This window comes from Lycorma delicatula, chromosome 12 (genome assembly GCF_047948215.1).
Source record: "Lycorma delicatula isolate Av1 chromosome 12, ASM4794821v1, whole genome shotgun sequence".
Classification (NCBI taxonomy): domain Eukaryota; kingdom Metazoa; phylum Arthropoda; class Insecta; order Hemiptera; family Fulgoridae; genus Lycorma; species Lycorma delicatula.
The window spans coordinates 57,870,065-57,990,531 of record NC_134466.1 but is presented as its reverse complement, the minus strand read 5'-3'; the positions used below and the strand labels follow the sequence as shown (position 1 = coordinate 57,990,531).

The 120,467-nt window shown below is 29.4% G+C and overlaps 2 protein-coding genes across 5 annotated transcripts; both read right to left on the bottom strand.

Annotated features, from left to right (window-relative positions):
- Window positions 1-12,242: 12,242 nt before the first annotated feature.
- Window positions 12,243-57,869, bottom strand: LOC142333274 (transmembrane and coiled-coil domain-containing protein 4-like). Its single transcript, XM_075380285.1, has 12 exons — window positions 57,530-57,869; window positions 53,439-53,605; window positions 45,865-46,009; window positions 32,962-33,094; window positions 30,795-31,036; window positions 28,029-28,194; window positions 27,122-27,291; window positions 24,219-24,421; window positions 22,699-22,835; window positions 20,947-21,074; window positions 15,977-16,101; window positions 12,243-13,235 (listed from the first exon to the last, which is right to left on the bottom strand). The coding sequence occupies exons 1-12, from the start codon at window positions 57,612-57,614 to the stop codon at window positions 13,197-13,199; spliced, it is 1,740 nt and encodes a 579-aa protein (XP_075236400.1). The 5' UTR covers window positions 57,615-57,869; the 3' UTR covers window positions 12,243-13,196.
- Window positions 57,870-66,830: 8,961 nt separating this feature from the next.
- On the bottom strand, window positions 66,831-112,879 carry LOC142332943 (cystathionine gamma-lyase-like). 4 transcript variants are annotated; one of them, XM_075379659.1, is made up of 9 exons: window positions 112,719-112,879; window positions 100,391-100,558; window positions 90,517-90,704; window positions 87,909-88,008; window positions 83,233-83,367; window positions 81,192-81,327; window positions 78,063-78,215; window positions 74,007-74,181; window positions 66,831-68,290 (listed from the first exon to the last, which is right to left on the bottom strand). In XM_075379659.1, exons 2-9 carry the CDS (start codon window positions 100,556-100,558, stop codon window positions 68,140-68,142), a joined length of 1,206 nt encoding a protein of 401 aa, XP_075235774.1. In that variant the 5' UTR covers window positions 112,719-112,879; the 3' UTR covers window positions 66,831-68,139. The 4 variants fall into 4 exon arrangements, with proteins under 4 accessions (XP_075235774.1, XP_075235773.1, XP_075235776.1 ...); XM_075379658.1 differs by having other exon boundaries at window positions 112,708-112,873; XM_075379661.1 differs by having other exon boundaries at window positions 112,732-112,860.
- Window positions 112,880-120,467: the final 7,588 nt, after the last annotated feature.

The following is a 120,467-nucleotide window of genomic DNA, read 5'->3' as shown; positions in this document are numbered from 1 at the left end:
TTCTTTTCTTTAGTGAAATTATTTTTTCAATGAGTTAAAACATTGATTCTCAAACATTTTAATCCACCGCCGATTAATTTTTGAATCAAAAATTGAATTTTTGATTCATCAAAAAAATTCATCAAAGATGAATTTTTGAGAATCAAAAATTTTCTATTGCCCCAAAAATGTTTAAATTTACCATCTGTTAAAAATATTAATTGCAATTTAAGGATGTGCTCTTAAAAACAGCAAATGCAATTATTGTTTTTAAACGTGGCATATTCCATTTCTGAGTTGAAACTTACATTTTAAATGAGAGCAATTAAAACACATATTTAATCATATTTGGAAGTATCTTATTAAGATTGCTTTAAAAAAAAATTGCAATTGTATCTATACAGTTAGATAAAAACAATAGTGACAGTATATTCAATATAACAATACAATAATTAAGACAAAGCTTTCAATTGGAAAATTACAGTTACTCATATATTAATGTGAAGTATGAATCTGATGTACTTTTACGAGTTTGTTAATTTTAGGATCGAATTTACTTAAAAATAAGAAAATATCATTTTTGCTCTTTTTTTAAACAGCCATCGTCTTCCTAGACCGCCTAACGACCCTAATTTTCTGTGAGCCTTCTACTGCCCACCCCCCTGAAGACCTCCAGCACCCACAAGGGGGCGTTATCGCTCACTTTGAGAACAAATGCATTAAAAAATTGGGATCTTCACAAAATCAAAATCTTCATATGTACTGTCAGAACTAAATAAAGTTGAAATTACAATTAATAATATCATGACAATAACAAATTACTAAAACTGGAACAAAATATAAAACAAACAAAAATTAGTCACAGGAAGGAGTTTGTGCTAGGAATAGATTACATGCTGCAAACCACTTGTGTTGAAACTTCGATTAAAATTATTTAATGATGTATGTAAATTAGGAAATTAAAAAAATTGTTGCTATTTTCACATCATGCAAATAGTATGTGTGTAAATAAATAATTATTAATTTGATTCTCTGAATAAAAAGAAAAAAAAAATGTTACAGCTATCTGCAATGTGGCCAACTGTATAGAAAAAATAAATTATTAAAGTTGTAAATCACCTTTTTGTCCTACATTGTGAATGTACTGTAAAATTTTGCTTTTACTTTCCTGTATTATATAATTAGCTACATTAAAGGCTAAGTAAAGTAACTGATTTCAAAAAATAACTCTTATTAAAATTGTGCCTCACGGGGAAATTTTTTCACCAAAAAAGATCTTAACTTTTTAGTTAAAATTGTAAAAAAAAACTTGGTAAGAAGATGCCATCCTCAGGGGGGGGATTTATTATATTAATTTTTTGCAAAAATTGGAAAAAGGAGCGGGAATGATATGGCCAAAATAATATCTAAAACTTTACTAGAGCATTTTTTAAAACAATTTTTCTTACAAAATTGAAGCCCTTTTTATTAGGATAACAATTTCCCAATTTTTTTTAAATATTCACCCCACCCCTAAAAAATTACTTAAATCTTTTTCTTTTTTAGCTATTTCTTGGTTCAAAAAAAGGAGTTAATGGGAGATTTGTACATGAATAATTTTATATATATTAACAATTAAATGATTAATCATTTTTCCCCATTCCATTCCTACAGTCTGTAGCAAAGAAAAATCGTTTTTTGAACTTTTTAAAACTTTAAAAGTTCAATGTTTAATGCTCATTTTGTTTAAAATGTGATAGGAAAGCACTGATATTTCATTATCCTCAAATAACTAATATACTTAAAAAAAAATTTCATTCCTTTTCTAAAAAATCACACCTGAATTTATTTAAAATTACAGCTGCACCTTTTAATTTTTTCAATATTTTTGAACAACTTATTTTAAGGGGTATGGTTCAACAAAGTGATAAAAAGCTGCATTTTTTATATTTTATTTATTATTCAGAGTTTTTCCTTTAATTTGGTATATATGTTCGGTATGTTGATTGGAAATATCTTTTTTAGATTTTCAATAAATTACTGCAAGATTTTGGAGAACGACTTTTTTGCTTCTAATGTTTTTGATTTTAGCTGTTGCAATTGTTCTGCTTTTGAATTATCAAACTGTTTTTCTGCATTATTACACACAGATATAGCGATAAAAATGATATTATTATCAACATTTTTGACAATAACAATTATAGTATAGTAGTATACAAAAGTATTTATGGTTTGATCCTCAATATAAAAAAAAAAAACTCTTGACATTTTGATTTTAATTTATTTAATACTAACTTTAAAGTATATAAGTCATTATAATTCTTTTGATTTGGGGACCCAAAACAGCAGAGAAAGTTAAGCAATATTTTGCCAGCTTTTTTACAGAATCATTCAACATATATAAAATTTCAGAAATTTTCCATTATCACATCTACAAAAAAAAAAGAAAACATCTTCAAAAATTTATTTTCTGTAAACAAATCAACCAAGAAAAAATTTAAAAAATCTATTTATTCTTAAATTTTTTTTTAATCTTTTTCTTTTTTTCATATATGGGGTATATTTGGAAAGTAACTGATTCGTTATAAATGTTCTAAATTAAAAAAATATAATTTTTTTTAAATTGTTTGAAATAATTTCATAAGTTAGTTTTGATTTTTTTTTAATGAGTGAATTTAATGGTAATGTTTTTTAAATCCACATTATAGATTTACAGCTTGAAAATTAATAATAAGATCATATCATAAGGTTTCATTTTTAACTCAAATTTAAAAAAAAAAAAAAAATCTTATTAAATGATATGTTTGCTTTTACTAATTTTTTTTAATAAAATACACGTCATTTTTGACTTATGTAAATTGGAGACCAACTTTAGTTATTATTTCAGTATCTTTAAAAACATTATTAATTTTTTTTGTATATCTGAAAAATTTGGGCACATTGTATATTTACAAAAATCCAGTACGATTTGATAATCAACATTTATTTTAACAGATAAATCTTAACCGATTAAATAACATAAGCATATCAACAATATGTTTGTAATTAATCGTCAACCTTATTAACAGCTCTGCAAAACACATTTTTCTATACATATGGTATCTAAGTCTAACAAACTCACAAATTTATATTTAGTTATATAAAATATAATTGCACATTCAGTTTTAAACGTAATTAAACATTCTTACACATATGTGTATACATATACAGACACACAACATTGATATAAATTAAAATATTAAAACCATCAGAAACTACATAAAAAGAAGCAATAAGTTACTAAAACGTACATACTAATAATAAACATATAATAATACTAATACTAATAATAAACATAAATATAAAAATTAAAAATATTAAACAAACAGATATTCAATAATTTCTATAGAAATTAGTGAACAACAGCAAACAGGCCTAATAAATCAATAAAAAACACTATAAAAAAACTTTTAGATAAATTAACTTGGAATTTTCAATACAGTTAAATTAACTTATATTTTCAATATGAATTTTTATTTATACATTAATATACATATTTTTTAATCATACATAAATTTAATGCAAATATTAGTTAAAAAAAAAAAAATCAATTTATAATCAAGGGTATACAATTTAGAAATCATGTTTAGAATTTTCATACCAATTTTTGTACTTGCAGGTTATCTTTTTCTTTTCATATACGAGAGCTACTCAGAAAGTAACTTCTAATTCGTTATTTAAAATAAAAAAAAAAACCAATTGATAAAAAACAATTTATTATATACATCTTATAGCTAGTTACTTTTCCTATGTAATTGCTGTCCAAATTAAGGCACTTGTCATATTCTAAACAAATTTTTGAATACCCTCATCATAAAACTTGTAACCATTCTAAATTTTGTTGGTTACGAATGATATATATGTTATGTCATAAAGAAAAAAGTTTCAATATTTTAAAAAGTAGTTAATATTCATTTGGCTTAGCTGATATTAAAAACAGAAAATAGGCAATAGTATTATATTATTTTAATAGTTAAATAAACGTAATTAGTTTGATAAGAAATTGTATTACATAACTTTGTTTTTTGATGTATGACATGTTCTGGATAGCCAGACAGACGGTGATGTCATCGTGGACTGGTGAGTGCGTATACTTTCTCAGAAAAAAGTGTGTACGTGCATAAAATACGAACGAGCGTCTGGCGGGGGAAGCCAGACTGACATTCTTTGTTTCAGGGCTAGTGTGAATTTAGCAGTCATGGAGTGGAGACGTGATTTGAATTGGCTCACACGGAAGTGGTGATGTGTTGTTCTTTGTTCGATGAGACAGGATAGTGAGACTGAGTAAACAGGTGTATTCGATGCGAGGTCATCATTATTTTTATATGTGCAGGAAAGTATCCTTATGTATATGAAGAGAAAAATTAATGATATGATTTGAAATATATGATTCCATATAATTCTGATATAAATAATATGTTTAACTAATGTTAAAAAAAATTATTTTCTTGTATTGTTAATTACTTTATTTTATATTTTTTTTAAATATGACAGACGAGAAGTGTGAAAATGTGTTTTCTATGATTCCATATATATGATTCAAAATAATTTTGATATGCTTAATATGTTCAATTTATGTTAAAAAATTATTTTTCGTATTGTTAATGTTAATAATTTTTTTAATTTTAATAATATACATGTGATCAGACTACATAGCCCTAGTACATTTTTTTGTTGTTCCCCTCTTAATCTGAATTGTTTTGTGATTGAGCTTTTATTTTATATTGATTCTACAATGAGCTTTTCAAATTAAATTTTCTTTTTTTTTTAATTTGGAAGTAAGCTCACAAACTCTGCCACCTGTGAATTAAACCAGGTAGTAAAAACTAATTAGTAGTTATTTTCAAATAGCCCTGAACTGAAATAATGTTGAAACCTACTGCGAGACATTGAAGAAATTGAGAAGGGCCATACAAAACAAAGTTTTTCTTCATGATAACGCTTGTCCACATACACTCAACATCAAATCGACAGTTTCAAACACGAGTTGCTCCATACAGCCCTGATTTGGCTCCCAGTAATTACCTCACCTTTTCCCAAAAATGAAGAAACGGTTAGCAACACAGCATTTTAAGAATAAAAGGAGTTGAAAAACAGTGTTACTACCTGGCTTAATTCACAAGTAGCAGAGTTTATGTGGTTATTCAAAAACTTGTTTATAGATTTGATAAATGCCTTAATTTGACGGAAATTATGTAGAAAAGTAACTAAAAGATATGGCTATAAGATGTAAATAATAAATTGCTTTTTTATAAATTGGTGTTTTTTAATAACAAATCAGAAGTTAGTTTCCAAATAGCCCTCATATTTACGTATGATTCACTTAGATGTACATTATCTTTTGGAAAAACTATACAATTAACTAAAATATTTATCACCACGAGTTTAGATTTTAATTCATTTTTTTAAATGTCCATTTTGTTTAATTATTTTTGTTTTTTAAATGCACTATAATTATATAAAAAGTAGTTTAGTAAAAAAATTATATATTATTTTTGTTCCTATATCATATAAGATATAGGAACTAAACACAAACAATGTGGTAAGCATAATTGTGGAATGTTATTGTTATATTTTAATAATATTAATTTTATAATAATGACAATATATTATAGAAAATATATTTATGTATTAATAATATATATTGTACTGCAAGCTACAGATCACCAGATCTGCAGTTTTTTTATATATAATAGATACTACTGACAACCATGAAAGATTTCTTGATTTTACCGTGTAAGATCAACATGTATCAACACAAATCGTAAAGTATTAACACAAACTTATTCCCACTTTTTTCCCTTACAAGATGAAACTCTACTGAGCAGGGGCTTGCAAATCCTACAGCAAGTTGATCATTCATTTCCTCTCCACTTTCCTATCTTGATTATCTTCTACTCTATATAGGTAACACGGGAATTTGTGTCAGCTATCATATCATAATGATACTAAAGACATAATAGAAAGAAAAATTCATAATTTAGTTTTTATTTAATAAAACAGTATTAAACAAAGCAGGTAACATTATATTTTTACAAATGATAATAAACAGCAATCTTAGTTGGGAAAAAACCTCATGTAAAGATGAAATTATAAAAAAGAAAGATAAAATATTTTTGACGTACTTTCCTGGACAGACTTACTCTGCTGAGAAACTTATTAAGGATAACACAAGCATTTGTATTCCACTGTCATAAAAATCAGCCGCCGGCACTGTTAGTTACTTTACAATGTTATCATCATTATCATAAAAAACTGGGGGATTTTTTAAGTTGAAAGAGGCAAACTGTACAAAGTTAAGACCAAAAATGGTGAATTAATCCTATGAATCTTTATGTTGACACAAAATATGAAGGCATTATTCACCAATCATAATGGTTGTCCACTTTCAGCTTAATCAAAGTTCTCTCATTCTTCATTAAACAGTCCTAACAGACCCATTTCCTAATCATACAGACACCATCACAAGTTCATATGCATATTAAAAATCTATGGATGAATTTTACTACAATACTTATTTTTAAAATGCAAAAAAAAAAACAAATTCAGACCTGATCTCACAATATGATTGATATAAACATATTTAACAATGAATAAAGAAAGACATACCACTCAAATGAAACTTGTTTCTTAAATAATTCTCATATTAACCCATTTTTCATTCATACACATATATTTGATAAAGTTTAATTAATTAAATATGCACAAATATGGTAATACAAATATAAAAATACAACAATATTATATAATAATGACAATAATGTTAATAATAATAAAAAATCAATCTCTGATAAACCATACAAATTATCAAAATTAAAATATTCCAACAATAAATTAACTGTGTTTTTAAAATAATTTTAAAATGCAGTAACATGTATTTTACAGTTTTATAAAATGAAATTCGTTGTCTGTATTGTTATTTTTTATTTTTCTAATGCGTCTGCATAGTTTGTTCAAAACTATCTTACTGAAAAGACTCTGAACTACGTATTCAGAAGGAAGCTACTAAGATTTAATGTGATGTGTGATGTTCCCCAGGGGTCTGTGCTGGGCCCTCTTCTATGGAACTTAGTGTATGACGGGGTGCTCAGCACGGGTTTCTCTCTGGGAGTCACAGTGATGGCTTTTGTGAATGACCTTACCCTGCTGATTATAGCTAAGACTGAAGACAAGATAACTTGGACAGCTTGTGAGGCAATAGGACGTGTGAAGACACATCCTAGAGGTACGGGACTGTCACAAGAGAAGACAACAGAGGCGGTGGCACTAACGAGAAGGAGGAGGCTTTCTCCGATCAACAATTACGTTGGGAGCCACCTGGTGGATCTTCAGCCTGTGGTCAAGTATTTGGGTGTAAGGGTGGATGGTCGTTGGTCACTTACCAGGCATGTACAGGAGGTGTGCTGAAAAACCGAGAAGACAGTGACTAGGCTCAGTAGACTATTAGGCAGGGCGGCTGGACCTCATACTTCTAAGCAGCAGCTTCACACCCATGTAATGGCCTCCATGTTGCTTTATGGAGTCCCAATTGGCAAAGGGCCATGGAGATTAGGTTGAGTGTAACCTCCACTTACTTGAAGGGTGCAATGACGAATTGCTCTGCACGTGGCAGCAGCTTACAACTCCATCTCGACCAATGCTGTGTTGGTAATTGCTGGTGTGGTTCCTCTGCAGCAATTTGTGACCATAAAACAAGGGTGTATAATGGGGAGAGAAGAAGAGGCTCTAATGAAACAATGTTGGATGAATAGCAGATGAGTGCAACATGTTACCAAAAGGCTGGAGGCTGGTGGACTGGACAAGTTGGGCTGTGGTTTGGGAGGAGGTTTGCTGAGCTGAGCTGAGCTCACCCAATTTCTGACCAGTTACGGTACTTTCAGAACATACCTTTACAGAAGGAGAAGGGCCGATGATGAGGGTGCCCATAATGTGGCGAGGTGGATACCCCTGAGCATGTGGTATTTTACTGTGTAAAGTGGACTGATGATAGTAGGGCATGAGTTAGTGGTGGGGCCACTGAGTGTGGAAAATGTCATCAGTAATATGTTGCAGAGCAATTATCACTTCTCTACAAAAGAAGGACTGGGGAGTGAGGGCACAGGAGACAGCCCTTCATGGAGTCATTATTCATCTGCGCTTGCTCGGGTGAGCGGCAGCAAGGACTCTCATATCCCTGAGCTGAGAAGACCGAGACCCGGATCACTAGAAGCAGACTGATCAGGAAGATCAAGTAAGCTATAGTAAAGACTTGTGATCAGGTGAGGAAATGGATCGGAGAGCTAGGGGGTGATGGACAGCCCCCTGCAGAACTGTCGTGCATCCACGCTTGCATGGTTGGGTGATGGTAATGATGCATGGTGACTCTGGATCTCCTGAGCTCAAAGGCACTTTCCGGGGCTGTGCAATGCTTAATTGCAGATCCGAGCTAAGGAGGGAAGTTGGTGAAATAGAAGGTTAATAACACCTTGTGGAACCTGTTAGCGAATCTGTCACTTCACCTGTACATGGGGTTCCTCCAACTCACTGGAGGAAAAAAAACCACCAAAGTATACAGGTATCTACTGTCTACTATCCAAAACTCATACAAAAGCAACTAACCTTTCTTTACTAGAACTTAAACCTCAGAATCATCGACTTAAAAAATCAGCTGTTAAATAACAGATTTATGAATTAACCACTAGAACAGCCCAGTGGGATATAAAATGAAATAGAAAAAAATAGTTTTTATTTTAAAAAATTTTTATAATTTATTTTATAAATAATAGTGAACATTTTTTTTCTAATGAAACAGTAGGTCTAACAAATACAAATAAAATAATTTTTGTACAGTTTTTGAAAAGATTCAATTAGGCCGAAAAAAAGTCTGTCAGTTTTTCTTATAATTGACTCTAAAGTTGGTGAAATAACAGTGTTTATAGATTCGAATTCACTATGAATTTTTAAACATGAATGACTTTTTTTTTATAACACATTACTCATAGTTAAATAAACAAAATACTATAATCTGAACAGCAAATTTTTTTTAGGTATATTAAGTAGAGTATATTTAAACTGTTAAAATTAAAAAAAAAATAGTATAACAATTATTCTATCAGGAAAGTCAAATAGAATAAAAAATGGGTTGTAAAGAGACCCACAAATAAAACAAAATAGAAAATGAGTGTAGAAAGCCCATTATTCACAATTCAAGTAACAGAAAAAGATTAAGTATATATATTTCATAAAAATAAATTAAAAACTAACACCTGAATAACGGAAAATAATAAAAATAATTATTAAAAAATTATAATTATTATTAAACAATATTATTTTGCAAAGCTATTAGATAAAGCAAAAAAAGTCAATACATCTGCACCACAGTAAGAAACATTCAACAATGCTAATTAATCTGATTTCAGAACCTGTTTAACTGGAGAGTAAAAAACAAATTAACTTTTTGTTCCAGTCAGCTGTACTATGGATCAAATCTGCTGACAACGGTTGATGAAGAGCATATTTTGACATCTCATGTAACCAGATATAAAGAAGTGTACCGTAAAAAGCAATGAATCAAAGTGCATAATAAATAACATCTCTGGGAAGTTACAACCAGTTGGTTCAATAACTCCCACAGTGCATCTGGATTCCAATTTGACTAGGCCTAATTAAAGATTTGTATAATGTTAAAAAACTATTTATAATAGCCAAAAAAGAGCTCTCTAAAACAAAAAATATAAGACTTTCACATTACATGATTTCATAAATTCATTACACATACATACTACACAAAAAACTAAAAATCTTAAATTCATATTAAATGCCATCATAAATGCTATATATATATATATATTACTAATGTAATAGTTTTTATATCAAAATATATATTTAAACAAATAACTACATTAACCCAAACAACATTGAAACTATTATGTAGCAAATTTATTTATCAATAATCATTTTATTAAATATATTTTTTAAAAATGCAATCAAAACCTTTCATCAATTTAAAATAGCATTTATTAGGTTTATGTTGAAAGGGTTAAGGCACACATTTTTTTTTAATTTTTATTTACTACAAAATTTGAGGGCCAGTCATTTTTATAATTCTAAAACTGCCAACTATTTATTTTACTACATTTTAACAATTGTGGTAAAAAAACAATTTAAACCATGCAAGTTTAATAAACTAACATAGTATCTCACTACCATGTAACCTCGTTGTAAAGTCAAACATTTTGGCTCGAAATACAATGTACATATATATTAGGACCAGATATTCTTTTATTTGATCACAAAATGTTATACTTGTGTCAGGATGTACTTATTAATGCATCCAATAAATTATAAATTGTATTAAATACTGAATTTGTCTTTTATAAAATTAGTCAAACCTAAATGGTTTTGTAAAAATACAATTACATAATACTGGGGGGTTGGGACTTTTTATTAGTTCAATGAGACTGTACTACATGTATGGTACATGTGGGCAGTACATTCTCATTGGACTAATAAAAAGTATAATTCAACGTATTCCATGCATGGTACTCAAAGTGTTAACAAGATGAATAAGTATATCTTTAAAAGGATGAAAAATGTGAAGTATATTTAAAAATTATTTCCCTACATAACACAAATTACCTTAATTTATAAAAACATTTTTTTTTTTTTTTTATTAACCATATAACATTTTTAACAATTTTTCATTAACATAAAGTATCATCATTTTCAAAGCATTACATTAAAATTGATTTATAAACATTTCAGATTAAAAAAAAATATATATATATATATATATTCCTTACTATATTTATTAAAATCAAGGTTAAACCCACTCTGTATTTTTAGCCATGATATAATTTTAATAACTGAATGAAGCTAAATTAATATTTTTTATTTTAATACATGGTTGTGGCATCACTATAATTAACACAATTTCACAAGATAAGAATAGCATAACCACATCAAACAATTTTCTAGAGGTTTTTGTAAATGCACTTACAAGAATTAATCAATCTTTTTTCTTTAAAAAATTTTAATTATATTGTTCAATGAATTTATATTATTCTAAATAAGATATAATTTTAGCTACACAATGAACAATAAGCAGTATTGCTATCTAGAAAATGAAAACTCTTTATATGTTTTTTATTTAAAGATTATTACAATGTGTTTGGAATTTTATGTATGTGTGTGTGTTTGTGTGTGTGCATGTGTGCGCACTGCAGGTGGGGGTTAGTTTCATGTGGGTGTTGCTGGTCTTTGACATTGTGTGTCTAAAGAATCATCGTGTTGGTGTGGTGTGCTACCTGTGTCATATATTCAAATGTGCTTTCTGTTTAGTGTGTATTAATACGTGTTCAGTGTATATCAACTTTATTAGATTTTGTGTATTGTATACTAATAAACTTAAAATTGTGATTAATATATAAATCTTACGTATTTACAATTGGTGTTCCTAACCATTATTTATACAGTCCATTATCCAAAAAAAAACTTTCAAGCAATAATTCACAACACAATGCATCTAATATTAGTACACACACATATTGGTCAGCAAATATATATATATATATATATAAGCAAGTAAGATTTGAAACTTGGATATGTTTTTTCAAGCATTTAACCATTCTATAATAAATTTAAAAACAAATTCCTCTTTAAAAATTCATCAGGTAAAAAATTCTAATTAAAAACTTCTGTTACTTAAGTTTTCTTAAATTAATTATTCCTAAAGTAAACCTGTAACTGGATCAGTGTTAATTAAAAAGGCACAACATTTTTTTAAACTTATTTAGAAAATTAGAAAAAAAAAATATTTTCCATTCTATATTTATAAAATTTAAAACTATAATTATAAAAATAAATATAAATTTCATAATTCATTTGTTTTCTCTAGCAACTACAAACTAACGCCTAGTTACAATTACTTCATGAGAGTTGAATTTCATAATGCTTGGAAAAATATCAAGTCTGACCAATATTCACACATAGAACCTACTGAATGAAAGGCAGAGTTGTTACTGCTCTATCATATGTGCGTGCACTCAGATATTTTTTTCTCAATGAGAAAGTTATAGTAGATAAAAATTCAATAATCTAGACCTGATAGATTTCACTTGGTCCTAGTCAGTGAAATTCTAGTTTAATTAAATAAAAATTACCTTTAATTCCCAATTTTTTAAATGTTTATATTTAAAAAAAAAAAAATGATAAAAATGTATAAATATGAATATAATAAAACTACCATTATAATTAGGTTCCTTAAAACTAATTAAAGTATTATTATATGAAATGTGTATAAATATATGCAAATAGGATGATTTGTTTAACTTTAAAATACATCATGGTTTATTATAACATTAAATGAATACTTTGAAGAGTGACATAATTTCGAATATAAAACATTGGACCCTTAGTGTGAACACATACTTACATAATATCAACTTTTTAATGCACTTAGATTATTATAATGTGTAACCCAGGCTTCATGAAAAGATGGAAATTGCTAAGGGAAAATCCTTGGTTAGAAAATAACCACACTAAAACAAATTTTTCTGTTTGTCCCAGATAACTTTTTTGCAGATTATGGTATGAAAAACTTGAGGAAATTCTTCATGTTTGTCAAGGAAGAGAAAGCGATTTTGTTTTTCATGATTTCAATGATAAGATGGTGTAGGATATCATCCATAATGATGGCTCGATGTCCAGTTTGTTGATCATGAATGTCTTCTTCTTTACATTAAATTTTCAACACCAAGTCTACTACTGATTCATTAATAACAGCATTATAGATGTCAAATCTCTTCTAGTCACTTACTTTTTTGAATTAAGAAATTGATTAACAGATCTCACTTCACATGCTGCAAAATTTTGAAATTTTATTGTTCATTTTAAAAAGAATAATGACAATAAAGGCATTTAAAGCAATGAAACATAGACACAACATGCAAATGGATAATACGTTTCATACGATGCTAATATTAGAAAAATAAATATTTAATTTTTAGCTGAATAAATTTATCTGTTTGCATAAACTAATATTCATATTAATTTTACACACTATATATAATAAAGTAGCTACAAAAATAATAAAATTCAATATTGATCACAGTTAATAAAAATTAATATGAAAATATAATTAAAAAAGTAACATTACTCATATTGTACAATGTCTCCTTATTAATAATAAATAAAATATTTTCTGACTTAGTGTAAATAGATCAATGAGTTTCTGATCCTTGTGTACAACTTGCTGATCCCTAAAACATAAAAAACAACAATAATCAGTAATAGTTTTTTGTCTTTTTAATAATAATATAAATCTCAAAACTGATATTTTGAACTTGAATACTGTCAAAAAACAGTGTATTAAAAATTTAAGTAATAAAATATGTGTTAAAAAAGCAGTCATTAAAATACAATATGACTTCGCACTGCTTATGACTTTTCCACAAATACATCAAATAAATGAAAATCATACATAGCTTGAACTACTTCCTTAAAATTAGATATACTGCATGAGATTCATTTATAAATCAAAATAAAATAGAAAATGCTGTTACTGGTTCTTGGTAAAAAACCAAAACAAAATGTATCAGTTGATGCATTTTGGTTTAAATCTGGTTTAAACAGGTAGCGCAATGAATGTTCCTATTAAATGAACATTTTATTAGAAAAAGCCAATGTTTTACAGAAAAAATTAAGGAAAGATTTCATATCCACAGGGAGATAGATTGCAATAGAAAAAAAGATAATTTATGAAAAATACATAGAGATAAGATGGTGATTGGCTAGAAAAATACTATCTTAAAATCACAAAGCAATAGTTACTTCCCGTAAAAATTTTAATATGAATGCAGTCTTTATTTTAAAGTAAACCAGATTACAGCACAATCTTTAATAGCTTCAGCTTGAAAAAAATAATAAATTACGTCCACTGGTTTGCTCTAGAAATGTAAGAAATCTTGCAAATGTTCAGTACAAAAATAATGACAGCAAGTTTTCAAAGTTTACCTTTACTTTTCCGGCTTTAGCCATATATGTTGCTATAGCTGTAATGGGAAGTATATGGATTGGTAAAAAAAATCTAAAAAACATTGGTCATTTTTTAAGTTTTATGCCTTATAGAGAGACATTTAAAAATTTTCTTTAAAGAAACTGTAAATAATTTATGAACAATTTTTTTTTAACTCCAATTCTCCAAGTCCAAAAAATTTATTTTTGTCAGATGGATTTTTTGTCAGTTGGCCCATATTTGGTCTTATAACGCTGGACCCCATTGACTGATTTTCTTCAAACTTGGTAGACAGGAACTTCAGAGAAAGAATATATTCAATTTTTGCAATAATTGGAAAAAGAAGAACAAAGTGTTTTGGCTGAAATAAAATTTCAATCTTTACTGGGGCCTTTTTGAAAAAAAATTTCTTACAGGAGTTGAAATTTTTTTATGAATTTCATAAATTACCAAAAATTTCTATTTAATATTTTCACCCTCTCCCAAAAAAAAATGACTATATATTTTTTCTATTTTTTAGCTATATCTTGGTTCAAAAAGAGTTAATGGGAGTTTTTGCATCTATATTTTCTACATTAATCGGCCTTAAAACCACTATAAAAGTTTTTGCTCATCCCACTTCACTCCAATAAGGTAATAAAAAATATTTTTTTAAATTTATTTATATTTACATTATTTTGCAAATTATTCATTCCATTTAAAATGTAAAAATCTTAATTTTTGATAGCCATATTCTTTAATATTTTTTGAAGAAAAAAAAATTAGCCAAAAATTTCCACCACTTCTTACTTGACTGGCGTAGCTGGGAAAGTTATGCAATTCATTGCTGGCTTTTATAAAAAAATCTGACTGAATAAACAAAAAAAAAAGAAGAAAACTGTGGATGAGGAAGTGACGTTCCTAACTATAAATTTCAAAATCAAGAAGCTTCCACTGGGACAACTGAGCCTTAGTTTTGACATCATATACATACACCCATGTTTCATTACCAGTTATAATTTGTTTGAGCAGTTCTGAATTGTTGTTCACTTCTTCAGCACTGCTTTTGATTGAAATTCAACAATTTTGGAACAAATTTTGCTGACACATGTTTCGTGTCCAAAACATCCGAAAAAATTCCTCAGCATGAGCTAAATGATATGCCTACATCATCAGCAACCTCTGTGATAGTAATATGGCGATTGTCCATAATAATTTCTTCACTTTTTCGATGTTGTCATCAATTGATGTGCTGCAAAATCCAGGGCACTTGTCTTCTTCAATGTCTTCACGTTGTTTGTTTCAATGAGCACTTTTATTCATAGAAAAAACACCAAAAGCAAGATTCAACATTTCCAATGCGGTGCTGCGCTTTATTCCATTCTTAAAGCAAAATTTAATGTGTAAATTCTTTGTTCCATTTTTTCTACAAGTCAAAAATAGCCAACCATATGAAAACATGTGTAACCTTTTCAAAAATCAACAATAAACTAAGCATCCAACATGGATATTTTAATGAATGTTTTAATGTAGTTATAGAATTCAATACCAACTGAAGATGTGAGTTCCTGCAAAAATTGATTAATGGAAATGATGAATTATTTGAATTTTCAAAAACTATACATATATATAAATACCAATTAAAATATGCTAACTGAAATTATATGCAGTATTAAACAATAGTGAGGGCTATAACTAGGCTTTTGTCACTTACTTTTGATTACTTCAACTTTACAAAACTAAGAACAACGATATGATTAGACTGAGTAGAATCAGAGTCCTGAACTGTGAGAGAAAAGTTTTAATAACAGGTGATCTCTAATGATAATAATTATTAACTCAATCTACATAAAAGTAACAAAAAAAATCATCTCTGGTATCAGGGACAAGATTTTTTGGAAACATTAAGTAATAAAATCTGTTGTTTCTGAATTTTTAAACCATTAATAATTTTCAAATAATGGCCTAAAACTGTGAATAAAATGAATATTAAAATGTTTTCATTACCTCTTCTTCTGCTAACTCCATCTGTGATAATGATAATGATGAATCAGATGTACACAGTTTATCTTTTGCTTTGATACCAACTTGTTTAAGAATCTGACATATTTTATCAGGATATTCACTATGACCTATAAAATAAATAAGCATGGTACAAAATAAGTATATTCATATAAAATATTCATAACAAAAAAAATTAAACAATTATGGATGTCATGATCTTTAAATCATAAAAATAATATTCACTATATTAAATTACTTTTATCTTTCTTAAATGCTCCAAAAATTTGTAGATAAAATTTTCACATAAAATCAAATTATTTGGTCTGATCAAGATATTTATACAAACTCAAACCCACTTACTCCCTACCTAAGTACGAAGTAAGTTATTAACATAATAATAAAAATAAATATTGTGAAGTTGAAATGTTTCAAATAATTAAGCGGCCCGCCGATTGTGAAATATGGTCATGATTTGATTTTTGACAGCAAGGAAGGTGTCACCAACAGATAATTATTGCCAGATATGTGAGGTTTACAGGTATAATTCAATGGGTGACAGAAAAGTGCATGAATGGGTAAGACTTTCCAAGGACGGGTGAGACAATATCCATGTTGAACCGCAATCAGGCCGAATTTCTGCAATCACAGATGATTTGATGCGCGAAGTTGGCGCAAAAATTCATGAAGACCAGTGATTCACTTCATGTCTACTTTGTCACTGACATTCCCACAAGTTTCAAGGTCAGTACTATACAAAATCGTTCCTGAAATCTTGCAGTTCAATAAACTGTGCTCAAGATGGGTTCCCAGGCTGCTTTCTGAAGAACACTAAAAAAAGAGAATGGTTAGTGCTCTAACATTTTTGACCCAATACAGTGAGGAAGGAGATGAACTTTTGGACTACCTTGTCACAGGAAACGAGACATGGGCATCACTCCTGCATCAAAGTGGCAGTTAATTGAATAGCACGCACAACATCAAAGCCAACCAGACAATGTTAACACAGAAGATTATGGCAACTGTGTTTTGGGATAAATATGGTGTCCTGTTAATTGATTTTATGCCCAAGGGACAATAAACTCAGCTGCGAGAGCTTGGTAAAGCTTCGGCGTGCCAACTGACATCTGGACATGGTCTACTGTCATCTGGAGTTTTGTTGTTGCTTAACAATGCAAGACCTCATTCTGGTGCTAAAACTCTACAGTTAAACAGATCTTTTGAATCTATATAGTATAAAATGTAATGATGAGTGAAATAAAAAAATATCTTTACTAGTTTTGCTTGTTAGAAAATGGACCTTATTTAAAAAATATCCCGTGCGTGTATGCATGCATGCATGCATGTGCGTGTGTATTATTTTACTGAAATTTTTTTTTTAAGATTCATATTACTCACCTGTACTGTTAAATTAAATTTTAAATTCCATTAATATAAACCACTTAGTACAGAATATTGAGATAAGACATATATTATCTTAATTTTATCATGAGTACTTTCGCAGATCCTGTATCCACAGTCGTAATTAAAATATTTAATTCAATGGTATATTAAATATTAAAAATACTAAAGTAAACCATGTACATGTTAATGTTTATTACATCACTGTAATATTATAATAAAAACTGCATATTTTATTTAACTTTCTAATTTTGATATTAATACAAATTTTGAAAATTAATAAAGATGAAAAAAAATTAAATATATTAGAAAAATATTGCATATATAAATACAAACAAATCTCAATTGATAAACCATCAGACAGTGTTTGTAGGAGACAGTTTTATAAAAACTACAACACATAGCAGCACTCGTTTAAATTAATAGGCAATTTTGTTTTTTTTTTAATTTTTATACAGTAATGGAATTATTACTGCAATCCCTGAGGATGCAGGGATCCTGCCAAAGTACTTTCATGAAAAATTAAGGTAAGTTATGTTTTACCTGATTATTCCATACTAGGTGGTTTATTTAGCAGAATTTAAATATAATTTAACAGTACAGAGGAATAATATGAATCTTAAAAAGATTAATTTCAATAAAACATATATATGTATATATATATGTTTAGATCCACGGTATAGTTTTTTATTTAATAGTAAGTCTCAGAATACTTTAAATAGCACAGCAATAACAAATTGCGGCGGTGCCCAGTAAATAGGATGTTCAACATCATCTTCATAAATAATCAGCCATTTATTGTATCATCATAATCTGGTTATTTGTTTTGGGACAACTATTTGCTCATAACTATACAGAGGTACTTGCAATGTTTCAGATACTGATATGCATATGCAGTGAATCAACATTAAATCTTGCTTTCAAATTAGGAAAACAAAAACTCATTTGTAACAAAACAAGCCTTATATAATGATGAAACAAATTAATGAGCCTCAGTTTACAATGTTAAAAATGGTTTACGTGGTTTAAGATTAGTTAAGGTTAGTTATCAGTCAAAAGTGACGACCTGAATTTGGGATAGCCCTCAATTCCATTTAATGATGCTCATGTTGCACAAGTTTAAGAAATCATACGTCACAATCAATGTTTGACTGCTCAGGAAATAACAGAAGACCACCATACTGAAAGGATCCATCAAAATATTTTTACTTCGAAGTTTGTCCCAAGATTGTAATACAAGATCAGATAAGGCAATTGCATTACCATCTGCAAAAAATTTTTGAATTATGTCAACAAGGACGAAAGATTTGAAAAACATAACAGGAGTTGAAACATAGGTTGAAACATAGAAAATTTCCAATCGTCAAGAAAGCAGTGTTGAATGAAATGTTGAAGAAAGTCATGCAGAGCTTTGAGTAGAGGCTCCGAATTTGCGTCCGACAAGGACATCATCTTACTGACATTATTTTCCAAACCTAATTAAGGTATTTTGATTTCAAAAATGCAATAAAAATATTACTATTTAATATAAACCTTTTTTCTATAATTAAAACAACTAAAGTTATTCAGTAGTGAAAAACAGGTGTTTCCTCTGCTCCACTCTTTATTATCATGAAATGTTAAAATACCTGGGAGAAAAAAGCCTACAGTATAGCTATATCTCCTGGATTGCCCATAAAGACAATTTGCTAATTACTTAATGATTTAGATATATTAATAATTTGGTATAAAATAAGTTAATATGCTTCCTCAATTAACCTATTCACGTGACCTTGCTCCAGAAGACTTTTTATTTTTTCTCAATTTGAAATCCTGTTTGGAAAGATGATGATTGAGAATATTAAACATTTATAGATGGGCCCCTGTTTGCAATTCTACAACAGTTCAATTACAAATGTTTCCAAAGTGGGAACAGCATGTTGCCATAAACAAAATTTGGTTTGTGTGCAGTAGCCAATAATTTATAATTTCATTATAACGTCGTCTTCCAATCATCCTGTTCAATATTTTTTAAGCACTCATTAAATGTGGAACATGTTATTGTTTCTCCTGTTAAATTATGAGTGGCATAGTGGAATATGTTTTTTGCAAGTGGAAAGGCACAATGTTGATAAGATGTATCAACAACAGCGCTTAGTTAATTGCAATAATCTTACAATTACTTGAAAGGCTAGACAAATTCAAGCGGGCATCATCAAACTAAAAAATAATTCTTACAGAATTTTGGGTCACAAGGAAAGTTTGTTGACAGAATTCACGGGCCTGGAGCCAAATTAACAACAAAAAATTCATTTGTGAAATGCTGAAGAAACTTGGGCGATCAATCCAATTATAGCACATCTAAATTATGAATCGGGACACATCACATGATTCACAGACCATAAATATGTACTCTCAAAATAGAAAAAAAAATATGACATAAAACAAATGACTAAATAAAGCATTTACTACAAATTTATAAATACCATATACAGAAGAATATTTAAACAAAATTAACAAATACAACAGAACAATGCAGCAAATAACAGAAAAATAAATTTAAAATGTTTAAAATATAAGTACAATGGTACTTTTCAAGAAGATACTCGCAGAAGATCTGTAATTAATCAGGTGTCATAGTTATTTTATGTATGTACACACATCATGCCGAAACTAGTCAAAATGGATATTTCTGTTGAAATCTGAAAACCAAATTTTTCGCAATCACAATACTTCCTTTACTTCATACAAGGAAATAAAAGCTATAGACAAATTTAAGAAAATAATGGAATTCATTTTTACTGATTCTTATTATTATGAATATATACTAAAAAAAAATTGAGCCTACAGCCCGCCACGGAAATGTTACATGGTTTATGTTTCATTATACATGATTTTGTTAAATGTTTTTGCCAATTGTAACTAAATAACATTCATGAATTTAACATACTAACAACAACAAAAACTCTTATAACAAAAGCTTTAAAATTCTGAACATTGTGATTTTTTAACATGAGCTCTAACCTCAATATTTTCCTTTTTTATCCCCAAAACACAAATATAATTTTAGATAAATATTTATAAACAAAAATTAAATAATAAAATAGAAATAATTAAGATGAAAATCAAGCAATTATAATTAACTAAATAATGCAGCAATGATCCTTGTGTACAATGTGTGTCTTTAAACAATGATTTTTGGATAAATGAAACAATAGTCAATGCGAATGGTTTTACTCTAATGGAGGCACCCAAACATGCAAACAAAATTTATATGAACGATAAGCAAGAAGCTCACAGTTAAAAATTTTATTTATAAAATTTGAAAAAATCTGTCAGATGAACGAGTCATATCTGAATAACTCACATCTCAATGCTTCATTCAAAATAAAAATGTGAGCACATACAGGAAACAAACCAACATACCACACTTCTTGATAAAAACTATAAAGCACAAATAAAAATATTATAAAATGAATAGTATTCTTAAGTTCAAACCCAAACATAAAAAATAAAGTAACAGAAGATAATACTAATATCAGAAACAAAAATATCTTTTATGACAAATTATTATTTCTTCTTTTAATAAAAGTTACCAGAAACAATGGATGAAAGATCTATATTCTGCATTCTTCTATCTTCTAAATCAATCGGTTGTAAACCAGCAACACCACCAACAGGCATTGATAAAGTTCGGTATAAAAATCGTAATAACCAATCTGTCCTGAAAAACAATAAATGCACACTGCATAAAAAGAACAAAACTTTCTTATCACATTTTTATCAAAAAACTCCTTCCAGATCAAATCAAACATTCATAATCAAATCTAATTAATTTGAATGTATAGATTTTGTATGAATGTGACTAACAAAAGATATTTTTGCTACTCAAATACGTAAATCAAAGATGATCTAATCATTATAGACTGGAAAGGGCATTTAATTTGAAAAATTCCTTATTTGTAGAACCTTGATTACTTTTTAAAGCAATTATAGCATATTATTTTTAAAGTAAATTATGAGTAAAAGTCTACAGTAAAATGAATAATTAATTAATTTTTTTTTTATCAGACTTCTTACAAAATACATCAGTAAAAGAGTTTATAAAATACTAATAAAAACACTGAATAATTACTCAGTATTAAAGTAGATATAGAACTACACAGCAGTTTAATCTGTACATTAAAAAAATAAATATATAAACGAATCACAATTTTGTTTAATTAAAACTATACATATCCAATAAAAACAAAGAAATACACGGTATTTACAAATTTAGGAATACCTAAGCAAAGTAGTCTGTTAGGGATTTCCTTCATTCATTATAACATTATTCAAATAATTTCACATAAATTAACTTATTTATTATAATCAACAAGTAGTAAATTCATTTTGGTCAAAATAAAAAACAAAAAAGTAAATAAATTCTAAATACTCAGACTTACTGGGATTGTCGTAATTATTATAAACTAGTAAATAATGAAAAATTAATTATAAAATGACAAAATACATTTATAGGAAGAATTTTTTAAATAATTCGTTTTCTACTGCAAGGAGTTACTTTTCATATTTAAAAGTTAATTCATAATACATATAAAAAATTGTTAAGATGATTTATACAGCTAAAAGAAATTTTTATATAAATTACTAACAATAAAAAATATGTGTAACGAACAACAAAAACAATACACGTCTTTATCACAAAAAGTAAGAATAAATCAAAAAGGTCAAACTTATGTTGGTATTCGCATGAAAGTCAGAATGAAACAGATTCTATGGTCTCAATTATTCCACAGTAAAAATAGTGACTGAAATGATTATATCAATATGTCATTATTAATAAATGCTATTAAATCATATTACTGTGATAATTATTTTCCTCAAAGAGATGAATCGTAGTAAACAGTTAGTATTGCTGTCATTCTATTATGTAATACCATATTTAGTCACATTTGTTGCTCCTCCAAATTTTTCCACTACGAGCTATTTATAAATATATTCCAACATTCATAATTCATTATGAATGTAAACACTGACTTACAACAAATCTTTACAAGCGTTTAGTCTTAATAGAGAATATATATTTTTTTAAAGTGACAATTACAAAACAATGAAGCTGTTAGCACAAATGTTAAGATCATATTTGGATCCAATGTAAAAAAAATAAATAAGAATACCATCAAAACTTACTGTATAACAAGAATTTTATAGATCAGTGATCTGTAACCTTAAGAGATTTATAGATCAGTAACCTTAAACAGGATTATTCAATAAAAGTTTTCACTATGAATTTACACTTATAGAATATCTACAATGTAAATAAATGATATACAAATGTAATTAAGTACCTGCAAAATCCATTAACAAGTCTACCAGCAACAACTCTTGTCAATTTTCTCCAATCATCCGGATGGGCCCCACAAGGTGCACCAATCATGATAGCATCTTGCACAATACCTTCACAGCCTTTTCTGTTAGACATTTCCTGTAACATTAAAATTATGGAATGACACACAACGTTTTTAAAAAATAGGATAACAGAATTATCAATAAATCTCTTATTACTATAAAATAATAAAATTTCTGGAATTTAAAAAATGGTAAACTGTAGTAGTAACAGATCACTTGGTAAAAAGGCTAAAACATCGATTCAGCATGAATATGCCTGCCTATACATCACCATTCAAGTAACTCAGAAAGCTACTCAAAGTTATTTTGGGAGGGAGATGTTGCCACATCCAATGTTACAGTTCCAATCTTGCAATATCAGATTTTTTTTGTTTGGTCTTCTCAAAGAGTTTTTATATGGCATCAAGTTTTGTAAAAAAGAGCAGGTCAAGTATGCAGAGGCTGAACTGAGTATTTCTTCACTACTGGAATAAGAAAGCTCACAGAAAAATAGAATAAATACTTAAATATATTTTAAAAAGTATGATAGTTTCATTATCATTGAATAAATAATAACATTTCTATAGTCATTTGTCTCTAATGAATGACCCTTGTGTTATTAACTATTTTCACATCAAAAAAAATAAATAACTGAATGATTTAGTTATGAGAATGATTTACTGAATAAAATATAATTTTGTTAAAAAGGCAACCCTAATTTTTACAAATGAATTTTTTTTAATAAAAATCATCGTACATATGATACAATATAATAATAGTATATAATACGATAACTGTTCTGTTAAGGCTCATGTTAAAGATTCAGTTATCATTATTCAGTCATTAGATATAGTTCAATCTGTGTTACAATAACAATTATGCATTACTCTAATGTTTAAATACTTTCTATTAATATTTGATAGTCTTGAACAGGTACATATTTTTAAAATGGCATAACTTTTGCTCCACTCCGCATATTAATAGTAGTAATATTCCTTGCAAGCAAATAGCATTTGTAATGATAAGTATGTACTAGGTGAAAAACTATTCAGTTTCAGAAAAATCATGGGTATAATGGAGGCCATATTCTGCCCTTCCAGAAAATCTTAGAAGGCAGACTTAAGAATAAAGCCATCTATACATCATTTGTACATCTGTAAAGATATTTGAAAAAAGATCAACTATTATATAATTGTAAATTTGTTTTGTTGCAGAAACTCGTTAAAAAGGTTAAACTTACATAATAAAATAATGATTAAAGGATAAAAAACCTTAAAAGGAAAGGTTAACGATGTATAAAACAGAAAACGAAAACTAAGGATCTATAAAGTAGTAAATATTTTGAGGTTAAGTATCAGCCTGGTACAGAAAGGAATGACAAATGAAAAAAACACTCAAATAACTGACGACAGTTACGAGCACCAAATTATCAGAAAATTAAAAAAATAGCTAAGTAAATAATATTAAACAATAAAATTACCCTGAGACAGTAATAAATAACACGAGCACCGAGACTAAATCCTACAAGCACAACAGGTCTCTGCCCGTGTTCACGAGAAAGTAATACTTCAGCAAGTTGTTTACCGACTTGAGCAGACCTACGACAACATACACCCCATGGATTATCAATGACTGATGCTAGACCCAATATACTAGATGGCCAGGCAATAGCGCTAACAAGACCTGTAACAACAGATTATAGAAGTAATAATTAAAAAAATCTATACATTCATATTTATGACTGTTGTTAAATTAAATAAGATTTATCTTTATTATAGTATTGTAAACAAGATAATCAGAATACTTGTAGTTTATGTAATATACTTATGTAACTTGATTTTTAAATTGTAAATTCTTTATTGTTAATTGTTAATACCAAATAGGATATAATGAATTTAATAAGTTATATATTCTTTTAATAGATCTCACAATTTATTTTTTTATATATAAAATAAAATTATTTAAAAAATAAAAACAGGCTTCAAAAAATAATAGTACTAAAAACTTACAAATAATATTTTTATTTATCATCTAAAGAAAAAGTATTTACAACAAATAATTATTTTTGAAGTTGGTCCCAGCCAACACAAGTTAAAAATAGTTACAGAAAGTTAGTACCTCAACCGATCGCTAGGCAGCTAAATGTGATTCCCACATGTAAAATGGGATCTCAAGGGCATATAAGAGAGAGGATCTTATGATTACACTTCATCTTGAGTTTGCTAAGGTAGATATAGTTAGTGATAATATATATAAGTAAGCATGTATAAAGTATTCTTATATCTGTATGTCGCATTTTATTCCTATGAATATGTCTGCAGAGATTTCTCAACAAGAATGTAGACACTCATAAATGAGAACGTACAACAGTTGATTCTTATGGAATGAAAGTCTAGACAGTCATGCTCATCATGTTAGTTTAATACACAAACGTTTGTCAAACAAAATGCAAGAGCAACATTCTCACCGCCTCAGCTTGATATGAGGAAGGAGAGTTACCGGAAGCTACACTCATAGGATTTGGTGACGAGACTATTGGTCTTAGAATGAAAGATGTTGATAGTTGCATAACCATTTCACCAGAAACAAAAGAACAATCCAAACAGTGGATACATTCTCATTCTCCCAGTAAACCAAAGAAATTCAAGCAAACCTTCTCTAACAGAAACTGTATGGCTACTGTGTTCTGGAACCGGAATGGCGTTCTCTTGGTGGAATTCATGGAACATGGCACGACCATCACTGCAGCCTCATACTGCGTGACTCTTCAACGTCTACAAAGGGCAATTCAGAATAAGTGAAGAGGAATGTTGTCATCAGGCATTGTCTTTCTCCATGACAATGCTCGGCTGCACACTGCAGCTGTAACAAAGAAGCTCCTGCAGCATTTTTGTTGGGAAGTGTTTGATCACCCACCATTCAGCCCGGACTTGGCTCCATCTGATTTTCACCTCTTTGCTCACATGAAACGCTGGTTAGGAGGACAACATTTTGGCACAGATATCAAGCTGCAGACCAGCGTAGAAACATGGCTGAAAACACAGGCGGCTCTGTTCTATGACGAGGGTATTGGAAACTTGGTACCACACTACAACAAATGTCTAAATCGGAGTGGCGACTATGTAGAGAAATAGCGTAACTATGTAAGTACTTGTCACAAATAAAAAATTTTTATTTTCACTGTGGTTTTAATTTTGTGACCGATCGGAACTTGAAAAAAAACTAACCCTCGTATAAAATAAATTATAAACATCTCAAATCATAAAATTTTGTTCTATTTGAACATGACTTTAATTTTGCTTTAAATACATATTTACAAGTTAAAACATAGCATATTAATGAATAAATTTTTTGAGATGGCAACTTTTTTACTATAGTAATTATTCACAATATTTCAAAAAGTATTATATACTAAATGAACAGGGAAAAATGTTAATTCCGCAGTTTAATTTCTTGTAACATAGGAAGGGTGTGCTAATCAACAATTATAACTCTCACACAAAATAAAAACTTTTTGATGATGAAGCTGCGGATCAAATTAAAACCTAAAAAAATGGTTTAAGCATATCAAACGATATAATATTCATCAGAGGTAATGAAAGTTCTGGGCTAAATCACAGACATAAACATTACTTTGTACATTAGTTTGTAACATTAGTTTGTGGAAAAATTGCATATCATGACAAAAAAATTTTTAGCAGATTTAGACCTGTCATACAGGACTACATGATTTATGCTGTAACGAGGCAAAATTTAACAAAAAATATAATTGCCTGTAAAACACTATATAAAAAGAACACTTTGTTCATTTGTGCAATAAGCTCAAACAATACAACTGTCATACATTTATGTCTTATTTAACCTTAGGTGGTAGGTTAAATAAGACATTATCTTTTTTTTACATCCCCCAAAATGAGAATGAAGCATAAAGGGGAAACTTTGAAGCAAATTTTTTTATGAATAGAATGTACTGAAATGACAGGAAATGACTTCCACCAATGTTTCCAAGTGTTAGAATCATATTGAGAGAGTGATGCATTAATGCAGCAGGCAAATACTTTTAAAAAAATAACGCAAACTAATGATTTTTTAATAAATTTCAAAAATGTTGTACTTATACCTCGTACTTACCAAAAGAGTAATAATTCTTTTTTAGATTTACAAAAAAAAGTTTGTTTCATCATAAAATGAAAAACCATTAACAGATTAAATTCAATTTTTTTTTCAGAGTAACACAGAAACTTCATGATAACACCAATAATTGTGTGACACAAAGGAAATAAAAAATAACAAATTTTGTCAACCTTGAAACTTCATCGATATTATTATTTTGAAATAAATTTAATAGAAAAATTAATATATAAAGCTGCTAATAATACAAACCTGAAAGAACAGTATACTTTAATACTTGTTGAGTAGCAACGCTGACAGCTATACTAAGAAAATAATCCATAGCTTTACCTAATTCTAATAAATAACTTGATTCATAACGCAAATAATATTGTTCATTAGAACTATCAAGGCACAACCATGGTCTTGTAAAATTATCCTCACTGGAACAAAATTAAGCATAAAAGTATTTCGTCAACTAAATGCAAACAATACAATTATTACACAAACAAATGTGATAAAAAATTCGACCTTGGCTCATAAAAACAAAAAATACGTAACCTATTTATTCAATGACTTGTTCCCTTCAAAGAAGGCCCCTTCTGATACAGTACACTTATCCCAGTGATGTTTCCATTGATGGAAACATATTTCAACATCATTTTTGGTAAGTACCAAAAGTCCTTTTGTCACATTTCTTTTAAAGACTTCTCTGTCTTCAAATCTCCTTTATTTAAGCAAAATTTTAAGCTTATGAAAGATTAAAAAAAATAAAGGGACCATATCTGGTGAATAAGAAGCTTGCTGAAGTTATTCAATCTTGTTTTGCCAACAATCTCTGGATAAGTTGATAGATGGCTGGAGCGTTGTCATGGTGAATTTTTATGATAGCATGAAGGTTATGCTGACAGTCTGACAGCCTTTATTTTATTACCAAGGCATGGTCCATCACTAGTATGTAAATCAGGGCAAACTATATTGTTTATATGGCCAATATAAAGCTGCTAAGCATACAGATAAAAAAAAACAGTGGCATTCTGGGTTAAGTTGGTTAAAAATAATTATAAATTTTTAAGGAAAAATTATACTAATAGTTTTTTTTTTTTTTTTTAATTAACACAAATCTATTTAATAACATACCAATCAGTAACATTAATAACATATCAATTTAGTAACATACCAATCATCTTTAAGCCATCCTGATACAGCAATAGTAATGTGGAGCTGTTGCTGAATCGGTACTATATTGATTTTGCTTTTATCATCATCACTATCATGGCATGCAGGACTTAAATAACCAAATGCAAATTCTTCTATTTCACCAACTCTTCTATGCATTTTATATCCTATGAACATATTTTAATCGCCAGACATTTAGGTAAGTAACATCAAGTATTTTCATTGTTGATAAGCTATTTAAGGTTTAATATAAAAAAAAAACAGAAAAGTTTTGAAGTGTCAATTTTTAAAAATAACTCCAACTTTTAATAAAACTCCAATAATTAAAGTGAAGTATTGTAGAGATAGAGTACATGTATGTTAACTCACTGGTTTCCCACAGAAATGGATACATTAACTTCTTCTAAGCAATATCTGTCTTAGTCTTTATTACAAATGTGACGAATCAAGATATTAGACATTAGCCATTATTACTTTTTATAAGAGTAATAGTGTTCAATAAACAACCAGTCTCTGTAGTGAACAGAATGAAGGTATGACTGTGAAATATTATCTGCATTTTGATGGGCTTAGCATTCTAATTTGCAAAAGTTTTGATATTAAGCTCAGCAAGAAACACTCCTTCTCCAGTAAACTAGCAAGAAATGCTTATTATTCTTGGAAACAGCTAAGCTACGAGGGTGAATCAAACATAAATGGTAATTTTTTTTAATAAATCTATTAATTAGTAATATACACAATTCATAACTTCATCATTTCTCTATATAGTCTCCTGCATGATCTACACACTATTGTCAATGATTTGGAAGCTTGAATATTCCTTGTTCATAAAAAGTTTGAGGACAAGTCATCAACCGATTGTGCACTGCTCCTTGACATCTTCACTGTTTTCAAATCGTCCCCCTCCAAGTGATTCTTTCAAGGACACAAACAAAAAATAGTCATGTGGACAAATCTGGACTGTAGGGAGGGTAGTCGAGGGTTTCCCGTACATTTTTTCCAATTTATGCTTTGTCAAAATCTCAGTGTGCAGCCCTGGCGTTGTCATAGAGAAGAATGACATCTCTGATGGGCATATTCTGTTTTTTGCTTTGGTAGGCAGCTTTTGTTGACTGTAGCGGCTGGCAATAGTAAGCCACATTCACCGTTCATTAATTGTGGAAAAAACCCCCAACAATTTACTCAACAATGAGTAAAACTCCCTTTGAGTCAAAAGAAATCATTGCAAAAATTTTTCCAGCTGACAGATGGGTTTTGGCCTTCACTGGGCAGCCCTCATCTTTTCTTTGCCACTCCTTACTCGCCATTTTTGACTCCGGAGTGTAAAGATGGGCTTGTGTCTCACCATATGTGACGATGTGCCTCTCCTTCTTGCCAAAATCAATTCAGAAGTCTCTCACAGATCTCCAACCTATCTGTTTTTTGATTTTTGATCAACAACCTTGGAACCCATCGAGCACTAATTTTTCTAAATCCAAGATGATCAGTGATAATAGATTGAGCATTCTCATAACTGATACCCACTTCTGATGCGATTCCTTCAACAGTGAACCAGCAATAACCTTCGATAAGCTCTTGAACAGCACAGATGTTGTCAGCTGTGAGATTTGACCTTGGGTGTTGATCATGACTTTTGTTTTCTACTTTCTCGCCTGCCCTTAAAAATTGTCTGGCTCTCATATACACTCAGTTCTGGGACAGTGTAGCATCCCCAGACTGTATCTTTAAACGAGTTAAAATTTCCGTGGGTTTAATGCCTTTATTAATTAAAAACTTTATGATTATATGTTGTGCAATAGACAACATTCTGCTCATTCATGACTATACTGATGACAAAACAGCAGAGGAGCTAACCAAGCTGGTCCTCTCTCTCTAACACACTGAACATTAACCTCCCCTCCACTTCATCATCCAGCTCAGAACTTCTTGCCGAGTAGAACAGTAAAATTACCATTTAAATTTTATTCACCCTTGTATTTCTGTGAGTGTCCTATATACCAGACTGCCTAAAATAGTAATATTATGATAACATAATAAAAGTACCCATATTTTTTAAATGAGCATTTACTATGATTATTCCCTGCAGAAAAAAATTCCAACAGCAAGCAGTAAACTGTACCCAGAGTACTTATATTCACTGATCTATAAACTACTTCATTGAACATTACCATTTTACCTTCTGCTTCAACTTCCAGGATGTTATTATGCTATTACTTGAGATGTTCCAGGTGTTGCAAAACTATCATTTTATTTTTTAGTTTACTGCCTCACACAGGATCCAAGATAAATCTATTTTAATTAACTAATTTTCAACCTAATTCTCAAATAGTTAAGAATTTTTTTGTATAAAGCATTTTATTCTTAAAAATCTTTATATTAGTTTTTTTGATTTTTGATAATTGCTGTTTTTCCAGTTTAAATGAATCTATTATTAGATGTAGCATATTATTTATCTGTAGTAGAGAGAAATACTAGACCGATTTCTGTCTAGATAATAGACAGAAATAATTAGAACTCAAACCTTCTGGACCACAAAATAAGCTTCATTTAAAAAAAAGTTTGTAAGCTTCTACAAACTTAAGAAATATTTTCACTTCTTGTTAAGTCTGTCACCACCAATGAGAATAAAAAATAGACAGAAGACAGATAAACAAGCAACTATTACTTATTACTTTTTGATATCGATATTATAGTCACTTTCATGCAATATTTATGACTATTCTTATATATCTAACTAATAATATTTTTTCCAATTATTTTTATTTACCTGTTAAACCAGCACCAGCTGCACCAAATAATGAAGCCACAATAGCGGTACCTGTAGCTCCTAATGCACCAAATACTGCAGTGCCACCAATTAATGAACCTATACCGGCCCCAATTAATGGTGCTGCTAAGCCTCCTGTAACACCAATTAGTGCTCCACCACCTACTGATGCTAATCCAATCATAGCATATCTTTTAAAACGTTGTCCTCTTTCCCTACTTTTATCTACTTTTAATTCTTCTCTAGAATCAAAATTAAAAATATAAATTATCAGTATATATATCATACAAAAGTACAATAAACAATTTATATTACATAAATTTGTTCAATACACGTACAACAGTATAGCATTAAAAAAAATTGTACATACTTGGTTCTAGCTCTTATTATTCTACAAAATTATCCAAGTATAATTAACCCAACATTTTTTTCATTGTTTAAAACATTTCTGGAAGTGGTTTCAGAATGGAATTGAGCTGTCAGAACATTTTTCTTAATGTTCTCCCACATATGAAAATATAAACCTTAAAATAGCTTTTCAGCTACAAAAATAATCAGAAATTAAAGTAAACCTATCTGGAGAATACAATGCTTCGGGAAACTGGAAAATTATACTTTTATTAAAAAATTCTCTACTACTATTGATTTTATAATATGCATATAAATATCATATAAAATTTAACATTTCATGTTTTACATTTTTGTTGACTGCCTTTAAAAATTGTCCAACACTTTATATAAGAGGTTCCTTTAAGTAAATATAAAAAAGGGTCTGTATTTAGAATTCTGATTCCAAAAATCTTAGTTTGGTTGACTATTAACTTTCAAAATCCACAATCGATCTGTATCAAATTTTGAAGTACTATTCATGATGATGTTTTAAATGAATCTGCCACATCTCAAAATACCAACTGTTTTATTCCTCCATTTTTTATGAAGATACGAGGTTTGAAAGAAAAATACATGGAATTTTATTTTTCTTGAAAAATCTTTATTTATTCATGAATATTGATTTTGTCACCATCAAAGTACTCCTTTTTAGATATAATACATTTGTGCCAGTACATTTTCCAATCTTCAAAGCACCTCTGGAACACAATTTTCAGTATATCATTAAGCTCCATCAGAGATTCTATATTTATCTCTTCAATGTTGGCAAAACGTTATTTTTCATGGTTTTTTACAGCTAGGGGAATAGGAAGAATTCACATGACCGGCAAATATGGAGGCTGAGGCATAATAACATGTTGTTTTTGGCCAAAAATTCATGAACTAGAAGTGAAGTACAAATATGTGCATTATTGTAGTGCAACTGCCATGAATTGTTTCACGATAAATTCCGGCGTTTTCTTCGGATTGCTTTACACAAATGGTGTAGAACTTCCAGGTAGTAATGATACTATGATAGTGATTAGGGGACTGCCCATAATTATTTTCTTCACATGAAGAATCGCTAAAAGCAATATTCAACATCTTTAACATCTTCACAGCCCTCTTGGAAACATTTGTACCAGTTACAAATGCATGTTTTGTTCGTAGAAGAATCACCAAAAGCCACATGAAACATTTCAATGTGGTGCTATACTTTATTCCATTTATTAAGCAAAATTTAATGCAAATTCTTTGTTCCATTTTTTCCACAAGTAAAAAATCGCTGACCGTATCAAAACACACATAACCTTTTCAACAACCAACAATAAACTAAGCATCAAATATGGCTACCACTGTAAATATACATTAGAGACAAGTGTACCAACACAACAAAAAAGAAATTGTGATAAATGGACTTATACAGCCTGGGAAATTTTAAAAGTCCATGTATTTTTTTACCAAAGCTTGTATGATATCTCCACAACTACAACTCATAAAAATGTAAGACACATTATTTTAACTTCAATATGAATTCATTTACAACTAGACCATTTAAGTAAAGTAATGATGAGCTGATGTTTAATTACTGAATGGTACATAGAAAAGTAATTCAATAGTTTACTTTCAAGAATAAATTTAAACAGATCCTTTGCAGGTAAAATATTGGCTATTTGACTAAAAGGTAAGCGTTAATCCTCTTTAAGTATTAACCCTTACCATTTTTTACCTTAAAGATAAAAAAATGTGAAAAGTAAAATTTTAAAAATTAAAATCTAAAAAGGAAAAGAATAGTTACGCTGTTTTTTCTCGATGTATCGACGTTAAACAATCAACAATGGATTTCTCATATTCTTCAACAACATCCCAATTTATACCAATTTGTTCACTAAATTGTCTAATTAATACTCGCCAGCGAGCATCATACACACCTGTAAAAATATTGAAGTCACTATACTTAATATGAAATATTATATTACACAAAATACATGTAACAAATAATCTTTCTTACTATACGAGGTGCGACAATAAAGTAATGAGACTGATTTTTCTTTGCAAGATGTGGCAACCCTGCAGCTTGCATAGGCACACCATCTTTGACCTTGGTCTATAAGCTACTTCTAGTCCAAGCGGCACATTGATGCAACTGTTCAGTCGTGAGTTGTTTACTTCGACCGCACAACTACGGTCGAAGTACATCAATCAGTCAGTAAAACATAATTTACAGACTAATACTAACAAAAGATGTCCACCCACATGATCATACACGTATGCACACAGGTGCGCGCATACATACAGATTCAAAAAGATGGAAAGTACCCTTACGGTTAAGCCTTTCAAAACCGCGTTAAAAATCGTCTAGGACGCACCGTTTTCGAGATACGCCCTTTTTAAAATTTTATTTAAAATCGTTAAAATTGCAGCCACATCTTAAGTCTTTAAAAAATGTCAAATCTTTTAGTTTTTAAAATTGGCGGCAATTTTTAAACAGTCTTTAAAAGTCTCTAGGGGTCTAATATTTTTCTAGAGATTGTAAAGACTGTCGAAGAATTTTAAACTTATTGAGAAATTAAATGTATTTTTAAATAGTTGTACACATGTAAATAGATCATCAACTACATCTAGTATATAAATATTATGTATAAAGTCGATTCAAAGGGTACAAATCCATTACATTTAGTAATTTCTGGTTTGTAGATGAATAATTTAAACTTTTCAATTTATAGAAAATATTAGACATTTTTGCAATTTACAAAATAATTAAAAATATTTAAAATTAATATTTTATTATTGTCAAAAAATTAATTGAATTTTACAATAATAAAGCCGATGCTCACATTCGAGTCTCGGCTTTTTAATAATTTAACATTTTCAACTTTTCGAAAATATTAAACATTTTTACAATTTTATAAATAAAGAATTAATTAAAATTAGTCGGCTCAGATGCGAGCCGACAAAATAGTTTATATAAAGTCGATTCAAAGGGTATAAATCCACTAGATTCTAAGGGTACAAAATCCATTAGATATAGTAATTTCTGGTTTGTAGATGAATAATTTAAACTTTTCAATTTATAGAAAATATTATACATTTTTGCAATTTTATATAATCTTTCAAATTAATATTTTTAAAATTTTCAATTTAAACATTTTTGAATAAATAATTTGGTGGACCAAATCTGGCCCCCCAAAATAATTCATATAAAGTCGATTCAAAAAGAGCAAAATCCATTATATTTAGTAATTTCTGGTTTGTTGATGAATAATTTAAACTTTTTCAATTTATCGAAATATTAAAAAATATATAAATATAATATAATATAATATAAATATATATATTAAAAATATATAAATAAACACTTTTTCAATTTTGTAAAAAGTTGAAAATATTTTAAAATAATATTTTATTGATGAAAAAATTTTATTTTTATATAGAAACAAAATGACTAGTTTAATACATGTTTGTTACGAACAAATAAAAGACAATTTTTCATATGGTATATTTGGCGATTTTTAAGCTAATTATCGACACAAATAAGGTTTTTTTTAACGCAACAAAATTATGTAATGATGGAGGAAAACGATTTGATAATTGGTTTCGTAATAAAGATTCAAAAGAATTGATTACCTTGTACAATAATAAAGCCGCTCCTCAGATACGAGGATCGGCTTTTTATGATGTTAAAGGTGATAATAAAGATGAAATAACTAAAATTATTACCGGTAGATATGTTTATAAAAAATTGTTACTTGATATTGGATTTTTACGATAAATGTTATAATATAATAGAAGATTATCTCATTAAAGATTTCAAGTCGTATAAAGATGATATTGCTCAGTTGCATTCAAAATTGTAATATATAGAAAATAAGCAAAAACAATTGCAAATTGAAAATAATAGACTTGAAGATGTAATTTTAAAACGCAAGTTGCAAATTGACGAATTGAATGGTAATGTAAAGAAAATTAAAACAATAACCACCCCATATTTATCTTCACTTTATCCACGCGATGAAAGTGATAATTGTCTTGTAATTTAAGCTAAAAATAAGGATGATGAAGAGTTTAAATATTATATTGTTCGTGTTCAATATAGAAATCTAGAAGCGTTGAATAAACTTGAAAAATTTATCCCAATTTTGAAATTGTCTATGAAAAATTAATAGATCCAAATAGTATACGATTCTTTAATCTTGCTTTTAAAGAATTGAAATTTAAAATAAAACGTAATCATTTTAATATAAATATGGAATTTGATGATTTTAAACAAAACTTGGAATTGTATGAAAAATCTTTCAATACGTTGAATATTACATCACCAAAAGTACAAAACGAGTATATTGTTTCATTTTATTTTTTTTATATTTTAGAATGTCAATTAAAACTGATTTGGCAATTGAATTGCACAAGCCAGCTAGGCGTAATTATCCTACTAGAAAGACGGAATTAAAGGGTCTAGACGACCTAGTATAAGCAGATATAGTTGAAATGATTCCTTATCCTCGATCCAATAAAGGTTATAAATATTTATTGACTATAATTGATTGTTTTACTAAATTTGCATACGGTGTACCATTAAAGAACAAGACGGGTAAAGAGGTCGCGTTTGCTTTGGAACCGATATTGAAAAGACATCTGTTTGAAAATGTTTCATTTTCAAACAGATCAGGAAAGGAATTTTACAATCGACATGTGAAACCTTGTTAAAAAAATTCAACATAAATCATTATTCCACCCATTCAGATATAAAGGCCGCCATATGTATAGAATACAATAATTCTATACTTTCGGCTACGTTATTTAAACCCAAAGATGTAAATAAAAACAACGAATCGCAAGTTTTAGCAAATTTAAATAAAACATATGACAGAAAAAAGTTGTAAAAATTAAATTTAATTTAGGCGATTGTGTTCGTATAAGTAAAAATAAAAAGTATTTGAAAAGGGCTATCTACCACACTGGACAAATGAAATATTTAAAATACATATTGTTCATACTGAATCCAATCCTATAACCTATGAACTAATTGATTCCCGAAACAAACTACAAAAGAAGGGCGTTTTTATCATCACGAACTACAAAAATCCAAACAAAAATGTATATCAAATTGAGAAACTTTTACGATGAAAAGGTGACAAAGCCTATGTAAAATGGTTGGGTTTTGATAAAACGTACAATTCTTGGATCGATTTGAGCGACGTAGTTTTGTAATGTTTTATTCAATTTATTTTTTTAATTTATATATACAGAATGTCGATTGTTTCACTCTTGGTGTTATTGTATTTCTACTTTTTGTTGACATTATTAATCAGTTACAGAGGTTGTGAATAGAAACGAGGTGATAAAAAAATTTTTTTACATCAATAAAAATATTAATTTTAAATAATTTTACTTTTTATATAGACAAGTAAAAATGTCTAATATTTTCGATAAATTTAATAGTTTAAATTACTGTAACAATATTAAAAAGATTAATGAAATGATGCAAAATAGGCGTTATCGAATTCAAAAAGTAGTTATAAAAACAAAAAATGGTGATTCAAGTATTGGTACAATAGAAGGATTTGGAAAAATATTTTTACCGCAAAGGTTCAATGATCTTACACTGTCAGATTTGAATGAAATCAACAATCCTAAAGGCGATTATATAATATACAAGGTATGAGAAAAACGGCTAATGGTCATAATTACCATGATGTAGAGAGTTTACATGTGGCATTGATGTTGCATATTAAAATTATTTAGTTTTTTTTCTTTTTTTCAATAAATATTTATCAATTTCTTTATCTCCATATGGGAGTGTATCTATAAGGTTTTCCAATACGAATCTTTTGTCATCATATGGAGGGAGAGCTTTTTTTATACTGATCAATCGCGTATATTTGATGATTAAAACTACGTAATGATTTCGAGGTGCAATATGAAATGTTTCTATTGAATAAACAATCTTTACAAAGCTCGTGATTTAAGTTTAAATTGCAATCTTTATCAAATATACGAGAACCTTTTTTAATTCCCTTGGCCGTCTTTTTTTGTTCTAAATCACGCTGTCTATATCCACAAATCATTGAATACATTTTTGCTCTTAACCCGACAAATTCATAGATTGGTTTCCCACTCATTTTATCTTTTAAAAGTCCTATATCCCTTTTACACGAGCCGTAAACATTTCCATCTTGTTGATTCAATCGTTTTGGTGTGTCAAAATGTTCTGTTTTGTTGGCACTATTGAGTAAAATAACGAATCTGTATCTGTCATTAGCAGTTTTATGTTTTCATGACCATATCTAAGTAAAAAGTGGTTATAATGGTAAAATTTTTTTATATATATAGACATGAACAAGAAAAAAGGCAGTGGTATTACTGGTTCTGTGGTGAATAAAGCTATAGATTTATTACCAGTTGAATACTAGTTGTAAACTATTATTTTAAAATGTAATTTTTTAAATTGGTGGGAAGCTTTAAAAACACATTTCATTTTTCAACTTGCAATAATTTACAAGAAATTTCTCAGTGACATAAGTAAGTTTAAAATTCTTTGACAGTCTTTACAATCTCTAGAAAAATATTACACTTTTAGAGGAGACTACTAGAGACTTTTAAAGACTGTTTAGAAATTGGCGGCAATTTTAAAAACTAAAAGATTTTACATTTTTAAAAACGTTTAGACTGTTCGTTTTGACATTTTTAAAGATTTGAAGACGGTCCAGGACATGGCGGCAGTCTCTAATTTTAAAGACTGTTTGCTCAAGTCTATGATGAAATAAAATAAAAATGTGTTTTTATTATCTAGTAACCACTCTGTTAACAGTTTTAATCACTTTTAAATTTATAACAATATTTTGAAAAAATCGGGCATCATTACTTTCAGCGATGATAGTGTAATACATCATTATTTTTTAATGTAAACAATAATGATTATTTAATGTCTGTTTAGACTTTAAAATTGTTTGTTCTTTATTAACTCAGACATCATTACTTTCAGCGATGTTAGTGTAATTTATCATTGATTATTTTTTAATATAAACAATAATCATTATATAATGTTTATAATGGCAGTTTAAACTTCTAAATCATTGTTATTTATCAACTATTCCTCACATTATAAACAAAGGGCGTATCTCGAAAACGGTGCATCATAGGCTATTTCTAACGCGATTTTGAAAGGCTTAACTCAAAAGGTACTTACCAATTTTATGAATCGATAGCCCCTAGTTTCATCCGCCTACATCAGCCGTTCTTGAGATATGCCCTTTTCTCACAATATTTTTGTATTTGATGATGAAGGAAAATGAAAATGTGTTTTTATTATCTAGTAACCACTCGGTTAAGAGTTTTAATGACTTTTAAATTAATATAGGTTTTGAAAAAAATTAAACATCATTACTTTCAGAGAAAGCGGGATGGGATGATGGGTGATGGAGGTTGTCCATTGTTTATTGTTGAGATGTTTAATGACACTATGATTAAGTGTAAATTTTATTATGACGTTTGGTCATCACTACTTTCAGCAACCTAGATATGTTATTGTAGGGTTTCAAACCAATAGATTAAATAAAGCTACAAAGCTACATTGGAATTTGATTCGTGCAATGTTAAAAATAACAAAGTATTTATAAATTCAAACTGTTATCCATACAAGGATTTAGAGGGAGATCGAATGTTGATGTACAAAATGTTTGTAGAGTGTAAACAATCTTATTATAAATTGACAGATTCACTATATACGTTTTCAGATTATAGAAACAAATATCCCTTGTACGTGATTGATTGTTCACGACAGGATGAATCGATAAAAATGGGCGTTATTGATATGAAAATTAATATTGAAGTTAAAGAGAATTTTAAACCAAATACAATCACATATTGTTTAATATATGAAAATGTAGTGGCTTACTCACCATTAAACGGCAAAGTAATTAAACAACCTTCATAAGTATAAATTTTAATTATTTGTTTATTTTTTTATTTTTTTGTGATACAGTTTGTGATTAGTGCGCGCTTTCATGGTGAAAATTTAACTAGAAAGAATCTTTTTTAATGTATTGAATTATTTTCTGAGGTTCTACCCCAACTCTTAATGTATTGATTTACAACTTTTAATGTATTTGATTTATTGAAGAAAACAGAGTCGTGTTTCTGTGCTTTTTGTAGTAGATAGACGACCTGAATTTCAACCCATCTGAGGATGAGCAAGTGGGGTTAAATCTAAACATGAGTTTCAACCCCAGTCTAAGGAGGAATTAGTGGGGCTGAATGTAAACATTCTATACTACTAAGATATTAATAATTAAAAAGTAGCTGCCATTTTTAAAACATAAAAACTTAGATTCATTTATTTCACAGAAAATAACTAGTAGAGGCGGTCAACCAACATAATTGGGTTGACACAGTGTTAGATGAGTAAAAATGTTGGCTAACCTTTGTTTTGTTTTTTAATTCTTTATTCAGAAATTAAATGAAGATATTATTAGATATTAACAACAATAATGAATTAAAGTTTAAAAATTATTTAAAACAATCTATAAATCTTATAAAGAATCTGTAAATTAGATTCTTTATTGAATAACAGAAAAGTAAAGAAACCTGAGGTTATTTGAACAGGCTAGGTTTAATCTATTTTTTTTTCCAGTCTCTTAACTTTGAATTGATCACAATTTTCTCTACAAACTCACCTTACTTAAATCATTTTAATTCCTCCTCTATTGACATTACAACACTTCTATTTTTCCACTCATAATTATAGTATACAACTTGCATATAAAAAAGCAACACAGTAGACAGTTTATAAAATAAACAAGTAAACAACAATAAAACGGGTAAACAACAAGAAAAAAGACACTAAACAGTTAATACAGCAAGATATTTTCATTTTAGGAATGAAATTTCTATGCTTACGTAAATATTACAAAGATTAATGAGTTCATAAAAAGAACAGTAAATACAGTTGTTTATAAAATGAACAGAACACAGCACATTTATAAACTAAATTGATTTTAATAAAGTAAGAATATAGAGTGCATGAAATATGTTGTTATATAATTTTATTACATCATTATCAAGAGGATTGGTTAAACCGGCAAATCGATTAAGCAGAAATCAGATAACAGGAACTCTTAACGAATATAAAATTGTAAGAGAATATTTCAATCTAATTGACTGAAATGAATTGAGGTACGAATTCCTATTTAAAAAGAAAAAAAGATAAAGGTAGATAGATATAAAAACAAACAGTTTTTGAACATATCTTTACAGAAACATTTCTGACCACTTTAATATCTAAAACTATTTCTAACAGTTACACAATAAATTCATGTTAACAATATCTTAAAGTATAAAAAAAATATAACAGAAGAATGAAATGTCAATATTGAAAACAATTTTTTTACAAACCAGTTCTCATAAATGAACCAGAATCAAACAACACTGGACTTGCTAACAATTATTTTAAACTATCATACATTATTTGGATTTAGCAGGTAATAATAACTGCAACAAATGCTATAATAAAAAATAAAATGAAGCACTTAAGAAGTACCTTCTTTGAAATAAATTTCAATTTAAAGATATAATAGATAAAACATAAAATGCTAAATAACAAAAAGCAGCCAATGTTGAGTATAGTAATTAATTCCAAATAAAATATCTAATATGGAAAAGATAAGCGTAGAAAAATAATAAAGTAGAAACATGCAATTACAAGAAAAATGTAGTAAGCGAAATATTTTTTTAAGAAATAAACTGGTTGTGTAATGAACAAACGAGCTGGTGTTAGCAAAGAGATAAAGAACAAAGACAGCAACAGTAAGATAAAGAGGAGAGTTATATGATTGGGGGAGAAACACAATTTTTTTATAATTAAACACAGTGCTGATAATGTTGTTCTGAAATAACAAAATTGTTGATCAGCATGTTGAAACACTTTTTAAAAATATTAAAAATTATTTACAACTTTCTTTTAAATTAATGAACTTATGCTTACAGAAGATTTTTTCAGGGTGAATTATTCAGCTCCTTTGTTGGTTGAATTTTTAATGATATCTACCTTTAAGTGGTAGGAAAACCCTCTTTAGTATGTGGTTGAATAATAATTTGATTTTTATTGCTTTTGTTTAATGTGTTTGTAAGTATCATACTACAGTATACATCTTTGCATGATAATAAATGTTCTAATTCTTTGATGATAAATCAACAAAAATTATTATATGCTACTACATGTATTCTTTGTATCTATACATTAATGTACAACATTCTACCAGATGTGATATCGTAATCAGATACAGTTTAATTTTTACATGTCTGTACCACAAACCACAAACTACCAAAACATTAAAATATACTCTTGTGAAGTTGATAACTTTCAAAATTATTAAAAAATCCACCCATTATAAAATCCATCCATTTTATTATACAGTAAACTAATAATAACTAGGAGTATCAACACCAGAGTAACAAAAATATTACATTGGGCAGATCGGTTACCCAGAAATACAAAAAATATATAAATGATAGAATCAACAGTTACAAATTTCTTCTCACTGAAACATGACATATATAAAATGTTAACATCAATATGAAGATTTTATACACAACAAAAATAAGCCAAGATCTCACATCAGCTTAAATATTATAAAATTTATGAAATATAATCAACGAAAAGAACAAATTAAATAACTAAATAAAACACAAATCAAATACACTATTTGATCACAAATTAACAAGTTTTCCTACCAATTTAAAATGATAACATTAAAAGCAATGTAACTGGTAACTGAACAATGAAATAACTATACTATATATTTAACTCTGAAAAGATCATTTGGAAATAAAATTTATTGCAATTTGAGTCTTTACTTAATAATAATTCTTAATGAGATAAAATAAAATTGTTATATATTCTCCATTCAAAAGGCTTATCACCAACATTAGTAAAGGCAACTAATTCTTTTTTTCCAACTTATTCCAAAGACAGTAAACTTTTTTTATATTACTTCAAATTACATAATCAAATATTATTTGACAATTGCCAATTAATTTATTTTTATTTACAAATTATCCAAAGTGTAAATGTATGTATGTTCTATTACAGAACACTTAAAACAGTTTTAGACACAAGGCGCATGTGAAAACCTTTACTTGACATCAAATAGAAAAATCAATGAAAATACTGAAATCTATCTATATTTTTCACTTTCCTACATAACCACCAAAATCGAATAAGTTTTTGTTCCAGAAGTAAAGCAAATTTATTTAAAACCTCTTGATGGAAGTTTCTGACCAATTCCCGACCAATTTATAAGAATTTTTTAATATTAGATTTAATTAGAATTTTTTAATATTTTTATTTATAAGGATTTCTGATCAATTTATAAGAATATTTGATTGCTCTCTGTCATTTCTGCATTGTTGACAAAATGCATTCATCTTAGGTGTGCCTTTAACCTTCTGAATATGATTAAATAAAAATCAAAAACGACAAGATCACTGTCCATGAGTAACGGTTTTACATCAGTACCATTTCAAAAGGTAGACTCTGATTTTTACAACATGCAGACAAATCGTCATGTTGAAAAAATGATTTTGCATGAGCTCGCCTAAATGCATGTTTTTGAATGCCTGACAAACATTTCTGATAGTTTCCTTATGATGATAAGCAATAATAGTCATTCCTTGATCTAAAAGGTCATGAAGAATAATATCTGCAAGAGTTATTGTCCAATATCATATAAGACCAGACTTTTGACACATGGCTCGTACAGAACATCGGCCATTAGTGATGTTTCACATCAATAAAAAACATTATTGATGTTTATGACATTTATACTAATATTTTGTATATTTTACAAGGATTTACTTCTCTGATCTACAAAAACTAGTTATATAATGCATCACTAATAGAATTTAAAGAAACAAGAAGCACTCATTTTAACATGAAAACTCTGGATAGAAAATTCATACAAGCCACTGCAGTGTTACCTGACACCAAAAAAAAAAAAAAAATTTCCTTCACAATTTGATTAAGAAAGCAAAAGCAATATTTACTGTGACAGATTTGAAATGGACATTATGTTTTTAAACATCATCATAAACAGATTAATACAAGATATCAGTACGGCAATACAATTTAGTCATTCAGCTAAACGACAAGTAGCAGAGCACAAATTGTTGAAATCCATAATTCTCTTATTTGTTGTAGTTATAAAAACCACTGTGTTAATGACAATATAGATCAAGATTGAATCAACAAGTTAAAAAGACACACAATGATTTCATTTATATTTCTATACAATTGAGATTTCTTCGTGTTATAACATCATTATCACAGACAGATCAGTATCAATTAATCAATGAAAAAATAACCTCCCCCCCCCACCGACACTACCAATCAACAGCACCCAAATAAAGTGGATAAAATGGAAACTGATTATATAAGTACTACGTCTCAAGAAGAGATTAAAGAATAAGTATTAATTATATGTTAAACCTCATCATTTTCAGAGGGACATAATCTATTTCATAAAAATCGATTAATTAATTAATTAGTTTTTTAGAAAGAGTCGATCCATTTTAAGGAAAAACCAAGATCATTTTTTGTTTGCAATTGGTACAAAAACCAAAGTCGTGAACTACCTAATATTCCAAACTGAATAATAATCCAAATTTTGAGAAAAAAACCAATAACATGCAAAAGTAAAATAAAATTCCATCAAACAGCTGCTAAAGACAAAACAATTATTTATATTTGTCAATTTTTTAAAAAAATCAAAGAATATATAACTTTAAAAATGAAAGAATACAAAAATGACCTATAATCTATCACAAAAAAAATTAATGACTTGATAAATACAACAAACAACAAATCTCCTAAATGAAAAATAATAATTAGTAACAATAATAAGAAAAACACATCAACACAAATAATAACATTCAATAAGCATGCAAAGATACATTCATGCATTTCATTTTATAAAAAAGCAAACTGTTCAGCATTCAGATTATTATAAGAGCAATATTTTTGCACATATAAAAACATAAAGAATGATAACACATTCTCAAATTGATTTAAAACTAAAAATTTTCCACAACAATAACAAAATAACATCTACCCAGGGAGATTCTTGCATTTACTAACAGTATTGTTTAAAATAGTGATTTGTTGGATTCAATTCTAATATTTTTACACTATTTATTATTTTCTATGAATTCCTTTACTTTTCTGATATTTTAAATTTACACAGTTAAAGCAGCAAACAATGAAATTATAATATTTAAATTACCATAATACTTCAGCCAACAGTTTGCTTTGGCACTTAAATGTTTAATCAATAAGCATTTATAACATCATAAATACATAAAAGCAATACCTGCTGCAAATCCTGGTTGCGTATGAGAACACTAATTAATTAAAATATATACAAAATATTATAATATTTTTATAAATTCATTACAAAATTTAACTGAAGTCTTTATCTGCAAAGATAATATTTATTTATTTTTGCTATTTTAAAATTTTATGAATATTAAAATTTATCTCAATGAATATTACAGGGCATTTTCTATTATGTATCATATTGCTATATTGCAGCAATTAACATGCCAAACATTATTTCTTTCCTTTTGTACATCAAACCATAAGAACATTAAAACTTCTAATAGTAATTCTAATTCCAATTGCTATTGTTGATGCAATGAGGAAAATATTAGTTGTTAATCGAAGTTTGTAAGATTTCTTACAAAGCTGGTAGATGGACGTTTCTATTATTTCATATATTTTTATTTATAGAATAACTTTTAATCATACTTTTACCAACATAATATTAAACTGTAAAAAAATAAAAGCTTTTTGATAGACAATACAGTCATTTAATTTTTTAAATATTATTATCGTATTAGTAATACAAATATACAAACTGAAACAGACAAGCCTACATAAATAAAACAATATTAATGTACCATAAATAACAATACTAAAGTGTGTTCAGTAACTTTTTCATTTAATGACATCTGAGCTGATTTAAATAAAACTTGAAAGGGAAATTTTATGTTAAATCTTTCCATCTTTGATGATTTTATTTTAAACAATACTAAAGATGTCTTAAAATAAGATCATAGCATGTAGTTCTTTTTATATTTTACTACAAAATATGGCTTTTCATTTCTTAAATACTCTTTCAGCTCATCTAATTTTTTAATTAATTCATCCCTTGTTACAATTTACCTCTACTATCTACACTTCCAGATTTCTCACTATTAATTTTTCACTTCTATAAAATCCTTCTATGAAATATGTAGGAAACAAGTGGGTAACTTTCAATTTTTTTTTAATTGGTCAAGCAACCGGCTTATGTTTTTTCGAGACATTTCAAACGTACTGACCTTAGTATGTATACTTGTGTCACAGTTAAAACACCTCTTCTATCTACCATGGTAAGATAAATGAGTCCATGGTCTTCCAAAGATAAAATAATGATAATTTATTTTAATGTGTGTAATTTGTAAATTTGACAGTAATAATGGAGTAATACTCCAAAAGCACTACAGTTTAGTGAGTGTTCATATTTTTTTATTTATACTGCATCAGATGGTGGATATAGTTTTTTTTTCAATAATATATATATATATATATATATATATATAATCAACCTGTTTTATTATGTATAATTAAATACAGATTACAACATATAAAAATATAAATAATTACCTTCTTCAACAGCTAATAAAACACAATCCTTTATTAATATTGATGGGTTATCTCTAATCGAAGGTTCTTCCATAATTAAGTCAATGTAGACTGCAGGTTCATGCAGTGTTTCACCAGATAAAATGCTGAACATCATTGACTCAACCTTACAAATAAGGGAAATCAGTAAATAATATTTATTTTTTAAAATAAATTACAGCTTAAATAAAAGGCAATAAAACCTCTTTCCATTACCTTAAACAACAGATAGTTTAACGTAACACTTTCTTATGCCTTGAAATATGAATCTTTAATAAAAAAAAAAATACTCCAAACAATTGATAATTTAAACAATGGAAAAGAGAGAATGTTATTCAAAATAATTTGAAATAAGAAACATTTCACTTTACTGTGTATACAAAAAAAGAATATAGTGTCGAGTTTTAGTTTGTTATACCTCTTGAATGAGGTTGATAGTGTTGATTTAAGACTAGAATCAAAAGGCAAAAAGACCAGCTTAGCTGTAGATTGATTCCCTGTCATTGTTGATAGTGCCACTAGCAAAAATTTCAACTCCTGGACAGAAACGCTTCTGTGTTTTGTAGTTTGTAAATGTGAATCTGTAGTATAGTTCAATGTGCTTTTTGTAAGAAATTTAATTACGGTCCTCTGAGTGACAATATCATTCATTGATGCATAATTAGTTTTATATGACTGGATGACTGTGCAAAGGGAAGATTTCCAGGACAATCAATGGTGTCTGAAGAAAATGTTGAATGTGTCAGAGTTCAGTATAGTTCTAAAAGATTTGCTACAAAGACCAGACACAAACTAGCAATGATGCTTACATATGCGTTGATAACATTTACTACTGTTATAGGCTTTGAAGCCTATTGACTGCGCTGTGTGTACTGACTTCGCAATCAAAATTTACAGCGTTAAGATGACAACTTTTTTGATCATAGTGTGTACTCAACACACTATCATCACTCAGATGATTTCAACATTTCATCTCAGTGTTAATATTAACACACATAATCTTCATGTCTGGGGATCAGAAAATCCCCGTGAACTCTTACAATGCTAGAGGGAAATATTTTCTATGAAATATTTTGACCACAAGTTTATAGACCTTTTTGCTTTTAAGCTTGCAACTCCCGTTAAGCAAGCTTAACGAGACATGACTCGTTCCTCAATTGCAAGATGGACTGCTAGATAATTTGACAACAATACTTTCCGTCTTCTCATTAGCATAACTTTGTAAGGATTGGTTGAATGATATTTTCTCTAACTACTGAAAAAGTTGGCATGGACACAATAGCAGTGGTTGTTTGCTGTGGTCTCCAAGGTCAACTCATTGAGCCTATGTGATTTTCCTTTTGGAATTTTGTAAAGGATCTTGAGTATGTACCTCCACTTACTTATCTACCTGATTTGAGTCACAGGATTGAAGCAGCTGTCAGTTCCATTACTTCACACATGCTGGTTAAAGTATGGGATAAACTCTCCTATTGAATGGATGTATGCCACCATGTAACAGGTGCTCACCAACACTTGTGAAAAATTGAAAGAGTTATTCTTTCATTTTATAAGTCAAAATTAAGAGATATTAAATAACTTTAAAAAATTAATATTCTTTTTTGTACACCCTGTATTAATGCAATTGAATCAAGATATAACAGTAGGCAAAGGTAATACAGTTAGTAATTTTGTAAACTGAGAAATTATTATTCCATTTTTTACTTAAAGCTATTGCAAAAATTTAACACAAATTTGATTTGTTTAATTTTATCAATTTCTGTGTAATATTTATGTGGATCAGTCATCTTAAAAATGAAAAAAGTAAAAAATATTTAAATAAAATTTGAGGAAAGATGGTTGTTTTGTTAGTTAATGTTAGTCAGTTAAGATAATGTAAATAAAATAAAAAAAAGTCAAGACAATGTAAACACAGTCTTGTAGTCAGAAGGTTGTATGCCATAAAATAATGATTTTCTTAAACACTTAAAGTTATAAAAATAAAATTCTGCTTTAATATTATGCCTACACTTTTCAATAATGTTTATAATAACAAGTGTATTTAAAAAAATAATTTTCATATGGTGAGTGGGAAGAAGAATATCTGTGGTTTGTGCTGATTCTACTGTTTACAATGGCTGCACTAAAAGGATAACAGTCAATAATTAAAATAAGACTTATCAATGTCACAAATAATTTTATTTGTCAATAAATTTAAATTCTGGGAAAACATGAAATTTATATAGAGAGGGACGAGTTATTAATACTACATTTAATCGGTACACCATTTGCAGATAAGATATATACCATAGTCATCACACATGTTATTTCTTTATTATCTAAAATCATTCTAGCCTACTCCACAGACTCAAAATACTCATTACAACTAACATACACGTTAAAGTTACAGTTTATATAACTTAACTTACTTTTAAAAATCTAAATTTCAGACATAACTATAATTTTAGTGAAATTCTCCTCGTGTAATATTTCTGACAAAGAATTTTCTAACATTTCTTATTTACTTTGTTTAATCTAAACATAGATTCATTTTCAGTAGACATATTTTATGAAGTACACATCAATAGCTTACTTATGATCATCCAAACACATTTGTTTAATTATTGTAATACTGACTAAAACGATTATTTTATTATTTAAAAATATAAACATGTAAAATGACAAAACAAACAAACTTTTATATTAAAACATTTCTAATACCTTATTTCCAAACTACTTCAGAAATATTTACAATCTTCTTCTTCAAAGAAAGCTGCTAAACAAATGAAAATGTTTTCAAAAAAATTATTAAAAGCATTTTATTATAAAATTTTGTTACAAAAGTTTACATTTTTTAATAATTTTCATCACGGACTGTTATGGACATAAACATAGCAAACTGCTTTATATTATATATTTATTTATTTACAAAACATAATTCAAAATTATAACGTAAGTACATATTCAACAGGAAAAAGTATAAATTAATTGTAAAAGGAAAACATAAAAATAATCTCTATTAATTTTTTAATTTAAAAAACACAGGCAATGATTTGCACAACTTTCCCGGCTATGCAATAGTTATGCAATTCATTTCTGAAAAAACTTAAGCTCTATTTCTATCTTTATGACAAAATAATTGCTATTTATTGAAAAACAATAGCCAAAATTATGATTCTTTTTTTCAAATTATTAAGTAAAAATATTTATTTACAATTTTATAATACATAGTTAAATAGGTAAATATAAATAAAGTTGATTATTTCTACACTTGTGGAGGACTTTTTGACAGTTGAATGGCACGACTATTATTTTGTGTTCTTGTTCTTTTCCAAACATATACAATAACTAAAAGTGTACAGCAAGTGCATATAGAATGATTTTTATTGATATGTCAATCAGTTGTACTCTACATGTATATTTCAATAACCAAAACTGTTAATATTATTACAATTTTGAAAATAGGTATTTAACATTTTGCAAATCTGGGGCTAATGCATCAAGAAGCTTTTTTAATGATTAAAATATTCACTAAAACTGATTATAAATACATTAAAATCAAAATTAAAAAGTTTTTTTTTTAATTTTAGAGCTCTCTATCAGGGGAGGGGTATTAATTTATTTTAATGGCTTTATTATTTAACAAAATATGTCTGAGCATTAAAAATTTGAGATTGTGGATACAATTTTTTTTCAATTTGGGGGCTCCCACACTCAAAGGAAACCATTCAGGTAAAATTAATTTTTAAGAGAATAATTTGTAAGTGGTAACAATAGATTTAAAAAACAAACTTTTGAAAACTGTTAGCCATAATTCTAAATAAATAATGTGGTAATTTTCTAGGAAGGGAGTGAAAATTTTTGGCTAATCTTTATTTTCAAGAAATACAAAAGAATAAAGGCTACCAAAAAATTAGGATTTTTATATTTTTAAATGCAACTTGTGAAATGAATTTACATTTAATTTTTTTTTGTTACCATGGACAATTGGAATGGGGTGGGCAAAAAATATTTAGTAGTTTGATGGCCTATCAATGTAGAAAATGTAAATGTGAAAATTTCCCATTAACTCCTTTTCTGAAGAAATATATAGTTAAGAAGAACATAGTCTTTTTTGGGGAGGGAATGAATACTAAATAAAATTTTTTTATAATTTGTGCTTGAAAAAACTTCAAATTTTGTAAGGAAAACTTTTTGCTTAAGTGCCCCAGTAAAGATTTGAAACTATAGTTTGGCCAAACACTGCTTACCCCTTTTTTCAACTTTTGTAAAAATTTAATACATTCTTTCTCCCCCCAAAGGTAGTACGTACCTGTCTACCAAGTTTGAAGAAAATTGATCAACAGGGTTCAGAATTATAGGATCTAATACAGACCAACATACATATATAGAAACACACAATATATATCTGACAAAAACATAGATTTTTTGGACTTGGGAACGTTGGAATAAAAATTTTCTTCACAGATTTACAATTTGTTTAAATCTATCTTTTTTTGTTAATTTTTTTATTCCTCCTTAAGACACAAAAGTTAAACAAAGGCCAATTTTTTTAGGATTTTTTTGACAGACCTGTATACTTTACCGGCCTTAGAGATAAACGCTTGCAATAACAGCTATAACCAGGAAAGTAAAAGCATTCTTATTTAACTGACAAGACAGTCTTTTTAATTTCTGGTTTAAAATTAAATCATTTAAAATCTTTCAGTAACTAAAAAAAATATATTCCTTCTGTTACATATACTAAAGAAAAATAACAAAAAGTTTTCAACTGTCATATTTTCATTTTTTATGTTAATGTTTTACTTTAAAACTGCTCTACAAATTTTCAATTTTTTAGTTCTCACTATTACTATTTACTAGTATTTTTTTACACATTCAATTCATGCACACAATTCAATTTAAAACTATTTTTCCACAAGACACAAAAAATAATCTACTCTGTTATAAGTAAAGCTGCTGCACCTTCGAATTTCAAAAGTTAGTTCAATTTCTTTGACGGAAGATAAAGCTGATAGAAATAATGTATAACACCAGAAAGTGACTATTAAAAAACTGACACACAATTAGCATAATGATAACCACAAAGCAACCCTAAAACTGTAACAAATGAGGAAGGCATACTAGAAATTTTATTAACTGTCGGAACAAAACCGAACACAAGGATGTCAGGGATGTCTTATCTTCCTATTTATTGCAGAGCCTGGATATCAGACCCTTGCTGCTGGGACTTTCTATTTATCTGGCAGGTCTTCAAAACTTTCTATTTATCTAATTCTTAATGACAGTTATACATTTATTTTTAGTGTTTTTAAGATGGATGGAATTTGGGATTGCGCATTCTGATCCTTTGCAGATCACGTTTATGAAAGGTATTTTAGCAAAATTATTCACTGGAAAATTAACAAGATATTTGCGTCCTTCTCCCAATGTGATCCTTCAGTTTGTTCACTGAAGGCCTGCTAATGCCTTTTAGTCTAGCAAGAACATGCCTGATGGATGGGAGTCCTAGTTTTGTGGAGGGTCCAGTGTACTTTAACAATCACTCCAAGCCTTTGAAATCAACAAGACTTTCTGTTAAACAAGACATTTGGTTAAAAAAATTTACTCCCAGAATAGATTTAATGTTGTGTACCCTGGTTAATAATAATAATAATAATCTTGTAGATGGTGACCATATTCTGTATTTATCAGCGTTATTATATGAAATGAAATGAAGAGGTTCTAACTCATTTTTATAGATTTCTGGACAAGGAAATGATGCTACGTCATCAGATAAAAAAAATACACATCCACAACCTTGCTTAGAACTCAACCCATAAAAAAACTGTCCTAAAACTCACCCAAATGGGATATCCTCCCAAGGAATGGTGGTAGTATGGTTTTGAATTTATAGTGACGAGAAAGAAGTTTATGGAAATGACTGTACATGTTGTTCCAGGGTAAAAATGGTTTTCTATAATTTTGTACTTGCTGCAAGTTTGTACTTCCAGTATCATAGTACTTGGCCACACTTAGCTTTCACAGTGATTGATTACTCTAATGAAGTCTAATGGAAAAACAATTGGTTGATAGGGTACCATAGAAATGTCACCGAGATCACCAAATCTCACAGCTGTTGACTTTTTTTCTTAAGTGGCACAAAAGGTGAAGTACATCATATAACTGATCATGCTCAGGGAGTTAAAAGAAGCCATTGCAATTGCTTTTGAAGAAATAAATTCGGGTCATAGGTTACATTAATCCATTTTCCCAAGAATTCCAATGACCTACAGCAAAAGTGCTAATGAAAGGGGAAAATACTATATAGGGCATATTAAGTTTCTCTGAATGGGTGCTTCAGTACCAACCAATATGTACATATTACTTTCTTTTTTTTTAAATCAGTTATGTTTACATAAATAATCAGTTCCTGATCAAATATCTGGATCTAAATGATAATCACAGTATGCCATCTTCTTTTACTTCAGCATCGCACCTAACCTATCATTTGTGCAATGCCTCTCCATAATATTAACATGGTCACTATTCTCACATATATGATTTACCAGTTGGGTATCTTACTTCAATTTGGATCGTTTCCATTTCTTAAGGAATCTCACATCTTCCACACTTCTCAAGTCTACAGTCCACAATAATATAATTTAAATAATTTTTTTTTCTTTTTTGTAATATTTAAAGCATTTCTAACACCGCAGTTCCTTATCCTATCTCTTCTTATTTTACCCAATGTTGAATCCAAAAACTTCTTTCTTGTAAACTCAGCACATTACTGTTTCCACCATCATTTTTGACTAATTTTCAAATATCATGATGTCTAATGATAAGTTTTTGGAAAAGTTCCCATCATCAGGTGTGTACCAATTTTTTTAAAACTATTATTCCTGTAAACTTTTGAAGTAAAGATCGATACATGAATTCTGTTAAGGAATTGAGAATATATATATATATATATTGTAATTCAAATACGTATGTATAAGCACAAAATATTCAAAATTAACAATTACTTAACAACTGCTAATACAAAAAAGCAGACAGCTTGTCTAATTCTATTTTTTTCAAATTACAGACTGAATACAGACAAAACCAGAACCAATATGAACACTTAACCAACTGTTTAAAAGCAACCACCAAATAGGGATTCCATAACAACTTTACCATCATTAATCTGAGCAATTATTACATATTTTCAAGTATTTGTTTTGTGTAAACTGTTATATTTATTATTAATTTTCTTTTATCTTATTATTTTAATTTAACTTCATCACCCCAAATTACACTAATAGACTACATATAAATCTATTAATATATACCACTGTATGATATGAATAAATGACTATAATCATATCTAACGATGGAAACGCAAAAACATGTTGTTAAACAACAAAGAAAGAAGTTGCAAGAAAGATATAAATCAAGTTATTTATAACATTTTCAATCACAACAAATTCTTTAAATTTCAATGATAAATATTATCGTAAAATAAATTTCACAACTCTGAATTAAATCTGTAAACAAACAAAAAATTGTACAATAATATACAAGAACACTGCATTACATTTAAGTTTGTGACTAACCTGTTGTGGTGAGTTGAGATGTTTCAGCAATCGCTTTAAACATTTTTCACTGAATTCCTTATCCCATTTATTATTATACAAAAAATGTAATTCAACAGAAAATAATGCTAAATATGAATATTGTCCAGCATCAGATAGTAACTCAACTATGTTAATATGTTTAGCAGCTATGTAAAAAAAAATTAATAATAAAAAAAATTAGCAAGAAAAATATAAACAACATAATTCTATAAGTTATTTATTCAAAAATTTAGAATACACAGTAAAACCCTATTTGACTAAATCAAACAGGAACCTTTAACTAGCTTCACATAAGAAATTATTTTATCAAAAATGAATAATGTTATCATGTTTTATTAATTCTAATAATATAATTAGAATTAATTATTTAATATTCTAATATTTTTATAATATTAATTTTAATATTAAGAATATATTTTTAAAAAAACTTCAAAAATTGAAGAGATCCTAAAACCTAACTTTTTTTTTCTCTATTTCATGTTTAGCCTCCAGGAATTACCATTCAGGTATTACTTCAGAGGATGAATGAAGATGATATATATGAGTATAAATGAAGTGTAGTCTTATACAGTCTCAGTTCGACCATTCCAAGATGTGTGATTAATTGAAACCCAACCAATAAAGAACACTGGTATCCAAAACCTAGTATTCAAATCTGTATAAAAGTAACTGCCTTTACTAGTACTTGAACGCTGGAACTATTTAAGATTGCTAACACTGTTCCTTTGTTTAAATCTGGGGGACCCTGAAAACCCAACAAATTACTGGCCTATTAGTCCACTAAATAACTTTTCTAAGGTACAGAAAAAATTAATTAAAACGAGCTTAATAAAATATTTAAAAAAATCTTAATACGATTCATAATAATCAATATGGTTTCTTGGCAAATAAATCCATAGAAGATGCTATATCACATGTCATAAATATCATATCTAACAATTTTTAAAATAACAAAAAAAAAACCCTTGCTGTGTTTCCAGATCTGACCAAAACTTTTGACATTATTCCATAACTAAAATTTTTGCAAAAATTGGAAAACTTGGGAATTCATGGCTGTCCCCTTAAATTATTTACCAGGTATCTGGAAGACAGATCTCAAGTTCTTACCCTTGACAACAACAAAACAAGTATTAAAAAGCTATCTTGTTATGGCTTACCTCAAGGAACTGTATTTTATGAACACATAGTAACACTTAATGCTAAAAAAAAATACATATTTGACATTTTCTCCAAATAGTAGAGGTCAACCAAAACACAAAAGAGGTTGACCTCAAAACACAAAACCGTTTTTTACCATTCGTGAAACATTATATAATCTACGACCTTCAAGCATTACTTTTGAAATATGTCATACTAATTTAAACGTTTGTAGAAGACAATTCACCTATATTTCTAACAAGTTAATAAAGTTCATCCCTAATCATTTCATACATGTTAGTCTTAATAAAAAAAGCATTAATCATATGATTAAATGGATTGTATGAACATCATCATTGACAGGCTCTTTTAAAGTACAGTTTTTTTTCATTAGATATTGTTTACAGTGAATTACTTTATAATTAAAGTAATTTAATTAACGGTAATATTGTTTACAGTATACTGTATTGACTTTCTGATGTATTGGCTATTTTGTTTTTTGTGTTATTGTATTTCTATGATTACATTTTTTATATTTTATTTTTATTATATATATATTTTTTTTAACTTAATAATTTTATTATATTATACTACACTATATTCTTAATGTGAATTTTTGTAACTCATACCTAAGCTCAGTGTTTACTTTGCAAGTATTATTATTTCCTGTATTCTAATAAAATGTGTATTTTCTACATATTTAAAAAGAGGAAATAAAATTGGATTGAACTGAATATAGTTTTAATTAGTTTGAATCCTTCAGTGTCTGGGCATATTAGTAATAGACTAGTAACAACAATTTTTCTATTTCCCTTTCCTAACTCATGATTCCAAGCCCCAAATTTATTTTTTATGATCTCAGCTATTATGGCATTTAACTAACAATGATTTATGTTCTTAACAAGGCTTTTTTTATTTCCTCACCATTATTAACTGCCTTTTAATGTTATATGTACAAACAAGAATGGTAACTTTGTATTTACGGCATATTCCATCATTTTTAACAATTCCAAATTTCATTATTAAATTCCATTTTTCATCTTTAACCAATAATGTCTTACCTGGTAGTATTTTAAAACAAGGCCCCAATTCCACCGACATTAAAAATATATTCTTTCCTACATGCCTCTCGCATCCTGAATATTGAAGGATGTGTAACAAAGAAAAATGCCAACAACAAAAACTAAATTGCTCCAGTAAATTTCCAAAGTTAAACAACATTAGATGGAGTTTCCTTAATGTTGTGAGCAAGTGTTAATTATTAGTAACAAATGACTATAACAGTCAATCCCAATTAAAATGTTTTTCTACTTTTACTTCATTGTGAAAATATTTATAGTTATATATTTTACAAATAACTGTTTTGGTGAATATACTTTAATTAAATTCTAATTTCTAATGGTTTCAATGAATTCTGCAATATTAATAATTCAGTCAACCTACTGCTCATTCATGTTATGTCTACTATTGAGATAGTTTTAATTAAAATTAAAGCAAACATAATTTTCTAATTCACGAATGATTGTAATCTTTCTCCTTTGGTAGAAATAATTTTATGTTCACTTGCCAGAGTTTAGAAAAAACATGAAACCATATATCACAATATGGAATAAGAAGTAATATATTAACAAGTATAATTCATTGTTTTATATATCTGAGACAATATGTTTGCTAAGAATGAAAACTAAATGGTGAATACCACATGGTGATGTACACTGCAATACAATGTTTAGTAGTTGCGTGCAGAGTTCACTCATAATAAGAGGAACAATGTTATTTTTAGACAAGATTTAATGAGTTATGGGCTGTTACATTACTAGACCTTCATTTCTAGTCTTCACAAAGAAAATTCTATTTGGCATGAGCAATAGAAATAAATGTGGTGAAATTAATGGTTTACTGAGTAGGTAAAGTAAGTTAAAGTACTTAATTTTAAGATGAGTAGGTCAGATTAAGTTTGATACACAAAGCAAAAAAATTTGTCTCTATTAAAGAAGTGCAACTATTTTGTCACGGATTCCATGAAGCACCATTACTTTATTTTTACGGGAGGAGAAGCTACTTATCAACTACTAAGGAGAAATTTATGAATATGTGGGGGTTTTACTTAAAACTTTTAAATCTTTGAAATAATGAATTTGATTTAACAAAATCATTCTTTTCTTTTTTTCAAGTGTGAGAGATGTAATTGCTATTTTTTAGAGTACCCCTAATATTTCTCAAAGTGTTATTTCATTAACACATTCACAATTAAATAGTAATAATGTATATTTTATGAAATAATGGTTTATTAAATTTTTTACATTTTCTTATTAAATAATATAAAATAGTTAACCTAAAATGATACATACATCAACAACCATAAAAATGACTTTCAAACATTAAATTGTTAGAATGCCTTGAGATTACTGACTCGTGAAATAGATCACATAATCTGCTAAGCTACGGGTCATTAACAAAATATAAAAGTATTTCTTATTTTACCGGCACACTAATATTTAAGCAACAAAAACACAATTACAAATTAACAAAAAATGTGTATTAGGAATAAATTAGATTTATACAGACAAAAATCAATAATAAAAAAACATACTCAACATTATAAATTCTACTAATTATGCATAAAATATAAATTGATGAAAACCATTAACAAGATCCATAATTGGATGAGGCATTACATGAATTGCCGACAATTCCAATCACAATACAAACCTTTTACAAGTAAAGTATATGCCTCTGTGACACATGTTTACCACACATTTTAAACATATTTATTAAAACAATATTTCTTTTATGTATTTGGCCACAACATAAATCGAACTTCGATGTTTGGTAAAATGAAATAGTTACACAATAGTTTTAAAAAATATATGTATATTAACAAAAAAAAAAAAGTAAGAAATATTACGATAAAAATTAGTAACATACGTTACCTTTAGCTTTTTCATTTTTCTTATCCATCTGATACGAAGAGAAAAGCAGGCTCATATCTAATTTATTTTTATCTTTTGATGACATTTTAATAAAAAACTATTCTCAATAAAAACAGTTGTTACTTAGAAAATAACCTTAATTCTCACAACCATAAGGTCACTTAAACTTAGTAAACGCACACACATTTCCTAATTGGAATATAGCATTTATATGATAGTACAATCATTATATTTCAACTACAGAAAAACATTTTCTTGGTTTCTGTTTCTTTGTTTAATGAAACTGAAAATAAAATCGAAAAAAACAAACACAAACTTCGAACAAAATAACCGAAACGTCACTACTAACTTGGAGGGGATCTTAACATAATCCTCTACATTTAAACGATAAGAAAATACTTTTGTCTCGATTTATAAAAATAATCGATTGCAGTTGTAGATAGATGAAACTTCGCTCATTAGGAATTTTAAAGTTATAACTGGCAATTTAATCATAATTTAAATATATATATATATATATATATATATATATATATATATATATATATATATCGTAAACAGCTTTCATCATTATAAAAAAAAAAAAATACTTGGCTTATGCTAATAATTTATCAATAAAACATGTTCTTGGAGATAAATGTTTGTTTTATAGCCTATTCTTACAACGATATGATAATTACTATTAAAATATATGAATTAAATACAAATTTAAATACGGCATTTTAGAGTTGAAAAGTAGTTGAAGAGTTACGGAAAATGATGTAATCATAATTAATCACATTTAACGGGATTCCCGTCAACTGTCTATTATTTTCCATTTGTCATTTCATTAATCTCATTTGTTCAAGTTAAAATTTTAAGTATGCCGTAGTCGTAAAGCAAATATATTGTTATTAAAGTTACTAATAGTTGTAAGTTTATTAACAATAATTGTATAACAAAATTTATTTAAAGCTTCTAATACTATTTTCTACAATTTTTATTATTAAAAAAATAGGTATATACTACTTATCTATTATCAAAGTATTTAACATAAATGTGGTTATTGTAAATTTTTAATATTTTTTTTGTATCATAAACTCATAATATTTTGCATATGAGGTCAGCCATTTAATTACAGATTTTTTTTTACAAATCTACATAAGTAAATTCTTTATAAATAACTAACACATCAATTTAATTGAAGATAGAAATAAATTATGATTTTTTTTCTAATCATTCTGCATGACTAGAAGAGATTTAATTCTGGAAATAACAATATATTGCATCTTCTTTTAAGCCACTAGTGTAATATCTGAATTGTCTAACTGGGGCCAACAAGAACCAGATTCTACCCCGGTAGAATCACTCTTTTATAATGTAGAAGTTCTGCATTTCTTGAGATAAATTTCTTGTTAAGATCTGTGTCCATTTCATGATTATGCAACTTCCATTCTATCCAGTCTTATTTTTAAACCCTTCTCTAATTCTTCTTGATTTCTTTATTAAAATATTTGTTGTATAAAAAACTAGCAATATGTTATAGAACTCTTGAAGTACTATTTATTTACAATAAACATCTGTACATATTGAGATTTCTTAATAAGTTTTTTTTTTTTTTACTTAACAGGGGTAAAATTAAAAGTATTTACAATGAAATACCAATTTTCTGGGATTTATTTTGTTTTTCTGAGGAAGGTGCATTATTTTTTCCAAAAATTTATTAACTGAAAAGCTTCATTTTAAAGTATTTAAATACTGTGAAGAAGAATTAATGTTACTTTAATGTATAGTCTTGTAGCTAAGTTTGTAGGTGCTTGAAGAAGAATGTACCCAAAATTACCATATGGAAAGAACCTAAAAATTTTAATTTTATCTTCATTGTTCTTATGAATCCTTTAAAGATAAATACATTTGTGTAAATTTATATTGTCAACTGCAACAGTTTAATTATAGCCTAATTTGTAGTGCCAATTCTCTTTTAAACTGTTCAAATTATTGAGCATGTTATTTTTGGATTATTTTTTTATTTTTTCTTGGGAGAGATGCAGATAATTATGATGGCTGCTGTTTTAAGTAAAACATGAGATAAACATAATTTCTTAACTTTGGTCTCTCTTACAAAATCAATGTTGTTCCACTAGGTTATGATTGAATTTTCTATAATTGCATTGGTTGAAATATTCGTCACAAAGTTTTCCTTGTGATTTGCATAAACCTATTTTTTTTTATTATTATATAAATAATTCTTGTTATTTTTCAGATAGCAATTCAGCTGGGATATAATGCTCGGATGTTATCATTTATTAAAAGTAAAACTACTGAAAATATTAAACTATGTGATAATACCATAGTATCTAATGATGGTAAATTAGACAGATATAAAAGCAATTATGCAATTAGAATTTTTGAAATGCATTGAAAAATATTGAAGATATTAATTATAATCAAAGGAAAACTAATGAACTTAACAAAGGACACCAGACAAAAAAAAAATAACAAATCAACTTCATTTAAATTATCATCTACTTGTTGGGTGAAAATGACAACTTCTGTTATGTCATCATGTGGTCTGCAATCAACCCCTTAAGTTATTTAGATACAGTGTGCATTTCTATGAGGCATAAAAAAATCATCATGAATCACATTTTCACTAGCAACTACCCTTGTAAACAGTCGGTGATATCTAATAACCCATGCAGTAATCAAACACTTCATTCAGATCTGATAATTATAAAGCATAACTAACAACAGAAATATTCTACACTTTAGAAGTTTTTTTCTGAATGGAATGTATTCTTTATCATTTGAATCGATCAACTTTGTGAACATCACCAGTTGAATGTTGATTATCCTCTAAGTAAATACAGATTTGAAATAAAAAAATAGCAGTCACAGAAATTAACTATTCCTTTGACAATTGATTTTTAAAATCAGATAAATAGAATAAGATATGCTAACTTTTTTTTATTAAAATAAAACAATTCAATTTAAATGTACACTATTTTTAATAAAATGTCAAATGATTAACAGCATTAAATAAAATACTTAAATTAAAAAAAACTAAGCATTTTTAAAATTTTGTTGTATATTTTTAGCGGTTAACCAGTCAAGATAATAAATGTTGATGATTTGCTCCTTCATTAATTGATCCATGCCTGAGAAAAATTAATTGAATAATTTGGATTTTAAATAAAATAAATCTTTGTACACTTCATAAATAATTTGAAAGTTATATTTATGATAATTTAGCTGTTATTGTTTTATTCAATATACTCATAATAATTTAAAGAAAAAATGAAACCAGAAAATGCTCGTGTCCTCTAAAATGCGTATTAGATTTAACAAGTGAGCAATAATAGCATGCCAACATCCTTTCCCAGTTGTGCTTGTTTGTGCCCTATGGTATCCATGTACCATCCAGATTATATAGAAAGGAAATCATCTTATTTGAAAAGAAAAGAAAAAACTCACAGAAAGAACAGTTGCACTTGTCTTTCATTCTTAAAAAAATATGTATGTAAGCATATTCTGAGTTACTTACGTCGAATCCTCTTTTACCCAGCAGGCGTCGAGGACAAAGAACTCTCCACATCTGTCTATCCTTCACCAGCTGTTTTATCTTATTAAAATCTCCACCTCTTGCTTGAACCAATGTATGTACATCCCTCCATGAATTCCTTGGTCTTCCTCTGGGCCGTCCACACCTGCTTAGGCAATCTATCTTCATCTATTCTTATTAAGTGTCCCAGCCACATAAGTTGTTGCGATCCCACATTCTCAATAGTGGGCATTACCTATAGCACATTCCTTATAGTTATTCTGCAGTCAGTACCGTCTTGTCTTTGCCAGGATCCTTCTTAAAACTTCATTTCCAGTGCCTGGATTATGCTTTTGTGCTTCATATTGAGTTATTATATGTTTAATAAGTAAATCCAACAGTGGGCAAAAATTGTGAAAATCAGAAAGAAAACAATATCTTACTGACCATCTAAAACAAATAAAGTGCTTGTAAGTACTCTTTTCTGCTCCCCATCCACAAAATCGCCTCCCAAGAAATCTTTTTGATTTGTCTATGTTTAACGGAAGAGAAAAAAAAAATTCTAGTAAAAAATGTACAATCAATAAAAAAAGTTACCTAAAATTTCTTTGTTGGTGTGTGGGGTGAATTATGATGAAATTATATTGTAATATTATTATCATTATTAAAATAAACTAAAAAATATTTTTAAATTAAAAAATAGATATTTTATAACTTTGATTGGCTGCCCAATCCCTAATATTAAGCCCAAAGTATTTTTTGGGTCATTTGCACCACTACTACGCCTAGGAAGACAAAAAAAACATTAGACTGAAAAAAATATGCAATAAATAAAAATATAGCTTTTTTTCAAATTTTTGAGAAAGAAAGAATTAGGGTGATTTTTTTTTAAATGGTGAAGTAACCATGAAAGCATGTACTGAGATTAATATAATGTCGGGCTGTTTGCAAAATTTTGAGAAAATTGCCCCTAATGAAACTATCTATCTTAAGAGATATTCACCCCAAGCATTCATCAACAAATTGCCCGATACACACGAGTCTGTACCAAATTTCATATAAATCAGTTTATCCAGTTAAAAGTTATTAAGCTTCAAACACACCAACATACATATGTACATATGACCCCAAACTTTTACCAACAAATTGCCCCAAATACACAAGTCTCTGTGTCACATTTTATCAAATTTGGTTAATCCAGTCAAAAGTTATTAACCTTCAAACACATACATACAAACATTACCCCCACCTTTTTTTTTGTTATTTTGGGGAACCTGGGTCATGAAACATTAGAAATGTATCAAAAAAACCCATACTCTGTTTTTTGACTGATTACCACAGTTTCCTTCTTACAGCATAGCTCTAGAGCTATGATGCCAGGAAAGTAATTAAAAAAAAATAATGCAAACAGGAAGGTAAAAAGAGATTGCTATTGTATGATTACCGGAAAGAAAATTCTCTGGAATGTAGGAAAATATATATTATTTTTTACCCTAAGTTTTCCAATCTATTTTCTTAAATTTTCCCACAAAACTATTTTAAATGATATCAGATTGTACATCATTATGCTGTAAAAAGTCCAGTATAAAGCAACAGTAATGAAAAAACTGAAAATAATATTAAATCACCTATGTAAATGTAATTTTTTTATTAAAAAAATGTTCTACTAGTTGGAAAAATGTGCAACAGGATCACCAGAGGAATTACTATACTGTATAATTTTTAAATAAATCATTGAAAATGAGTTTACTTGGTAAATATTCAAAAAACTATATGGGGCAGTCTAGTTGGAACCTTTTACTGAAATTTGTTAAGATGAAGCACAATGAGATCCAAAGCTGGACCAAATGAGTGTATTTACCATAATTTGATAATGGCTAAACCCTGTTCCGGAGCTCAAGACCACTCAAATTATAGTGCCATTCAATTCATACACTTCTAGTAATAGATCATATGCACTTTTAATTAATAATTACTATTGATTGTATAATTAAGTTAGTTGTATATCCGATTCTTACATGAATAATTTTTGAGCTATTTGTTGTTTTATATTAAGTCATAATATATAATTCACTTCGTGATCCACTGCCTTTTTTGACTGAGCGAATCCAGATAATGATTTTTCCATAAAATTTTTTGTTGAAAATGGTAGCTGCTATCTTTCATAGGCAGAGGGTGAAAGACAGGTGTTCAGGAAGAAAGTCTCTGCAATGCTAAACATGAAATTTCCCCTTCATTTTTGATATCAAAATTTCCAGACAGTGTTTCAGTAGCTGAATATTATGTAATTCACTTTTATGTTTTACTACATCTTTAAGTCTTACACTCTGCCATTGTACCTTTCTCATTACACTATTAAATACATAATCTTACACTAGTTATTGATAAATTTTTTATAATTACCCCCTTGGACACCTTATCTATAAAAAAAAGGGAGATATAGAGGAAGTACCACCACTTCAACAAGCATCATTAATGTAGCCACCCTCTTTGGAAATGGTATTTAAGTATTGGCATGCGTAATAAGACAGGTTTTTATATAGGCTAGATTTCTCAATCAATTAAAATTGACAACTGATTTGTATTTTATTTTAATTTTCACTATATTAATTGCATTTTTTGTTAAACTCAATTAATTGGTTAAATCTAATAAGTTAGAAAAGTCTACAAGTCTGTATTTTTCTTAAAATTTCATTATAATTTTCACTGCAGATCTCATAGGCAATAAATTTTGAAAAATATTAATCAAATCTTTTTTCCAATACTCACTTGACTGATTTTTTTTAATGATTTTCCATTCCATTACATTACTCACTAACCTTTCAATCTCACAATTACTGTAAGATTAACCCATTTCTTCAATTAACATAATCTGTTCTATAATCTTTATTTTTCCTTAAAGTTTTATTAATAAGACTTTATTTCATTAGCGGTTTAACAAACTATAGTAGGTTGCCGTAATATATGATTCACTAACCAAATTATTTTATTAGGATATATCCAATGTATAGTTTCTTTCCGTAATTCATCTTAAAATTTTTCTTACATAATCTAATTTTTTTCATGACCATCTGTTGAGTGTTTGTTTGCTATACTGAAAGTCCTGGGTTTAATTCCTGGCTAAGGCCTAGAAAATTTATAATAAATCAACGTTTACAGTCACTAATAATAATCTCAAAAGTTTATAAATACTAACAAATTAAAAAAAAATTTAATATACTCTTTAATGTTATATTTCAAAAGCTTCTAACTTTAATTTTCCAAATATCATTTCCATAAAGCCATTTACTCCACATAAATATAAAAAAAATCTTTCAAACAATTTCCAAATTCTTCTAAAATTCATTATCCATGGAAAAGAATCCTGACAAGATTTACATTCATATAAAGAGGAAGAAAGTTTTTGTCTGTTTGGGATAGACAAAAAATTACTCATCAATCGCAACCAAATTTTTACTCATGTTTCTTGGCATAACTGGGAAGGTTTTTAGATAAATTTCATCTCGAAAAAAAAATGTATATACAAATTATGTAGTAGTGAGATTTTCTGGTTGAAAAACAAACTTTAATGAACTGTGAGTCTCTATCTCTATATGTTTTATGATTTAGTTTTGTATTTGATGTAACATGTTGTCAGACTGTGGGAGAGTACCCATATTTTGTAATAAATAATTAATCAAATTAGATTTTATATGGTAACTTTAATAGAAAAGGGTATGTGCATTAGATGTTACAATGAGTGTAAAGATACATATTTTCCCTGCATACGATTGGTTTTCTGTATCAATTAAGTGTGCTTGTCCATCAAGCCAGGACTTACAAGTTTATAGTTTGTGACTTTGGTCTCAACTTTGAATAACGCAAAAAGCAAGTTTTCTTCATTTTCTCCAGATTAACAAAAATAAGATGATTTTTGTTTTTTGTTTCAAAAATGTTGTAATGTAAATTTTTAATCTTCTAAAACAAAACTTCTGCATGGATGAGATCGGCTTTCTTTTGTACTCCTGGATATCTGACTGTTGCTTTCATCCATTTCCTTTATGACTAAATATTTTTTTTAAATCTGCTGTCTTAGATAGATGTGCTTTATAATATTTAAATAAAAGTTTTTCTTAAAGATCATAAAATGTTTTTAACAAACATATATATTCAATGAATTAAGTTTGATTACTTATTACTTAAAGAGTGGAATTTATTCCTATCATATCAACAAGCATATGATAGGAGTATAAATATATTTTTATTATCATAAATTTGTGTTAAAAAAACAAAAAAAAATGGATATTTAAAATCACACTGAAACATATAAGTACCAAAACAGAAATTTGTAACATAACAAAAGGTCTATATCGTCCTGCCTTAATATCTCCCAAAGTCTCAGAGATGCAAATGTGGTGTCATTTTATAATTTGCATGGTCAGCTCACCATTATAACTTTGAGTTTGTGTCACTGGCGAGCAGGTTGGTGGAGAGGGAGCAGAGCACAGATTGGCCAAAACTTGTGCTCTTACTCATTTCCATTCAGTGTAGCTCTTGACTTAGATGTGATTGCGGAGTGATTTGTGTGTTTTGAGTTTAGAGTTTGTTGAGATATTTCGATTTAACTAATAAGTGTATTTTGGACAATATTTATGTGTAAAAAATTAAAGTAAACATGTAAAAAAGTATAAAAATTTAATGTCGGCCTCAGCCTGCGCAAAAGCCAGCAGGAAATATAATTTATGCATATCATTGGAAAGGGGAGGTAATCCCAATGTCCGGTGCCGAACAAACAAGACTGTTTCAGGAGCACACTCAGTGAATGATACCGACGGCACAAGCACTTTACACTGCTTATTATGCCTTAGGTCTCTTACTTCTCATATCACAGACTAATGCTGAACAAAGCTGTCATCGAGTATTAGTCGAAATTAACATCATGCACCATTTAGTGTCTGTTTTATGTTAAAATTAAATTTAGTTCATAGTCAATGTCTCGTTTTTATTTCAATCCAATACACTAAAAGTGACTCACTGACATACAGACCGACCAATTTATCTGTAGAGTTGACCAAATGAAGGAACTAAAATTTTCCATTGGAGGCTTTGTTTTGTTAAAAAAAAATACGATGGTGGCTCTTCCATTTAACTCTACAGATAAGTTGGTTGGTCTATAGCTCAGAGGAACTTCATCCAAGGTCTGTAACGTTTCACATTAAACCAACAGCTGTGCGCTCCGACCAATTGTTTTACAATTTGAGAGTGAATCACTAAACGTGAATTTTTATTATCATTATTAATAACAAGCTAACCAAAGTAAGACTTATTATTTATATGATTAGTTGGAATGTCTGGAATTGAAAGGATACATATAATAAGAGTAAGTTCCTTATCACAATTATATAAATTCAACTTGATATCTGTATCTAATATTTTGCAGCCAGTTACCTAGCTGATTCTGTGTGTTTATCGTAAAAGCACTATAATTCTGTACTGACATTTAACAGGAATGTTTGGAATTTATTGACTAATGAGCACGATGGCATTGAGTTCCTGCAACTGCATGGCATTCTACCAGGAACCAGGACACGTCATAATGGGCATGATGTGCGTCTTTATGAAACTAACGGTGCTGTATGGCACCTTTTTTTGGACTAAAACTCTAAGAAAGGCAATTTATTAACCAAATATATCAAAATTAATTTTATATTGCTTCTAGTAATGTTCTATATGCAAATCTATTAAATGAGATAGAAGTATTAAATGAGATATCATGGGAAAAACAAAAAAACACATACACAATTAATCTATAATATAATTTTTATTTAAAGTAGATTATATTATGAAAGAAGCTCAGAATGATGAAATAAAATTTAGATTACATTTTATGCCACTCAAAACTTAAGTGTACATTTAAAAATGTCAATCTTTATTTGAGATCTACAATCTTTAATAAATAGTTTCTCAATTCATTTCTATCATAAATTTAGTTTAAAACCCTGTAGTATACTTTTATCAATGTAATGTATTATCTGTATATATATATATAGTTTTTTTTGGGAAAAAAAAATTAAGAGCAAGTACATTATAAGATACTTTAGTAAGTATGAAAAGTTATTAAATAAAATGTACTTAAGTTAAGTATACAATTAATATACGAGTTACTGTTAAAAATAACAGTGACTTAAATACTAATATATTTGGTAAGCAATACTTAAATTTCATAAAACTACTTAACATTAAATATTATTTAATAAGAAACAATGATCAGAAAATTAAAAATCAATCAACATAATTGCGCAAGTTATATTATTTACAATGTCAACTTAAGCAAGAACGATATTTCTATATCACTTTATTATTATGAATATACAATGAATAGTTACTAATAAAAAATGTATAAATAAGAAGTTAGAGGGTTACACTTGACAGATATTAATTAGTAAATGTAGAGAATAAAGATGATATACAAACCAGATGTTATAGGATGTAGCAAAAATTTTGAAGTTAAAAGATATTAATAGAAGAAAGCAAATAACTAAGCATATTACTTAAGACAGAATTCATAAATTTTGCAATAAAATAATAAGTAAAAGGCTTCTATACCACAAAATCTGTGTTTACTTGAATATACAACCTACTTCAAGATAAATCTTATTTACATTTTTGCCACCTCAATAACTTAACTGCTTTACCAGTTAGACAATTTTTACTGCTTCTTATGTAGTCTACAAAGCACCAAAGGATTTTAATCATTTCTTGCCATTAAAAAAAAAAATCACAAACATTAACAAACTCATAAATATTGATGGATAGATGATGATGAAACAGGTGCTCAATTCTTTGAAAAATTAATTAAAAACTATTAAAGTGTGATATGTCTAATAATAAAAAAATATAAGAACCAAATGGATCTTACTTTTCATATGATTCATATGAAGGAATTAGATAAAGGATTATAAATATCATTGAATAAAATTATAATGAAAACAATATATATGAATTTCTTTAGCAAAGATATACAATGATTAAATTAAAAATATCATTCTTTTACAAATACTTCTTAAATTAACCAACATACAGCACTCGCGCAAACACAGAATCCACTGTTTCATCTATCTTTCATGTTTTTTAAAGCTTGATCAAGATCTTCAATAAGATCATTAGCTGATTCAAGTCCAACAGATAAACGTATTAGATTATCAGTAATGCCTAGTTTAACTCTATCACCAGCAGGAACAGATGCATGTGTCATCAGAGATCTAAGAGTGAAAAAAAAGAGTAGTTATTATGAAATAGAATCATATATTACTATAAATTTAATTTAAATAAAAATTAATAAAACATTTGCTGACATATGGAAGGGCGATATGATCTCCATCTTTCTTCTGGAGGTTTAGGGTCTGAATACCATTTAGATGTGGCATTTTTCACACTAAAAATTTCCGTACTACATAGCTTATAGTAGGCTGCCATATGGAAAAGAACCTAGGTGAAAAAAATCAAGGAAAATCCTATCCCAAGAAAAACAGAGCAAAAAATTGTGTCACGAAAAAAATAAAAAATGAGATATCTACATATACTGTCCATTGTTTAATTAAAGACAGAATCAAAGCATAATAAATAAAAGTAAAAAAAAAGGATATCTAAAAGCTAATTAGAATTTATGTTCAATCATAATATCAATCATGATGTTCAATCACAATATTGATTGTTTCATTTAAAAGTGATTCACTGTTACTCACTCTACACGCTCGTATAAATAACAATAGAAAATAAAATCACTTCAAGAATGCATTACTTAGTAAATGTACATAAACATTTCTTGAAAATTCAAGCGTTAATAATTTATTCAAAGCAAAAGATTAAAATATATAACCTTTTTAAAAATGTGCACTTTGTGGGAGGGGGAAGATACTTAAAAAAGTATATTTTTCAATTTTCTGTATAAACTAATAATTATATTTTGTAAAACTGTTAACCTTTAAAAAAAGAAAGAAATCTTTTGTGTAGATAAAGAATTATATTTACATAAGGTACTAATTAATGTAATTTACAAGTTCAGTATTTTAAATATGATTAAAATTAGATTCAATCAATGTTTACATTTCCATTGTACTACAGTTTAATTTTTCATAAATTGTTAAACACTACTATTTTATTTACTAATAAACTATTCAAATTAACTTCTGACAGGCTGTCGAAAATACATTGGTTAGATGCCAAACTGCCAAAATAAGCTGTTTTTTTTCACATCTATTATTTGCCATCAATTATTTTCAACATAGTCAAGTGGTAGTAGATGAAATTTGAAACCTGCTACTATATTGCTCTTGCCAACTGTGAGGTTCAGTACATGATTAGGTTTTTAAATTGGAAGCAACGTCAAGATCTATTGCTGTAGTTATGATAATGCTATTCTGAACTCAATCTCTTATATTTTTGTATCAGATTGATGATGGAAGGGTGCACAGATATAAATCTAAACACCCTTCTTTTGTCTCAATGTGTAGCCGTATATATATACAGCTACACATTGAGACAAAAGTTCAATCATCACAATGGATTGGCAAAGGATCTATCTCAACGTCCCAAGAAAGCATGTCTGTTTCAATCCAATGTCAAAGTGATGCTCTCTATTTTATTTATTTTTTTAATGGAATTGTGCATTTTGAATTCTTGCCTCAAGGTGAAACAGTGAATCGTGCGTACTATCAAGGCATTTTTCAACAATTACTTGAAAAAATCTGCAAAAAGAGATCTTTCTTTTTCCTGTTTAGCCTCCGGTAACTACCGTTTAGATAATACTTCAGAGGATGAATGAGGATGATATGTATGAGTGTGAATGAAGTGTAGTCTTTTACATTCTCATTTCGACCATACCTGAGATGTGTGGTTAATTGAAACCCAACCACCAAAGAACACCGGTATCCACGATCTAGTATTCAAGTCCGTGTAAAAATAGCTGGCTTTACTAGGACTTGAATGCTGGAACTCTCGATTTCCAAATCAGCTGATTTTGGAAGACGCGTTCACCACTAGACCAACCCGGTGGGTTGCAAAAAGAGACCTGGGTTGTGGCAAGACAACTCATGGTTTCTTCATCCCCAACAATGCGTTCACACAGTTGCTTTGTCAAATCATCAGTTATGTGACAAAAATCGATGACTATCCTCTCTCAGCCTCCCTATTTGCCAGACCTGGTTCCTAGCAATTGTTTCTTATTTCCAAAATTAAAATCAGTGATGAAAGGACGCCATTTTGAGACTATTGATAACATTAAAGTATATTTGTCACAGACTTTAAAGGCCATTTCGAATGAAGCTATCCAGGACTGCTTTGCAAAGTGGATACACCTCTGGGAAAAGTGTGTGTGAATAGGGGAGGGGACTATTTTAAAGGGGACAAGGAGCAATAACCTGTAAAATTAATAATAAAAATTAAACAAATTAAGTTCAGTCATTTTCTGAACAGATCAGTAAACAAACTGCATATAAACAAACAAAATTTGTAGAGACTTTAATTTTAAGAATATCAACCAACATAAATAATATCAACTGAACATGAAGAAGGGTTTAAGAAATTTAAATTTCATTAAAAACAATGAGAAAAAATACTATATTATAAAATTTAAACCAAAACAAAAATCATTACAATATTGGAAAATATCTAGAAATAAAATCTATTATTAAACATAAATTATAATATCTTTATGCATTTTTAGGGCACAATTTTTTACAAGCTAAAATTTTGAAATGAACTGCTTCTAAAGCTATTTCTTATGTTTATAAGAAATTTTGTCTTTATTTTTACTTAGAGAAAATACCCTGAAATTCTTTTTTTCTTCATGAGATATCCTGTTTGAAATAAAATAAGTAAACAATAAATTAAAATATCTGTACATTATAACATCACTATAGTAATACATTTTTAACACTGAATTTGTATTAAACTCAACACAGTGTGTCACAAAGCTTTAAATCTTCACAGTGATTCGCAGAGATATTGAAAATTTTATGAAAAATCATGTTTAAAAATGTGAAACAATCTGATTACGGTTTCCCTGAATTAATAAATTAAGCACCAACCTTAGAATCAGAGCACTAAAACTAGTTTTTTATTTTATTTACCTTAATAAACTTCTAAAAAAAAAAAAATACTTACATTAAAAATATTTAATTATTTGTTCTTAAAGAAAAACTAAAACAAATAACCGAATGGCTAAATTTATATGTGTATTTGATGAAAAACCAGAAATTTTTTTTTCAGATGTTAATTTTCGAACTATATAATATTTAAATAGTACAAAAAATCTAGCTAACCAACTAAACCCACCAGGTTGGTCCAGTGGTGAACTCATCACAAATCAGTCAATTCTGAAGTTGAGAGTTCAAATCCTAGTACAGGCAGATAACTTTATATGACGTGAATACTAGATCATGGATACTGATGTTCTTTAGTGGTTGGGTTACAATTAACCATCCATCTCAAGAATGGTTGACCTGAGACTAAAAGACTACACTTCATTTACATTCATACATATCCTCTGAAGTAATACCTTACCCCGTGGTTCCAGAGGCTAAACAGAAAAAGAAAGAAGGCTTAACCAACTAAGCCTCACGGTATAGATTACAAATGAAGAATAAGTCATAAAATGATCAGCTAGTACAATCCAAATAATGTTTGATTATATAAAACTCAATCTTTTCTCTGATAACTTCCACACCTGCATTTCTACTTTTTCAAAATCAGTACCCATTTTCTACAAAATTTTATACTTCATACTAGAGACCGGATTATATGCAACATAAAACGCTTGAAATATGCATGAAAACTGTTAAAATATGTAAATTTAAATAAAAGTAGTAATTTTTAGTTTTTTTATTTAAAAATCAGCATACAAGTAGTAAGTAGTCGAATAACATATTGATAGATTCTATAATTAACAATTATTTAACATTTTTGTTACTTTTGTAGATGTAAACAATCAGGTACTGTTCCAAATGTTCGGTAGTACGATTGTGTCTTCGATCACTCAAAATATTTTTATAAGTGGAAAAGGATCATTCCACATCCACTGAGGTAACTGGACAGTATTTGAATTTGGGTGCTATGTTAGCACTTATTGTTTCTGGCGAAAGTTCACCCGTCCCATTATTAAAACTATCAATTTGACACAAAGGTTCAAAGTCTGGGTTATTGTTCAAAATGTTTTAAAATTTTTCTTTAAGTTTACACAGAATATCTCTGGCAATACGGTGTTCATTTGGCAGATTTTATTCTTTAACTGACTGGTTCAGTCGACGTCAAACCTTGAGTTTCAAGTTTTTTAATACTCACAGATGTGTGGGAAAATATATGCTAATCACAGCTATGTTTTTTTTTTTACATTAGAATCATTAAATGCTTCCATGGATTGACAAACTGTCATAGCCTCTGCACTATCGAAGTCGTTTACTACACCTCTGATGGCATCGAAATGTTCATTATAAAACAGTACAGCTTCAATCCACATTCACCTTCGAGTTACCATGGTATGGGAGGTAAAGACACATTTGGCAGTTTTTCTTTATAGGCCTTATTGCGAGCAGGTACCTTATGAAACACTTTCTTTGTTGATGAATCAATTTATTTACATTCCCAAAGGTGGATCGTACTTCTTCAGCAAGTCGATGTACTTCGTGAGCAAAGCACGTCACATGAATAAAATTGGGATAAAATACTTGGAGGGCTTTGGCTGCCTTGATCATATAGGGGGAGCAGCATCTGAGAGAAATATAAACACTCTTTCATTTGCAGAAGATTCAGGAAATATTTTTTTAATACGCTCATTCACAAATCTGGTGATCGTAGAATGATTTGTCTTTTCAAGGTCTTTGTAGGCCACCATATAGGAAGAAGAAGGTTCTAGTTTTAATGCACCAACAATTAAATTCACAATGTAAAGGCCACAATTGTCTGTAGTTTCATCAGCTGAAATCCAAATAATGCTATCCTTGAGTTCATTGCGTATTTCTTACAGAACATGTAGGAAAATAGTCAGTATATAATCTTTACGCAATGTTGATTCATCTGGTATATTTTGATTCAAGCAATATTTTTGCAGAAAATCTTTGAAGGTAGGATTTGTAAGTTTGTGAAGAGGAATATTACTTTTAAGCAATTCTTCACATAAATCCATGCTAAAGTAGTGTTTTTGTTTACCTTTGGAAGTGTAATTACTGCTACTTGCCACTGTTATAAGTTGTTCTAGTGGGCCTTTCTTTTGCAATCCTGCCATATTGACTTGTCTTGACATGCTATTTGAAACTTCTTTATGCACAAAATATTTTCTTGCAAACTCAACAGTATAAAACATTTCCGTCGCATGTAAATGTTCCAGGATGGTCAGCTATCTACGAAGAGGAATTTTTTTTTCGGGAGGTATGGTACACATTAAACTTTGCTCAAATAAATAAAAAACTAAACTAATGCAATAAGTGCGTCAACAGAAACCTGTTTAATTTAATTGCCTAGTGCGAGAAGTGCTGCAGTAGAAGTGTGCAATGCAGAACGGTATCGTCTGTCTGTCTCGTCTGAGTGTATTTTATCTGGCCTCATAACAAAACCATAGATGCATGGCTGCTAAGTGTGTTCTAAGAGCTGTGCAGCTAATAGATTTGGCCGGCTACAACGTAAGATTTCATTTAACTAAGTACTCTACCGAAAAATATTGTAAATATAGTGAAAATATGCATCATCACTAGACTTTAAGGAAAATATGCAATAATCGGTGAGAATGGGCTTAATATGCAAATATGCAGATGCATATAATCTGATCTCTAGTTCTTACCATAATACCTAAACAACTGTCTACATTTCAATTATGAACATTAAAATATTATACAATATTAATCCAACGTCACTATAAAATATGATTATGTATATTAATAAGACAATATTTATTTGAAATAAAAATACAAAATGATATGTACTTACGGTATTTCTGCTAAACTTTCATGTCCTCCGAGACTCTCAGCAAGCATAAAAACTTTAAGGGATTGTAAAAACTTTTTGCTTTCCTTCAACCCATATTTATGATAGAATGATAACACTCCACTACATCCAGACCACTGGTTTAAGGCCAACTGGTGATGAGGATGTGATGGTAACCCTGTTCATAATAAAATACAAATAATTATACTTTAACAGTATTTAAAATAATGATAATAAATAAATAAAGTTACTAACAGTCTGAATATCAAAAATAAAGTGTCAAGATTAGAGCACAATATTTATTTGTCTTGTAAATATGATGCTTTACTTTTAAATGTTTAATTTCACATTCATCAAAAAATCTTCTGAGAATTTTGATAAGAAAACTAAGTAAAAGATTAAAGCAAATGTTTACCAAAGAGAAATATGAATTTAAGAACAGAAGAGGTACAAGAGATGCTAGTGAACTAATGAGAATTACAAAAAAAAGGTATATAAGAATAGGTAACGGACTGAGTACATGTTTTATAGATAGGGAAAAAGTATTCTACTGAGTCAAATGGGATAAATTAACAGAAATTTTAAAAGAGCAAATGGTTAGAAAGATAGAAGATTAAAGAATTGTATCTGAATCAGAAAGTTATGAATGCTCTAGAAAAGATCCATGCAGGAAAAAGAAAAATAGATTGTTAAAAGATTGCAGTTGACATGGAGGTTTTTAAGAAATGAATCACATCATATTTAACAGATGACTTCAAAATATGGAATAAAGAATATAGAATGAAAATGAAAATTAAGTAAACAAATACTTCAGGGTAGAGATAGCCAATCAAAGTTCACAAAGAAGAATTATTGAATAAATAAAATAGTAGACACTTGGATACAAAATTATAATGCAAAAGTGAAAATTAAATAAAAACTAGAATAGGAATGGCCAAAAAAAAGAAAAGTAATTTAATAAAAATAAAAAAATCCCTTTTGGCACACTGGAAGGCAGAGGTACATTTCACCGATACTAAGTTGGGGATAAAAAAGATTTCCATCTTAAAGTTAAGAAAAAATGCAAATTTACTCAATACAACAATGATTGCATGTGAAAGTTTTTTCATATGCAACAAAGTTTTTTTACATGCGAAAAGCTTTTACTTGTTTAGAATACGACAAGCCCCATCTTCTTACAATTCCAGCAACATTTTGGTCATTCCTTACTGTAAGGGTTGGTTATATCAAAAACAAAAGTTTTAGGTAATGTTTATAGGACTAACAACAACTTAAAACTGATTTGATGCCTATTAAGGGAGGTACAAGTTTTTTGTCTTCAAGACCCCATTTTTTCCACCTCTTGGGTCAATGGTTGGTGATATCAAAAAACTTTACTTAGATAAGTTTTAGGCCCTTATTCAAGGAATAGTAGGAACTTTAAACGAATTTGATAGTTTACTTAATAAGAAAGTTGTAGCGATACTTTGTCTTTTTCTAAAAAGCCCCCATTTCCATCCCAGATCCGAATTTTGCTCATTAACGAACTCCACCAAGATTTTGGATCATTATATTTTATGTATCAACTTGAAAGTGAAATATATATATATATAAACTTTTGAACTTTTAAACCTATAAACTTTTTGTGGTTTTGGGGTCTGGGAGATGTGAAACGCAAAGATACGTCAAAATTTTCCGGAAGTTGAATCATGGTACCCATTACAATATGTAGTTTTCTTATGAAATCTACCTAAAAGTTAATTGTTTAGTAATAAGATAGAATTAGACTTAATAAGTGTCTTGTAATGTGTTATGTTTGAAGTATACTTCTGTACAAATGGTAAACAAGGACAATAAGAAAAAAAGGGAGAAAATAGGTTGGAAGCATTTGAAATGTTGAAATGGAGGAACTGTAGAAGTTTACTGGGGTAGACAGAGAGAAAAATTAAGAAGAGAGTGAATAAGAACAAAAGTTTAATCAGAGTAGGAAAACTAACACTTGTGACGACATATTATGAAAGGAGGAGGACTGATTAAGTGCTAGAAGGATCATTATAAGTTGGTAAGAGAGGTTAGAAAAAATTAAAAATTATTGATGATCTAGAATGAAATGGGAGTTATTAAGAACAAGTTTAATTTAATTGGAAGTATGGCACAATGGACCTGCCTCAGGGCAGATAATCTTATGATGATGAAAGAATATAAAAAACAACCTGAAGGAATAGAGACCAAAAAACAATTTTACTTTCCCCCTTGAAAATATTAAAAAGTTAAAACCTAGTAGAGACATTTCAATCAGGTAATAAATAACAAGATCATTCAGAAAATTTAGATAAAATCAGTTTGGCAATTTACATGCAATTCTAGAAAAAGGAAAAAAGAGATATCAATCAAAATAATGGGCACGCTGAGATAGTACTTCAGTTTTACATAATATGCTAATAAAACATGAAAACTGTAATTTTACTTGCAAAATGTTTAATTTTATATAAATATAGCTTCAAAAACAAAATTTAATTTTAATTTTAGGTTAAAATCTTGGTTACCTACAAAAAATGTGAAATGATAAGATTGTCTATTATCTGGTATCTCAAAAAGACTTAGATTTTGATTACAAAAAAAAAATCTTTTAGATTGATGACATGGTAAAATGTTACAACTATTGGGTTAACTATTATTGTTTACCCTTCCAAGTGTACAAAATTAAGGAATCTGGGGATATTAATTTGTTATATATCTCTTAGATGAGGTATACAGTGTTGATTTAAGGCTAGAATCAAAGCGCAAAAAGGACAGTTATAGTTGTATACATGGCTGTAGACTGATTCCCTATATTTCTGCTAGAAAAGATGGGAACTCCTGAGCTGAAATCCTGCGTTTTGTAGTTTGCTAAAGTGAACCTGTAGTTACAACTTAACTTGGGTTCTGTAGGAAGTTTAATTGTGATTCTATGAATGACAATAACATTAATCGATGGGGTAATCAGTTTGAAACGACCAGATATCAATGTAATGGAAAAAGTAGGGATGACCAAGGATCTCTGAAGAAAATGTTGAACATGACAGGGAGTCTTTCCTGTGTAGTTTAAAAAATCTATTAGGAAGACCAGCCATGAACAAGCAGTGCCGGTGATGTCAGTGTGGAATGTTTTATGGAAATGCTTACATATGAGTCCATACCATTTACGGCTGTCATAGACTATCCTTCCATAGCAGTTGAAATGTTGCAGCATGAAGTTGATGACTTGTTTGATCTTATTGTATTTAGTGATGAGTCATCTTAGTGAAAAAGTTAACACACATAATGTCCACATATTGAGATTAAAAAATCCTGATGAACTCTTACAATGCAAAAGGGACTTACTTCGAATTAAATTTCTGTGCAATATCCTGCTGGCAAGCTATGGGCTGTTCTTTTTTGCTGGAACAAATGTAACAAGAGTTGCTTATTAGGATATTACTGTGTACATGGCTCTTTCCTCAACTGCAAGATGGACCTAAGAATTTTATTTGGCAACAAAATGGTGCACCTTCTCACTGGTATAATTGGTACGAGATTGGTTGAATGATGTTTTCCCAATTGCTGGATTGATCAGTATGGACACGATGACAGAGCTTGTTTTCGTGGCCTCAAGGTCATCTGATATGACCCCATGTAATTTTTTCCTCTGGAGTTTTATGTTGGATCTTGTGTATGAGCCTCTGTTACCTACTGATTTATCAGATTTGAGATAGAGAACTGAAGCAGTTGTTACTTCCATTATTCTAGATATGCTAGTTCAAATATTGGACGAACTCTCTGTCAGTTAGATGTGTGCCACACAACAAAACGTGTTCACATTGAATTCTTGTAGGGAGAAACCGTAAGTGTTATTCTTTCATTTTACTTGTAATTCATTACTGTAAGTCAAAGTTAAGAAATATTAAATAACTTTAAAATCCTGATATTCTTTTTTGTTCACTTTGTATTATTGAATTTTAAATATTTAATAATAGATTACAGATATTTCTTTTTTACATTTTACTATGAAACTAAGATAAAATTAATATTAACATGATATGAAATGACAACAATAATTACCTGGATGTAATACTTTTTCAATATTTGGATGCTTTTCTAAAAACCGACCAACTGCAAGACCATTTCTCATATGTTCTTCCATTCTGATATGCAATGTTTTAAGACTTCGATTGACTAAAAAACAATCAATAGGAGATGGCACAATTCCAGTTGCTAAAGGAAAAAATTAAGACAATTTTAAAAATGTATATGTTACCCAGTCTGAAAACTGGTATAAATTTCCACACAGATATTACAATATTGTCATAAGCTGTAAAAGAAAGCCTCGGTACCATTTTTAAATAGTTCTAAATATTATGCATCAAAAAAAGGTACTTCCTTCTCTCTCTTCAGGAGCAAATAAAGCTGGAATATCAGTACAGCTCTAACATATTTCATCTCTAAAAAAATATCAATCCAAACTTTATTCTAGAAAAAAAAAAGCATAAACTTGCATTTCTGGACAGACAATTCATATAACACACAGATACATTATGTAAAGATAATATTACAACCCCCTAAGATTACACCTAAGACTAAAACCCCAAAGAAGTAAACATGGAGCTTGATCTGGAAATTTGCTCAACATTCTTAGACTCTTCACATCAAACTTAGTCTCATCCCAGAAAATTGGGTGCTGAAAAATGTTAACTTCTGTATTTTTTTGCATGAATGACATATACAAACTTAAGGCTTAATACTTATGTCATTAGATTAGGTCTTAATTTAACATTTCTTTTTCTTTTAATTTTTTTGAATCGGCAATAACATAAAATTTTACACTAAAATAAAGGTATTGAACAGATTTTATTTTTAAAAAATCTCAATTCTATTTAATTAAGCTATTCTTTCTCTTCATTACATGTTGAAACCTAAAACAAAAATTAATGAATTTGCATCTTTAAAAGATCACAAAAATTGTTATTTTTTGAATTATTAAAATTGACATACAAAATATGTACATTTAAAACCTATAACAAAGCATAAACATATTGCTAGACTTGTAATATATATGATGTATGCTCAGAAAATAAAACATTTTTAATTACGCACACATGGAGATATTTAGTGACGTGTAGTTGGCAGCATTGTGTTCCGCATAACCTCCTCTGTAACCAAACGTTTTTGGATTGTTGATATCTCATTTAGTATTTGTGTTATTGTTATTTGAGTGCAACATGTTTAAGTGTTAGTAGCGATTTTCAGGAGCAACGATACAATGTAAAATTGTGCGTGGAACTGGGGAAAACTTTCTCAGAAACATTTCAACTTTTCAAATAAGTTTATGGACACGATTCTCTGAGTCGTATACAATGTTACATATAAGTTTTCACAATTTAAAAGTGGTCAGTCAATTGAGGATGACCCTCGACCAGGAAGACCTTCGACTTCAACTGATGACAGCCGTGTTCAGAAAATCAATGATCTGGTGCGTGCAAATCGTCAATTGACTATTGGAGAACCGACAGAAGAGGTTAGCATCTCGATTGGATCATGCAATAACATTCTGACTGAAAACTGAACATGCATCAAGTAGTAGCAAACTTTATTCCTCGTTTGATGACCGAACAGCAGAAAAAACATCGAGTGAATATTTGTCAACAACTTCTCGAACAAGCCAATGATGATGATGAAACATTCATGTAAAGTATTATAATGGGAGATGAAAGCTGGGTTTACAGCTATGACATAGAGACAAAAGTTCAATTATCACAATGGATCGGTAAAGGATCTTCATGCTCCAAGAAAGTATGTCAGTCTCGATCCATTGTCAAAGTGATGCTCACTGTTTTTTTTTTTATTTTAATGGAATTAAGCATTTTGATTTTTTCTCTTAAGGGGTAACAGTGAACCATGCGTATTATGAAGGTGTTTTACAATGGTTATGTGAAAAAATCTGCAAACAGAGACCAGTTGTGGTAAAACAACTCATGGTTCCTTCACCACATCAATGAACAAAGGTGTGTCCTTCTGGCAAATTGGGAATGGCAAGCAAAGTGAGCTCTATGGCCATGGGGTAGGCTCCTTGGCCCTGAGGAGCCTCTGAGTTGGCTCCAGGATTCAACAACCACAATTTAAAGGTAATTTTTATGTATTTATTAATTACTTTATGTTAAATAAAAATAAATAATTAATAACCAGTTTAAAAAGATATAATAAAAATAACTGATATCACAACCACCAAAAAAACAATTTCATTGTAAAAGTGTTAGTGAATCTCCTTATTACCCCCAAAATCAACCCACCAAAAAAAAATTAGTTGAAAAGAGGCCCAAAAAACAATAGTTTGTCCTGAATGCCAACAAAAATAGAATGATATAAAAAAATGGTGAATAATACAAATCCTCTACAAACACTTAACAGTGTGAAGGCATCCCTAAAAAAAAAACAAAAAACAATTGTTTGTCTTGAATCTGAAAAAAATTGGCATACAAAGAAACTGAATACTATTTGCTACTCTAAAACTTCTCTAAAACGTAATTCTTTACTTTAAACGCAAAGAAAAAATATTTGGTAGATTAAGTCATGCAAAAGCTTGAAACAAATTACAGAAATTCACTCATCACAGGGCTGTTTTTATTCTATGTTCATCTGTTGAAGTACTCACTCTACTGAATTGTTGAGAAAAATTATTTAGAATAACATTATTTTGTAATTGAAACAAAATATAACAACTGGTATACAAAAAACATGGAAAAAACAAGCAAGCTACTCTCAATCATTAAAAGCAACATGTATTTAGAGAAAATTTTGCCATTTATTATTTTCTAACTGAAACAGCTCATGGCAAGTGGATTTTTGTAAGTTTTTTCAGATTTCTGGATGACTTAATTTACTGAACGTTATTTCTTGGTTTAAAGCAAAGAATTGTGTTTTAGGGAAGTTTGAGAGTAGCAAATAGTATTCAGTTTCTTTGTATATTAATTTTTTTTCGGATTTAGGCCAAACAATTGTTTTTTGAGGGATATTTTCACACTGTAAATGTTTGTCAAGGGGTTGTGTTATTCACCATTTTTTAATATTATTCTATTTTTTTTTTTTGGGAGGGGGTGATAGTAAGATTCACTAACACTTTTATAATAAAATAGTTTTTTGTGGTTATATATTTTCATACACACAGTAAAATATATGTAGCTTATTTTCACTTACAGTTTTGAGTAAATAATAACTGTTCATATAATTTTTGATCATTTAATGCAATAGAGCCCATTATTACGTCGGAATGTCCATTTAAATATTTTGTAACAGAGTATAGAGCAATATCACACCCAAGTTCCAATGGTTTCTAAAAAAAAATAAATAAAATTACGGCATGACCTGTGTGAAAAAGTTTTACAACATGGATAACTATTAATAAATACATGCATAAAACTTTAAAAAGAAAAATAATACTCTCCTTTCTTCTTGGTCATTAATCATAATTAACCCATTGACTTATTTACATGAATGCAGTTTCCTGCTAATTGCAGGCCTATGTTTAAAAGCCTCACATGCTGCTTTATGCTTTGCATTTGCTTCAATGGATCCAACTTGGTTTTAATAGATTGTTACAATTTATTTTATTTCCAACAATTACTGCTAGATGTCAGATAAAAATATATTTAATAAAAAAGGGGTTTTTTAAAATTATTTTATGGGTGAAATTCATATACCAGTGGGTTGTATTCAATAATTTAACATAAAATTTAAGTCATGCTTCAAAAGGGCCAGCTGCTAAAAAAAAACAGTTGATAAAAAATGAATCATATTTTGTATACGCAGTTAGCTTCATTAGCTGACTACTGGCCATCTTGTCAGTGGCCTGTTGGTGGCAGAGATTAATGATGGCTGTGGCAGTAGGCAATCCTGCCAATTGTGAATCTAGAATATGATCCAATTTTCCAATGTTGGTAATGCATTATTTATATTGAATTTAGAAAATTCAATATAAATAATGTGAAATTTACAAGCCTATAGTAATGACTGAAGGAAAAATGGCAATGGTGTCATGTGTTTAATGATGATCATACAAACGCTCACAAGGATGAGAAATGTGGAACACCTAGTGTTAAAAAAAATTACCTTATTGATCGCAAAGATCAATCTATTATGTGAACACAAAGATCGAGAAAACCTGACTCTTTGCAATTAGTTTTCTTGTAGTGCAATTTTCACTTTCAAGGAACACAGTATGGAGAATTGTTACTGTAAAACTTGGCTATCATAAGTTGTGTGAAAGATGAAACCCGAAAATGCTGACTGATGTGTAAAAAATAATCAAAAGATGGGATCTGTATATGCAGACTGGGACCACTACAAGATAAATAGGGAAAAATGTTTTCTGTCATAACTTCAAAATCAAGCAAACGCTTGGAAGATCAAGGCGATTATTTTCTAGAACAAAATAGAAAGAATAATTATAATGAAAGTACACCGTGAAACACTTGCTAAACTAAGGCATTCAAGCCTCATCATTAAGGTAGAAAATTTCTTTCCCTTCTTCACAACGATTCATTTTACTTGGGTATCTTGTACTCTACAAAATTATGATCTTTGTTGCTTTTAATCGTTACACTAGACATTTTATTTTGAAAGAAAGATCTGTGAACTTTTCTTCTGATTGAGATTAACTTTTTCTTTGTCTGAGATTTCACATCACCTGGGAATTTTATTTTTTTGAATTACTTTGTAAAACAATCTGTAAGATATGCCCAATAATTTCAGCAATTTTTTCCACAATATAATTTTTTGTTAAATTACTTTTTCATTTTATTCATGATTCATTACTATAAGTCAAAGTTATGACATATTAAATAGCTTTAAAATCCTGACATTCTTTTTTTGTATACTCTGTTTTTTTGTACATTTAAAAACAAAATAATTTCATTCTACTTTAATACAAATAATTTTTACAGATTGTGTTTTAGTCATTGACTAAATGATTACTACATGAAAAATGCCTATAAAACATTCTTTGCATTTCCTTTAGTCCTTATTGTTCTCTCATCGATTTAATTATACCATCTCATTGATAAACTCATATCTAAAGCTTCAAAGTTCAATAAATACATAAAAAAGAACCGTTCAGATCGGCTCAGTGGTACTGAAGTGCTTAGATCAAATATTGGTTATGATTTATATTTAAAGATAGATTTTGGGTAAATATATATAAACATAATATAAATTTTAGAAAATTAAAATTATTACTTACCTGAAAGTAAGGTGTAAGAAATGTATTATCAAGAACAATAATAATATCTTTTGATTTACTTTTAGTCAATTTGCAAATAGTTTCAACATCCCAAACTCTTAATGTTGGATTTGTTGGACTTTCTAGCCAAACAATCTGTTCAAAACAAAACCAAAGCATAATGTAACAGAATAATTTAACATGTAATTAAAATTTTAATAATCATTTTTGGCACAATTAAAACACAATATATGAGGCGTATTTTTTAAGTAAGAGCCGTTTTCAATTTGCCGCCATTAGATGCAATGGAAATTAATGGCACTAGTATAGCATGTTTATTTATACCAATGATCATCGTTTGTAACAATAGGATTAACATTATTTGCATTAGTTGCTGCATATAGCCTGGCTGAAATGAGTGCTACAATTAATAATCCTGCAAGTTGTGAAATGTAATCACTAATTGGTTATCTACTGGTGAAAAAATCTGCTGCTGGTATTCATAGAGAAATTTTTGAAGTTTACAGACCCAGTGTTACGTGTGAAGGTAAAGTTTGTCAATGGTATCGTTTGTTTCGTGGATGAAGAACATAGTGGACGCCCGACTGTCATCACAGGTGAATTAACTGAAAATGTGAATGCAAAAATCCATGAAAACAGAAGGCTTGCTGTTTCTCAATTATCAATTTAATTTCCTTTTGTTTCGCTATCATTAATTTATAACATTTTAACTGAAAAACTAAGTTACAGAAAGTTGTGTTCCAGATGGGTACCAAAAATGTTGATAGAAACACACAAAGAAAAACACCATGCTGCAGTTAAAACATTTTTGAAATGCTACAAAATTGAAGGTGATGATTTATGGAAACATATTGTGACTGGTGATGAAACGAGGATATCTTATTCAACTGTTGAGACAAAGCAGCAATCAATGCAATGGCGGCATTCATCATCTCTGAAGCACAAAATGTTTAAGCGAGAAAGTTCAGTGAAAAAGCTTATGGCTATGGTTTTTTGGAATGCCGAAGATTTCTTGTACGATACGTACTGTGAAATACTTATAAAACTTAGATGTTCAATTCAAAACAAATGGCGCGGGAAGGTAATTGACAGGAATTTGTTTCTCCATGATAATAAACGACCTCACACGGTAAACAAAATCACTGAAAATTCTGACGATTTCATTGTGAAATCTTCGTACATCTCCCTTACAGTCTGGATCTTCTATCGAGTGATTATTACCTTTTTCTCCATTTAAAACAATGGCTATCACTGCAGAAGTTTAAGATGATGAGGAATTGCAAAACAGAGTAATTAACTGGTTTAAATCACATGCGGGAGAATTCTTAAGTAACAGAATAATGAAGGTGATAAGCCGCTATCAAAAATGTATTGCAGTGAGTGGCGAATATATAGAAGAATAGTGTGTGTGTTTAAAGTTTTTTCTATTTTGGTTATTTCAATTTTTATATCAAAACGGTCCTTGCTTAAAAAATATGTCTCATATAACACTTATTATGTTTTGTAAGTATTCAATCCAAATTCTGCAATGTTTGACTTTAAAAGAAGATATATTTTTTTGTATATTTCAGATCTTTATACCATAAACCAATAAAGGTAAGCTTTACCAGCCTAACTGACTGATACGAAATTTAACATTTTTACATTATTCTTAGCACAATCTATCTAAACAGGTGAACATTTTTTTACTAAATTACCTCAGTTGATTCTTGACTAGTGGATTTTACTTTAAAAAATACAGAACGGATAACATATATGTAAAACTAAATATCTGCAGCCAATCAAACGTCTTTTCTGGACTTATTTTTATTGGGGCAATGGCTGCTCTAACTCCTGCAACAGTCATCGAAAGAAGGAGAAAAGGGGGAAAGAAATAAAGGAGATAATAACTCAAAATGGATTCTGAATCTGATTAAGGTCACAAATTTCAAAGGATGCAAACTTAAACTAAGAATAAAAGGTAATTTATTTATTGAAAAAAATTAATTTCATGGTTGAACTAATCTGAGCCTGGGTTAAAATTTTGGTCAGGTTTGGCTTTGTAGATAATTTTAATTACAGCCTGTCATTACTCTGCAAAATAAATAAATACTGCTTATTTAATGAGTATTTAAGTAATCAGAATGAGATTATTAGGTTATAAGCATAACATTTAAAGCAACAATAAAAAAAATAAATGAAAACCAACAAAATAAACATACTGTTAGTGGTATCTCGTGCTTTTTATCTAAAGGATTTTGGGTTCTAATCCCAGTTAGACATAGTATTTTTATGTTAAATTTTTTTTTCTTATCATGGATGTAGTAATAATAGTACTTTTATGTAAGCCTTTAATGACGTTAGTGAATAAATAGATTAATATAAATCTTGAAGTAAAGCTGACCGGGAGAATAAGTCAAATGTCTTTAAAATGTTTTAATGTTTTTTTAAAGATTATTTTAGATGATTAAAAACAGATCTACCATAAAAATTGATTTTTAATTATAACTGTGAAACTACAGATACTAATACCAACATGTATGCAAGCAAATTACTTCGTTGAAGTGTAGTACAATTAGAAAACTTGTTAAAGATTGACATTGAAAGATGTGACATTGTCACATTGTTTGTACAGGTTATTGTACAGGTTCAATATCACCAAATGAGGCATCATAAATCTAAAAGGTAATGCAATTTCAATGATAAATCTGATATATGGTTGTATGATTTTATTTTATAATTTTAAACAGCCTCAACTTGACTGTACATATTTCTGTGTTGATAAATAAATAAATAGTTTATAGTTACTAGATTCCTTTATTTTATGTTTCAATATAAAGCTTTACAAAGTCAAACCGGATTAAATCTTATGATAAAACATTTAAAACCTTACTTATTTTTTGTTTTAATACAATATTAATTTATTATACAATATTGCTGTAAGATCAAATGTATAAATCCTCATGTTTTTAAATTATATTTTTGGTTCTTAAATTTATACATTGGGATTTATTTTAAAGACATTTGTTAAATATTTACATTGACTACATCTACAGATAAAAGGTGTTAAATAAATAATTGCTTATTCAACAAAAATATCAATAAATAAATAAATAAATAGCTGAGAAAGTAAACAAGGAAATAACTGATAAGATATGCGGTACAATTTTTATCTACTTTTAAGTAAGTGGCAAACAAAAGTATAAATATGATTTAATCCATGTATTAAAATATTACATCAACAACCTTTTGAACTTCATATAACAACATTCGTCCATACAAATAAGCATAACCTCAAATAACAATATAGAGAAAGTATGATTACGAATCAGTCAATAATAACTAACTACTTTTCACGCAAAATAAATTTTCATCTAATTTATAGAGAATTTTTCATCGTTGTGACCGAAATTAGGTATCTAAATTCAGTAAAATAATGGGTTTGAGCTATCTCAGCAAATATTCACAAGCACGTCTGATATAACTAATGAGAATAAAGGAATCTCTTATAACACGAATGATGAAAACATGCTGCATAAATCTTCTATTCTTTCATATTGAAAGAATAGAAGATAATTGCCAAACACATCAAAGTCATCATACAAAAACCTATTATGACTCCTGCTGACAAAATAGACACTGTAGTGCTGACCTATTTATTTTCTTTTCACAAAAACCTTCTATGAAAAGTTCAATTACACTCAAATATAATCCTGACTCCTTCTGGTTCTGGTTTATCAGATAATTTATGTTTTTTTTTTTTTTTGAGGGTGAAAAACACCTACATGTTTTCATTGCCTGGAATAACATGGTTTGTTATTTTAAAAAAATAAAAGAAACTAGACTAGTCTAAAAAATTAAACAAAAAAAAAACTTACAACTAATATCACAGCTAAAATCTAAAATTTAACTAAAAATAAACAACATTTAAGAAAGTCCGAGAGGGGTGTAAAGGCTCCCTTCTCGGATAATAGATGATTTATAGTATCTCCATAACCTTTCAGTAACAAAATTTGCTAACTGGTTGACAAGTGAAATAGTAATTCAATATCTCAACTAAAACATGTTTACATTTGCAGCATATCCAGGAAAAATATTCTAATTTAAACTTTTGTTTAAAAATAGCAAGTAACATCGGTTAAAGAAGAAAATTATGGACTGAATTATTGTACAAATGAAAACAAAAAAGAAAAAGAATGAAACAAGAAGTGATGAATAATATAATATTAAGGATAAATGCCAAATTTATATTTGGGGTACAAAGTTTTTTAAAAAAAAGTGTACGTAAAGAAATAAATACAAGTGAAGCACCAGAATTCTGATTTTAAGTGGTATACATCAACCAATCTTCATAGAAAAGTAATATTTTTACCTGTCTTCCAGAACGTTCATTCCAGTGAGGTTTCACATTTTTTTAATGGTACCAAATTTAATTTCTCCTCATTGTTATCATCACCATCAAGAGAAGAAAAATACTGTAATCAAGTATCAAGCTGTTGTTTTGTGTCTTTATTAATGAACAAATATAAATAAAAACTGGGCAAATAAAAAAATTATTTTCACTACAAATAATTTCGTATTTTGTTTACTTCCTAGGGAATGAAAGCTTTAATGCCTATTTGGAATTTACAAGTGCTGGAATCAATAAATTAACCAGCACCAAATATTGATTAAATTAATTTAAATAAAATTCTAACCTTTGTGTTTGGTTTTATGGCTTCTGCAAATTTTTCAGGATCTTCAGCATTTATGAATGATGATTCAATTTGAAATCTTGATGCAATATGTCGAAAAAATCTATAGAATAAGAAGAAATAATAATTATTAAAATAATTACTAATAATAATAATATGTCCTGGATAAGAAAGAAACTTTACCCCTTTCAATCACTACTACCAGAGCAACCTATTAAGTAATTAACCGTTCCCTGTACATCACTTATGTAAATATTGGGTACAGTTTCTCTGCAGAGTGTTGGCAACAAAAAGTTAGGAGTGTCAACCAAAAAGAATAGTCTGCAAGCACACTAAACTTATTTACAGACATTTATTTCGCACATAGATATTCCCACTATGGAGTAGACCTAAATGCTACAAATAAACTGAAGATGCTCTGAATCATATCTGTACAAACACAAACATGCTTCAGCAAAAACACATATATGTACACAACCAAATGAAATATAATAAACAGATTTAATAATAAAAAATGAACAGTGATATAATTAGTTAAGTTACATCTGTATCTTCTATTAAAAGAAATTCTGTTTAAAAAAATAAATATTAAAAATAATAATAAAAAAATAACCTCTGAGGTCACTCAGGCCTGATGTTTTACCTTTTATATACTTAAACTCCATATATACTCCACAAATGCATACTCAAAATATGAGATAAAATTTAACACAACTTAGGTCTTGCCTGTAGTAGGATATAGCATATCATTTTGCAACAGTTTAGTTTAATTATTTCAGAAACAGATGCTAAGAATTTAGAAATTCAGCTTTTAATGGCTTAAGGGCTCATAAAGCAGTATGAGGAATATGTTGCAAATGGGTCAAGCTGTGTTGTAGAATATATTAAACCAGCCATCATTAATCAGAATCACTGGAAAGATTCCAGATGGAAGGTCTATTATAGGAAAAAATAACTATTCAATTAAGATTATGGAGAAAGGAACTGATCACAGAAATTAACCATAAAATAGGTTTATTGAAATTACTGTGATTATAACCTTAAAATATTTAACTTGGGGTTAAATCCATAAAATTGAACAACCCAAAGAAAATGTCTCCACTGTAGGTGGATGGAAAAGGAACTAGTTAATTACCCATCGTAAAACATATTGGATCAGAGAGACTCCAGCATAACAACCATCATAAAAGAAGGCAGTCAGATAAAGAGCATAAAATAGCACTACCATAAACTAAAGACAAAGAATTGAAAAAAAATCATATTTATTTGCATAAAAAAGGTACTTTTAAAAATTGAATTTTTTAATTACAATTTTCTTGAAATTTGATTAATTAATTACCATTTTATCTTGCATAAAAACATATCTAGCAAAAAGAATATTATCTTCCTGTGATATTCCAATCACAGATAAACATCCAGAATATTTTAATTTGGTGAAATGTAGGAAGCAATTCTCTTAAGATATCATCCATTGTCAGCATTTTTTCACTCTTTTCATTTCAAAGATGATATAACACAATTATAAATCATACATGGAACCACAATTAATAATAATGGAAACACAGTTTTTCTGACTTGACCACGACCTAATGAAATTAGAAATTGTTGCTTTTTATACCAGCAGCAAATTTTCAAATAATAAGGGCAAACATACTAGAGGCAGATGAAATATGAAAATTATACAAAATGCTGTAAAATATTATAGGACTTTACTACAACTGTGGGTTGTTTCTGATGCACGGCTTACACACATAACTTAATTTAAAATATTTATCATTTTATTTAAATATATTTTTTTTTTGTTTATTTAATTCAGTGATTCTAACTAAAGCGCGCGCGCATACCGTATTTAATTTGCATAGGTGTAGCCATACTAGCGGCGACATTTGACACTAACTACTAAAGTAATGTAATTTCACAACTCACATAGAAAAAAATCTTGGCAGACTGGTGTAGCCACGATGCTTAACACACCAGGTACAGAGTCGACCAGGCAATTCAGTTTGACACCCAGGTGGACCGAGTTACTTACTTTTTTACACTCTAAATACTATTCATTTACTTAATTCTACCACTCACCTGTGATGTCACAACAAAGCAGTAGTTTAGACCAGTTTTTGGGGTGGGGGTGCAATTTTGAAAACTTCTTTGCAAATATTATTGTTATTTTTTAATTGTTAACAAATATACCTAAAAAAAATACGACATTAATTAGGCAAAATCTCAAGCTACTGAGGGTAACCTTGCTCTACAGCCTCACCCCCTTGAACTTTTAAGTTACAAATTTAATGGCAACAATGCCTCATATATAGAAGAAATCCGACCAAGTTTGGTCAAAATCGGTTCAGTAGTTCTGGAGATACAAGGTGATTTAGAGTTTAACACTGAACCCCCACACACACATACATATATACAAACATTAACATCTGGTAAATTTCCATCTAGATTTTTGGGTTCCTCAACTGTCAAAACTTCAAGAATAGGTGAAAAATGCAAATTCCCAAATTGGACCAATTACAATACTTTCCCTTCTAAAGCTATAATTCTGCAATAGCTCTATCTAGATGGGAAAGTAAAAATTAAAATAACTTAATTAAAATAAAAAAATTACCTGTTGCAACCACCGTAGAGATCATCAACACACAGTACATGATCACCAGATTTTAAAATGCTCACTATAGCTGTTAGAGCGCCAAGACCAGATGAAAAACACAGACCATATTTAGCATCATCCAAACCAGCTAAACAACGTTCTAACAGATCTCTTCCAGGATTACCACTTCTTCCATACTCATATTTCTATAAAAGATTAATAAATTACAAGAAATGAATCTACTGAAGTAAAACATTAAAAAAAAAATTAAGATTATTTTAAAAATGCATACATTTGTATATGGATATAAACAGCAAAACAAAAGAATATTGCAATTTAAATTAAATAAACCGCAAAACTTTGTAAATTAATATAAATAAAACTTAGTGAAAATCACACTTAACGTAGTGATCATCTACTTTTTATGGATTAGAAAATAAGCAATTTATGATTATTTATAGACAATATTTAGATGATGGTGAATATAAGATGATAATGCAGATGGAAAGAGCCCTAAAGTATAATAAAAGTAAGCAGAAAGCTAAACAGGACTTGAAAGATGGAAAAGTAGTTGACTGTAACTAACCATCTGTGAAAGTGTTACATATCTTACAGGTAAGTACAATAACTATCCTTATTAATAAAATCTACATCAATGTTTTTACTAGGCAGGCTGCATACAATGCTCATTGGGCTGGTCTAGTGATTAATTCATCATCGCAAATCAACTGATTTCAAAGTCGAGAGTTCTAAGTAAGGTTCAAATTCTAGTAAAGGCAGTTACTTTTATATGGATTTGAATACTAGATCATGAATAACAGTGTTCTTTGGTGGTTGTGTTTAAATTAACCACACTTCTCAGGAATGGTTGACCTGAAATTGTACAAGCTTCAGCTTGTACATAACTGTACTTCAGCTTCAACTGTACATAACTTAGTGTAATGATTATACAACCACTTCTTTCTCTAAATATTTTTTCTAATTAAATTTTTATATAAACAGGGTACCATCTATAGTCTTAATGGACTGTAATTTCTTAAGGAATATTGTTAGGAAAGTAAATTACAAGAGTTATAAGGAAATTAATACCAGTTCATACTCATTACTGCACATATCAATGACCCTAAATTCAAAGCGAGTCAGTCTTAGTAACTTGTTTGTCATACTTTGAGTTTCATTGCTTTAGATGTCTTTTTGTTATACCTATATCATTTTAAAATGAAAACAAACTGAAAATCCAACATATGGTGATATTTGTAGTCATAAATACATATATATATATGTACATATGGACGAAATGATTCCGGAACCAATTTAAACTTTTCTCCATACTTAAAATCTCAATTAAGAAAATTGGTTCGCGCCTCCACATTGGTTCGTCTGGATAACCAGTTAGAAACGTGGAGATTTCTACTGGTGAACTAAATCGGAATCACCTCTCTGGATCACATCCAGAGTTGTAACTCGGGAATTTATTCCCACCCAAGGCTGACTTACCTTTGAAAGTCAAATATGGAAGGTCTTTTAAGAAAAAATCCAACGTCTGGTAAATACCAGAGACGGCTGCACTCGGATCCGGTGGGCAGCTGCTTAAAAGATAACAACGAATCGGAGCGTTTGGAAACATCCAAAAACAACACAACTTCAAAATTGAGGATAAAACACAAGCAAATAAACTACATTGCCACTTTCAACATTAATTCTCTAACTCAACCCGGCAAACTAAAAACTCTAACAGACATAATGGACAAACAAAAAATTCTAATCACAGGACTTCAAGAAATGAGAAACACTGATCAAGAACCGTTTGAATCTCAGGGTTACAGAATTTACAAAGGAATCCCCAGGAAATGTGTGATGAAGAAATGCCCACAGTTCGGAACAGGATTTGCAATCAATCTTAAAATAATTGACTCAGTCGTAGAATTTAAGTCTTACTCCCCCATGATTTCAACCTTAACCCTAAAATCAGCCAATAAATTCTACACCATAATAAATGTCCATGCTCCCACCAATGAAAAAAACAATCTTAAAAAAGATAGAGAAGAGATGGACAAATTCTGGGAACTTCTTGACCAAACTGCAAACAACATAAATAAGACCCACACCAAGATTTTAATAGGGGACTTTAATGCCCAACTTGGTAAAGAACGAAGATATCGTGATATTATCGGAAAATGGCCTGCCCAGAAGAAAACTAACAAGAACGGCCAAAGACTTGTCGAATTTTGCAGAAACCATAATATGATCTCAAAATCCACCTATTTTATGAGAAAACCAAACAAATTGAAGACTTGGAAACACCCAGATTGGAAAAAGGGGGAATGGCAACTCGATCATGTTTGCATGGACCGGAATTATCACAAGGAGATTTATAATGTAAAAGTCTTGAGAGGAACAGATACTGGATCGGACCATTACTTAATTAAAGTTAAAATAAAATTCACCCCGCATAAAAACAAAAAATCCCAACCTAAAAACAAAAGAGCTTATGATCCACATAAATTAATAAGCAATGCCATCTTTGAAGAAACAAAAAAAATCAAATTAACTAATAATTTAAAAAGAACTGACATCCCAACTGAAAGAAATAGCTGACGAACTAGCCCCTATAAACCCAAGAAAAAACACCAATGGTGGAATGAAGAATGTGACAAAGCATTCAAAGACCGACACCGGGCTTGGATCAACCACCAAACCCAGAAAACTGAAGAATCTAACCATGAATTCACCAAACAAAGGAAAATAACTCAGAAAATTGTAAGAGGAACCAAACGACAAGCCCAAAAAACTTGATTCAGCAAATAGAAGAAAGTTCCAAGAAAACTAACTCCCGAGACTATAATAAAATGTTTGGTCAGGCTCTTCAAAGATATGAACCACCCACCCTTATGCTGAGAGGAAAAAAAGGAAATATGGCCCACACCAATAAAGAAAATGCTGAAATTTTGGCAGAAACCTTCAATAGACTCCTCAACTGTGACGACTCCCCAGAGCTTTTTGAGATTGACACTGAAACTCCAGTTAAAACTTCACCGGTAAATATCAACCCGCCAACAATTCAAGAAGTTCTCGTAGCCTTAAATGAAATAAAAAACTACAAAGCAAGTGGAGAAGACCAGCTTTTCGCAGAACTTTGGAAACACTCATCAGTTTATTCAGTCAAAACTTACCTACATCTATGCCTCGTGAAAATATGGAATGAAGAAAAACTTCCAGAACACTGGACCACAGCCCTCATTCATCCATTACATAAAAAAGGGGATAAAACTAATCCGGAAAACTACAGAGGCATTTCTCTCCTGGATTGCACATACAAAATCCTGTCGAGAATCATATACAACCGATGCAAAGACCAACTTGAACTGGAACTTGGGGAATACCAAGGGGGATTTAGGCCATGGAGAGGTTGCCCGGAGCAAATAATATCCCTAAAACATATGATGGACTTATATAAAAGACGGAAAAAACAACTAATAATCACCTTCGTCGACTTTAAAAGGGCCTATGATTTTATACACCGACCATCTATGCTGAGTATTCTGAGAAACCTGGGCCTTCACCCTAAACTCGTAAACATGATAAAATTAACTTTAACCAATACCCAGTCCAGAGTGAAATTCAGAGGTGAACTCTCTCAACCCTTCTATATAAAAACTGGATTGAGGCAAGGAGACGGCCTCTCACCACTCCTTTTTAACCGCGCCCTTGAATTTGTCATGAGAAAATGGTATGAAATAAATCCCAAAAATATAAAAATAGGTACTAAGAAAAACTCCATCACACTAAATTTCCTAGGATTTGCAGATGACCTCGCTCTTTTAGCAAATAATATTCAAGAAGCCAAAACACAAATCATGAGCCTTCAAAACCTAGCACAAAAGATAGGGTTTCATATCTCTTTCGAAAAAACTGAACTAATGGTCATAGATCCTCTGGTAATAGAGCACATTACGGTAAACAATCAAAAAATTAAAATAGTAACACAATTTAAATATCTAGGGGAAATAATAACTTATAATTTAAATGAAAAAGTGACATGGCAAAACAGGACAAATAAAATGATTAAATCCCAAAAATTAACTTGGTCAACATATAACAAAAAATGCCTTTCTGCTAAAACAAAACTTAAAACATTATAAAACTGTAGTTCAGCCAGAAGTCACCTACGGAAGCAAGACCCTTTTCAAAATCACTCAGAAAAACCGAATTGAAAAAATTCTGAAAATAGAGAGGAGAATTGTCAGAATGTGTATCAATAAAAAACACCAAAAAGAAGGCCAATGGTGGATTGTGCCAAATGAGGTGGTGTATCGAGAAATAGAGCCTGTTACTGACACTATGCGGAAAAAAAGAATCTCTTTCTTTGGTAATCTCATAAGGACACCGGAAACAAGACTGTCAAGAAATATCATTGAAAAGCTCTGGTTCCAAAAGCTAGAAGTAGGATGGATCAAAGAAATTAGAGAAGATATGAAAGAATTGGGAATTTCCCTGACTGACCTACAGAATAAAACTGGAAAAATTACAAAGCTAAAAGACAAAAGCATTAGATTTAAACAAAAGACAGACAAATGACAAAATACAACGAAGAGGGTGTTTACGGATGAAGAAAAGAAAGCAAAATCTGAACGGATGAAGAAATACTGGGCAGCTCGGAAGAGTAAAATAACATGCTTTTCTCAAAAAAGATTCCACTAAAATTGACTTAAGTGGTCCCATGTTGGCCGTAAAAGCATAATAATAATAATACATACATATACTCATTTCTTAATGCGGATAATATGGCCATAGTGATTGTCCTCTGGAACCAAGTAGTCCATTCCTTGATGAGTTTATTTTTATGGAGCCACAATAAACGCTGATGTCAATTGTAAATACTAAAAAATTGCAAGATAATTGAAAATTGCAGGAAACGCCTATGATCTCACTATGATCTTTCTCCATAAAAGATCCAACCCCATTCTGTTGACTAAACAACACAACACCGTAAATATTTCAATGGAAAGTTTCTGAACATTTATTTTACAGCCCAGACTCGGTCCCCACGCGACTTCTACTTTAAACTGAAACTGAAGACTTCCTTACCGCATCTGTAAAGTGATGAAGATGAGCCATCACTATGTTTCTGAATAAACTAATGATGGGCTAGGGTCATAAACATATACATGATCTTGTTACACACTGTGATAAGAATCAATACATGGAACTACATAAAATTTGAAGAAATAAATAAAAAAAATTTATTAAGAAATGTTTATTGGTTACTTTTTTATGGTAAAACAAGTACAGCTTCCATAAAACCCTCATACCTTATTGGCTACTTTGTTAAGACCTCATCACAAATTTTTATTCATTTTTAATATTTAATAAATTTAATCTTACTGTTTTCAATCATTTTCATGGAGTTCAAGTGGTTGATTTAGTTTAATTAAGGAAATATAATTCCAGTATTAACAGCTTTAAAATACTGGTAGATTATAATAATAATAATAATAATAGTAATTTTATATGCAGTAGAATAATATCAAACTGATCATGTTAGCAGAATATATATGTATGTTCATGGCAAGTTCAAGATCACAGCGCCAGCGCAACGGGCCAGATGCCTGGGGTGCCTCAGTGTGACGTCACAGTTGGGATGCCTTGACACGATTTATCTGCCTAGATCTAAATCTCGTAACTTATGTAGGTGCGATGTTTGGACATATCAAGGCCATATGACATCAGAGCATTTGTCGCCTGCTGCCAATCTAAATCATAAATATCTTATAAGTCCAATGTCAGCATAGAATTTACCAATCTAAATCTCGTATTAAATTAGATTCAATGTTAGTGCATCTCAAGGCCATGTGACATCAGGGCAGTTAGTAAAATAAAAAATTATGTACATCATAGCATCAACTACAATTCACCATTCACAGTTTACAACCTTTCACTTTTGGATTTGGTCCGTCCCAATGGTCGATATCATTTCAGTCTACCTCTGCAGTACACCATTTGTAATGTTCACAACATCTCTCTTTTATTTCATCCCTCTTTATTTCTTCGTCTTGCTGAAGATATGTTGGTAAGGAATCCCAAATGGTACCTATATATACTCTGTACTTGTAAAAGAAAGAGCTTTTAGGGATGTATTTAAGAACATCAGCTCCAGGACCTGTGTACCGTATTTTGATATATGTTCCGACGCTTTCATCTACCTCGGCCATTTTTACATTATTCATTGTACTATAGACGATCCAACTATTGATTGCAGCTGATCTAAATCTAGTATCTTATTAAGGTTAAGTGGAAACGCAATTCAAGGCCATGTGAGGTCAGAGTAGTTGTCGCCTGCAGACAGAGCTTGAGACACTAGCGCTGCTGGTTGAGATATGAACTAGATGTAAACACCAGCACTGGTAGTTGAGATATGAACTAGATGAGACACTAGCACCACAGCGGTTAGAGCGAAACTAAAGTCGATAGGTTAAAAAATAATCAAAACGGTATTAGTGTGAAATATGACTTTGTAAATAAACATCAGAGCAGTTGCTGCCCGCAGTCGGAACTCGAGACAGGGAATCTAAAACATGGGTAAATATACTCTATCACTCCTGCTGTTTAGCGAATACATGATATTACACAGGTATTTGGTGCATGGATAGAAAAGGACCCACTACTCAAGAAATGGTTAGATATACTAGGTTTATTCAGTCATCCAACAAGCACCATTGTTCACTACCAGACCATCCATTTGTCCACCTTACATAAAGTTAAACGAAAAATGTTTGTATTGTTCAGCTGTGGTATTTGCTCCTAAGCAATAACAAGTCACACTGTATCAAAACATTACTAAATAAGGAGTGGTATGCGATACAGCTTCTGAGAAGTTACCTACTGATTCATTTACTGCGGTGATGTCATCAATCACAATATCCAGTCGAGTTATACACAATTAGCTTGGTGCAGTCTGGTAAGGGATATCGAGGTCGTAGCGTTCACCAAGCCATACTAGCTAGGTGTTTCTGGCAAGACATAACTGTACTCTTATAAAAAGCAATACCGTTTACATGGCAGCAACATTAGCTAGCAAGTGTAAGACGACAATAGTTGGACATAATTATGATGACAAGCGCAAAAGAAATCTATCAGCTATTTAACACCAAACAGTCTTATAGCTCGACATTAAAGCTAAGCAAACTGCAATTCAACAACGAATATGCTGTCTTAAAGTTACAAAAATTTAACACTAGATGTGAACCAGCGTTGGTGGTGACCTTATCAAATAACCAAAATGAATTCGACTGCTTCTTGCTGAACCATTATGTGACTGGATTTACTGATTAACAGCTGGAACAAATACCAGAGTTAAAACTAAAACTAGTAGATAAAGGAAAGATTAATGATGCTTGTTGGATGACAGAATAAGCCTAGATATTTCTAACCGTTTATCGAGCAGTAGGTCCTTCTCTATCCATGCACCAAATACCTGTATAATACCATGTACTAATTCGCCAAACGTCAGGAACGATCTTATCTCTGCTTCTAGGAAGGCTACTATCGTATTGGCATTCATGCTGATTATATTTTCTATGTTTTGATGCATTACGTCTATTTGAAAGATATACTTTTCGGAGAAAATACCAGTCATCGTTGCTCATGAGTTGTAATTCGCCATCGTTTTCTGGTAAAACTGAATCTAAATCTACATCCAACAAAATTATATTCTCACCCTCAGTATTCAATCGTAATTCATTTATATTGTTTGAATCTATGGTAGTTAGACTATGGTTTATCTATGTATAATATTTAAACCGACATATATATATAGTTTACATACTGTACGAGTACATTTACCCGTATATTAGATACCCAGTCTCGAGCCCCATCTGCGGGCGGCAACTGCTCTAATGTTTTATTTACTGTCATATTTCATGCTATTACCCTTTCAATTATTATTTAACTTATCGATTTTAGTTCCGCTCTAACCTGCTGCGGCACTAGTGTTTCATCTAGTTCGTATCTCAACCACCAGCACTAGTGTCTACTTAGTTCCACTCTAACACACCAAAGTGCTAGTGCCCGCATCTAGTTCATATCTTACCTGCAAGTACTAGTATCTTCATCTCAACGCTAGTGTCTTATGCCATGGTTGCAGACGACAACTGCTCTGACGTCATACAGCCTTGAATTGTGCTTCCACCTGACCCTAATAAGATACTAGATTTTGATTGGTTGCAGTTTATACAATGGATAACATAACAATGGCCAAGGTAGATGAAAGTATCAGAACATGTATCAAAATATGGTTTGCAATTTCTGGAGCTGAGGTTCTTAAATGCATCCCTAAAAGCTTTCTACTTTACAAGTACAGTGAATATATAGGTACCATTTGGGATTCCTTACCAACATATCTTCAGCAAGGCAAAGAAATGATAAAAGAGAGATGTCGCAAGCATTTCAAATGGCATACTGCTGAGGTAGACGGAAATGATATCAATGATTGGGATGGGCTGAATCCAAAAGTGAAAGGTTGTAAACTGTATACGGTGAATGGTGAAAGGTTGTTAATGTTATGATGTACATAATTTTTTATTTCGTTATTATTAACTACTCTGAAGGCACGTGGCCTTGAGATGTCCTAACATCGCACCTAAATAAGATATAAGATTAGATCTCGGCAGATAAACCTTGTCGAGGCACACCACCTGTGACAACACATCCAAGGCACCCCAAATGTCCGGGCTCACGCGCCACTCCTGTGACCTTGATCTACATATATATCTACTCATGTCAATAACTAGTAGAAATTTGGCTAATTTTTATTATAAGGTAAATAAAACAAAAAATTTATAAAATAATTTTTTTTAAAAACAGTAAATTGACTTATTTTAAAAATATACCTTTTAACAATTATTTGGCTAACCTCTATTAATCATAGCTACTGTTCTTGACGGTAACATACACTTATCAGCTCAAATCTTGCACTTGTTAACAATTATCATAAATTCTCATTTAGATTACTGAATACTTAAAAGAATAACATATAAAAATATAATTAAGTTTCAAACAACAAAATCTGTAAAATTTAACGTACATATACATATTTTGTATAGGTAAAAGGTTATTTTAAGCAGATTAAAACAAAAATAAAGTATTCCAGTGATTTAAAGAAAATAACAAATCAATTTTATTCATTATTATTGTTTTAATAACAAATCAAATTTATTTTAAACCAATGTTGTAATATTTTCAGATAGTCTTGCTACCATCTTCAGGGATGTGGTGTTTCATTGTCAGAAGAGTAATAGCAATACTGTCACTGGGCTGTAGGAACAACTGAAAGTATTATCATCTTAGTATACAAACATCTGGTTTAGTTTTGATAGTTTCATGCAACTCTAACCGCTAACATTATGGGCAGCAACATAGTAGAAATTATTTTTCTTACAAAAGAAATGATGTGAGATTTTCCATATTGTTTTAAAAGCTAATTTTTTATTAATATGATAACTATTTTCTTAGAATAATTTTACAGAAATCAATTCATGGAATCATTGAATGTGACTTTGGCTGTTGGCATTTTATCTTAGTCAACACACTAATTTCCAGTATAACAATGTGCTCCTGAGATAATAAAGGTGTTGAATGAACCATCAGGTTGTAATTCGAGGCAGTTTATCGTCTTGTCCAGAGTCAATATCATTATTAATGGCTTGCCAATGGATTGAACTTCATAATACTTTAAATATTATAGTTTAATAGATATATTTTTAAACAAATACAATGTTTTAAAATTATTTTTAATGCTGCAAGATATTTATTCTTAATTATATACTGAAAAATCAATAATTAACCTACATATAAAATAATAAATGTTACAGTTCTTTTTAATTTTATAACATACTGTTTCAGTTGGTGCAAGCTGTTTGAATGTAGTCGCAACAGAAATGGGAGGCACTGCATCCATACTGCTCCATTGTTCTGGCTCTTGACCAATGTGACCAGCTTTTGTACCAAAATGTGGATCAATTTCTCTTTTAAAGCCAACAGCCCGATTATCAGCTGCCGCCATCTAAAAACAATGATAATAATCAAATCAACAAAAATACATGCTAAAAATATTAATAATTATGCATTATTTACAGAGTGTATCATAAAGTTCTCCCAAGACTTTCATAACCTATTCTACTCATGAAAATATTGGAAAAAGTTCAATATAAACATATGTCCTAAAATACTTAATTTGTGAGTTATGGCTGGTAAAAGATTTCGCTTGTGACTTCAGCTACCCCAGTGAAACGAGGTCATACTGAATTTTTTAGGATGTTAATTAAGGCGCATGGATTTTCTTATGGATTTTAAAATAAAAAATTGAATAAAGTAGGTCCCAGAACCATATCTGCAGTAGTTTTTGAAAAATCTGGAGTAAAATCATGTTATATGATATTATAAATATATATTACACATCGAACATTCATAAAATTATGTACCCAAAAACAAATCCCACTCTTGTGAGTTTCCTGTTATAGAGCTCCTGGCAGATATTTTGTGAAAATTGTACTAGACAAGATCAAAATATAAAGATCATGTAACTTGCTGCCATCTCCATCAGTATCAGTAGTTTTGTAGCTGTACAACAAGCAAACAAACTGTTTCCACAAGCCTGATATATGCTTACTGCATAACATTGTCTAATCACTCGCTCTTATTCTGAAGGTCGCAAAATCGTTATGGTTAATTTTCTTGATAGTGAAGTACTAAATAAACTGGCTATTTTTCATTTAGTGTCAAAATTTCGTGAAACAGGAAATGTAATTGATCATAAATGTAGTGGTCATCCATAAGTGTTGATGACAGTTTGCACACAATTCATCAATCTCTTTTACATTTTTCCAGAAAATTTCCTCAAAAGACTGGTCTTTCAGTTGGAGTTCTTCATAAGGCTCTAAAAAAACTCTTAACTCAAGGCTAAACAGAAAAAGAAAGTACTATCAAATGTTTCATTCCAGGTGATATGCACGGCTTTGGACAATGTTTTTTTTATTCAGATCAACCATTGCTATATCTTTCTAAATAGATTAACAATCGAAACAATAAAGAATGGAGTACTGAGAATCCTCACAATTTTCATGAAACCTTGCATTCTCAAAAAGTTGTTTGGGGCTCAATTTTGTGACAATGAGTAGTTTGACTAATTTTTTCCACAAAACCATTAACTACAGAATGTTATTCATACATTATTAAAATTTTTATAGCCTTGCTTAAAACTATAGAGTGAAAGTGATGGCTACAGTAAAATGGTGCTACATGCCACACTGCTGAATTGACTATGAAATTGTTATAAAAATTTTTTTATAACCATATAATTTCCTATGGTATATTGGTCTCTACTGTCCCCAGATTTCTCACCATCAGATTTTAACTTATGAGATCAACTGAAAGGTACCGTTTCCAAGGACACACTTTGAATGAATTGAAAGAAAATATTAAAGTTGGCATCTCTGCAAACAGTGTAGCAACTCTAAAGAAAGTTGCACTGAACATGAAAAAATTAGTTGATATCTATATCGAAGCTCAAGGTAGAAATTTTGAATATTCATTGAGTCGAGAAGTTTTGAATATTCATTGAGTCATGTATGTGGAAAAATTAAAAATTCAATTTCTTTTGTTTCCTGTAGCATATAATTAAATTAATGATGCCATTAAATAACTAGTTTGTTTTACATGTGAGTAGTATGGCTTTGTGAACACTCTGTATATTAAATGCAATGTTTCTCAATTATAAAGAGTTAAATTATGTAAATAACTTTACATAAAAATTTATACGATTTTCAAAAAAGTTTAATTTAATTTAAAAAAATTAATCCTGTATAAACATAAAAAATGTTAACTTATGCAATTTCCAGTATTACATAAAATTACACATAATGCGCAACATTAAATTGCATATGATGTTTCTTAGAATAGAAACTTATTTATATTCATTTAAGAAATAGAGAAAAAAATATATACCAAGTTCCATATAATTTATTTTTATACGGAAGTACCCATATATCACAAGTACTCATAATTATATCATAATATATGGTAGTATATAATCTGCTTACATCGAAAATTAATTTAAACATCAGGAAAACATTTTTGAAAATATATGTTTGGAGTGTAGCTTTATATGGAAGGACAATTGGAGTACCTGAGAAGAAAAGATTGGACGCTTTTGAAATGTGGTGGTATAGGAGAATGTTAAAAATCAGATGGGTGAATAAGGTGACAAATGAAGAGGTGTTGTGGCAAATTGATGAAGAGAGAAGCATTTGGAATAATATAGTTAAAAGAAGAGACAGACTTGTAGGCCACATTTTAAGGTATCCTGGAATAGTCACTTTAATATTGGAGGGACATGTAGGTGAGAAAAATTGTGCAGGTAGGAAACGTTTGAAATATATAAAACAAGTTGTTAAGGATGTAGAATGTAAGGGGTATACCGAAATGAAACGACTGGCACTAGACAGGGAATCTTGGAGAGCTGCATCAACCGGTCAAATGAAGACAAAAGAAAATATAGCAGTACTATGTCATACCTAAACCCCATACCCAGTACTCAACCAAACAGTACATAGAAAGTATTGTATCATGCCTAAACAAATATTCTAGATAAATTAAACTGTTTGCTTGCAGCTGAATAATTCTACAACATTATCATTTTAAGAAAAAAATTATTTCATGAAATCAGATTTAATATCTTTCAGGAATTTTTATTGTCTTAATATTTTTTTTTTTTTTTTTTATTTAGTTGGGTGGGAATCAACTTCCTTTTGTGATTAAAAATTCTGTAATAACAATAAAATTTGAATTTAATTTATTTTCAATTGACAATAAATTAATTTTTTTTTTTAAATAATAAAGATAACTATATCAGGTTTATAGATCTATGAAAATACAATCTCAAATAAAATACTATACAATTAAAATATGAACACAATAACTTAAATATTACATACCTTTAAAATAATAAAAATTTAATAACACAAAGATTAAGTCATAAATTAAAAGACAGGGCTAGAAGATACTTATGTATATATACTAAAGCTGATGAAAAAGAAAATAATAATACTGACACTCAGTGTGTGATAAACTTATATACGTATCATTAAAAAAGATAGCTGTAACAAGATAAAGCAATAGAAAATGATGAAAAAACCAGTTAAGATTATAAATTAATGATGCAATCTCAAGATACAATATCCTAATATAATAATTATATAAATATTATGTAGAAATGAGTGTCATAAAATTAAACAGATAATCAATAAAAATGTGCTTAAATGCAATGTCATCATCACTAATCTGATTATTGTAATACATTGTGCATGTTAATATAAACACAAAAGTAAATATACCATGGATAGATAAACTGATGATGTGGGAAAATTAATATAAATAAAATATTGTATTAGGAAAAGCAATAAAATAAATAAGTAAAAGATTAATAAAAGAAAAAATGTATAGGAAAAATTATTATAAATGAAGTAACCCATATGAAGAACTTCTTAATTAAATTTATTTTAGCAGAGGAATAATTCTAAGAACAGAAGAATTTACAGACGTATAAAATTCAAATTAATAAAACAAAAGGAATGTCTAACTAGAGAATGCAATTGAACTTTAAGAAGATATGCTAATAAATTGTAAACAAAAAATAAATTTATACAAAAATAAATTGGTTAGATTACATTCTAACATTGTTTACAAAAATGTACAACTTAAAATTTTAAATAAATGGCCATTTTGAGTGTTAAGCATAATCAGATACTGAGAAAATAATATATATAAAAATATAAGTAGTAACTAACAAACAAACAGTATTTATGTAAAACTATAAATGTTTTCCTGATGATGATTGTTTGACAATCAAAATGACCTCTAGTTTAAGATTTTAAGTATAAAAGTTTTATAAACAGTTTGTGAACAGAATGTATAATAAATCTTTCAATTAACTTCAATAATCATTTAACATATTTCTTTAACTACATTATTTAAATAAACAGATTCATTTTTGTAAATTTTATTATATTATTTAAACTAATAGACTTACAGTAAAGCTATTCAAACCAAACATATCCTGGAATAATTAAAAAATAAGAAATTATCTGCTGTAGTATGAAGAATAATAATTAGGAAATTACGCGCTTTGTACTCTTAATAATAGTTTTTTTTTACCCAGCTTTACCTGATAAGCACCTAAAACCCAGGTTAAGCTCTTTGTACAACCACAGGATAGAAACAGAGTCCCTGGAGTGATCTGTAGTCATACCAAGGGTGAAATAATTAAAGTATTTCAAATGGATCCAATTCCATCTAAAAAATCTCACAAATATCCACTGGGTAGGAAAGGTTCATTGATAAAAAAAAGGAGTGGTTTATAATTATGGGACAACCCTTTACTCATAGAGACCATGAGAGAAGATAAATAAATCCTCTGTACATTGGAGTAACCAGGCTTCCTCTAAGCAATGGGAATTCATTCCATTAAAAATACTTCAGATCTAACTAACTACCTTTACTTTTCTTTTTTTGATAGGAATAACACTTACAGAAACCAGAAATAAATTTTATTCATTAGGTAACATCTTAAGTATTTAACTGTAAAACATTTGACAGCATATTTGTTTAAATAGAATTTAAACAACCATGTAATGATATAAATTTCTTAAACCAGTTTTCACTTACACTACACTATTGCCTACACTGCACAAATAATCCAAATTATTACTTTAAATAATCATTCCCTCCCCAATCTTAAAACTGAATAATTTTAAGAGTATAATAATTTTAAAGAGAATTATTGAATAATTTTTTTTGCTTTATCTTCCTTCGGTTTAAATATTTTTCAAAAATTTTGTGAAGTTTTAAACTTCCTACATAAGGCTATCAGAAAATACATACAACTTTATTAATTGCTGACACCAGACCTAAAATGTGAAAAGTTTTTCTTGAAGAATTTCTTTTTCTTATATTAGCCTGTACTGAAAGAGGGGTTAGATTTAGAGAAAACTTTACTTAAGGGCATAACTTTGTTTAACTTAACCTAGACATGAATGTTTTTAGAAAAAAACTTTCTTAAAATTTATTCTCCTCATCTAATATATATAAATATATTCTGTTTTTTGTGTCTAACTCTTTTAATTTTTATTATTAAATTTTCTTTTTTGTATTTTTCTTCTTCATTAAAGAGCTATTAAAATTAAAGTAGCTTTGGTACCTATATTTTATTCTGGCTGAAAATGAGAAGTATTTTTTCATATCATTTCATAAAAGTTAAACTTCATTTTTTCAATTCTCTTTTAAATTAAGTTTTTGTTTCTTAAGGTCACTTCTTTATAAATAATAATTTCCTAAATTTTCCCCACAGAATAAAATAGCCCTAAGATAAACTAAAATAAAAAATTATTCAAAATTTGGGGATTTTGATGCTTAAATCTTACTTTGTTAAATAATGACTTGATCGGCTTAGCTGGAAAAGTGACGATTCAAGTAGTAATTAAAAAAAAAGAAGTTATTTCATCTTGTTCAAAATTAAATACTTGAAATTTTATACAACAAGATGTAGCTGGACAATATTAATATTTAAAGATATAAATGATGATTTAAAATTATAATCACTCTCATTTTGAACTTTAAAAACACAAGACTACATTTTTTTTTTAATAAAAAATGAGTTTTTAACTTGGATAACAAATTTTATTAAAATCTACAAATTTGTTTTTGATATGAATGTTTAAGAAAATAACACAAACAGGCACTCAAATAGAAAATAAGTTTTTTTTAGACATTTACCAATACAAACTTCTGTCTTTATTTCTGTATAAATAATCACTTCTGTTTGGCTACTTAGTTTTAAAGCATTCTATATATTCTATGAAAACTGGAGTGGCTGTATTCTAGTTAAAAAAGTGCAAAACCAATCATCACCCTAACATATCCTGTAAGTGTTACCCAGAAACAATGATAAAAGAAAATTATATTACATTATCCAGTACAATTCAAATTTAAAATTTTCCAGGGTGGTGAACCAGTCAAGTCGGTTTAACTGAATTGCATGACCACCTATGCCGAATATACTGAATAAATATTTGACAAAAAATCAATCTCAGTTGAAATGTCTGCAACATTACAAAAAAAGGTTTTCAAGCGAAAACGAATGTTTTATTAGAAATCTAGTACATTTTACTATAAGATGTCACCTAAACTGATTCTACAAGTGTTTTGAAAAAATTTCTAAATGTTTTCAAAATTGTAAAGTCCTTTTTTAATCACTATGTATATTACTCTTTTATTGTATTACATTATTTAACATACTAATAAGTAAAATAATTCTACATGACTTCTACACCATTATTATCTGCAAGTTTATCTTAGAAAAAATTCAAGGTGATAATTAATATTTTATAAATAAACATATGTTTCTGAATGAGCAGTCTTTAAAACTGCCACAGAGAACATTTTACTAACAGACGAATCATATTTACAATCTGTTATAAGAAGAACCTAAAATTTGTTCATCCAAAATATTTTTCAAAACAAAATTCTAGAAAACAAATATACATGATTTTCTTCTCTTAATGTACAAAAATTGGTTTTAAGAATTACCAAGCTAATAATATTCAAAAATATTTAGTGATTTGTTTCATTTTACAAAATGATCAACTGCAGATATTAATTACTTTATTCAAATAACCAATATACAGAACATAGATGTATCAAATAGAAATATGACATATAATTCTGAAGAAATATGGTACAAATGAAATGCTTTTACTTGTTTTGAGAGAAATATTTATTTAAAGTATTTCAAACAGATAAATTTAACAAAATGGTATTTTAATTAGATTGCTCACTATATAATATGCATGATACACCTTAAAAATAAAGATTTATGCCGGTAAGGATGAGAGAACAACAGAAATAGATCTTCAAGTTCAGTCGTAAAATGTTTGGCATCACCCAACAAAAATATAGGTCAATATATTACCACTGATTATTGTTACATTAATACAATTTACAAAAGATTAAGAATACTGATTTAACAGATTTTAGCAGCATGAAATTGTACACTAATTTTATACTGGCCTCTGTACGCCAATAGTAAACATATTTGAACAGGTAAAGAGAACAATAAATTGTTATCTACGTTATTCAAAAAAATTTACATTACTGAGCCCAGATCAGGATTACCGCCAATCAAAATTGTCTTGGGTATAGCATAGGAAAGCCAACTATAAATTTACAAGAACAAAATAATAATGATACAACATAAACCATTAGAAAAATTATCTAATATAAATCTATATTACAACAAAACAAAAAAGGGACATAAAAATACACACCAGTCAGTAAGAAACTATTCTTCAAAAAGGTTAAAGTTATTATTTCATAAATTGATGGATAGAAATTACAGTTCTGAATCCTTATACAGTATACATGGATCAATCCAAATTGGAAAAAAAAATGAAGATGAAAATTGTTTTTACTTGAATTACCAGAAGGCATTGTTGAAGAAAAATACAGTAATTTTAACAGATTACATAAATATATTATATCAGCAACAGAAAATATTTTAAATAAACAAGTTATTCCACAGATTCTACAAAACACTATTGCAACAGATAGGCTTAAACAACCTCAGCAAAAATAAGATATTATCATTACATGACAAATTAACTTCTAAGAAACTTTGATTAAAATTATTTGTAAATAAAATAATTATTTGTATTAAAAGTTTTGCTCTCAATGAGGAAACATTGAAAAATAAAACAAAGCAAAAAAAAAAATTAATAACTGTACTATGCTGTCTGATAGCAAATGAAAGATTTTAATTCTTAATTACAAATAATGAAATTTACTTTTAATTTTAACAATTACTTATAAAAAAGAAATAAATTGAAATAAATGTTCAGCCCTTACTTAATAATACAAATAAATAAAATTTCTGAGCAAAGAAAAAAATACTGTGGACAATTTAAGATCTCAATTAATATTGCATGCTTGAGGTAACGGGTTGGCAAAGCTAGGTATAATAAAACATTGACCTCAAAAAAGAAATACCTAAAATAGTATTGTTTTTAGCGAGGTTTTATTAATATTTTAGGTATTCTTTTTTTATTTATTTAATTTTAGTCTAATAAAGAAACATTAAAATTGCAACATCTAAAATCTAATGCACAACCAATCTCTTTAATAAATTAAACGCTGTTTTAAATGTACATATATGCCAAGTTTAATAAAAAACAGTTATATCTATATTATGTAAGTGTATCATATAAAATTTGCTTATGTGTGCACATTTTTTATGCAGAACAGTTCATGAACATATGCTTATAATCTAGTATAAGTAACAGTATGTTAAATAAGAAGTAATGAAAAGATAAGATTTTAAAAAAAATATTGAATAACATTAAAAATAATATTAAACACCACTCTTACTACAATATTGCAATCACTCTGATTAAAATCTTAATAATTTAAACAGTAAATCAATGAATTATTTCTACTACTATTAATGTTATCCAATTTACTATTTATTCATATTTATACTAATAATTATGATGAAAAAATAGAAAAATATTCTTTTTTCTTCATTCATTAGAATGATTTGATACATTTCTTCATTATTTTCTACTCTAAGCCAAATTTCTAGGTTCAACATAATATATCTTACATCCTACATCTTCAAACATTTATTCCATATATTCTTATCTTTTTACCCAACTGCCCAAACAGGAGTGTAATGTATTTGGAGTGTATGTATGTATGTATGTTTGTTTTACCCTAGCAGCTCAATGGTAGAACCAGTTTAATGTATGACCCTATGTTGGAATCCTTACATTACCAAGAGTGTCATACGTTACCTATGTATATGTATATAAATATATAAAATAGTGAAAATTTAATGAACTGTGAGCATCTATCACTGTGTGAGCTGGGTTTGAACTGAATGATTCGAATCAATCAAATGAATAATATTACAAAAATAATAGAATTAAATTTAAGTTAAAATAAAATAAATTAAAAAATTTCTTGTTTAATAATAGCGGGCTTCCTGAGCATCTCATGCGAGTTTAGACCACCATCAAAAGGCAAAAAAACAGGGTGCCACCCAGGGCACTGTTTTTGGGAGATTCAATAGGGTGTTCTTATAATATCTGCAAACAATCGTAAGATTTTCAAAACTCAAATGGGGTATTTATTAACAGCTGAAAGCTAACTTTTGCATGCAACAATTTGACATGCAAAAGCACATAAATAACAAATAATAAATTTTATTATCAAAACTTGTAGCAGATTTACTTCTGAGAAAATTGATGTAATAAAGTTTATGAAAAAAAAAAATCAACTTTATTTATCATAAATAACAAAACAGATCAAAATATCTGAAAAGTGTTATGAATTGTAAAAATTAAAATGGTTTACTAGCCATAACTCTTTAACAAAACATTTTCAGACATACATTTATATGAACATTTTTCCTTATTTCAAGCTGTAGAATCAGTTCTCACATATTTTGCATAAAATGTATGAAAAACAAAAAAAGATCAAATTTTATTGTTATAAATAACACCACCTACCACCGCTTAAAATTTAAATATATGTTTTTTTTATTGTTTTTCTCTACCTTCCTTTAGTTTAAATATTTTTTTAAAATCTTTTGAAAGTTTATACTTTATATAACAGAACTATTAAGAAATGTCTTCAATTTTTTAAAATTATAAACACCGGACCTAAAATGTTTTTTTGAAAATTTTATTTTTCTTAGTTCAGCATTTATTGAAGGGTGTTTAGAGAAATTATAGAAAACTTTACTTAAGTAAATCTGTTAAACTTAAAAATGATGCTCATGATTTGTTTGATCAAATATAAGAATATTTTTAGAACTAGAAAATTATTCATGTCTGTTTTATTTTTGTTATAAGTATAAATTTTTTATTTTATATTTAACTTATAATGTCTTATTAAGAACATTATAAAATCTGGTTACCAAAAATGTTTTCCAATAGTGTTAGTACATTTTTGTTATTTTTTTAAAAGAAGATGAAATTATTTTATTATAAAAATAAAGGCCAGACACTTATTGTTTGAACTGCAAAAACTGTTATTTTGTAGTGAAAAAGCTGTGCAATTATATGACTCGACTAGCGTAGCAGGAAAAAACTACACAATAATTTGCGTGATAAAACTTAATATTTATTTTAAAAAATTATTAAAAAAGATGCAATCTCAGAAAAACTTAAAAAGTAATAATTTGTTTACAAAAGGTAACACACGTTACTTAATTGCAACAAAAAACAATAAATACATAAAAATTTGTTAATTTTTTACGAAACATGCTTTTTCATATCTATCAACCAGTATGCTTGTTTTATTAATAAAAAACACAAGAGTCAATATTTAAACTGTATGATCACTTGTTAATCATGGTTTAAAAAATCATTTTACCTCAAGATAAAATTATACACACACACAAATTCTTTTTTGTTTATAAACAAAACATTTATCATAGTACTGCAATGAAATAGTTAATATTCATACAAACACTGAGAAAAAATTAGTAGTATTAATTAGAGATCAAACTAAGAAATATCAGTTTTTTAAATATCTATTGCAACATCAACGTTTAGAGCTTCAGTAAGAGGTCAACTAATTTTTAGAGACCAAAATTTTCAAACACATGAGTCATTATAGGTTCTTAATAGATCAGAAGGGCTACCTGAATTTGTCACTTTTCACATTTAAAAAAAAACTTTTTCTTATCAATTTAAAGCCATCTAATTAAAAATATCTAACATATTTATTTAGATTTAGATATATATATTTATGACAGGCTAATGATAACATCATCCCCTAAAAAAGTGGTCATAGTTATATTTAAATGATCTTCTTAAAACAATTACACCTGAGTTATATTATAATTAAAGATAAGCTTGGTGTTTTAAAAATTAAAGATAGGAATTAAGTTATGAAACACATAATTCCTATCTTTCCCCACAAAGCCTAGCATGGGATGATAATTATTTTAAAGAATGGCAATGACTAAATTGTAGCAGGAGCAGCTTGTCTGATGTCAGTTCACCTACAACTGGTATGGTTATGGGATCTAATAAAGTTATTACACAATCACCACCACCACATCCTATTTCATTCAATTAATACAACACCCTGTTGCAGGAACCTGAAATCAGGAATGCACTACATTCATGGAAATCCTGCTAATAATTTTGAAAATTTTTAAAGGTAATTTTATGCACATCCAATAAATAGCTTAAATGAAAACACACTACTTTTTACATACTATCTAATTTTTTGTTAGTTGTTCTTAGTTTTCATTACAGGCAAATTCCCACAAGTATCATATTTGGTACTCACATGGCTATATCTGGGAACACATTTCTGATATATACATACAATTAAAAAATTATTTTTCATATAAAAAAAATTGTTTTTATATTTATTTTATATAGCCAATAATTAGTTTTTCAATTAAAGCCTTGTCTTAGTTGAGAAATATATACACCCATTTTTTGATTGGTAGCCCTCTACAAGTATGCTGTTATCTGAGGGTGTGTAAGTAGAAATTAGTTTACAATTATGCCTCCTAAAATTTCAGTCCCTTATACAGTTCAAATTTTTAAAAAATGTGCAATAGTTGTCTATATTACAAGAACAAAAAAAATGTGGGGATTTTATATATAATATTAATGAAAACTAATTTTTTAAATTATGTAATCAAAATTTCAATTGTGAGACAAAATGAATTAACTTAAAACAAATACAAAACATGTTGAAATTAATTAATTAGAACCATTTTAGTATTTCAGAAAGGCTCAAATATAGAAATCATGCCAAGTTGGACTATTTTTTGACCCACTTTTATTAAAAATATCATAAAGGATCTTAGTATTTAAAATTACTTTAAAGTTCAATACTGCAACAGAATATGATTGAGTTAGTGTACACGTTTAAAGTAGGACATCAAATAAAGTGGACCGACAGAAGAAATCTGTAAATTAATTAAGGTACAGTTTACCTAATTGACTTAAATACGGAAAGCTTCACTTTTCATTAAAAAAAAAAAATTACGATGGAATATTACGCTAAAAATTTATGACGGTATAATTTAAATACGTTTATAAATATATAATAATTATACGATAAATACTAGCTTACACTAATGTTACCTAAACCGTCAACCTAAAAATACTACAGATGACAGACACCAAATTATTCAGAATTACAACCACTGAACAGCCAACAACGAGCCGGTACAACCACTATTCCCTAACCACCGCGCTCTCAACTCAACACGTTTCACAGGTTCCTAACAGTAATATACATCCCAACTATATTTTGCCATACTGACAGCTGTAGTCAAATGGCAAGCTTTTAAAAACAATTGGTAGAAAACACATAACCACGTGTCATTTATGACGCTCGTTCACTATATTGATTATTAGATAGGTATTGTCTGTCTATTATCGATTCCTATAAGAACTAAGGCGTTGGCTGTATATCAATATCCATTTGTATTTTTTTATGCTAAAAACGAATAGAAAATTTAAACAATAAAACGAGGTCTAACATAACTTTTTTTTGTTTTCAGTCATTTGAATGGTTTGATGCAGCTCTCCAATATTCCCTATCTAGTGCTGGTCCTTTCATTTCGGTATACCCCCTACATCCCTACCCTATAACATAACACGTTAATAAAATAATTTTGGTGTTATTTTAAAGCCATCTAAATTCTACGCCAGTTTTGAAAACTATAACAATACTGGTAAAAAAAATTCTGATGCTTTTGTATAATTTTCAAACAGTTAAACTATGAATCAAAACTATTAATTCAAAATGGCATGACTATTCCACATATACACCTAATACTGCTGCTGGGAAATATTAATAGTTTAACAAATATCAAGTTTAATGTCTTCAGGTACTGTAAAATAAATTTATGCATATCATAAATATATCATTATTATGAACACATTTTATATGCTTCATAAACTAAATTTCTTATGGTTTGAGAAGTATTTAACTTACAGTATATTGATTTCTATTCACAAAATGACCTTAGGATTGACTACTTATTTGTTGGAAAAATTATCATAAAATAGTGATAAAAGTAAATATGAAACAAAACCAAAAAAAAATGTTATGTATCATTAATTGATAGGAAAAAATATAGTAACGTCACATTTTATAATGTACTAATAAAATATAATCAGTTATCAACAGAACTTACAAAAAATAATTAATCTATTTAAAGAGATTTATCACAGTCTGAATTATTTAAATTTATTGTAATTGGTTGAACTTTGTTGTAATTATTCAGATTGTCATAAAAACGTAACTGTAATAGCCTTCATGCTAAATAAAGTAATATAGATACGCCTCTCTCACTGTAAGAAAGATTCAGATGGATTGTCATAGGACTCTGAAAGATTTAACCCATTTTTAATTAATTTTTGGGTCATCTTTGTTATTGTCCTCCCAAGTAAGAGAAAAAATCAAGTAGTCTCGTTTTAATTTTTAAATAATAGCAATATTAATTAATAAATTATAACTTCTGTATCCAACACTTTTTCCATTAATCCCCTTGAATAAAAATAGCTTTGTTGAAAAAAGAATATACCTCATAATTTTTAATAAAATTTGTCATATAAATAAAAAAAACCGCAAAGAATGTAATGTAAATAGCTTTAACCTAAACAATAATAAAACAGATAAATGAATCTATCTTCAATATTTATTGAAACAGTTTTGTTAATCTTTTTCATTTTATGATGAACTAGCAAACCCGGAAATGCTTTCCTATTGCTAGATTTGAGTATATATATGTATATATTAAATGAATACAATTGAAAGTTTGGTAAAACATTAAAAAGATTAACATTACGGAACTTTTTTCTCTTTTTACCTTTTCCCTTATTTCCCTGCTCTTTTTACCTTTTCCCTTATTTCCCTGCTCTTTTTTCTTTTCCCCATTTCCCCTCTTCCTTTTAAATCGGACCAGTAGCGTAAATCGGTCTAGTAGTTTTTTAGTCTATAGCAGACACACATACGAACATTATCTTTTATATCTATAGAAGAAAAAGTCTGTATATTTCTTTCGTTTCATAAATATCTCGACACCGGTGCCACCTAACAGGTATAGTTTTTGCAAAAATTTCTCTTTTTGTATAACTAATATGTAATCTGAATATGAGCCAGATTGGTCCATAAATACAATTTTTCCAAATATCTCAACTCCAGCGCCACCTAGTGGGTCCATTTTTTGTAGAGGTATTTCTTTCCATGTAAGTAACACATATTCTGAATATGAGCCAAATCGGACCATAAATACAATTTTTCAAAATATCTCGACCACAGCACCACCTATCAGATCCAAACTAATTCAGAAACCTTCGCGGGCATGCGCACAAAAACTTACCAAAGTTTCATCGCAATCAGATGAACGGTTTAGGAAGGCATAAGAGACATACAGACAGTAAACATTCATTTTTATATATATATAGATTATTTATAATAATTCATGTAAGACGGTCTGAAGGGGAATTACGTCGGGAGGGCAGGCTTTATAAGCCTAGCCTTCTGCGGTCGGCCCATAAAATGGGTTCGATAACGCTGGTTCAACAACAGATTGGAATGCAACTAAATCCGTCTCAAAATCACTAAATAATAAACAAAACTTGAAAAATTAGACCCGCCATTTAAAATAACCCTTTTAAAAAAACACGCCCGATTAAAATCATCCAGCAGCAAGGGACTCTGTCCAGGTTCTGCGATAAGTAGGGAGAAATAAACTCCCGCCAACTTTGCATTCCATTCCATCATGTAAGTACAGTAATTATAACAATAAATAATAAGCAAAATGTCTTGTCAACACTGTTATTCTAAGCCCACCTTAATCCATTAGGGGTGTTACCACAATGAATTAAGTGATTAAATACAATCCCTGAATTTAACTGGTGACAAATTACTGATCAAACCATCATTTTTGCAAGAATTATTACCAGCATACCATGCAGTGAGGCTATATTGCTATTGGTAGTGTAAATTGTAAACCGGTTTCTTAAATACATTTAGTAAATATTTTACTAAGATAAGACATGATACCATTTAAATCCCTTTGTTAATTGTTAAAATGACTATATTGGGGCTTCAAAAATCTCATCTTCTAGCCACAATTTACATACTTCATAAAACTGGTGTGAGTGTGCCATTTCTCAGCAAGTCATTAGCCCTATATTTTTATTCACACCATATTTTTTTATCAAGAGATTTTGGTGGAAATTTATTATATTTTTTAGAGGTAGATGTGAGGGGTTCATGGTTCCACCAAGATAGGGGCGCATAATGGAAAAATAAGACACATAAAAGATTTTTTATGAGTGATTTCTAAAGGCTTACCGCCAGCTAGAACTTCTAATTTTTCTTTGGGGGTATAAAAAGGGCTTTGTATTAAAAAATAAGCCACCCACCATTTAGAAACTGAAAGCAGGTATTATTAAAGTCATAAGGATCAGGAAGAGGAAGGTTTTGAAGGGTTACTCAAGGTAAACTTTCAGTAAATAAAAAAGGGAGGAAAGACTGTGTTAATGAAAATACTATGCTTCTTTTTAATACTTAATGATAAACAAATATGATTTTATAACAAATTTAAGCAGTTGTATATTTGTTTGATTTGTTACATTTTCATGAACAAAGTTGTGCAAAAAAAATATATATATATTAAACACTGTTACAACAGGATAATTGTTTTAAAGTGTTCAAAACTGGTGGGTTCAACTACTTAAGCTTAAATGCTAAAACAGGTTTCTTGTCTCTCTCTCTCTCTCTCTCTCTATATATATATATATATATATATATATATATATATATATATTGTCATGTGTTCATGGCTAACAATTTAAAAAATGTTTATAAAAATACGATTTATTATTCTAAGAATATAGCAAATAAGATAAAAATTAATAAAAATAATAAATAGCAAAACAATAATAGTAATTATAAACAACAATAATAGTGAATAAATTACATACAAAATAGTATTTCAAATAAGGACAGTTGTTTAAATGTAGTTAAACCAGAATACAGCCTAATTGATTGAAGACATTATAATGATTCCTAATATTAACACCTAATATTGATTTAACAACAAGATAAGGTTAGACAAGTCTGAAGTTCATTCGATTCTATTCTCTCCAAATACCTTTGCTGCTTACAATAAAACTACCCTACACTTTATGAATGAATTTAATACTTTCACTGTCATTATTGTTTACCAATAACTCACTGAACAACTTCCTGCATTCTCCCACAACCACACTGGAATGGTTGTGACGTACACTTCATTTATCCCTACATGCTGACTAATAAGTCATCTCACAATTGTGTCGAACAAATGACCTTGCAGCACTCACTTAATACTGACTCTTAACTGGCTCATTCTGGAATATCCTCTTGACCTGCAGAACCAGACCCCTGTTGACACATGAGAATTCTCATCGTTCGTATCCTTACATTTTCCCATAAATTTTTATTTAGGTCCAGTAACCTTTCTTGTTGGAACAGCTGTAGGAGGTGTGCCACTGACAATATTACAAAGAACAGATTGTTAAAAGGACCGACCTATTAACCTGAGAAAAGGATCCCTTTTAGTTCCCTTCTTGATTTCTTTCATTATTATTTTCTCATACTTTCTTCTTAATTGGAAGGAATCCATTATACTGGTCTTGTTACAGTCCTACCTCCTTAAAGCTGTTCATACTGAACACCTCCCTGATAAGGCACTAGGCAATCAAGATGAATCATGATCTTTGTTCTTGAACTGCATTAGATTCTGTAGACCATGTTGTTGATTCTGTTCAAGACGGTGTAAGGTCCCTCCCAAATTTCTGAAATTTCAGACCTTCCCCGAATGTTTTCTTTGCACAGCAGAGCCAATCTCTTTTTCTTTCTTGAAACCCAGATGAATTGGCTTGAAGTTGTATCTAACTTTCATACAGTCATCGACCATCGCAGCAAAATTGGTTAATCACCAATTTTGCTGCGTACTGGATCGAAGGTTGTTGTTTCCCAGGCAGTGAACCGAAGGGCAAATCACATGGTAGCCTCAACTGCACTTGTCACTCCCAAACCGCGACCGCAAAATTAAACTCCATTGTAAGATCCTTACTTCCTTTTACCTTTTCCAGAAAGCATAAGAGGGAACGAACCAAGCAGCCACCAGCCGTAGATGAAGAAAGAATAAACCTGCACTTTCCCCCATTCCGTCCTTCCGGGCCAAGGTGCCAAGGTTAGCGGCGTGTAATTCGATTACTGCCAACTCACAGAAAGTGCAGGCCAAAGAAGAAAGAAGTCAACAATAGGAGAAAGAAGACCCACAACGCGACTCACCGCTATGGACTAGAGTCCGGTAGAAGAGCCCAGCAGAGAAACAGCGCGAAGGGCAGCCACAAAAGAAGATGAAGATCTACAATCCTCTTATCCACCATCCTCAAAACTTACAATTTAATTCAGAGCACATGCGACTCCCTCCAAATAACTAGGACCCTGATAAGTGTATTCCTGCTAGCTCATAAGGTGCTAGTACCGAAAGGACTTCAGTGGACGGACTGAAGGAGAATCACGCCGGTAGTACGAGGCTCAAAAGCTTAGTATCCCACGGTCAGACCCAGTAAACAAATTTCACGCTGGTCTATACGGATAGGAACGCAAATTACCAAATTCGTCCATAAATAAAGCTTAAAATTTATAACTGCCACTAAATAACCCATGAAACCTGCCTGATAATAGAAAGATTCAGCAGCAAGGGACATTGTCCAGACTCTGCGATCTGTAGGGAGAAATACTGAAATTCCTACTTGTCTTGTGTTCCATTCCAACAGCACTTCAGGGCCAGGCAGCGGAAGTTCTTCAGGATGTTCCACCTACGGCCGGCTACGACGATGTTATCGCAATATTAGAGGCTGGTTTCGAACAGCACAACTTGGCTGCTATCTACAGGTGTGAGCTACGGAGAGGAATCCAGAAAACCAACGAAATGCTGCAGGAATTCGTCTCCGTTATCGAGCAGCTAGCTCAATGGGCATTAATCAGGCTACCACCGGTATGCATCCAGGAGGAGGCAGCATACACCTTCATCGACGAGCTACGGGACGCCGAAATCAAGAAGGATCTTCTTCTCGGGTCGGCAAAGTAAGTCAACAACGCCCTTACTCAGGCTCTGCGACTAAAGGCAGCCGACGTGCTGCCCCGTCATACTTCTCCCCTTCGAAGAACGGGAGTCGACTGCAATGAAGAGTCAAAATTTCTGTGAAGGCGCGAGTTACTAGAACGATTAAAACCGGAGACTGACGAATGCCTGCTGCAGTATCAAAGAACAAGGAACGACCAATCTGTTGGTACCATGGTGAACCAGGCAACTTAAAAATAAACTGCAAGAAGACTACGACTTCCGCTCAGCCTCAGGGAAACTAAAACGCGCTGGTCAAAGAAGGCGTCTGTCGGCACTATCATCACCTTCCCCTCGTCCAATCTTGTTGAACGTCTCGACAATAAGATGAGGATCCGACCGCCTGATCGTCGACGGTGTAATTGAAGATCGGCTGTGTCAGATAAGAGTATACACGGAGCCTCAACCGAGACCCTAAGACCGCCCCTAAGTGTATCAGTACTGCATCTAGAGATGTTCTACCTGTTATCAGCGGGGCTTGCGTAGATTTACAACTTGGTTCGCTGCAGTCTTCGAGTATGGTTGCTCGTCGCCGAGATTAAGAATGACTTTATCCTTGATCTGGATATCCTACGACGCGACTGTAGACGTCGGATAACATGAAGTCGACTGCCACTGAAATGATGAAGAAGAAGCGATGTAGAGTCCAGGAAGCGAACCGCGTTCAGCGAGTGATACTGTTAAAAAACGAGATGTTTCCGACACGGAATGAAAATATAATGATGGCCTAATTGTTAAATCCTCTCAGAGCAGCGACAGGAATTATAGAACCTGACAGTATGGTGTCCAGCAAGGAATTTCAACTCGGCCGTTCATTAGTTTCGAATACAAGGAAGGTTCCCGTCCAGATGGTAAACCGCGAAACGACTGAACAAACTGTGTCAAGAGGTACCGCTGTGGGAAAAATGCAAACCTGTACTTTGGGCAACTCCTAGGCATTCGGAAGAGAAATTGCCGAAGAAACAGGGACGAACGGATGAGCACTTAACAGAAGTTAATATTGTCTGCAAGCACTGCATTAGATGTTGGAGACCAGAAGCAACTACAGCAATTTATTGTCGAATATCTAGATCTCATTGCAACGGAAGAAGATTCTTAAGCCCGTACAAATTAAGTGTATCACCGCATCGACACGGGAGATTCCCAGTCGATTCGTCAACCATCATGGCGCCTTCCTCAAGCGAAAAAAGATGAAGTCGACAAAATGGTGGAAGATATGAAGAATAAAGGAGTCATTGAAGATTCGGACAGTCCTTGGTCCTCCTGTTTTTCTAGTCAAGAAACAAAATGGTGAGATGCGTTTTTGCGTGGATTATAGAAGACTGAATGTCGTTACGAAGAAAGACTGCTTCCTTCTACCACGAATTGACGACACTCTAGACAGGCTTCAATGTGCGAAATGGATTTCTACGTTAGATTTGAAGAGCGGATACTGGCAAGTTGTTGTCCACCCAGAATACAAGGAGAAAACTGCATTTTCAACTGGACGAGGTCTGTGGCAATTCTCAGTGATGCTTTGTAGTCTATGCAATGCATAAGCCAACATTCAAACGACAAATGAGTCTTTCGTAGTTTAACCTATGAATTCTGCCTAGTCTACTTGGATGATGTGACTATCGTCAGTTGTTCTGTAGAAGACCATCTTCAGAACTTACGAAATGTCTTCGGCAGGCTGCGAAATGCAAATCTGAAA

Bases quoted from the DNA above. Each gene is read 5' to 3' on its own strand.
- LOC142333274 (XM_075380285.1), bottom strand. From the start codon at position 57,614: ATGTCATCAAAAGATAAAAATAAATTAGATATGAGCCTGCTTTTCTCT. The intron at 31,037-32,961 runs GTAACTATTCTT...TTTTGATTCTAG, and splicing joins ATACATCGAGAAAAAACAGC to AGAAGAATTAAAAGTAGATA. The intron at 24,422-27,121 runs GTTTGTATTATT...CTGTTGTTACAG, and splicing joins AAAGTATACTGTTCTTTCAG to GTCTTGTTAGCGCTATTGCC.
- LOC142332943 (XM_075379659.1), bottom strand. From the start codon at position 100,558: ATGGCGGCAGCTGATAATCGGGCTGTTGGCTTTAAAAGAGAAATTGAT. The intron at 88,009-90,516 runs GTAATTTTTTTA...CTTATTCTATAG, and splicing joins CTCTACGGTGGTTGCAACAG to ATTTTTTCGACATATTGCAT. The intron at 68,291-74,006 runs GTAAGTACATAT...TTTCACTCTTAG, and splicing joins GAAAGTTTAGCAGAAATACC to ATCTCTGATGACACATGCAT.